This window comes from Zingiber officinale, chromosome 4B (assembly GCF_018446385.1).
Source record: "Zingiber officinale cultivar Zhangliang chromosome 4B, Zo_v1.1, whole genome shotgun sequence".
Lineage (NCBI taxonomy): Eukaryota > Viridiplantae > Streptophyta > Magnoliopsida > Zingiberales > Zingiberaceae > Zingiber > Zingiber officinale.
In genome coordinates, this window is record NC_055993.1 from 133624083 (window position 1) to 133768261 (window position 144179).

At 36.1% G+C, this 144179-nt stretch overlaps 3 protein-coding genes across 12 annotated transcripts; all 3 read right to left on the reverse strand.

The window, feature by feature from the left end:
* Positions 1-3680: 3680 nt before the first annotated feature.
* LOC121977996 (calmodulin-like protein 3) lies at positions 3681-4495 on the reverse strand. The gene has a single exon (XM_042530393.1). It carries the CDS (start codon positions 4268-4270, stop codon positions 3818-3820), a length of 453 nt encoding a protein of 150 aa, XP_042386327.1. The 5' UTR covers positions 4271-4495; the 3' UTR covers positions 3681-3817.
* A 2642-nt stretch (positions 4496-7137) lies between these two features.
* Positions 7138-107862, reverse strand: LOC121976845 (eIF-2-alpha kinase GCN2). Of its 6 annotated transcripts, none has more exons than XM_042529226.1 (30): positions 107538-107857; positions 107071-107142; positions 106941-107000; positions 106740-106845; positions 105474-105578; positions 94773-95234; positions 93024-93155; positions 92860-92946; positions 92673-92756; positions 92485-92581; positions 86254-86371; positions 80161-80215; positions 69755-69909; positions 63766-63953; positions 59537-59685; positions 51166-51415; positions 47014-47296; positions 46643-46736; positions 44830-44910; positions 44698-44754; positions 26617-26748; positions 26468-26551; positions 25871-25979; positions 25658-25794; positions 15178-15279; positions 12161-12246; positions 11938-12040; positions 11714-11836; positions 10262-10383; positions 7138-7372 (listed from the first exon to the last, which is right to left on the reverse strand). In XM_042529226.1, the coding sequence occupies exons 1-29, from the start codon at positions 107666-107668 to the stop codon at positions 10273-10275; spliced, it is 3753 nt and encodes a 1250-aa protein (XP_042385160.1). In that variant the 5' UTR covers positions 107669-107857; the 3' UTR covers positions 7138-7372; positions 10262-10272. The 6 variants fall into 6 exon arrangements, with proteins under 6 accessions (XP_042385160.1, XP_042385159.1, XP_042385161.1 ...); XM_042529225.1 differs by having other exon boundaries at positions 92670-92756; XM_042529227.1 differs by lacking the exon at positions 44830-44910 and having other exon boundaries at positions 92670-92756.
* A 3275-nt stretch (positions 107863-111137) lies between these two features.
* LOC121976847 lies at positions 111138-118730 on the reverse strand. 5 transcript variants are annotated; one of them, XR_006110695.1, is made up of 4 exons: positions 118159-118730; positions 113883-113941; positions 111282-112416; positions 111138-111192 (listed from the first exon to the last, which is right to left on the reverse strand). XR_006110695.1 is itself a non-coding variant. In XM_042529233.1 (4 exons), the coding sequence occupies exons 3-4, from the start codon at positions 113902-113904 to the stop codon at positions 111440-111442; spliced, it is 999 nt and encodes a 332-aa protein (XP_042385167.1). In that variant the 5' UTR covers positions 113905-113941; positions 114639-114824; positions 118159-118730; the 3' UTR covers positions 111138-111439. The 5 variants fall into 5 exon arrangements, 4 of the variants coding, with proteins under 4 accessions (XP_042385167.1, XP_042385165.1, XP_042385168.1 ...); XM_042529233.1 differs by adding an exon at positions 114639-114824 and having other exon boundaries at positions 111138-112416; XM_042529231.1 differs by having other exon boundaries at positions 111138-112416.
* Positions 118731-144179: the final 25449 nt, after the last annotated feature.

A 144179-nucleotide genomic window follows, 5' to 3' on the forward strand; every position in this document is an offset into this window, starting at 1 on the left:
GGGTGTACTTAGAAAGAATTGTGATAAAAAAAAAATTTTTGATGAGCGTATTTAAAAAATAGGAGGTGTTTAGTAATTTATAGGGTATGGATAGCCGCTCCCTAAAAAAAATGAGTTATTCTTGCTAATTAGGACGTGGAAGAGATAGGGGAAAAAAACAAAAAGAGAGACTATCTTTTAAGTCATTCTTGCATATAGATTATGATAGATTGACCGGGTGAGTAAAGGAGGGATTTAGGTCAAGAGAGATAGGAAAGGTATATAGCCGGGTTATAAACTTGGTTGGGTAGAGCCCGTCCGAGCATAAAGACATTTAGCCTTCTATAAGATTCTCAGCAAAATACCGACCAACCACAGGCCGAGCGAGCACCCACGTGCTCATATATACTCGGGCGGGCAAAGCCCGCCCGAGCATAAAGGCATTTGACCTTATATATAACTCTCAGCATATAACCAGTCGATCGCAGGCCGAGCGAGCGCCCACACACTTATATATGCTCGGCCAGGCAAAGTCCGCCCGAGCATAAAGGCATTTAGCCTTATATATATAACTCTCAGCATATTACCCGCCGACTACAGGCCGAGCGAGCACCCACGTGCTCATATATGCTCAGTCGGGCAAAGCACTCCCGAGCATAAAGGCTTTTAGCCTTATATATAACTCTTAGCATATAACCGGCTGACCGTGGGCCGAACGAGCACCTACGTGCTCATATATGCCTGGTCGGGCAAAGTCTGCCCGAGCATAAAGATATTTAGCCTTACATAAGAATTTCAACATATTACCGGCCGATCGCAAGCCGAGCGAGCGCTCACACGCTCATATATGGTTGGTCGGGCAAAGCCCGCCAAAGCATAAAGGCATTTAGCCTTACATAAGAATTTTAGCATATTGCCGGTCGATCGCAAGCCGAGCAAGCGTCCACACACTCATATATGCTCGGTCGGGCAAAGCCCGCCCAAACATAAAAGCATTTAGCCTTATATAAGATCCTCAACATACTGTCGGCCAATCACAGGCCGAGTGAGTGCCCACGCGCTCATATATGCTCGGCCGTGCAAAGCTCGCCTTAGCATAAAGGCATTTAACCTTATATAAGATTCTTAGCATATTGCCGACCGATAACAGACCGAGCAAGCACCCACGTGCTCATATATGCTCAGCCGGGCAAAGTCTGTTTGGGCATAAAGACATTTAGCCTTATATATAACTCTCAGCATATTATCGGTCGATCGCAGGCCGAGCGAGAGCCTATGCGCTCATATATGCTCAACCGGGCAAAGTCTGCCCGAGCATAAAGACAGGTTCAACAGAAGGTAATCCTAACATACGGTCGGTTCGAACGACCGGCCGAGATATATTTAACAAAAAGCATTCTCAATAGTATATATGGTCGGCTTAAACGACCGACCGAGATATATTCAACAGGAGGTATTCTTAACAGTATATACAACCGGTTTGAATGATCGACTGAGACATATTTAACATAAAGCATTCTCAACAATATATACGGATGACTTGAACGACCGGTTGAAATATATTCGACAGAAAGCATTCTTAACAGTATATACGGCTAGCTCGAACGACCAACCAAGATATATTCAACAAGAAGCATTCTTAACAGTATATACAATTAGCTTGAACGATCGGCTGAGACATGCTTAACAGAATATTTGACGGAAAATATCTTCTATAAACTTCTTCAATTATAATGACATGTCCCCATTATAAATATAAGTCATAAACGACAAAATGGGTATATCTGGGGTACAGAAAAGATTCCTTAAAGGATTATTGCACGAAGTATAGAAGATGACTTGATCTCCTAACAAACCCTAATGAACCGGGGATCACTTTATGACTACGGAGGTCACGTAAGGTAATATAAAAAGGTGGATCCTCTCCGTTGGCAAGGTACGCAAGTTCTAGCATCTAAATTCTATTTCACTTCAGTTACTATTCTTCTTCTTCTTCCATATGTGAGAGGAAATGACTTGAGCGTCGGAGGGCTTAGCCAGAGATTCCCACCCCGGTCTTAGGTTATTAATATTTTGTTGGCTCGTCTCACTGTGTGCAGGAGCATTGAGGAGTTTCTTCAGATCTTCAGAGTTCATCTTTAGGCCATCATCATTCATCAAAGTTAGTCTTCATCTTCGTAGATTTCAGACAAGATCACTTGCCAATTTAAAATTCAAAGGATAAATAATAAAATTTAAGTCATTCTTGCCAATTTAAGTCATGCAGCCAATTAGAAACGTTGCTGCAACGTTGAAGAGAATAGGAAAATAAAATAAAAGACTGCCTTAGTTTACCATCAAAATAATAATAATAATAATGGTCAAGGTTAATAGTGAACTTAAAATGATTAGTGTTTCGGCATTTTGCTTAATCATGAGAAAAGTCAGATCTGAGAGCATGAATGATTAAGGAGACGTTAGTTTTGATTTGAAATGATTTTAAATTTTTTAGATCCATCTGTCAGATTCGAATGAAATTGGTTGATGAATCTATATCATTCAAAATTTTAAATTCGAATATTTAAAAATTTAATATTTTTTAAACCAAAAAATCCTAGAAACTTATAGGTGGTGTTAATTAGTAATATTATCATAAATCTTATAATGAGCTTGTAATATTTTTTTCAAGTCTTTATAAATTTAAAAATTCATTGCTCTCAATTTATATTATTAAATTTAAATATGAGATAATGAATACATTAAAAAGACTTGTAAAAATATATTAATTTTAGTTTAAAATAATTTAGAGTTCTCTAACTTCATCTATCAATTTGAACAAAACTAATTGATTGGCCTATACTATTTAGAAATTCAAAATTTAGATATTTTCACAATTAGGGAAATCTTAGGAACCTTTATTTAGTGAATTTCCTTGTCTTAGATTTTATAATGAGATTGTGATAATATTTTTTTAACTTTTTATAATTTTAAAAATTTATTATTCTAAATTTATGCTATTGAATTCAAATATAAGGGCATAAATACATTAAGGAGCCTTGCATAAGTATATTAGTTAATTATTTTAAATCAAATCAATGTATTTATGTAAATTTCTTTAATGTCTGAATTCGATAAAATAAATTGAAATATATAACAAAAATTTAGAGATGCATGCACATGAATTCATATAATTATTTCATGGAAATAATGAAGGGGTATTATGGGAATGTGATATATATATATTTTTTGAAATTATGAAAGTTAAATTATTAGAACTTCCTCGTGAGGTTATGTAAAATGCCATTATTGTTTTGTCCACTAATTACTCTCTTCCACTTAAAGTTTTTTTATCACTTAAAAGTTATAAAAAAAAAAAAGAATTATAGGGCTAGGTATTAATCCTAAATCTTGTATCTTTAACTATTATAAATAGGTGGAATGTATTTATGAAATAATAAAAAAACATTTATTTTCTAATGATGTAATTTAATTTTAAAAAATGAAGTACACCGTGGATATTAAATTAGTATAGGAATAAATAAAAAATTCTGGGGTTCGTTGTGTGCTTAGCTTCTTATTTATCTAATTGATGAATCAAAATAATACTATCTATCTTCAAATTTGTTGAATGAAACCTGAATATTTAAATTCTAAAAAACCAAAACATTGCTTTGAAGGGAAAAAAAACCATTTCACCTAATTAAAAAAAAAAACACATAGCACATGTTCAATATACAGGCAAGGCAGGATTAGGATTAATCACTGTCAACCCTATTTATATATATAATCATTAAATTAATTAATCAATTAATTAATTAACCCATTTAATTTAATTGCTGGATTAATCAATAACTCTTAATTAACCCAAGGCGGCAAAACCTCCCCCTTTCATCATCTGCCGGAACTCCGTGAAGTTGACCTTGCCGTCGCCGTCGACGTCCACCTGGCTGATCATCTTCCGGCACTCCTCCGCGGTCCGCCCCTGCTTGAATCCCAGCGAGGCGAGCACGGAGCGCAGCTCGTCGACGGTGATGAAGCCGTCCCCGTTCTGGTCGAAGACGTTGAAGGCCTCGCGCATGTCCTCCTCCTCGTCCCGCTCGTCCATGATGGACTGGTACAGCGTCCCGAACTCGTCGGCGTCCACGCACCCGTCGCCGTTCACGTCGATCTTCTCGATCAAGGCCGCCAGCTCCGCCTCCGGGATGTAGATTCCCAGGTTCTGCAGCGAGTCACTCAGCTCCTGCTTCGTTATCATGCCGTCGCCGTTGCGGTCGAACATCTGGAACACCCGCCGCAGCTCCGCGCTCTCCATCTAATTAACGCACGTACGGATCGATCGACGGAATAGGGATCGAGCTAGGATTATTGCAAATAAGGGAGGGAGAGACAGCGGCCACTTGATCCCTCCTGTAATTGAATATTGTGTGGAGGTATAGTAGCGGCCGGCGGTGGCTTCCTTATATCACGTCCGTCTTCCTTTTCTTCCTGAGGCGTCGCGGAAACGCCGCTCGGTCGGTTTTAGTTCCTTAGAAACCGCGTCGAGCTCATGTTTTTAATTTAAAGGAAACGGTTAGCAAGGGACGGCAGCCGTCCAGTTCCATTATATGTGGACTCCGTTGGACAGGTTTAATTAATTGCAGTCACACGGCGGCAACCAACCGCTCGGCCTAAATCCAACAGCAGAAAAGTTGTGGGTAGCGACGTTAAGGAGGGTAGCAATTAAAGTAGTCTCACGTGGTGGCACGTCAGGCCGACCGCCAATTGTGCTTAAATAATTGATCAAAGACCATATACGACGGATATCATACATCAATACTGCATCTACCCATTAATATCTTTCGGAACAGATATACGGATCATAGCATACGTCAATACTTCGTCTACCTACATCTTTCGGAACAGAGTGACATTACTCGTCTTATAATCGATCCCATGATAAAACGTGAATTAGAAGATAGATCATTCTCCATCATTAGCTAATGAGAGCGGTAATCCCCACTTATTTTACATGCAGAGACATCACTATCCACCAAGCGCGGATCAGAAAATCTGAGCTGCTCCTCGGCGTGGGCGAATTCTTTATGTTTCTAGCCATGGAAAACTCGTATACACCATGCGTTATATTATGTATTGGATATCTTGATCGGTCATACACTTTCAATTGTATATCTATATTTATCTTTATATATATGTAGGATCGACTTTAGAGGGACCGCTAATGTAGTAGTTTCACATGTAGTGGACATCTTGAGGTCGTCTATACAAACAGTTGACTAGTGCATAGTAAAATTGCCATCATAAAATTTGAGAGTTAAATCTAAACTAGTAACTGAGTATCTATCTTCCTCCGTGTGCTATTCAACTGCTTAAGATTAGTTATCACCTGTAATTTACTTCTTCTATGTTGACATAGAGACAGACTGACTGAGATGTTGGGAGAAAGCGACGAATCACCCCTTTACCATCCTGTATTGAACATCTTGATACACTACAACAGTATCCAACTACGCACGAGGTATCTTTTTGGCGACAATTTACTTAAACAACTCGTATGACACCATACATATGTATAGCAAGTTTAGCATTTTATTGATTCTCAAGATATTATAAATTAGTGCTTGAAACTGTCATCAATATGAATCCGAGAAAAGATCGAACTACATTTAATCTATTGTACATAATACTGTTCTGCATTATAAAAAATTATTTCCACAATTCAAACATGTAGCTTTTAGGTCACATAATAATTTTATCATTACGCCAAAACATTCTTTCATATTATAAACACGAATATCACAGTAAAAGAAATATAATATACAAAAGAGTTTTTGATAAAGAAAGTACCTAACAATGGATTGTAATAAAATAGTAAAATATAAAAATAAAACATCTCTAATATACTTATAGTAAGTAAAAAAAAGAAGAATGTACAACAATATAATAATGTAATTATTCAAAAATTGACAAAAGGTATATTTCTTGTTTTTTTAAATAATACGAGACGGTTATGTAGCCCTAAGGTGGATGACTCTTCCCTAATTACGAGTAAATCCAAAAACACTCACAGTAAGACATTGATAGTTGAACCTCTACAAGTCATTCATCACTATAGGGATATGTGTGTCCCAAACTAAATGCTCAAACCATAAACCCTCAACATGGTCTTTTCCTCCCATCTTTCATCTTTTATAGAATTACTACCTTAATGATCCCCTAGAGCCCGCCCCATGGGGGCGAAGGAAGATAAATGTAACTACACAAGCAAGAGACGCATGATGAAATGCATACTAGGTCATGAGTTCCCGGGACTCAACCTATGGTCATTACGTCAAAAATATCATACGTCTACCGTCTACGTTACGTTCTGAGAGCATCTTTCAACTTTTAAGTTTTCACTTGAGCATGGTAAACTTTCAATCTCCATATCACTTATTACCTATCGTATATTTATTTCTATCTACGTTATCACATTTATCTTTCCATGAATAAATCCTTCAATAGTAAATCACCAAATCCAAGTTTGCATAGCCAAAATCCTCACCACTATTAGATAACAATATAATGACACAAAAAAAAAAAAATTAACCACACAATGCACATTGATACGAAGTCGTTGGATGCTAAAAGCGCTAATCATATAACTAGGCTTGAAGTATTCGCTTTTGAGCTTTTATTTCATCATTCACAATAGTGTCCCTTTTGGTCATTTTATTCATATTGCATTTTCAAATTTACACATCTTATAGCCATTTTACATTTAAAGAGTCATTAGTTTAAAGAAATACCTTTTATATTAGAGTTTTTATAGCACATTTAAAGAGTGATTGGTTTGAAGGAATACCTTTTATATTAGAGCTTAAGTATTTCTCTAATTTTAACAGTGCTATTACATGTCTTCATAAGGAAGCTTACAAGCGTAGATGTTAAAAACACGTCAGGCATGAAAAATAAGTATCAACCAGTAAAAACTAGATTACTACTCATTTAACAACTCCCTCAAGTGGATTCGCATAAGAAAGCAACAAGCCAATAGTAAAACCCAACCATTTTGAATTTATTTTATTAAATCAAAATTGTTTTGGCCTCCTTTAAAAATAGTCATTACAACATATTGGTCTCCTTTTAAAAACTAGATTTACTATTTTTTTTCTTGCCCCTAAATTAGATTAAGTCTTTAAATAATGGTAGACTGTAAATGAATGTTTGTTTTTCGTATTTGTTCTATACTGTATTGACAGAAGAACAAAATAATATTGGATTCTAAAATCAAGGAACCTATATCAAGTTTCATTTTTTTTATATCTATACACGATCTATGAACAAGACGTCAAGAAGTAGATTTTACCCACCTTACAAATGTAAGGAAAGATTCAAAAAGCTCACATGGTCGGAGTGCTCCTTTTGGCCGAGTTCTCTACATAATCAATACAAGTATAGTTTAGAAAAAGCATAAAATGTAAATAATACATAATAAAGAAATACTACATCAATACATCTATTACTCCTATAACCAAGATTAATGGAGCCCATCTTGATTCATAAATCCATGTACATTCCAATTTAAAGAGTAACATCTTAAATGAATGTCCAATCCTAAAATCTCCAATTTAATAAATCACATGACCAATCAAATTCTAAAATGGGAATTAAATAAAATACACTCTTACCTAGCAAGGGAACCAAATGTTAGGATTCCAACGGTGCAAACACTAGCCTGAACAATGAACACTAATTAGGTCCAATCTAGGTAATCATTCAACAGTTCGACCAAGGAAAATGCTCATTGGATCATTTACCCAAATTTAATCGTTATCAGTTGCTTTCCAATACAAGGGCAGGCCGGTGCACGAATCTCCCGTCAATGCGGAATCCCGAAAAAAATGGAGTTCTGAGGAAAGGTCTATTGTACGTAGTCTTACTGTGCTTTGCATGAGGTTGTTTCTAAGATTCGAACTCATGATCTCCAAGTCACACGATAGCAACTTTGCCCCTTGCGCCAAAGCTCCCCTTCTTGCTTTCCAATCCAAGGGAAACCCTAAATCAAAAAAGTAGGTAGGAGTGGAGGAAACTTGGCCATTTATGTCATCAAGTGGAGGTCAGCTACCTCTAGTGTAAAAAAAAAAAAGGGTGGCCCGTGCATGAAGCTCCTGCTATGCGGAATCCCGGGGAAGGATCCATTGTACGCAGCCTTACCCTGCTTTTTTTGCAAGAGGCTGTTTCTAGGTCAGCTACCTCTAGTGTGATTAAAAAAAACAACTGTGGAAAGAGGGTCTGGAATGAAGTGAAACCGGAAGAGAGGGAAGGAAGCTAGGGTCACTGTATTGTCGGAGAGGAAGGAAACTAACACTTACTAGTGGCTCCGATCCACATTGTATGGAAAGAGAAATCAACAGAAGCAAATGATTAATCTTAATAAACATGTGCGAGAGTCGACAATAGAGCCTCATGTGGAGTGGTGTCCAGAGTGCACAAGTGATTTGGTCTAGGTGGTGCCTTGTGCATGCATGACAATTGGGTAGTAGTAGAAGCGCTCTGCGAGTGCAACAAGGAAACCATGACAAGTTGGTGTTACACAAGATGCATGAAGTGACACTCCATGCATTGGTGTTGTCCGAATGTGTGTTATTATTGGGTGGCACTCCATGCATACCACACCTACTTGATGGATTGAATCAAATCCTAATTAATCTCAAATGGCCTTTCAAAAGATAATAAGTTGCTTTGGTTCTACTTGATTGGTGTCTAAAATCTGAAACAAATTACGACTAGAAAATTAGATAGAGCAAAAATTCGATATTCAACATTTAAACCTTGCAAATTTTGGTATCCTTGTAATGCTAGTATAAAATCTTCATTGGTCATCTCAACTTTTTCTATGATATGCTTATATAAGTTTGATATGAAATTGATCATTTTGCTCTAAAACTTTGGACATCTGTCTTTCAAATTGCATTCTTGTTATTCACTTTTAGCTTTTCTTGCTGAGTTCCAAAACTTTGTTTGCCTCGCTTCCATGTTAGTGTGCAAGTCTTTCAATTTGGGTGGAATATGGTGAAATACCACATAATATGTGAGGAGTTCATCTTGCATGTGTAAATCCAGTACTTTGTTGTCGATTTAGTAATAAGCATTGTGAATGTTGGTTATAAGATATGTAAAACTAAAATTATCAAACAGCTGTAAATTTGAATGTAAATATAATTTTTTTTTATAATCCAAGTATTGAGCCTTCACCCAATTAATCCTAGAGGTAAACGACCTTCCCTCCTTATTCGCCTACCGAGTAAATATTTAGTACAACTTCTGCACACTTAGACGCCGGCAAATTTGAATGCATACTTGGTGGAAAAAGGTCATGACCCCGAGCACCTCCCATGACCAGTCGCATAGTCATTTGTAGAGAGATAAATCACGGGTGACTTTGCCTTTGAACAATAATCATTGCATGGGGAGGGCAGGAACTTGGCAAGCATTTCACTGTCAGGAATTGACCTCCAGACCTCCTTGTGGCAACACTCCATGCAATGACCATCTGCTCGTCCCGTGGGAACAATTTGAATGCATACTTGCAAGTATGAAAGATGGTTGATATTAGTGAAAAATGGAAAAACCAAATACAACATAGTTTTAGATCTGGAGCATACTATAGTGTTGAATAGATCAAGGATTATCTGAAATTTCCCAGAGTAGATTCTTTGAAACTTAATCAATCATGATGCAAAGGCGATTCGCTTGCTCCCAACGCCTCCGTCAGCCCGTCCCCAGATCAACATGGAAGAAGTAAATCACATGTGGCTATTAGTCTTGGGTAATTGAATAGCGCATAGGGGAGGGCAGGCACCCAAATACTAGTCGGGATTGAACCCCCCCAACCTTATAGTAGCAATACCACCATGCGCTAGTCAATTGTCCATCCTGAGGGGACTGAAACATAACCAATCATGAATTTATCTATAGAGGTGTGACAACAATTGGAATTATTCAGGTGCCCGTATATGAATCTTATCCAGACATTGAACTCTATATTTCAATCATCTACTCTTTGCTTTTTGCTATTTGCTCTTAATGAAATCTTCATTGACATCTCCTTATTGGATAATAAATTCAAGAAATCAAAATGTCAATCCTTACCACCCACAGTTCCGTTGGCATTTTTTGGACATTTTGCAAACAACAATCCAGAAACAACAATTGTCGGCGCATAATGAAATTCTCCATGAGGTGTTTTTTAATCTATTCATTTCTCAACTTGTATAGACTGACGGAAGCTTGAAAGTGAAAATACTCAACAGTTGAAACAAACCTGGGAGACAATCATGTCCAAAATGTATGGTTCCTGAACTGTGTAGATATTGAATCTGTTAAAAATTTCACAATCTCTTCTCTCTCAACTTCCTTTTCCTTTTTAAACTCTAGATGACGAACCTGACAACGCAAGCATTTTAATATTTTAGTATGAGGAAACAAAAAGCAGTTTTATGATAGGTATCATTTAACTGAATGTAGATAAAAAATAGACTCGCGTATAAAAAAGCAAAAACGTTATATGATTTCTTAAACTTTCCTCCGATTAATACCAAATTTAACTATCTGAATGAAAAATACATTTACTCACTTCTTTTCTCCAGCCTTATTTCGCTCTTCTGGTGTCTTCCTAATTTTGACATTTTTACCAATTGTGCAGTTAGTTTGATATTATCAAGCTACACTTCGTGATTTCAAATTTTACCGAAGTGCATACTTTGTGCAGTTGAGGTTCCAAAAGTACTCTTGCATTTGCTCAAAAATCTCAACTTGGAACTTGTGGAAGAGAAACGGAGAAGGGCTGCCATCAAGATGGAATCCTATAGAAGCCGAGTCTCTTGGGCATACAACGGGATGATGGTGCCACGTTCTTTCAAAGATGGGGACCTAATCCTTATAAGAATTAAGCATGTGGGAGAAGTCAGTAAGCTCAACCCCAAATAGGAAGGATCACTCATGGTGATTTAAAACCTTATTCAGGAGCTTATTACCAAGGAAAAGTACTCGAGAAGTCGTGGAACACTTTTCACTTACGCCCATAGTACTACTTTCTTACGGAACCTAAGGCCTAGTACTCAATGTCAAAACCTAGTAGAGTGTTACCTATACGCAAGGTCTACTCTTAATATATTATATTTTAAATTGTAGATGTTGATTCCAATAAGTGGCTTGTTCCTTATTACCTCTCTCCAACCTCAATGGTTCACATGGGGGTCACAGGATCTAGTTCTCTATTATGTGTCCCCGACTTCCTTAGTGGATTACCTAAAGGTTATGAGATTGAATTCTCCATTATTTGTCCTTGACAGGTCAAGGGATTGAGTTCTCTACTACCTCCCCTTGACCTTAGTGGATTACCTAGAAGTTGTGGGATCTAGTTTTATACTACTTTAGTTTGAATGAAACTCACAAAATAAAGCAAGGGAATAAATGCAGGCTTGGATAAAGAAAAGATTTAAGTTAAAATGCATATACTAGAACCAAGAGTCTAATTAGGCTACAGCAGTATACATGAAGCCTTGGGAATATCTCAATTTGCAACCTTTTAATATTTCTGCTGATTGGGAGTATAAACTAAATAATTTTGAAATCTGCATGTAAATAAAAATCAGATGATCGGAGAATTGTTTCAAGAAATTCAACTTTAACTAGGGAAATACTTGTCACTATATAGTCACCTTCCAAAGAATCAAACATCATATAAATAGCTATTAAAATGGATCAATATTACCTTCACTAGGCTTCCTTGTGATAGACCAGCTTCAGTTATTATAACTAGACATTTAATATCATTCTCACTAGCATACTCATATTGTTCTTTGAAACTCGGATCTTTCTGGGGAAGAAACTCAGCCTGAGAACAATGTATTTCTTTTTTTTCAAAATAATACAAATTTTTGGATAAGAAATTCCACAACAGAGTACTAGGATAGCTGAACTTTTCATAGTGATGACCTTTATGTTAGCTTCCCAGAACTCTGCAACAAGTTCCATGCGCTCCTGCAGCAGTCCACCCCCTCCCCTTGAGCAGACAAGAACATGGGTATTTGGTTCATATCTGATAAAGGAATTTTCAAAGCAATTTACTTCTCCAAGTTCAAAAAAGAAAAATCAACAACACTCACAAGAACATTTAGCACTTGTAATTATTTTAAGTATAGAACAGCTTTGTGGAGACCTGGAAGGCATTATTTCTACTGAAGAAAGCAAAAGAATTTTCTCCAATGCAAAGCTAACTCCAACAGCACCAGGTGAGACAGATCTCTGCAAAAAGAAACAGCATCACAGTTTTGATAAGGAACCATAGCCTAACTTTAAGTAAGAATAATCCTATGGCAAATCACTTGACCGAGAAATTGTACAACAAACAAATGTGCAGATACACAAACCATACAAGTCATAACAACACAGATCTATAATTGATTGGTAGCGTGATTACATTACCTGAACACTAAGGCTATATTTACTTGAGGGAAAAGGAATTAGGGGAGAATAGAGGGAGAGAAAAATTAAAATTTGCTATTTACTTGAAGAAACATATAAAAAAGAAAACAAAAGAAATAGGGTTTGTTGCTGGATCTTTGAATTGCTCAAGCCAAAACTGTGAAGAAGCTCACATCTTTGATTTGCAAAGTTGACACCGATGTAGAAGGGACTACAAGAACCGAATTGAAACCAAGATTGGAGGGCATGGTTACAGTCAGAAGACTCCTAGAAATGCATTAATTCTAATTTGGTTTGAATCCAAAAATAAATCTAAATCCATCAATGAGTTTTGGTCAAAAGTGATAGTCATAAAATGTCTAGAATATGAAATTTTCAACATGGTCAGAATTAAGGGAGTCCCACGGACATACTGGTATTGTTGTTGAGTGACTATAATAGGCCCAACTCTACCCGTTAGTTTGTGTCAAATTTATTCAAAATTAAATATATTTCAAAAACTCATAGTTACCTATCTAGGATGTGAAACCAAGGTTGGAGGCATCGACACGACCCCGGCACCAGACCCGCGACAGCTGGGAGGCATCGCCGACCCTGCGGCCGCAGCAGAGGGGTCGCTCCACCCCACGGTTGTAGCGGACGGTCGCTCAACCCCGCAACAACAGCAGAGGAGTTGCATAGCCCCTGTGCTGCCACCGCCGACGTGTCGTGCAACCCCGCGGCAACTGCGGGGATCGCGCAACTTCACAACCGTGCCGGAGTCACGCGACCCTGCGGCCACTACTGAAGGGGTGCGCAACCCCGCGGCAACGCTGAAGTCGCGCGAGCTCGCGAGTGGTGTCAGATTTTGGATTTTTTTTAATTAAACTTGATTAATTATTTTAATCAACTTCTATCTATGATGAAGATAATCTAAAAAGACTTTATTAAACCCTAATAAAATTATCTAATTAATTTTATATTTCATTTATTTTAATTTAAAAACTATAATAAAATTTTATTTATTTATTTATCTATTTTCATATCTTTTCTTTTTTAAAAAAAAGATTATTTTTATATTATTTATTTTTTAAATATTTATATTAAATATTTTATTTTTTAATTAATATATTTTATATTTAAAAATTACCGAAACTATATCAGCATAGCACAATATGGTACCGAAACCATATCGTTCTGATCCAGACTGAAATCTCGGCACGGGTCAAAATTTTAAACCTTGCTAATTATAGTCATTCAATGACACGCATAGGTGTAAACCTTGTGAGCCTATTGTCTTGTTTCATTTGCTTACCACTTCCCATTTATCTTAGTTAAGAGCTTTACTGAGCATATTAGAGAGATTCACGTGGATATGTGGAGGAAAATTGCACTAGATTATAAAGTTTATAATATTCAAAATACACACCATAAATTTAATGAGCATAATGTAGGAAATTGTTTGTTAGCATCTGCCCAATGCTTTTCTAAACTCTTGTTTAAAAAGCTTCACACTTGCTCCTCAAGCCCTTTTAAAATTTGAAAAAAATTGATTTAATCAAGGTTTAAAATTTCGACCCGAGCCAAGGTTTCAGTCTGGGGGTCGTGTAACTCATCTAGCGCGGCCGCGGGGTCGCATGAACCCCGCAACGGCCACGGGGTCGCGCAACACCACCGTGGTGGCGGTGGAGGGGTTATGCGACCCCTCCACTGCTGTTGCGGGGTCAAACGACCCCTCTGCTACAACCGCGGGGTGGAGCGACCCCTTCGCTGCGGTCGCGCGATGCCTCCAAGTCACAAGTCTGGTGCCAGTACCGTTCACCGGACGGAACGAGATGTTTCGCTCGTTTCGACCGGCTCAGCACAACACTTTAAACCATGGATTTAATGTATAAGAATATTAGTCAAATTTTTATATTGAGCACTCACTGCATTAAGGGACATACAAGTTTTCTTCTTTATTTGTTATTTGCCTACAAGTCTTATGATTACAGACTTAGTTCCTACACTCTTATCTGCTGCGCAACTCATTCTATAGATCGAATGCATTATTGTTATCTCCTCACAACAACATCAAGAGGTTCCTAGTTCCTTAGAAGGGGCTTTCCAACATCAATGGCCACTCTGTACCGACATAAGGTGTTGGATCTTACTCAGCCCACTTAACGAAGTATAGTTCTTCTTGGTGAAGTAGGATACACATTAGGAAATAAATCTAATTTTAAATTATTTTAACTTTTGGGTTGATTCAAATCATTGGATAATTAGTTATGCTATTTGGTAACTCATCTCAAACTTCTAATTAGTTAATATGATTATTATATTGCTGATTTTATTGAGTTATTTTCTGGTTTGTTGTAGAATTGAGTATAAAGGTGTCTATTATTCCATCTCCTATGATAGTCAACTTTTTATTAACAACAATTCTATTTTTCTTCTCTATGTGAGATTTCCTCTGTCTGAGGTTCGTGTCTTTCCCACACTAGGTCAATTGTTCCAATTTGAAAAAGAGTTTACATACAAATAAGACCTAATCCTGTGCCTAATATCTGATAAAAATAGTTATTGTAATCTATAGCAATTAATTACACAATTTATACAAACCATATTTTTCTTTTAAACCAAAACTAGAACTGTATGGCTCAAATAGATACCAATTCCTAATGTATGTAGCCAGTACAATGCCAAATGAAACCATCCCAGTATAAAATCAAGCTATTGAAATATAAATTTATACCCAAAGCACATGTACATCAAGTGGCAATAACTTACATATGCACTTTCCCATGTCTGTTGAATCAAACGATCATATCGACCTCCAATAGCAAGTAAAGTTGCCTCAGAACTTCTCGAGCCACTCTCTTTCAGGTATATCTAATTACACAGAGAGGATCAAAGATTAGATGCTATAAAAATAGTGCACAGCGGAAATTTTATTTCGAAGAGAGCTGCACAAAAATAGTTAAACCAACATAAGGGCATGTACAAATGGAATAAATATGAAAGAATTCCAGGTATATCACATCCAGGTTTAATAACCGACAAAATTATCCAACCTAAACATGATAATCAAGTGTTACCAAGTGGTATGTTTAACTTGCACAACATTTCTGATATGTTATAAATTATTTGTAAGCTTCTCTAACAATTATCAATAAGTATATATACTTTTTGGTTTGTCTCATAAGAAAACTAACAAAGAAATATTGAGAAAAGAATTATTTGCATATAATCTTACTTGAAAATTTTATGATAGAATTCTTATCTAGCTATTATAATGAGTTTTAGAGAGGCAGGTAATCATTAGCAATCACTAATCTATAACATCATCAACAAGTTATGTACAGAATCAACCACATCTTGCTAAATAAACCAAGAATATATACCAATGCTTACATTAATCTAACCAACTGGAATGTAAATAATAACATGACGGATAACAAATAGAAGTGAATAATAGAATTTGGGAAGCAATTCAATTTAGATGAGAGGAAACAAGACCAAATTGTATATGGATTCTCTGTGACCTATACAACACTCCCAAGCATCATCTTAGCCTATCCCCTACTACTTCACAGAATGTTAGATTGTGGTTTTCACAACTCCACTCCATGTGTAACTACTTTGCTCCTCGTATTCAACTTCTCTAAAACCTCAACCCTATTCCTCACTTTGACAATCGCTCTACCTTTGGTTCTTGCAGCCACAAACATCTCCACTCGATGGTTCCATCCAACATCCTCAACAACAACCCTTCACTTCTCTTAGATGGTGACTCTTCCTGTAACCTCAGCTGATGCAGCTATGCCACACCTTTTCTCATCACAGTAGGCCATGACACTGCAGCTCCCTCCGATCATGTCTTCTCAGAGGTTTTGCAGTCAACCATTACCGCCCAATAGGCTACCACTCAATGGTGAACAGTAATCTGATGAAGGCATCAATTAGAAAAGACAAAATAATCATTATGGAAATTCTCTGAAGCTGTTGTCAATAACTGGGAGGGAAGTGGCATTTTACTCTTCCTCTTCTATCCATTTTAAATTTAACTAGTTAGTCCCCTCATCACAAAACCTTACCACTGACAAATTTGCATGCTGGATTTGCTATCAACCCAATGTTCATTACATTCACTTCTTCCAACAATAGAGTCAACCGGCTCTCCCACAACAACAGAAAAAAGAATCAAGATCAAACAGTAACTTTATTTATTAAATTCAAAGGTAAAATCTAAATTTAATGCAACCTAATTAAATTAAGTAAACTTAGTCAAAACCTAACTAAACCAATCTTAACCACAACGAGCCTCATATTTCAACTTCATATAAACATATGGCCAAAATAAACTTCAGCTTAAATTACAATATCAAATTAAGCCCTTAAATATCATTTTAAAACTCAAATTACAATTGATATAATGATTCTACGATTTAAAACTTTGATCCTTGTTGGAGTTTTGATTAGAACCAGAATGATATGGTTTCAGTCATGGTATAAAATATTGAGCCGTAAAGTAGTGTTTTTTAGAAAATAGATTGTTAGAAAAAATAAACATAATATAATTTCTAACCTTCTAAAATATACTAATATAGATTAAATTATTCTATATATAAATTTAATTTAATTTAATTTTAAATTGACCAAAATAAATCTAAATTCAATTCAATTTAAATCTACTTATCTTGTTATGTCTACTTGATGACTTCAATTAACTCTACATTGACTTTTACTCAACAAATATCAAAACTCGAACTCAACATTCAACATATCAAATATAACTCAATAGTAAGCATCTATAACAATCAAATATTAATTAAAAAAACTTAATTGATATATTTATATTTAAAAAGTATTGAAACTGCATCAGTATAGCACGATACATTACCAAAACAGTATGATTTTGATTATAAACCAAACTTCGACATGGCTTGAAATGTTAAATCTTAGTTTCAATGCCATACTGTGATGTGCTACTACAGTTTTAGTAGTTTTTTTTTTATTTTTTAAATGTATATATTAATATAAAAAAATAATTTCATTAATATTTGATTTTTATAAATGGTTACTATGATTTTAAATTATGACGGTTGAATTCATGTTTTGATATTATCTCTTGAGATGTTTAATACCTATAAATTTTACATCAGCTATTAATAAGGTTAAATTCAAAATTTATATTTTTGTTATTGAAGGGGAGCCTTGGTGCAATGGTAAAGTTATTGTCGTGCAATCTTGAGATCACGGGTTCAAGTCTCGGAAACAGCATCTTGCAAAGCAAGGTAAGTCTACATACAATAAATCCTTCCCCAAGGGCTCACGAGTTTGAATCTCAGAAATAACCTCTTACAAAGTAAGGTAAGGCTGCTACGTACAATAGACTCTTCCTCGGAATCCCGCATTGGCGGAAGCTTCATGCACCGGATTGCCATTTCTTTTTATATTTTCATTATTGCACATAATGAAATTGTCAATTTTATTGCAGAGGTATTGAATTTGAGAACTAGAATCTGAAATATTATATGGTCACTATTATTTTAAATTTCAAGTGACTTTGAATTCATGTTTCAATATTATCTCTTGAGATGTTTAATACCTATTATGTTTGTTACATCTGCACTGAAAACTTGAATAAAAAATGGCCGTCTTTGACTTCAACATCTTTAGAGATACTACGAAGACAAATTGTCACAAATTAAAATTTTGATGATTATAGGCATTGGGTATGTTACATTTATGAAGATATTTCCACTTCAAATTTTTCATAGAATTATGTTTTTCTACTTCAAGAATATGTAATAGTGTCATCTAAATTTGATTTAAGAATTTTTGCATCAAAAGCTTTCCTTATTAATCCTAAACCCAATGATCATTATAAAGAAATTTTATTAACGATTACACTATTTTCACTATTTTCATTACTATATCAAGTTTACCAATGTCTGCCATCATCAATTGATGTAGTGTGTTAAGCATGATGTCCAAAATAATATTGGATGTTCTTCCTCCTATAACTCTCTAGACCTCTTAAAATTGGCACCAGAATTTGACAACATGCATTATATTTCTACACCTCTTTTAAACTACATTATGCATTAGGTCTTCTTACATGTAAGATGCATCACGAAAGTTTTCTTGCATCAACAGATTTGCAATTGCAGTATAACAAAAAGTTAATAATGCTCATCCACGTAGATCTTATTCAGCTATCACATATCAATGAAATCTCATATAGACTTGTTTGCCTAGGTACAGACAATTTCATGAGTGATAATCAGAGATTGGATATTAGGATCACATTTTTAAGGCATTGAACATCATGCTATGCTATGATAATATACATTCCTTGTTGCATTAAAGGAATTCGATTGAATTGGAAAATTTCAGTAATATTTGGCTGATTTTTTCTTCTTGCTTGTGTAGGCATCATGAATCCTAGTCTATTTGCTAGCTTAATCTAGAATGTGATTGGGTCAATGTCAGCAATATTAACTGCACGCCTTTTTCGTATAACAAGAAAGAAACAAACAATACTACCTTGTGATAAGATAACATAAACACTTATACTCCTAAATGTTGGTGTAGTAGTTGAGTCACTTCCACTAGCACCAATTAAGCAACTTCCACTAGTACCAACTGTATCACCACTATATGGCATATGCGGCTCGTATTCATATTCAACTTGAGAGGCACAAAGAATTACTAGAAATTTTTGGTCATTTGAGATATCTTCATCACAACCATCAAATCCATTATATACCAGTTCTCCAAAGCCTCATCTATTGAAGTATACATGTTTTGTTGTTTGAAATTGAAATCTTTGTTAGCATCAAGTTCCTTCTTCATTGCAAGACCAATTCCTTGAAGAACTTTTCGACAACATCCAAATATCCACTAGTAAAATATTACTTTATGCATTTGACCAAACTGTCACATTTACTTATATCAATGAAATTGATTCTCTAGTGTGCATGTCTCTAAATTGTATCATAAGACTATTGTTTTTGTGCTATTTATATAAAAAATATAAAATCATTCATAATAAATAAATACACCAAATATTCATAATCATAATATTATCAAAATTAACATAAAAAAATAGCATCCTATTCATAAAAAATCAAAAAATAAGAAGAATGTCTAGTTTAAACAAAAATATCAAATAAAAAGCATAAACATCTACATATTCAAACATTATTTGAAAGTTTGAAATTACTATCATGTTTGTTACTATTATAAATATAGAAGTTTAAAAATAAAATTGAGCACAAGTATAACCAGTGGATATTAGCATAACAAAAGAATACACATAAATGAATATAAAATTAAAAAAATACTATAAATTTATAAAATTTAATTATAACGAAGTAATGAAAAAACCTTGTCAATAATTTTGTAGACTCATTATAGATAGATGTTTTAACTTTTACAATTATTTTAAATTATTAAAACACATAATTGATTTTAAAAATTATTAAAAGGTAAATCATTGATTTTAAAAAATTATCTAAAACATTTAAGAGTTCAAGAATAATTTTAAAAATCATTCATCATTTTTTAAAATTATACGAAAGTTTCAAGTTATTATTTTTAATGCATTGAAAAGTTTTTAATTTTTTTAAACTAACTTAAAAAAATTAAAATTATATTTTGGGAATTATATATTGGTTTTTAGTTCAATTTACAATCAAATTTTCACATGGATTACAAAATTGAGGATTATTTTAGAAATTATTTATTAATTAGAGTTAAAAATGAGAGGTTATTAAATTTAGGATTTTGAAATTATTTTTTATTAAAATTGTTATATTAAAAATAAAAATCTATTGGCCACTCTTTCTTTAGTTCTCATGATTTTATATTTTTCTACCACCGCGGTCGCTTTTTGATCGACGACCACCTCCCAGGCTAGGGCTGTGAATGAGTCAAGTCGAGCCAAGTTTTATGGTGTTCAAGTTAATGTAATAAGGTAAACAAGTTAAGCAAAGCCGAGCATAAAATGAGTCAAACTATTGAAATGGTTGTTCAAGCTTTGCTTGGTTTCTTTTTTACCAGCTTGAGCTTGGTTTGTTTACATGTTATCAAGCTCTTAATTCAAGCTTATTTGATTTCTTGAAACTTTTACATTTTTAAACTTGTTTGATTAGTTGTTGAGCTTGATAATCCAAGCTTCTTTATTCATTTTGAAAGTTTCTTTGTTTATTTACTAAGTTATAAATTTTTTATTGATGAACATAGTTCACAAACTTTATTCATGAACAATGAATATTATTCACAAATAGTTCACCATCTTTGTTCAGAACATTAACGAGCTGAACATAAATATGTTCAAGCTTGTTTATTTAATTGACCTTGTGTATTAAATAAACATAAATAAACTCTTATCAAGCCGAACACTAAGCTTACGAATGTTTGCTTTATTTACATCCCTATCCAAGGCTACGACCACATCTCTCATCCCTAAAAATAAACTCATTACATGGGCGCGTTGTTGCTTTGACACCCGGTCATCGTCACTCATCATCGTTGCCTCTCATTGTCATTTTTGGTAAGTTCTCAAGCCTTTTACAACCAAGGTTCAAAATTTCGAACCATACTGAAGTTTCGTCTTTGACTAGAATGGTATGTATGGTGTTGATAATAAATTTGAGTTGAAAAAAGAAGGAAATGAAACATAGAAAGGAGACATTATATGTGTCGATTATTGTTTTAAACATGGTTTAAAGTGTCATGCCGAACCAATCGAAATGGGAGAAACATCTCGTTCCACCCAGCGCCCGACACCGGCACGACCCCAACACTAGACCCGTGGCTGGGAGGCATCACACGACCCCGCGGCTACAGAGGATGGGTCGCTCCACCCCGCAACCACAGCAGAGGGGTCGCACCACCCCGCAACAACAGCGGAGTGGTCGCATAACCCCTTCGCTGCCACCAAGGAGGCGTCGCCCTACCTCGCGACCGCTGCGAGGGTTGTGCAACCTCGCCGACACGCGACCCATCGATCGCGCCAGAGGAGTCACACGACCCCAGCAACCACAGCTAAAGGGTTGCGCGACCCCGCGGCAGCGCTGAAGTTGCGCGAGCTCACGAGTGGTGTCAGATTTTAGATTTTTTAACAGCTGAAGAGTTGCGCGACCCCGCGGTAGCGCTGAAGTCGCGCGAGCTCAAGAGTGGTGTCAGATTTTAGATTTTTTAATTAAACTTAGATTAATTATTTTAATCAACTCCTATTTATGATGAGGAAAATTTAAAGAGACTTTATTAAACCCTAATAAAGATAGGAGAGGACGAGTTGCCCGGAATCGAGAGATTTAAATATTTAGGATCATTTTTACAAAATGATGGAGGGATTGAGAGAGACGTCTTACATAGAATACAAGCAGAATGAGTGAAATGGAGGAGAGCGTCGGGTGTTTTATGTGATCGTAAAGTACCTCTTAAACTTAAAGGTAAGTTCTATAAAACCGCTGTTAGACCTGCTATGTTATATGGAGCTGAATGTTAGACTATGACTCGAGCACATGAGCATAAGATGAGAGTTGCAGAGATGAGGATGTTAAGGTGGATGTGTGGACATACGAAGATAGACAAAATAAGGAATGAGAGCATTAGAGAGAAAGTCGGAGTTGCATCTATTGAGGAAAAACTCCGAGAGACACGTTTAAGATGGTACGGACATGTACTTAGACGACCAATAAATGCTCCAGTTAGGCGATGTGAAACTATGATAAACATGCATATCAAACGAGGAAGAGGAAGACCAAAAAAGACTTGGTTAGCAACAATAAAACAAGATAAAATTTATTTAAATATAGATGATGATATAATAGGAGATGGAGCTCAATGGCGTAAAAGGATTTATGAAGCCGACCCCACCTAGTGGGAAATGGTTTGGTTGTTGTTGTTGTTGTTGTTGTTGTTGTTTATTAAACCCTAATAAAACTATCTAATCAATTTTATATTTCATTTATTTTAATTTCAAAATTATAATAAAATTTTTATTTATTTATTTATCTATTTTCATATTTTTTTCCTTTTTTTTTAAAGATTATTTTTAATATTGTTTATTTTTTAAATATTTATGTTAATATTTTATTTTTTAATTAATATATTTTATATTTAAAAAATACTGAAACTATATCGGCATGGCACGATACGGTATCAAAACCATATCATTCCGGTCTAAGACCGAAACCTCGGCAAGGGTCGAAATTTTAAATCTTGTACTATGTCGAACAAAGAGGTCACAATATATTATTCCAATATATTATCAAAATTTGATACCACTCAACATAGACAATGTCTCTTTTCTTTGTTTCATCTCCTTCCTCCTTTAATCTTCAATTTGTACATGCATCAAAGCGTCCACAATATTAGAACAATATCCTTCTGGTCAAAGACCAAAACTAGGGCACAACTCAAGATTTTGAACATTAGTACCAAGTGGTATCGAGTTGTGGTGATACATTTCTACCGTTTCGTCGACATGGTATAAAATTTCAAACCATGTTTGCAACCCACAACCCTTTGATCCACAAAAGGAATTAACTCAATTCCTTCTAACGTGTCCTGTGCCGATTGCAAGCACATAAGAAAACTTATGGTCGACCATGGGAATTTTGTATCATACAATCGACACAAACTTATGGTCGACCATGGGAATTCTGTATCATACAATCGACACAAGCATGCTAGCGGGGAATTAGTATTAGCCACACGTAGAAATAGTAATAGAGCAACATGTGACAATGTCGAAAATCCTTATTCTACCCTCAATTTTATTTACCCATTACCTCACACCTAAACATTTTTAAGACAATATCCTTTCAAGTGATTGTCCCTCAAATCACCAAATTGTAAGAGTTTGATTTCTAGTGAATGCAATCTTACACAATAGGATATATAATGACTAAATTTTCCCTAGATTTGGAGCAAACAAACAAGAATTGAAATTTTAAATACTATGAAATTTAAGGTTCTCTCCTTAGGGATGAAGTTAATGTTGGTGCTATTGATGCCCTAAGTGGTCAAATTCAACTAGATTATCATGATGTTCTTGGTAAAGTGTTTAAGCTAGATTTATCTTATATTTCTAATTTATACGTCCAGGGTGCAAGTTGCACAAGTTAACTAGAAGTCCAATAGGTCAAGGTTGACTAAGAGTTTGGCAAGTTGAGAGAAAGTTCAAGAGGCATCAAGAGCTTGGCAAGTTGCTCATGGAGCAAGACTTACATGATCTAGTGCCTCTCTCGATCTTACACGCACTTGACCTAACCAATCTAAGCAAGTTTATTTAAAAATAAAATCAATTTATTTAAGAAATCAATTTACTTGAACAAAACCTTAATCTCCTAAACTCCTTACCCAGCCCTCAACCTCACGTTATCTCTCTATTCTTCACACCCTTCTTAGCTAGGTAAAATCCAATGATGTCAAGTCTGTCATGGTTATTTTCCTTTTCTTTTTGAAGTGACTTCATCAACTTCTCTTTTCTTTTACTTGATTGTTATGGTATATGGATTTACGAATTTTATGCTTTGCTTGATTGGACACATATTGCTATCAACTTATGTCTTTTATCATTGTTAGGTGTTTACTTATCAATTATCACTATTCACCTATTATTGTAACCTTATTTTGATTGGTAAATTTATTTAATATATGTGTTAGTAATTTTTAAAATGAATATAAATCTAATCTTATTTCAATATTATTTTGGGTTGACAATCTAAGCATGCACTTAGTGCCAAAAACCACCTTTAAAACCTTGTTTTCAATGATTTCATAAAAGCTTAGCTAATATAATTTATGTTCATGCAACTCTTTAGAAATATCAGAAGTTGTATGCTCGTAGACGTACCAGATTGACTTTTCACACATGGAGCTCTTCATGCTGAATAGAATAATTTTATTATTTATATGATTCTATTTGTAGATCTAATGTACTGATAGTATATTGTTGTTATTTATGGAGTTAACTAAAATTATCACCATGTTTTACATGTTGGAGTCAAGGAGGTATATTTGAAGTCTATCATTACAGTTTTATCAAATCACATGATGTAATGTTAGTGTTTATTAATCATACATGCTTTCAGAGCAATTAAACATACAAACTATAGTAAACTGATTGGGGCCCCCAGGGCGTAGCGCAGACGGTGGGCGCATGGTATCTCTGGCGTAATGGTCAGGGGTCGATTCTCAGGAACTGACGACCTGGGGTTTATCCCGCCATGCGCCTATGGCCTGTGTACCTGCATGAACCTCCCTCCATATCCGTGGGGCCGGCACTAGGGGGGCCGCTAAGGTAGCGGATCTACCTTTATAGTAAACTGATTGGGATGAGGCTGTTGGCCTATCAAAATGAGCTATGCGCCAAAAACAAAACACATCAGTGAGTTATTGAATGCAACATGCATTTGCAATATAATCTAGTAACCTTTATATTCAGTAATTAATTGTTATGCCACAGTCAATGTAATACATACACATGACAGATGACTGTTCTGATTAAGTATAGTTAGATGTTACCATGTATTCATTGTTGTTGTGCCCTATTTTATATGTATATTCACGCTTTCTTATATGTGTATTTACATGGTCATACTCGCCTTGTTTCCAATTTCAAGATTGTTGTCAAGAAGTTCACATTAGATATCCGTGGTTGATTGTGATCTCTAAATAGAGGTATGATTTTTAGGTTGGGTAGTTATATGTATTTTGAGTCAAGCCCCAGACTGGATATTTTAATAATAGGATATTATCTTGATTCATTGACTCATATGGTTCATGCAATACTTTTGTTAATCGTCCTTTGTCCATAAACAACAAAACATTTTATCTCTCTCAACTAATATATCAAATTAATATAACCTTGAATATTTTGTGACACGTGATTTTCTGCACAATTTGTCAATATAACATTTTTTTTAAAGTATATTTAGTGTATATATGCTTGCATATGTATCTACATATGACATGCATTATGTGATGGCTTGACTACATACCACTAGCATGTCTCTTAATAGCTTAAACCATGAGGGTGACATTTTAATCATTCAATGCGGGGGATGAAAGTTATTTCTCAAGATACTACATGTGTATAATAGACATTTTACCTTACCAAAACTTATTCAACTATTATTCTTTTTCAGCATTGGTCCAATAAAAGAAGAGAAGCATAAATCATGAAAAAAAAGATGTTCTTTAGTTCAAAATTCTGATAGACGGAATGGATAGTAAGGATGATTACCTGAAAGAAAAGAGACTGGTAATATGTTTCGGTTGGAGGCATTAGAACATCAATTGAAATATTTTGTTCAATATTCCAAAACCTTAGATATCTAAGAAGAGCTGACATATCCTCAAGCGCCTGGAGAGTGGATTTATCTGCAAATGAATTATCTTCCATAATTTACAGCAATTGTATATAAAGATGACGAGATAAAGTTATAAAGATACTAACCAGGAGAAAGTGCTCCACGAAGCCTTGCAAGGGCTTGATCTGCTGGTCCGCAAAATCTTAAATCTGCTAACTGAAGTCTGTTAACAAGTGCTTCAGATACATTAAGATCCTGAGAATGAAGTATAATGCACATTATAAATATTTGTGCTCTAACTTTGTAAATTATTTCCACGAGTCTATTAGTCTATTTGTTGGCACTAGGTTGACAGCCTACCTCAAATTTTTTGTGCAAATCATCTAAAGAAATAGTATAACTGATAAAAGAATTCTAGCAATTATTATCAAAAAGCTTTATTAAATTTATGCCTTAGTCATTACGCTGGTGCATGTATTCTCTAAGATTGCATTGTGAAGTAATTAACAAAGTTTTCAAATCCTACATCACTCTGTGCAGTGCTATATGTGCCAACTACTGTTTCAATTGACAAACCTACAAGGCTTACCTAAACCATGTCGGTCTTCCACTAGTACAAAGTGTTTTTTGTTACTAGTCAGGATAGTGGGAACTTAGTGTGGCATACAAGTGTGAATTTCTGCTGTGGTATATGCAATTCCTGTGCACATATGAATCGGGAGTTACAAAAGCTAGTTGGATACCTGTAGGAGTTGCCGGCGGATAAAATTCCAACTTAATTTACGATGAGAAGACTGTGGATAAGACGAACCTATGATGGATATCAACTGCATTTAATATAAAGAATCAGGTTTTGCTGAAATATTTTTGATAGAATAAATCTGATACATACCTCTGCTACATTTTGTCTCAATTCATGTGGTATTCCCACCCATGACCAAATAGATTCGAGAATTTGGCTATGATTCAAATGGATTTGCATTGCAGTCGAAGGGAAAAAGTGCATTGCTATATCCAATGCTACCTGATAATCAAAACTTCACAATGATAATAAGAAGAGCAGATTAAAGAGTTTTATTTATAACTAAAACCACAAAACACTAAAGAAATTATTCAAACTATTGAAAGCCTAATTATGCAAAATATAATTTTCTGCAATATCTGAGGAATATCACAATAGCATTCAAGAAAGGCCAATGGTGTCGCCTTAAAATCTGCCAGGAGTCAACAAGATGGCTTCTAAATTTCATAGAAACTACTATCCAATACTGGGTGTTAAAAGACCAGCATCTAGTACTGGACCTTACCTCCAAAATCCAAAAAGCTCTAGCTGGGCATCTGTAATGTCAGGAGGCTACTTTGGCCATCACCAAGTTCTCCTCACTTCTTACTATCTGTTCTCTTATAGCAAAACCATCTGAAGCTCAAAATTTCTCAAAAATTACATACAATTAGTTTTACTGTCATTTATATTCAAAAATTGTTATTCTGTTGCTGAATTTCATGTGGAAAGGGTCATCTTTGTAGGTTAGATAAGTATTGTGAGGATTAAGTTTTCAGAATTTTGTTATATTTGAGGTTTGATTAGGGATTGATAATGGACCAAAGGAGTTAATCGAAGGTAATTATTGGGAATTAGGATTATTTATGGCAGAAATGATTGGGTTAAAACTGTACCACTACCAAGGTTATCAGGTGTTATTTCAGAGGCATGTTTAGAGTTTGTTGTGAGTTAAAAAATTGATATGGATTCCCTTTGGGCTCAAACTGGGCTTGAATTGCACTTTACTTGGGAAAGTTATAGTTAAATCAGCGTTCAACCAAATTCAACCGGTTTTGTTCAGTTCAGTTTGTAACAGATTATTTGGATTTGCAGGATAACTTAATCTCTACCCATACTTCTTGTTATGTTGCGAAGTTTTCTCAAAGGTAGATGAATGTAATTAGGGGTCAATATTAGGGGAATTTATGAACGAACCCTGAGCAGATGCTCATTTAGTGCTATTAAGTTCTATTTAGGAATAATCTGGTGTTAGATTAGCTGGTTAAGAGTGGGAATAGTTGTAGATGATAAAGAAATATAGAATGGAGAGTGCCAAAGAATTATCAAACACTAATGTCAACAAATAAAAGTTGGGTATAGATTCTGAAGGTATATGACCCTAAGTATTATAAAGGTTGGTTGGTAGTTTACTATATTTAACGACTAGGAGACCTAATATCCTACAAGATAGGATGTGAGTTCCTACCAAAACTAAGTCGCAAACCTAATTTCTACTAGTAGTAGAATCTCCCTATCAAAAAATTTCCTCATTAACCGAGAATCCAATGATCGCTATTGAGGAATTTTATTGACGATTACCCCCTTTCCGCTATAAAGGATTAGTTGGTAGTTTACTATAATCTTTTGGCTACAAATCCTTTCGTTCATTGACAACTCTCACATCTTAATCTGATCTTCAGATTATCATTCCATGATGACACTCTGATTCAATCCCAAGGAAATTGTTTCACTGGTTCATCGCCTTTGCTATTGTATTATGATTACATGAGAGAGTAGTGATCAAGAAGTGGCTTCTTCGTTTGTTAAAGAACTTCTATCGCAAACATCTACCTAATTCCAACAGAAACACATCCTTGCTCATGACCAAGATCATGAGATCCTTTGTATTAGGACCTTGAGGAATCAGTTAGAGCGTTGAATAATGATTGACTTTCAAATACAATCGTATACAACAACAACCAAGTCTTATTTCATTAGGTGGGATTGGCCATATGGATCCTTCTATGTCATTGAACTCTATCCCACTATATCATTATCTATATTTAAATAAATTTTATTATGTTTTATCATTTGCAACTCCGCCCATGATGGCTGGTCATGGCCGGTCCCAAGCCCGGATAAAGGACGAGGGTTGCGTTAGGTTGTCAGCCAGCGTCAAACTATGACAAATATTTCATGAATGAATTCATTAAACTATTGTGCTAATGCTAGGTTGTTCCCCGGAAGGAACGCGTTGCAGGGTCCGACTGTAACGTCTCGGCAAGGACCGCTACATCTCCAGAACTCGGGTGTAGTGATAAATATACAAGAGTTCGCGTTACAGGGTCCGACTGTAACGTCTCAGCAAGGACCGCTACATCTCCATGAGAACTTGGATGTAGTGTTAAATAGGTAATAGTTCTCACACCATAGGTTAGATAAGAATAAATATGATAAGAAAACTAATAATCTAAAATTTGGAACATGGAACATAGGAACTCTCACTGGTAAATCAATGGAGGTAGTAGATATGATGATTAGGAGAAAAATTAATATTTTGTATGTACAAGAGACAAAATGGACAGTTGAGAAGGCAAAGATGATAGAGAACTTGGGTTTTAAGTTATGGTACACTGGAAAGAGTAAAGCAAGAAATGGAGTGGGTATTATTGTAGATAGTTTGTTAAAGGATGAAATTGTAGGAGTAGTTAGAAAAGGGGATAGAATTATAGCCCTTAAGATAATAGTGGCGAAAGAAACTATGAACATAATTAGCGTATATGCACCACAAGTAGGATTAGATGAAACTACCAAATCAAGGTTTTGGGAGGACTTAGATGAAATATTACAAAATATTTCACCAAATGAAAGGATTTTAATAGGAGGTGATCTAAATGCGCATGTCGGAGTGAAAAATGAGGAATATGAAAGAGTACATGGGAGTTATGGGTTTGGAACGAGGAATGAGGAAGGGAAAACTATATTAGATTTTGCGATAGCATATGACCTTATATTAGCTAATACGTTTTTTAAGAAAAGAGAACATTTAGTCACATTCAAAAGTGGAAATAATAAATTGCAAATTGACTTTCTTATGGTTAGGAAGAACGATAGAAAGATTTGTAAAGATTGCAAAATCATCATAGTGTTGGATATACGCCTCAAACATAGTATCAATAGAAAGAAAATATATACAATTCCTAGAATTAAGTGGTGGAAGTTAAAGGATGGGAAGCAACATATATTTAAGGAGAAGGTAGAAGTACAAGCATTAGGTGAAATATATGATAACTCTAATACAACATGGGATAAGATGGTATCAAAGTTGAAAATAGTAGCTAAGAGTGTTCTCGGTGAGTCAAAGGGGCATGCACCGCTAAGTAAAGAATCTTGGTGGTGGAATGAGAAAGTACAAGAGAAAGTGAAGGAAAAAAGAATAGCTTATAAGGAATTATATATTTGTAAGAACGAGGAAAACTTAAAAAAATATACAATAGTCAAGAAAGAAGCTAAGAAAGTAATGAGTGAAGCAAAAAATGAAACTTTTGAACGGTTATATCAAAAATTGGATACAAAAGAAGGGGAAAGAGAGATTTATAGAATAGCTAAAGTGAGAGAAAGAAAAACAAGAGATCTTAGCCAAATAAAATGTATTAAAGATGAATGTAATAGGGTATTAGTAAGCGATGGAGAAATAAAAGAGCGGTGGAAGAGATATTTTCATCAACTTTTTAATGAAGGTTTAGGAGACCAACTTAACTTAAGTAATTTAATTAGGTCAAATGAGCATCGAAATTTTAATTTTTATCGTAGAATTCAAATTTCAGAAGTAAAATAAACTTTAAATGAGATACACAATGGAAAAACCGTTGGACCAGATGATATTCCGATAGAGGTATGAAAGTGCTTAGGGAAACAAGATATTGAATGGCTTACAAAATTATTTAACATGATATTGAAAACGAAAAAAATGTCTGATCAATGGAGGATAAGTACTCTAGTTCCCTTATATAAGAATAAGGAAGACGTACAAAATTGTGCAAACTATAGGGGTATTAAACTAATGAGTCATACTATGAAACTTTGGGAAAAAATAATAGAAAAAAGATTAAGGAAGGAGACCACAGTGACAGAAAATCAATTTGGGTTCATGCCTGGAAGGTCGACAATAGAAGCTATACATCTTCTTAGACGATTAATTGAAAAATATCGGAGCAAAAATAAGATCTACACATGGTATTCATTGACTTAGAAAAAGCGTATGATAGAGTCCCATGAGAAATTATATGGAGAATTTTAGAAAAGAGAGGTGTTAGCGTAACATATATTGAACTAATTAAGGATATGTATGAGGATGTAACGACCGGAGTAAAGACTTCAGACGGAGTAACTGAAGCATTTCCAATAAAGATAGGGTTACATCAAGGATCAGCTCTAATTCCCTATCTTTTTACACTAATTATGGACGAACTCACTGCGTACATTCAAGACACAGTACCGTGGTGCATGTTGTTTGCAGATGATATTATTTTGGTAGATGAGACACGTGAAGGAGTAAATGCTAAGCTAGAATCTTGGAGGGAAACACTAGAAGGGAAAGGTTTAAGCTTAGTAGATTAAAGACAGAATATATGGAATTTAAGTTTAGCAATATTAGAAGTAATGAAACAATTGTTAAGATAGGAGAGGATGGGTTGTCTGGAATCGAGAGATTTAAATATTTAGGATCATTTTTACAAAATGATGGAGAGATTGAGAGAGATGTCTTACATAGAATACAAGCAGGATGGGTGAAATGGAGGGAAGCGTCGAATATTTTATGTGACCGTAAAGTATCTCCTAAACTTAAAGGTAAGTTCTATAAAACCGCAGTTAAACCTGCTATGTTATATGGAGCTGAATGTTGGGCTATGACTTGAGCACATGAGCAGAAGATGAGAGTTGCAGAGATGAGAATGTTAAGGTGGATGTGTGGACATACGAAGATGGACAAAATAAGAAATAAGAGCATTAGAGAGAAAGTCGGAGTTGCATCTATTGAGGAAAAACTCCGAGAGACACGTTTAAGATGGTACGGACATGTACTTAGACAACCAATAAATGCTCAAGTTAGGCGATGTGAAACTATGATAAACATGCATATCAAACGAGGAAGAGAAAGACCAAAAAAGACTTGGTTAGCAACAATAAAACAAGATAAAATTTATTTAAATATAGATGATGATATAATAGGAGATAGAGTTCAATGGCGTAAAAAGATTCATACAGCCGACCCCACCTAGTGGGAAAATGCTTGGTTGTTGTTGTTGTTGTTGTTGTTATGTTTTATCATTTGCTAATAAGTCTATTTTAGTCTTCCTCGTTTAATGTGTGTATCGGTCATAGTTTCACATCGTTTATCTAGAACATTTATTGATCGTCTAAGTATATGGTTGTATCATCTTAAATATATCTCTCGGATTACACCCCTTGCTAGATTCCCTGAGCCATCGGATCCACGCCTGACCACAAAAGATGTTGGCAAAGCGCAACTTATCACATTAGTATTTTAGGGAGTCAAGTGCTTTTGGTTATCTATTCTGCCTTTACCTCAGGGCATCATCAACCGCATTTACAATATTTGCCGATCTTTCATGTGGACGTCCAAACATCCTCATATATCATGGGCAAATATGTGCAGACCGAAGGATGAAGGCGGATTGGGGTGCCAAGACCAACGAGCCTCAAATCTAGCTCTCTTGGCAAAGGTATTATGGTGCATACAAGAGGAGGATGCAATTTGGATCAAGTGGGTACATCATTCCTACTTGAGTCACATCGACATTTGAGCATAGCAGACAACTAATACAAATTCCCTTCTTATCAAGAGACTACTGCGGATACGGGATCTCATATTAGCGACTATCGGGTCACAGAGACTACTCGTTGGCGACCGAAAGATTGGTTTGTACAAGATGATAGGGTGACCGAGGCTTACAACTTCTTCAGGCAGCCTAGTCCTAAGAAGGCATGGGCCCCAAACAGTGTGGAGGGCCTACTTATAGTCTAGTCATGCAATCACTTTCTGGATATTGGCACAAAGTTGACTTCTCACTAGATATCGACAGGATTATCCAAAGGACATGCACTTTTTGTGGTAGACGTGGGAACACCTATTCTTCAAGTGCCCCCCTATCGCAGAGTGGTGGCGGGCGATGCGAGTCTTCAAGCGGTATTATCATGGATGGTGAATAGCTCTTAAAGCTTCATTTTGTACATTTGAACACATGCTATACATTTTAGTTATCCAAACAAAAATGTGTCTCTCGGAGTTTTCCTTCAATAGGCGCAATCCCAACTTTCTCACTAATATTCTAATTTCTTATTTTGTCCATCCTCGTATGTCCGCACATTCAATTAACATCCTTATCTCAATGGCTTTCATCTTCTGCTCATATTGTCAAGTTATACCCCAATATTCAACTTCATATAATATAGCAGGTCTAACCGTTATTTTATATAGCTTCACTTTAAGTTTCAAAGATACTTTATGATCACAAAGAGCACTTGATACTCTCCGACATTTCAATCATCCAGCTTATTCTACCTAATTTCAAAATCTCAATTATAGAGAACTTGTCATCTTTTATCTTAACAATTATCTTATTACATATAATATTATTAAACTTAAATTTCATATATTCTATTTTTACTCTACTAAGCCTAAAATCTTTCACTTCTAGTATTTTTCCCAGATTCGAGCTTAACATTTACTCATTCACGCGTCTCATCTATCAAAACAATATCATCTAGAAACAACATGAACCATGATAACATATCTTGAATTTATCCAATGAATTCATCTATGATTAGTATAAAAAGATAGAGATTTAAAGCTCTATAGAAATACTTTGATTAATCTACTCAGAGTTTTCCCTCTTATCATTATATCTTTTATTATTTCAATATACGGTACATTAGCACTTTTCTTTTCTAGAATTCTTCACATAATTTTCCTTAGGAGTTGTCATAAGCTTTTTCTAGGTCAACAAATATCATGTGTAAGTATTATTAGTTACATGAGAAGATGTATAGTTTAAATTGTCAAACTTTCAAGCATGGATCTAAATTAATTTTCAGACACCGTAATCTCCTTCCTTAAACTTGTCATATTACTCTTTTCTAAAATTTCGTGGTATAACTTAGTAGCTTAATGCCCTTATAATTCGCACAATTTTGTATGTCTCTTTTGTTTTTATATAGAGTGGCCAGAGTACTTACCCTCAATTAGACATCTTTTTTTTTTCAATATATGATTAAATAACTTCGTAAACCATTTAATATTCTACTTCCTAGACACTTCCATACCTGTAACAAAAAATCATTTGATCCAACTATTTTGCCATTTTGCATCCAATTTAAAGCTTATTCTACTTTTGAAATTTGAATTCTACAATAAAAAATTAAATTTCTATACTCCTCGAATCTAATTAAATTACCTAAGTTAAGTTGATCATCTAAATTTTCATTAAAAAGTTGATTAAAATACCTCTTTCATCGCTCTTTTATTTCCTCATCATTCACTAGTATTCGATTGCATTCATTTTTAATGCATCTTATTTGGGTAAGATCACTTATCTTCCTCGCCCTCACTTTAGTTATTCTATAGATATTCCTTTTCCCTTCTTTTGTATCCAATTGTCGATACAAGTGCTGAGAAGTTTCATTCTTGGTTTCACTCACTGCTTTCTTAGCCTCTTATTGCAAATACAATCTTAAACTCATACAAATAGCATAGCAAGATCACATAAACGCAATTAAGCAGTAGAAATGAAATACGTAAAGCAAGTCGATGCATACCAACACTAACAAGGTGATGTAATATGGTTCTTTACCCTTGTTCATACTCCACAGTCTAACTCATCAATGACTCACTCAAAAGCCCACTATCTTTCTTCTTCACGGATAACTTTCGAAGATTAAGAAAGCACTAATTACACCAAGCAATATAATATGAGTAGAAGATTTGGCAAAGAGTACAAGAGATAAGGCTTAATGTACTATTTAATCTAGATTTCGTCAACCTTCAAACACACCCCTTTATACTCCTTTATAGCCTTCACTCTTCTTTTGCTTCACTTACTCTATAATCCCCTATCAAGCTAATTTCCTAATCGTTTCTGCTTGCAGTCTACCAATAACTATTCTAATCAACTGGATTCTACCATTTATGGATTGATCTCTGAGACCCTAGGCCATTCGATTGTTACAACTTAACTTTCTCAAATCAACAACTATTTTTTACTTTCCTACTATAATATTAGTCAATTGAAATTTATCATTTATTGATAAACACCAGATCAGTTAACTGTCTAATCAACTATGTTCCAAACAAAAATATTCTGTTCGCAAGTAACCAAGCCTTAATCAACTCCTTAGATGACTTAGCTCACCAAACAATTAGAACCACCTACATTTGGTTGGACCAACTACGTTCATTCTAATCATTGGGTTTTCGCTTAAGTGGAGATCTACCTTCTCCTAAAGATGCATGTCTCTCAACTCTCACAACTCAGGCAAGAGCTTACCTTCCACAACGCAACATCGCCACCAAGATCATCTCTCATTAGGTTCGCAAGTCCTTTAGATGCACTGAGCACACGACTCGCTCCACGTGCGATCATTCATTCTTGCCTAACATAGTTCATCTTCTTTCAACCAGTGTCAATGTTGCGTCTCGATGCTCCTTATCCTGTAGTTCCTCAAATGGTTCATATCATCCTTCTCTTATCTCCAACAGACCTCGAGTCATCGAGCCAAGTAACTTAGCTGTGTTAAGTCAATATCCACAACAGACCTCGTTGAGTCACAGGCTCCATTAAAACCCTTTGCTTAAACACACATATCAAATATAAATGCAAGGTCTAACTTAAACCCTTTGCTTAAACATTGGATACCAAGGTCGAACCAGACCACTTAAGGTATGATTGCACCCTCTTTCCCCTTCCATGTGCCAAACTCTTACATCTTGCAAACATTCATAACCTCACCCTATTTTGTTTGTCGCCACCTTTAACAAGGACAAACAAATTAAATGTGCCCTCTTCTCTATTCCACATTGAGAATCCTCATTTGCGAGCAGCACCATACAAGCAACCATTAATTGCGTTCTTCCTTTGACCTCTCAAGCAACAATTTCCTCTAACACTAGGATTGATTTCTGACTACAATGTGCAAAGTAGTGTACATCGCACCAATGATTACATGGTGATTTTCTACTTGTTTCCTCCAAATAGTAGCAACATGAATATGTCATGAGTTTGTGATTTGAAATAACCTTCAATTCACAATATTGAATTCCTTCATTAATTCTTAAATACCTCCAACCATTAGTTAAGTTGGTTACCATGAAAAAATCGAATTGGAAAAGCTATGCTTCATGGGCTACAATATTTTGGATTTTAATATCATGAAGGTAGATAAAATCATAAAATTGTGTAAGTTTTGTAAAATAAAACTTAAGTATTAGTGTTAGGTATTGTTGGTGCAATATCTCCTGGGTCAAGGTATTGTTGGTGCAATATCCCCTGGGTCAGGTTGACCAGGTTGACGAAGCTTGAGTTGGCTTAAACTTGAGTCTTGATGTTTGAGTTTCGATGTTTGACAATATATAGAGATGCAGGAACAATCGTCCAATTGGGGATATTGTTGATGTAATTCCCCTCTCATCAATGTTTGACCAGTTTGATATGAAGAAAAGTCAAGTAGGTCAAAGTTGACCGGATACTTGACTTGGAAAGTCCTAACTGGAAGTTAGGCAGTGAGAAATCCTGGTGAGTAAAGCCAGGTGAAAGACCTAGTGAGTAAAGCTAGGCAGGTGAAAGTCCGGTGAGAGAAGTCGGGCAGTGGGAAAATCCTGCTGAGTGAAGCTAGGTGAAAATTCTAGTGAGTAAAGCTAGGCATATGAAAAGTCCTGGTGAGTGAAGTCAGGCAGATGGAAAGTCCTAATGAGTGAAGTTAGGCAGATGAAAAGTCCTAGTGAGTGAAGCTAGGCAGATGGAAAGTCCTAATGAGTGAAGCTAGGCAAATGAAAAGACCTGGTGAGTAAAGTCAGGCACGTGGAAATCCAGGTGGGTCAAGGTTGACTGGACACCTAGTGTTGGGAAGTCCAAGTAGGTCAAAGGAGTGATCGGATACTTGACACAAGGAAATCCAGATGGGTCAAGGGTGACCAAATATCTGGTGAAAAGAAGTCCAAGTGGGTCATGGAAGACCAAACACTTGGCACGAGACGATAAGTCCACGTGGGTCAAGGTTGATCGGACACTTGGCACGAGAAGAAAAGTCCAAGTGGGTCAAAGGATTGACTGGACACTTGGTGAATAAGCCCCAGCAGGTCAAGATTAACTGGATACTCAGCATGAGAAGTCCTAACAGGTCACGGTTGACCGGATGTTGGATTTGGGAACCTTGGACTTGAGTTAAGCAAGTCAAAGGGAGGTCAATCGATCAACCGATCGATTGAACCGTGGAGCAATCGATCAACCGATCAATTGAAGGTGTGCTGCGAGTGAAGGCTGGCTCAATCGATCAGCTAATCGATTGGGAAGCGTTATCGCGAGCACAGGATGGTCCCCAATTGATCAGCCGATAGATTGGGCACCGCCAATCGATCCAATTGATCAGCCGATCGATTGGGCACCACCAATCGATCGATTGGGGGTTGGTTTCTCACGCGGATGCGAGGAAGCCTAAATCGATCCGTCGATCGATTCAGGCCGTTTCCGGCAAAGCACAGAGACGTTCTGAATCGATCAGCCGATCGATTCAAGCCTCCACAATCGATTGGTCAATCTATTGGAATATGACCGTTGCGCAGGTAGTGAGTGATGGACGGCTGCGATTGCATAGATGTGACGTGGCAAGCGATTGGGAGCCCTAGAAGCGTCAAGTATAAAGTCGTGGCGAGCTTTCTTCTCCGTAGAGTTCTCTTCGCTCGAGCCTTCTTCCAGCACACGATCTTCTTCGACACTCACCGCCAATTCTTGGAAGCTCTTGGGGACAAGTGTTATTGCACTTCCAAGGTTCAAGAGGCGATCTACATCAATAAGGTCAAGCAAGAAGAGGTTTTTACTTTGTATTCTTGTATTTTCTTCTTGCATGCGTTGTATCTTGTTGTGTGAGTTTGTATAAGGCTTCTCCTCCTTCGGTAGTTACCGAGAAGAAGTGTTTTTCATAGTGGAGAGAGCGTGTCGTGTGTGATCCTTGGATTAGTCACCTCTTCTTGAGGTGGATACCAAGTAAATCCTTGTGTTAGCGTTGTGAGTCTTGTTTCAAGTTTATTCCGCTGCATATCATCATCACGAAGCAAGAGAACAAGCGAGACGAGCTATTCAACCCCCCTCTAGCTACAAATCGACCCTAACAAGTGGTATCAAAGCTAGATCGCTCTTCATCGGAATCATCGCCAGAAAGGGCAACGAGCTAGAGAGAGAAGAAGTTGAAGCAAATTTTAACAAGTTAAAGACTTCATCAAAGGTTCAACTTCAAGTTGGAATTCTGAGATGGACTCGGATTCGACACGAGGGTTCCTCCACCATTTACATAGCTTCGATTCTTGGAAATCAAGGATCGAAAATTTTCTTATGATGGACTTAAAGTAATGGTTTGCTATAATGGAAGGTTTCCAAGCTCCAACAAATAGCAAAGGCAAAATTCTCAAGAAAAGCAAGTGGAGTCAAAAACAAATCCAAATATGCGAGGCCAATGATAAAGTGACCAAGCTATTGGTCAATCTATTGCCTAGCAACATCTTGAAGCAAGTGGGTGAAGATGCCAAGGAGCTATGGAGAAAATTAGCTAAAATCCATGAAGTCCCCTCCACTGCACCAAACCAAGAAGAATCCAAAGAGGGCGACTCATTAGATCAAGACCAAGAGGAAGAGGACTCCGAAGTTGAGAGATACTCAACTTCCGAAGAAGAAGTCCAAGAAGCTTCATCCTCAAAGGAGTGCAACCAAAAGAGCAAAGAGGGAGCATACTCTTTGTTTCATGTGCAAGAGTATGAAGACAAAGAGGCCTCCACCTTTAGAATTGAGGGGGAGCGTCATTCACTGACATCGGAGCAAGAAGAGGCTTCCACCTCCGGGTCAAATGAAGAAGAAGATGGTGTCACCTCCACAAATCAAGAAAAATCAAATGGAGGATCATATGCCGCCCCTATAAGCAAAGAAGGTATAACTATTTCAATTTTAAATAATAAAAGTCACATTATATGCTTTAAGTGTAGGGAAAAAGGACACTACAAGAGTAAGTGTCCTAAATTGGCCAAGAAGAAGGGCCAAGTGGCACCTAAGGGCAAGGAAAAGCCCAAGAAGGCCGCCCCCATGACAAAGAAGAGCAAGGAGCACAGAGTGTGCGTCTCTTGCAATCAAAAAGGACATTACCGGAGTCAATGTCCTAAGGGGAAGAAATTGACCAAGCTCAAAGGAGGAAGCTCAAGTCAAGGGGGAGCTCTCAAGAGCAAACCCAAGGTATCATTTATTGAGCCTATTCCTTTAAGTCATGATAAAAAGCATGCTAAGAATAATTAGGCAATATCATTAAGGAAATAGGAAGTATGATATAATTAAGGAAAACTATGTAGCTTATAATGCTAAAACCACTCAATCTAAGGCTAGAAACATAGATAACAAATTAGGCAATATCTGTAAGGATTTTAGATATAGGCTTAAAAATAGAAATGCTTATAGGAATCAAGAAAAATCAAAATCTAAGGATTTAAGGTTGAAAAACCAAGCCTTGAGGTCACGGTTTGATAAATTAGAAAAGACCCTAAAGAAAATGGAAAATATTCTTAAGGGTCAAAATGAGCAAAACTCAGGTTTAGATAAACAAGAGTCATCCTATAGCCATAGAAGTTTGGAATACAAACTCAAAGCCAAGAAGGATGTTCCTTCTTATCATAAGGTTCCATATAGTTATAGAACCAACCCTAGGTCTAGGGGTCAAGTCAAAGATACAGGAGAAGATATCTCTAGAAGTATTTAAACCAAGACCAACGTGACTAAGACTTCTAAGAAGTGAAAGAAAGTCACCAAGAAGGTCACAAGGGAAGCAATCCTTAGAGTTGACCTAAAGGAAGTGACCAAGGCTTCTAAGAAGCCTAGAAAGGTCATTAGGAAGGTAAATAGGAAAGTTATCCCTAGTGAGTACCTAGAGCATCCAAGGAGCATCAATAGGCTTTAGGTTTCTAGGAGCATATTCTCTACACCTAGATAGGTTTAGAGAGTATCAACTCTAAATGGGTAAGGGTGGTTAACCCAACCTTGATAAAGTTAACGCTTGGAGACATTTTCAAGGTTTTTGCTAACCTTTGAAAATGTAAAGGATTAATTGGTTACTCTTTGGAAGAGTAAAATGTGCCAAAATTTGATAATTTGGATTAATTTTAATTGGCACAAATAGAAAAGAGCAAAAGAAATGTCAAGTTGGGTTTTGACACTTTTTGAAGAAGATGGGGGCAATCTAGATTTAATTTTAAGCTTAGCTAAGAATTAAGATAGATAGATTATTTAGGTATATTTTATTTATGCAAATTGCCATGATTGTTTGCCTATCATATGCCATGACATCATATTTTGCATTCATACTTATTATGAAACAGAAGGGGAGCCTTGGCGTAACGGTAAAGTTGTTGTCATGTGACCAAAAGCTCACGGGTTAGAATCCTGGAAATAGCCTCTTACAAAAAGCAAGGTAAGGCTGCGTACAATGGATCCTTCCCAGGGACCCCGCATAGCGAGAGCTTCGTGCACCGAGCTGCCCTTAATAACTTATTATAAAACACAAACAGAAGCACTATGTCATGTCATACATAAATCATGTAGCTATAGTATGTTTTCTTTTGAAAATTATTTTGATGTATGCCATAAAGTCAACATGCATTAGTTTTAAATTCCTTATAATTAAGGACAATGACATTTACTAAAAAGTGACATTGGATGTTCATAAATTATAATGCCTAGATAGATGTGCATGATCCCTAGTTTAGGGCGAAACCAAAATATGCATCTCACAAAGACTATAAGGTGACTTGTATGTGTTTTAGTGCACATTAGATACAAGTGAGATGTTAGGATGATGAACAAGACTCAAGATGTTGATTTAGTGCATCTATTTGAGTTTTGATTTCAACAAAACACATAGTTATGTGTACTCCAATCATTAGGAAAGCTAATGTACAAGTCATGTGCATTGAGCCCAAAGAACATGGTTGGAAATTGATTTTGAAAATCATTTTAAATATACTTTAGAAAACTTTGGTGAAAGCTATCTTTTGATAGTAATCATCATTGAAAAGTTAGACACAAATTAGAAGAAAACAGTGAAGTTTTCAAGAGTTTTCAAGTTTGCGTCAATCTTTGAAAATAAAGTGTATTTTCTTAGAGAACTATTTTTCCATGAGAGTATATACCCTAAATAATGTCTACAAGAATTTTCATAATTTTTAGAATTTTGTAGAATATCTAAAGTATTTCTGAATTTCGCTGAAATTGGAATTCAGGAAATCAGAGCTCCAATCGATCGGGCGATCGATTAAGAAAGAGTTTCTCGCGAACAGAGACTTGCGGAATCGATCAACCGATCGATTCAACTCTGCTAGATCGATCAATCAATCAAGCCAAGCAGTTTTTCCGCGAATAGAAACTCGCGGAATCGATCATTGGATCAATTGAAACGAAGTCAATCGATTGAGTCCCAACCTCAATCGATTGAGAAGGCTTATTTTGGCTGGGAAAGTCTGATTTCAGCACTTTAAGTCATTTTTAGTCTCATTAACCACTCATAACCGCTTGGAATATATTTATATACATTTAAGGGTAGTTTTCATGATGAAAACAAGGAGAAATGGTTAAAGAACACTAGGTTGAAGTTTAGGATGAGGTTTGCATTCAAATATTGATACTTGAACCTCAAAACTTCAAGTTTTGGGTTTCCTAAAGATTTAGGGATTCTAAGTCATTGTTGGTACAATGACAGAAGTTTGGAGGATGTCTTTAGGGGGAGTCACTCTTTAAGGACATGAAAATTAATTTTTTCAAACACCATGAAAGGTGGTTAACCTTCGATAGAATAAATGCTCAAGGTTGAGCATTGAAAAATAATGAAGAGTGGATATCTTCATTGTTGAATTGTGGATGTTCTAGGATGATCATTATGAAGTGGTTAATGCTCAAGGGTGAGCATTAAAGACAATGAAGGGTATGGGACCTTCATTGTGGTGTTGTAAACAACATGTGCGGTTGTGAACAACATATGAGTAACTCTTTAGGGGGAGAGTTTTTGATGTGTGTCAAATGGGGAGAATGTAGGGTTTAAGTTAGGCATTCATTACCTAAAGAAGTGCCCTCTAGGAAAGAGGGAGAATGAAGGAAACCCTCATTCATGCTTTGGCATGAAGGAAAGTTGAGGCTATGGGATTAGCCTAACTTAAAGATATTGTCAAACATCAAAAAGGGGGAAATTGTTGGTGCAATATCCCTTGGCCCTGGGTCAAGTTGACAACTAGGTTGACTAACCTTGAGTTGGCTCAAGCTTGAGTCTTGATGTTTAGGTTTCGTTATTTGACAATATATGGAGATTGTAGGAGCAATCGTCCGCTTGGGGATATTGTTGATGCAATTCTCCTCTGGTCAAGGTTTGACCAGTTTGATGTGAAGAAAAGTCAAGTAGGTCAAAATTAACCGGATACTTGACTGGGAAAGTCCTAATTGAAGGTTAGGCAGTGGGAAATCCCGGTGAGTGAAACCAGTTAAAAGACCTAGTAAGTGAAGCTAGGAAGGGTGAAAGTCCCAGTAAGTGAAGTCGGGTAGTGGGAAAATCCTAGTGAGTAAAGTCAGGTGAAAATCCTAGTGAGTGAAGCTAGGTAGATAGAAAGTCCTAGTGAGTGAAGCTAGGCAGATGGAAAGTCCTAGTGAGTAAAGCTAGGTAGATGGAAAGACCTGGTGAGTGAAGCCAGGCACGTGAAAATCCAGGTAAGTCAAGGTTGACTGGACACCTGATGTTGGGAAGTCCAAGTAGGTCAAAGGAGTGACCGGATACTTGGCACAAGGAAATCCAAATGGGTCAAGGGTGACCGGACATCTGGTGGAAGGAAGTCCAAGTGGGTCATGAAGGACCGGACACTTGGCACGAGACAGTAAGTCTAAGTGGGTCAAGGTTGACTGGACACTTGGCACAAGGAGAAAAGTCCAAGTGGGTCAAAGGATTGACCGGACACTTGGTGAAGAAGTCCCAGCAGGTCAAGATTAACCGGATGCTCAGCATGAGAAGTCCTAACAGGTCACAGTTGACCGGATGTTGGATTTGAGAACCTTGGACTTGAGTTAAGCAAGCCAAAGGGAGGTCAATCGATCAACCGATCGATTGAACCTGGAGCAATCGATCAGCCGATCGATTGAAGGTGTGCTGCGAGTGAAGGCGGGCCTAATCGATCAGCCGATCAATTGGGAAGCGTTATCGCGAGCACGGGATGGTCCCCAATTGATCAGCCGATCGATTGAGGGCTGATTTTCTTGTGTGGATGCGAGGAAGCCTGAATCGATCCGTCGATCGATTCAGGTCGTTTCCAGCAGAGCAGAGGCGCTCTGAATCGATCAACCGATCGATTCAAGCCTCCCCAATCGATTGGAATATGACAGTTGCACATGTAGCGAGCAATAGACAGCTGCGATTGCGTGGATATGACGTGGCAATCGATTGAGAGTAAGTTCAATCAATTGGAAGCCCTAGAAGCGGCAAGTATAAAGTTGTGGCGAGTTTTCTTCTCCGCAGAGTTCTCTTCACTCAAGCCTTCTTCCAGCACACGATCTTCTCCAACACTCACCGCCAATTCTTGGAGCATCTTGGGGACAAATGTTGTTGCACTTCCAAGGTTCAAAAGGCGATCTGCATCAACAAGGTCAAGCAAGAAGAGGTTTTTACTTTGTATTCTTGTATTTTCTTCTTGCGTGCGTTGTATCTTGTTGTGTGAATTTGTACAAGGTTTCTCCTCCTTCGGTAGTTACCAAGAAGGAGTGTTTTTCATAGTGGAGAGAGCGTGTCGTGTGTGGATCCTTGGATTAGTCACCTCTTCTTGAGGTGGATATCAAGTAAATCCTTGTGTTAGCGTTGTGAGTCTTGTTTCAAGTTTATTCCGCTGCATATCATCATCACAAAGCAAGTCAACGAGCGCGACGAGCTATTCACCCCCCTCCCTCTCCTCTAGCTACAAATCGACCCTAATAGACATTACAGAATGTGAGAAAGAAAATCCTTTCTAGTTTAAGAACTAGTAAGGTTGAATTTAAAAGCAACAATATATTTAGTCAAAGATTGAATGGGTAAAAGATTTTTGAATAAGACTTTGGACTTCAACTACAGATACAATGAAGTGTGAAGCAAGATGATTTATTAAAGAATCTTAAGATAAAGATAGACGGTGATGATAAGGAAGCAAAAAAAACTATTAATTGAATAAGACATATGTTGATATGATTGGCAAAATATAGAAACAAATTACTTTTTTTTTATAAGTAAATGTGTATTAGCCACAAGAAAAAGGATGTACAAAATTATCCTTGAACATTTTATCACATCTGACATAGTGCCAGATCCGAGTAGATGGGTGAACAAATTAAGAAACTTGAATATGTATGAAGTATCTAATATTGAAGTAAAAGCATAATGATAAGTTTATGACAAATTAAGAAAATGAAGAAGAATATGCATCAGACTTCCAAAATCTAGGAAGGGGATACAGACTCTGGTTTTATGTATGAAAGATGAAAATTAAAATGTTATTACTAATGATAAGGCAATTAAGGAGAGATGAAAAGGAAATATTTTTGTAACTATTAAATGAGCACTTGAAAAATACATCAGAAAGGAGTTGTCAAGACAAGAATAAGAGATGAGACAAACATTTCTAAAAATCAATTTGAAACTTATGTTCAAAGGATCATGTCACAGATGTTATATATGTGATATGACAACAAATAGAAAAATATAAAGAAAAGAAGAAGAATTGCATTTGTAATACAAATCTTATTTCTAGAAATTCTTTGAATCAACGAAACATATTGGCAAGGTACAAGCATAAACAAAAAGCATGATACTTGTGTCTAAAACATAAGCAAGTACATTGCATGACCGAAACATAAAACATGATTTAACACAAAGAAACCGTACCTTAATAACTTCTGCCTCAGTAAGTGATAAAGCACCTCCAATAATATCAAAATCTCCCTATTTAAAGGATCAATATAAGTAATTGTTCATGTTCCTTTGCTAGATTCACACTTAGCATAAAGTTACTTGTACCTGAAGAAAATGACTAGGAGTTGAGTGGCCAATGGCTCTTCTATAAACCCAAGATATTTCATATCTTTTGCAAAATAATTTCTGCAGGTAAAATTATCATTAAACATGGAAATTTTTTGAAGTATATCATTCCTTGGATAAGGTAAAAATCCCGTAAAAAACAAATTGGGTACAAACTAGCACCAATTCTTATTTCTCTCTACCATCCCTAGTAAAATTATGCACAAAAAATATTGTATACTTAAATGAAGATGCATTCAAGGTCCTAATACTTGCAGTGATTTCAAGCTTCTGTTGAATATGAAAACATAATTTCACTTTCAGTTGCAGATACATACAATCATGACTTGACAAAAATTCTTGTACCATCACTTATCTAAATCTCTACAAGAAAAATCAATCAAAGAGCTAAGCTGCTGAAATGCTATATTCTGTTTATGTGCTAGAATAAATTCACTGCTTTCTAATACATTTGTGGCAATGTCTAATTTACAAACTGACATGTTCACTTTTCAACATTTCGTAATTTAACAAAAATTATTTTTAAAAAGTAGAACTATATCATTCATGAGTTTCTCTCCATGTCTCATAAGCCAGCATCTTGTGAAACATATATCGGCAAATCCTAATAATAAGAATTGGCACTAAGTAGCCTACTCAGCTTGACACTACAGAGACACTCATATTTAGACCCTAGCTCACATTGATACTCCAGATTAAAACCACATAGACCATACAGTGGCCTAGGCCATGGTCAAAAAGGGCCCTAAAGCTCTGCTAATAAATCCTCCAAAAGTGATTTTACATACAAATCCACCTGGGACTATGGTATCACAACTTAGACCTCAAACATTAGCAGATACTAAGGACACAGTTGTTGACTTAAACCCTATTCATTTTTTTTGGCAGTAAAATCACAGTAGTTCAAGAATTAATGCTGAAGCATTTTGTGCTGAATTAAGCATCATAGGAGTTTGGACCCCACCAAGGTGTCTTTATCATAAAGGTTTCAATGGACTGCCTTAATCTAGGAGATATCACCTCCAACTTAGTATCACTCCACCAACATCAGGAACTAAGAAGAAATGACTACAATCTGACAGATATTCTGAATCCGCTGGCACAAAGGCCCAGGTCATCCATCCAATTTTTTTTCTTCTTATTATATCTTAATGATATAGCTTATTTCATCTAGTTTCTCAAAAATGTACAATTAAGATCATCAAATATAACCTATTTACTCAAATATAACCTATTTACTCAAATATAACCTATTTAGTGTGTACATTGAAAAAATATCAAAGATGAACAAAACAGGCCATTTCTTTAGGAAAAAAAAAATAACTCACACCAAAAAATAGAAGTAATGCCCTGTTTTGAGTGGTTGCTGATAGATCAACTGTAATAAGTTGGTTCATATATATGATCCCTAAGAGAAATAAACCTAAAACAAAAAAATTGGCACATCTCCAGATTGAGGGATTAAATTTTCAATAATTTACGAGTGACTAAGTGCAAATAGATTTATACATAGATGAGCACACTTGGTTGCTTAAATGAATGATACTTAAAAATATTGAAGCACAAATAAAGATAGAAGAATCAAAGAGCCCAACATATTAGCTGGATAAATGTGAAAAAAGGAAGGAAACACAGAAAAAAACACTTATCATTCAGGTCATTCAGAAAAATAATTGAAGATTTTTACAATTGGCAATCTATGATGAGAAAAATATCTCACTTTTATTAGAAAAACTGCAACTGAGCATAATGGCATACACACTTCAAAGTATTAATTTCAATGAACATGTACCTGATTCATAACAACCCAATTTACGAATGGTGAGCGTAATTCATGACAAAGTTCTAGTATGTTTCCTCCTTGAGCTAAAAGCTTGATTGATTTCCTAAAATTAGGATTTCATAAATAAGCCAGTAAAGGGGTGTTGTCTTGTAGAAAATCATCAATAATTAGCTTTAGGGATGGCAATTTCACCCGAACCCGATGGAGGATCCGACATCCGACCCGAATGGATATATCCGGTCGGATGGGTATGGGTATACCCATTGGATATCCTATACCCGATGGGTATGGGTACGGAGGATATAGAATCCGACCCGAACCCGACCCATTGCCATCCCTAATTAGCTTTTTAGGGAAAATAAAATTAAGCAATATCGAACCTGTTGAAAGTAGAAGATTCATCCAATATGCGCAGGGGTGATATATCAAATCTCTTTGCACAATGCTGTCTAAATATTTCCTTGCTAACTGCAATGACAGTATCTTGGAATCCAGTACCAAACTGTGTATGTGGCATGATACAATGATCATCTCCAGTCATTAATGTATGGCCACTTTGCTTGTTATGATATTTTGAAATTAATCTTCCTTCATCGAAGATAGTGGATACAACTCGATCATACACATATGTGTCCTCTGATGACTCTATAGTTCGAAGAATTTCTATTTAAATGCATAAAAAACAGGAAATGGATGTATTAGTTAAATTGCATCAAAATATTCTTACAAATAAGGTGCAAAAAGAATGATGATAATAAATTTTGAAAGAGTGAAAAGTTTGAGATTTTAAATGTAAAATGGTTCAGGAAAGAGATGGTTTGCCCAGTATGCATAAGGGCAGTCTTCTCAACCAATGTTGCCTTTCTTAATATCTGACTATGAAAGCCATATATTTTAGTTAGAGCTGTCAAGCATACCGGCCTATGCAAAGGGCAGCTTGCCAAAAACCCATTATCTAGCAGGTCAGGGGTGGGATGGCCCGCCATCATGGCGGGTTGGGAAATTTCCAATCCAGCTCAATCCAAGGTGTGGGTTGCGGGTTAGGCAGGCTATATATATATATATATATATATATATATATATATATATATAAGATTGAAAATTTTGAAGTTTGGGTTGCGGGTTACCCACAAGCTCATTAAGTTTTCCACTTTAGTTTTAAATTTTGAAAAAAAAAAAACTTTCTTCTCAATTCGTGGGTTAACCCAAGCCCACTACAGGTCGCTCGCCTAGATCCACAACCCGCAAGGCTGGCCCATCCCGATCAGCCTTTAAATGGGTTGATAAAACTTCAACCCAACTCATTTAAATTGTTTGGCGAGACAGACAAACTCGGCCAGTCCAACCCAAATTGACAAATCTAATTTTTAGTTAGGCTCCACTTCTTTCTATAAGAACGTGAAATATTCATTTGGATAAAATAAGAATTGATATATATACGATGGCAACATTGTTAGATACTTCATTCTTGATCATACACTAATACTCCCCTCAAAATGAAGAATTAGTTATGTATCATGCTCAGCTTATCCAATAAAAACATATTCGACTCCTAGTAAGTGGCTTGGAACATTTATCACCAATGCATGCTTTGGAAATAGGTGCAGTTATAGTAGTCGGTATCAATTCTTCTAGCTTAAACTTTTGAAGTAATCTTATAGTTTGTGAGGGGTATTTTAAAAATTTATAACAAATTCTGAAATTTTTTGGTTGTGCATGTGAGCATGGTTTAAAATCTTCAACCATATTGAAGTTTCGGCCTATGACCCAACAATACAATTTAAGTATCGTATCGTACCATGCCAATATGGTTTTAGTATTTTTTAATATAAAATATATTAACTAAAAATAAAATATTTAACATGAATATTTTAAAAGTAAGAAATATATAAAAATAATAATTTTTTAAAAAATATATAGAGATAAATAAATAAATAAATATTTTATTATATATTTTTAGAATTAAAATAAATAAAATATATAGTTAATTAGATAATTTTATTAGGATTTAATTAAACCTGTTTAGATTATCCCTATTATAGTTAGGAGTTGATTAAAATAATCAACTTAAACTTTAATTAAAACCCCCGACTCGCTCATGCATCCCCTCCGCGACTGCGGGAGTCGCGCGATTCCTCCATGGTATTTTTTAAATATAAAATATAATAATTAAAAATAAAATATTTAAAACATAATTTTTAGAAAAAGAACAAAATATGTCGATAAATAAATAAAATTTTATTATATATTTTCAGAATTAAAATAAATAAAATATCTAATTAATTAGATAATTTTCTTAAAGTTTAATTAAGCATCTTTGGATTATTCGTATCATAGCTAGGAGTTGATTGAAATAATAAACTTAAGTTAGGCCCCCACGACCTAGGGTGACCCCTCCGACACAACTGTGGTGGTTGTGGGTCCCGAGCCGAGGGGGTCAGGTGAGCCTTCTACAACAACCGTGGGGTCGTTCGATGCCTCTGTGGTTGCCACTAAACCTGGTGTCGGGTCATGTCAATGTCGGTCGACAAATGAAACGAAATGTTTCACCTGTTTCGACCGGCTCAGCACAAGATCTTAATCAATGGATGTGTGGTGCTAAAGTGAATCCATCAGAGTCATTTTTAGGGAAAATTGGTCATGGTTTTGGTCACCAATAGGGTAATTGAGTGACCCCGAGGTCATAGAGTTTATTAAAACCCTACATTCTTATTTTTTGTTGCCTTTTCTTTTCCTTCAAGTATCCCACACGCCCCCAAAACTGCCCTCCCTCGAGTAATCGTAGTTGTCGCCCTTTGCATAACCCCTATGGTCGCCTTCCAACATGTAACCCTGACCATTTCTCCACCCTCAGCAGAAAGTCCCGTCTGCAATGCCTCAGCACACATCCCATTAAATCAGTGCATGATATTCTTAAATCCCGAACTCTCTCCTCTTCAGATTATCTTGAGCTTTGGACACTGCTAGAAGCTTAAGGCAGCACCAATGCTCCCTGTGTATTTGTGGCAGTCATGAGAATACCCAGTTCTAGCATCCTCCTAAGCCCTTAGGCGAATAGAAACCTAGGGGTTGCACAACTCCTTTTTCTTCAGACAAGTGGCTGCTACAAACTGTTGACTGACATTGATCCCTTTTTACCTTTCCTGGCCAGAGAGTTTTTCCTTTAGATGAGTTTTTCTCTGAATGATCTTTTGTGTGTCAGCTTTAGTTGCAAGTTAAATACAGCGAGTGTGGCTATTGTTCATTTACAAGCTTTCTGATTTTTTAGAGATTCACAGTGGAACCTTGTTCTAGCACTTCTTTTTCAGTGCTCAAAGTCGTGGATTTTGGTTAGGGAAACCATAGCATCATTGCTAGTGAAACCCTTCCCTCAATTTTATTTTGTTTCTGAGTACTTACTTGGCACTCACTATTTGGTTGGAACAACAGGTGCTTCTGGCCATTGAAACCGATTTTGTGTCAGGGAAATCTTTGAGGTACTGGATTGATTTTATGTTTATTGTCCCTATATAAACCTTTGAGGTGTTGCTCATGCCTTGTCCTTCAATATAAGTGCTCTCTTGTAATGGCAGCAACCAGAGAGGGGTGTTTTAACAATGTTTATTATCGTAACAGGAGGGCTAAACTCCTTGATGAACTCTAGTATAAGCCCTTTTGTTTTATGTTTTGTTCAAGATAATTTCAGTACAGTAGTTTGGTTAATTTCATTATGCTTTTAAGCTATTTCTAGCATCAGCATAACCAATCCATCTTCTGAAAGAATTAAACCCCAGACATATATTTAAGTGATGTTGAAGACAGGCTAGAGTTGGTGAAATGATTTATGCTTCTCTTCGCTATCAAACTTTATGGTTTTGAATGTGCTGTGTTTCCTTGCCATCTCTGAAGATTCAACAGTTGGAGATTAGAAATCTTCAGGGCGTGTGTGCAACTGTTGTTTGAGATAAGTGTTCTTATGTTTAGGTCCCTTATGCATACCTTGTGCAAAACATGATATTGTCACGAAGAATTAAAAATAAATTGTTCCCAAAAAGAGAATGTTCAACATGTTGCCGAAATGATGAAATAGGAAATAAGATAAACAAATGGCATTTTACCATTTCACACACTCAAAGTTCGACGTTACTAAAAATGCACACTGCAAATTGAAATTTAACCAAAGAGTTGGCCCATCTCCTGAACCATTATTGAATCATCACTCAAACCAATTGTCAAAGTGTTATAGCCAAAATACCTGAACGGCTATAAATGTTCAAACTTACATACGAAGGCATGGTTGGATTCCTTGTAGCATCCTGGATTCATAGGAAGGCTTCATATCACCAAATAAGATTATTTTTGCCCATTAAAGTGTTTTGGACAAAACTCATTGATGATATTAAATTGCCAAAATGTGACAATTGAAGACGACATTTATTACTCAAGTAATGGGTTTAATCCCATTTAGGTATTTTACTTGGGTGTTGGTAGTGTTAAGGGTTATAAATAGAAGGGTGTAATAGGTAAATGCTTCTGACCACCAATTAACTCACCATTTAGCCACTCATCTTCGAGTCTAGGAGGTAATTCATGTTGAAGAAGTTCAGTTGCAGATGGACGATCTGATGGGCTCAAAGATATTAGTCTTTGTAACAAAGTTGCCTCTCTGGGAAATTTGGCAGCCCAAGAAGGTGGAACTAAACTCTTTTGTTTAAGATCTGAAAGAACAATGTGCCTTTCCATTGCAGTAGCAAAAGGATGCCACAGCTCAAAAAAAATAACTCCTAAGCTGTACATATCAGCCTGAAATATGGAAAAACCAGTGCTACCATAAACAAAGTGACAAGAATACCAAGGATAAACTGAGAATAAGAAAATTACAGCAGATCATGCACAGTATTAATCAAAAAACAACATTGTTTCTCAAAAAATATCAGCAGTGACATAATTTCATTGACACTATTGCACGTCCATGCATGAATAACCCCAAGGCCAATGCTGACTAGCATGGTGAACAAACATATATCAGAAATGTCACTCCGTGCCAGGTGCAACATCCATATGGAGAACCATTAGTGGTTTAAAACTTCAAATATCCCCCACCTTCAAATCAACATATCTTCAAACAACTTTCTGACCAATGCTTGATTTCATTCCTCTAGTATGTTAACCTTCACTCCACATGGATTTGCAAAATTATAGCATAACTTTCTTCTCATGCCTATTGTGTTAGCATTCATGCATAACTTTAAATATCCTTTCGCCCTAATTTATTCTTTTAAACATTAAGCATCTACTTGAATCTAGGCTCACAAACATGGACCTAGCCTACATCTAAAGGCACAGTAGCTCTAGCAGTACCCAGCCCCAATACATGAATCTTGTCATACTTGGCTAAACAATAAATAAATAAATAAAAATCTGCTAATGTACTAGGAAACATAACTAAAAAATTTAAATCTCTTTAGCCATATAACACAGTTCAAATTTCACTTGGAAAAGAAACATCACTATTCATAAACAACAGTGTAGAAGGTTTGTACAGAATCTTTCATGGAGATACTACCTAACTTATTTAAACTTGTATCTAGTATTAGAAACCACAAAATGAATATTGTTTGAAGGATCAATCCAAAAATGATGTGTGCTACTGACACAAGGTGTACGTATATGTTGTTAAATGCATGGTTTACAGTGCCGTGCCGAAATGGTCGAAACGTCTCGTTCCGCTCGGCGACCGGCACCGGCACGACCCCGGCACCAGACCCACGACAGGCGTGACGTGTTGCGCGACCCTGTAGTCACAGCAGAGGGGTCGTTCGACCCTGCAACAGTAGCAGAGAGATCGCATAACCCTTCCGCTACTGCAGTGGAGGTATCGTGCGATCCTGCGATCACTGCTGAGAGGTCGCACGACCAACGTGATCGCGCCGAAAGAGTCATGCAATCCCCGCGGCCATGGCTGGTCGCGCAACCCTGCGACAGTACCGAAGTCGTGTGGGCTCGCGAGTGGTGTCAGATTTCAGATTTTTTAAAATTAAACTTAGGTTAATTTTTTTAAATCAACTCCTAGTTATGGTGAAGATAATCTAAAGAGACTTTATTAAACCCTAATAAAATTATCTAATTAATTTCATTTATTTTAATTTAAAAATTATAATAAATTTTTTATTTATTTATTTATCTATTTTCATATCTTTTCCTTTTTTAAAAGATTATTTTTTATCTTGTTTATTTTTTAAATATTTATGTTAAATATTTTAGTTTTTAATTAATATATTTAATATTTAAAAAATACCGAAACTATATCGGCACGGCACGATACGGTACCGAAACCGTAACGTTCTGGTCCAGGACCGAAACCTCGACACGGGTCGAAATTTTAAACCTTGGTTAAATGGGAGGGAATTTCTCTCATTGTTATTTCAATTTTTCTCAATTTTATTTTCTTCACATGAAATTTGTTTCAAAGTTCCTTTTCCTAGCTAACACCCTCATTTAGTTGTAATTTAATAGGTTATAACTAAGACCATTTTTAACCACATACCATTTCAATCATAATACCCACCTAATGAGAACCAACACATTTAATTGTTCTATAAGAGGAAACTAGAAGAAAAGAATCATGCAATCATCTTGTGTAACATGTTATGTACCCAAGTTTAATTAAGTTTAAATAGGGGATTAGAGGCGTAGTGGGGGTAATTAGCTGCAGTTAGGCCTGAACCAATTAGTTTTAATGCTGATTTATAAGTATTTGGATTCAATTTAGGGTTAGATTGCCATTTAAGGGTTATATTAGGTGGATTTTGATTATGATGTGTTTTAAGCTCAAACCGAACTCAATTGGGCTTGATTTGGTTGAATTCTGGGTGAACTGAAGTTGAACCAGTTGGGTCTAGTTCAGGGATTTGTATAGATAATTAAAACCCAATGTTACATGCATCACAAACCCTGTGTCTCTTGATCGCTTTTCCTTCCCTCTCTCTTCCGCGGTCATGCACTTGTCATTGTACTTCTGCTAGGCCAGCACTGCTTTAGTTAATGCATCATTGTCAGTAGTCGTTGATTCCCTCCCACAACAGACCTCCTGCGGAACCCAACAGGTTCCCATCAGCTGCCTGTTGGTGTTTGGTTGGGAGTTGTGCAACAAAATTGCGTGTAGGAAATTGCTTGTAGATAGTCACCTCATCACACCTTCATTGTTGAAGCAGCAGCCCCTTGTTCCTCTGCCATCCATCGTCCTAGCAGTTACATTGACTGCAGCCAATATCTGGCAGCACCATACAGCCCTTTTCCCATCTTTCCTTAGTGTCGAGCAGAAACAACCCCTTAGTTGTCTCTCTCCCAGAAGTAAGTTTGCCTTGGTTCCCCTCATGCAGTGATCAATTAAGTTTGTTTGCTACAATTTTAAGATTTTTTTATGTTCTGTATTAGTGGAATTGATATTTTAAGATGGTTCCAACTTGTTGAATACTTCCAAAGATTCCCTTGATTGTAGGGATTATGATTGATTTGGATTCCCTTGATTGTAGGAATTGAGATTGATCTTGATTGTATTCTCTTGATTATAGGGATTGAGATTGATTTTTTCATTTCCCTCCTTATGAATATAAATACCTACATGTAAGCAGATTAATTGGAAGATAGAAAGATTTTTTTCCTTCTCTTCTACATGGTATTAGAGCAAGGTTAACCCATCTCTGACCTAGTTTTTCTTTTCTCCTTTCTCTGCCGCCACTACTAGAAACCTAATACTGCTGAACTGCCTGTGGTTGCGTCACTACCAGCCCTCTCCTTTCGGCCTCATCAAATCTATTAGATCTCATGCAGTTGGAGTAAACAGCAGATTGGAACTTCTTGATCAACCAGCTGCTTGATCACAGGTGTTGCTGGATCGCCAGAGAGGGAATCAAGTTCTAATCTATTACTACTCAGGCTTTTGTCTCTAAATTTCTTTTACGATGACGTCTTCATATTATAAACCTAATTTAGCTACCACTATCAAATTGAATGGACCAACTATCTCCTATGGTCGCGTTCATTTGAACTATTCCTGGGTTCTCACAAGAAGAAGGATCATATTCTGTCTGCCCCTCCTGACTCTAAAGATTCGAAATATTCAAATTGGATTTCGGCGACTATTCTATTATGGATTGGCTTCTCAACAGTATGAATGAGTCCATAAGCACTAATGTTATGTTCGTGAGAACTATGAAAGAGATGTGGGATGCTTTACGTGGCATGTGTTCGAATGACAAAAATGTTTCTCGAGTCTTCGAATTGTATGAAAAACTCTTCTCTCTTCACCAAGACGGTCAATCTATTAGTAATTATTTTGTTGCTCTTAAGGGGGTTGCCGATGAAATTCTACTATACCATCCTCTCTCTTATGACGCTCGGACTCGAAAGAATCAGTAGGAGAAATTTTTGGTTGCAAATTTCCTAGCCGATTTAGATTCTACTCTACGACCGGATCCGGATAATCGGGCAAGTGATAGCATTCCCACATTATCAAATGCTCTGTCTCGGGTTCTTTACGTGACCACGAGTCATCCTAACGCCCATTTTTCTTCATCTTTCGACGCTTCGGCTATGGCTGCTCACGGTCGAGGATTCTTTCAGGGTCGCGGTCGTGGTCGTGGAACTGATACCACCATGAAAGGTCATTCGTGTGTTCACTGACCAATCCAACCATGCTTCCGAGAAATGTTGGGCGAAGTTTGGTAAGCCAGTTAATAATGCATCTACCGAACTATCAACTCCATCACCAGACACTAGCGATCACGGTGATATAATCTCGATTTCTCGTACTAATTATGAGAAATTGCTTAGCTCTTCTGCTAGCATTCCCTCGGTCACTACTGCCTCATCCTCTATAGGTGTGTTTGATTTGTCTCATGATAAGTCTTGGATGTTGAATTCCGATGCTTCTGCATATATTACTGGTAACAAGTATGTTTTCTTTTCTTCTTTGTTTCCTCATCTTTATCCTCTATCCGTCTAACCAATGGTACTTATTCTCCGATTACGGAATAGGTGTTATCAGACCCAATGCAAATATCACTCTTGATAATATTCTCTTTGCACCTAAATTTCCTGTCAACTAATAAAAACTCACAACTGTTCTGTATCTTTTTATCCATCCTATTATATTTTTCAAGATCTGCTAACGAAGAGAATGATTGGTGGAGGACATGAGCGCGATGGCTTATGCTATCTGGATTCGATTACATATGTGAGTTCCCAGACGCTCTCAGCAACTGTCTCCTTATCGGTGGCATTGTCGTTTAGATCACCCATCTTCTTCCGCTCTTAAAAGTTAGTTCTTGTTCAGTCTACTAATTTTCAGTGCGAGTCCTGTGAGTTCGGTAAACACCATCATACTTCTTTTCCTTCTAGAATTGATAAACATAGTTCTTTTGCATTTGAACTTGAGGACCTAGTAGAGTTGAGTCTAGAGGGGGCTTTCGATATTTTATAATTTTTTTTGATGATTATTCTCGCATGACGTGGTTATATTTACTCAAAAATAGGAGTGAGGTTTCTAAGGTGTTAACATCATTTTATAATAAAATAAAAACCCAATATTCTATTTTCTTGCACATTCTTCATATCGATAATACATATCGATAATACACTTGAGTTCACTCAGAAGACTGTGCCTACATTAGAGCTATATTCTCCTTGGCAGCCAATCAATCTTGGCCAATGTATCAGCTAGATGTGAAGACTATCTTCCTTTATGGCGATTTACACAAGACTATTTTTATGGAGCAACTTCCAGGGTGAGAATGCTACTATGGTTAAAAAGGCTATTTATGGTCTTAAACAAAGTCCCAGAGCCTGGTTTGATAAATTCAATAATATAATCGAAATTATTGGCTTCAAACAGTGCAAATCTAATCATTCTGTGTTTGTACAACAAAGGACAAATGGGATTATTATTCTTATTGTGGGATAGACGAAACTAAGAAGTATTGCAATAATACTTTGTGACGAGGGATATGAGACTTCGTAAGTATTTCTTGGGAATTGAAATTGCTCACAGCAAATCAGAAGTATGCTACAAATTTACTCAAAGAAATTGGATTGCTTGGAATGAAGCATGTTGAAGGAGATTGAATACAAAAATGAGTGTATCATAGGTGGATTTTGACAATGTGTTGTTTGGCCCAAAAAGGAGAGATACGAGTGATAGTAAGTAGCCCACATTAAGTGGAAAGTTTAAAAGGGTGTTTGATGTTGTCCGGAAGGTTTAAATATTTTACTATGGTGATTGTAATAGGATAATAAGTTATAGAGCATAAGTGTGGGTTTAGCAAGTCTGATGTGTTGATTCTTATGGAACCTCGATGTTCCTTTTGACTCTGCTTTTTACTAGTATTATCCTATAGGATTCTAGAAGATTCTTTGCTTATACATGATACTAGTTATCATGCATGCATTATATCTATGCAAAACACATGTGCTAGTTTATTTAAAAGTTTTATATGTTTAATTCATTTTATATGGTGTTCATATGCATTATGTCTAATAGTTTGATTATCTTAGGCTATACCATGTTGTATGTCTATATTGCACTTTGGTGATACACATAAAGGATAACATATTGAATAGTTTTCTTAAGTTGAGATATAGTGGACGTAACATATAACATAGCATAACACTAGGCATAATAGATTGGATAGGGAATTGCTTGTCATGTAGAACATATTACTTTACTTATTACCCTGTCAAATGCATTTTCATCATTTCTCTTACCTACTCAATTTTCCTTCTTGATGTTAGTGCAATCAACCTCTGGTCAAGGTTGACCGAGTTCGAATTGGATTTCAATGTTTGATAATATGTTTGATGGTTGAGCAAAATGTCAAGTAGGTCAAAGGTTGATAAGATCTTTGACAATTGAGAGGTTCAAGTGGGTCAAGGTTTGACTAGATACTTAATAGTTAAAGTCCAACCAATGTTGGAAATGCAAGCCAAGTCATGGAGGACTAGATATTAGGCATGTGATGGGAAATCCTAACAGGTGAGGATTGAACGTGAAGTAGTAGATGGGAGGTCCAAGTAAGTCAATAGTGACAGGATGTTTAGCAATGACGGAAGTCCAAGCAAGTCATGTTAGACTAGATGCTTAATAAGGGATTAAGTCCTAGATGTGTAACTAGATACTAGGCAAGATTGGATATCCTAGAGGAAAAAATTCTAAGTAGTGGAAGTCCTAACAAGTTAAGGGTGACCTAAGGCTAGACAAAGAGAAGTTCTATTAGGCCGACAACGGCAGTATACTAGGCAATGGTTGAAGTCTCACAGATGACGAGTCTCCAAGCAAGTGATGAAGTCCTAGTAAGTCAAGATCAACCTGTAATAGGTATACGAAGAAATTCGAGAGACATAGGGTATAGTGTTTTTAGTCGACTTAGTTTCAACACACATTTAGAAGAATGGGTTGAGAACTAAAAGAAGATTGCTCAATTAACTAGGCCAATCAACTGCATTAGCAGTCCAATCGGGGAGTCAACTCAGGCTGAAGACTAGAAAGCTTAGGAATAGGCCATAGAATAGTCGACTTGAAGGTTATTTAAGAAGCAATTAATAAGGATTCCGAAGATGTGGCCATGTCCTATGCTGTAATATGGTATAATAGTCAACTCATGGTGTACAAATAGTCAATTAATGATTGTTCAAATAAAAAATTATAGATCCGCTCGTTTCATGTAAGAGAATTTGGGAGATTTGTTCTAGGAGGGCGAGGAGAAGTGTTATTACATTCCAAGGCTTTCAGAGGATATTTCAAAGCAACCAAAAGTGACCAAGCATACAAGATCTCATTCATTTGTAATCTCCTTTATTTTATAATTTCATTTCTACTTGCATTTGTTATGTTATGTGTATTGTTGTACGAACATGGTATTGTAAGGTGCCCGACAAGGAGATAGGTAATGGTGTTACCGGGGCTGACCCACCTAAAGGTCAAAAGCTATTGAGTAGTAAGGGTTCTGAATCACGTAAATGTCTGGTTTGTGTGCTTGTGTTTTTCTATTGTGATTTGTATTCTATTTCCACTTGTGTGCCAACAATTGTAGATAAGCAAGATCAACAAAATTGAAAACAAAAAGACGAATGGGCCATTAACCCCCTCTAGCCGCATAAGTGATCCTACAATTCAGTAGGTTGGAGTTAATTTCACTAGGACCACTCCAACACACTTCATGTGCTTTTAAGATGTTTCAAGATTTTGCTTTCAGTTCATTTTGCTTCATTCTGCTTATATACTTAAATTTATGCATGTATCCTGTTGGACGAAGTAGTTAGGTTTTGCTTATGTTCCTAGGATGCAAGAATGCTTTTAAGGATGTTTTTGCAGTGAGTTTACTTAACAACTTTCTTATATTATGATTGAGTAATTGTGTTGGTGTTTATTAATGTAAATTTTTATCAGCTATGTTCTGGTTGTATGAAAATTTCTAGTTTAGTAAATACCACAAATTACCACAATGTTGTCATGTTGCCAATGATTATAAAAACCCATTTGGGACATGGCATAACAACTCCTAATATAACTACATATTAGTATAAAGTTTGCTTTAAGTACAAAAGAAATTACCACAAGGTCGTCATGAGTTCCATACCATGCCAATGGTTGTGGAAACCCACTTGGAATGTGACATGACAAATCGTAAATATAACTACTTTATATCAGTAAAAAGATTGCTTTTCTAACTACACTAAATAACATGGTTTATTAGGAAAAATTGAAATTAGACCAAGATTAAAAAAATCATGAATGACATTGGTAAATGCACAGAGATACATATCCCAGTATTTTCAAAATGATCAAAGAACAATCCAACGTCTAGTGAAAAAGTAGATATTGATGAATGGAATGCAATAATTTAAACTCATTTCCTCACTACAAACCTTTTCATTTATTTGTGGCCAGCTCATCTCAACTTCAGGTGCAGTGTAAAAGTAAGTACCCACTCGACCAGTTCCATCCGTCGACATGCCTGTCATTTCTGCTGGAAAATGTTGATCATGATCAAGCTGCTCCAACTGTAGGAATTTGGCTGTGGAAGAGCAATATTTCTCTGGAGTTACAAATTTGTTAAAGAAACTTAAACATAGATATGTGACACAATTCTTCATTATTGACATTATATTACATATTTTAGCTAATGAACACTAACAGATATCTAATAATAAGATGAGAAAAGTTCTTTACAATCTTATAAGTGTAAAACCCTACCAAAAGAACTTGAGGTTATAACTTAAGGGTTGGTTTGCATGGTAATTAGATGCGATGAAATAACAGTCATGCTAATTATTTTCAATTTCCAATATATTCATGTAACTTTATTATTTTACTCACATGCAGACTTCTTCTATTCCCTTCATACACGTACTGGATATGGGGATATTAACACACAATACCCCGAATGGTTAGTTGATACTTTATTGATCCCTTGTAAAAGATTATAAAAAGTCATATTGGAGATTTAGTATTGTGCCAATACTCGTACCAGAGTCTAAATAACATAAATTTTAGAAATTCTTTTAATATCCCCATACTTTTCATAATTCTCAATTAAATTAAATTTTTCATTATATTTTGTCTTAATTTCATAATTATTATTTTTATTACCTTAGTTTTTTTAAGGTTTACTAATTTTCTAATATCTTATTGACTTTCATATTATTTTTAGGGAATATAATTGACCTTGTGAAGATTAGATATAATAGGGCACTTTAAAAGAAAAAACAAATCAATACGAGTATCAAAAATATGCCAGTTGCATGGGATCAAATTGTAAGAACAATTACACAATATATGATGGTAACAAGAAAAAATACCCTAGATGGGACTAAAATAATAATATAGAAACTGTCAATATGCCCATGTTAAATACAACTTCGTAGTTTCACAAATAAAAGACTACTAAACTTCATGAAAATAACTACAATGATAATGAAGACATGACACTAACACAGCATGAGAGATTATGAAAAAGGAGATCTCTGAACTGATGTAAATGAGTCAATATTAGCTTTGAAAGAGAGTAAAATCTTCTCAAATACAATCTCCTTTAATTCACATCAGAATTCAAAGTACAGAAGGATACTGAATTTTGAGGAAGTGAAATGAAAAATTGTATTGGGTTTCTAATTAAAAAAGTAAGTAGTGTTTCAATATTTACACTTGTGACTAACAAGGAGATTACTGGGATAGACACCGAGTAATGATTGATATTGTTCTAATAGGTGAAGAGAAGATGTCCAAGTGGGCACAAGCAAAGTTCAGACATTTACAAGCGGGAAGAGAAATAAGATATTGTAAGAAAGAAAATGGCAAACCTATCTTCTATGTGCAACTGAGAGATTAATAAAAACTTTGCAGACAAATAAAGGTAAGTAGTCAAACAATGACTCCAAGGAGAAATGTTAAAGTCTAGTATCAAAATTGAGTTAACAGACATGTTGGCAAAAAACCAATAACTATTCTCAGCTTGAATCATTAAAAAAACATACCAATAGTTAAATGAAAGATAAACATTCATGAAGAAATTAGGACAACAGCACTTCAGGAGCAAAGAGGAGCAGAGAATGAAAGCACCATCAATGTTACAGTGAAGCATCATGGGAGAGATTAGTGATACCAGCTAGCACAGGTTAGACAGGATTTCAAACCATAGAAACAAGTTTACTTCAAATCAATACAAACAGTCTTTGTTTTGTAAACACCCTTCTTTTTAACTGATGATACATTGTCCTTTAATGTGCCTTCCTTCTGAAAGTTATTTTTAAGTTTATTGGTAGTTAGGGCACCCATGCCAAGGGAGGTATGCATATCAATTATCAATATGGTCTACATTGATGGTGGATAAAGTTGCATTCCTCCTACAGCTTCAAGGAGTTATCATAAGATGGATCAATCTAGATCAAGCACATTAGACAATCGCAATCTCATTACAAAGATGCTTTAATGGGCTGATAAGAACTTTAATGGTTTTCTTATTGCTGGATTAATTAAAGGATCAAGTGAAAGGGAGATCTTTCATGCATTACATCATTTATCCATGGTTATGTAAGGAGAATTATTGATCAATGACAGCAACAATGGGGTATATGAGGTCCATGATGATGAGGTGTGTTGACAGTGTGGATGACAGACTTTAGGGGAGGACTGAAGGAATACAGAGCAGCAAAGAGTAAGTGATATAGTAGAAGGTTGTGTCCTCACTCAAAAAAGATGATATAAAAAATAGCAGCCAGTTTTACTATAGAGGATGTAAGACTGAGGGGATGAAGGTTGAGTAGAGAAAGGTTCAATTTATCAATTTACTAAAGAAATTCCAAACAGAAACAAAATTATGCCTATTTTAAGATTGAAATATGCCTATCTTGGCAGGACATGGTGAAGAGGGAAACAAGTGTGTCGTGGAGAAGGATCACGTTCAACCCTCAACTCCCCCTCAGATATGGGAAAAAGAAAGACCTTGAGAGAGAAGCCTAATTTTAACTGATGCTAAGTTAGAAAGAACAAAACTTTGTTATAGTATTCAATAGAGAAAATTTCACATATACATAAAGGGCTCTAACATACACTTAATGAAACAATAACCCATGTGGCATGTTCAACTAAATTTATACATTATAACAGTTATAGAATTTTCACATTCAAAATAAACCTTATTAGTGTAAGTTATCTAACAATAATATTGCCCTAATTGATGAAAAGTGTAGTTTAAACTTGAATCTTAAATTATTTAGAGAAACTTTAAAAACCAAAGGTTTTAAGTTTAAGCATAACTACAACTAAATATACAAAATAAGTTTCAATATCAAGGAAATAATAATTTCAAATATCTTGAATACATTATTTAACAAAAGATATTAATAAAAGGATAAATAGTAAATGGATAAATAGAGACATTCTTCTATATTCTTATGAAGATTTCATGTAACTTTCACACTAAAAGAAAAGTTTATAGGATTACATTGTGATCTGTCTTACTTTATAGACCACAATGAGGACAGTCAGAAAGAAACTTATAAATAATAATATAATAGAGATGAGAATTCTAACATGGATGTGCCTATATCAAGACACAATTGAGATAGGTCAAATAGAAGATAAAATGAGTAAATAAATATGTAAGGTGGTATAGACATGTCCAAAGGAAGACACTAGATTTTATAAATTTAGAATCATTGATATAATTTTTAATATATTTTATTATTTTAAACCATTTCAAAGTTTTATAAATCTATCAGCAAGGATTCCTTCACTAGTGAAATCAAACCTTCTAGCAATCTAAGTGCTTTCTTAGTATAGAGATTGCTCAGTGAGGAAGATTAATATCTCATAATGAAAATATATCCTTGACATACTCGAGGAGGTAGAATTGCTAGGCGCAAAGCCAATTGATACTCATTGATCCTAATGTTAGACAAATACAAGGGCAGAAAAAGTTGTTATCTAGCTCCAGGAAGTACATCGCACATGCTCCACAAAAGAGTCACCTAAAATTGTGACCATCGCCAAATATAGCTTGTGGGTTATATGAGTACAAATTGGGCAAACTCTTTCATGGATAAGAGATCCAAAAATAACACATTTTGTTCATATTGGAGGCAATATGATATCTTGAGATAGAAAAAAAAATATTGATGCAAATATTGTAGTAAGTTCAAGTACAAAGAAAGAGTAAAAAGATATGATTCTTGCTGCACATGAATTTGTCTAGCTAACCATAGCTGAAGAATGAGCTAAGGTAATGTGCACCTAGTAAGCCAGTGAAATATATTGCAATAATCAAAAGATGTCATGCACATTGGTTCTAATCTTATCCTTCACAAGAGAATAAAACAAATTGGAATTGATTGTCACTTTGTCAATCCATGGAGATTATGTGAGAACAGACTCACTTGAAGCTACACCAACTAAATGCGTGTAAATGAAAAGGGATAACAATTGTAATCTATAAAGCTAAAGAGTGTTCAAGTATTGAACCAATGTTAAGTTTGTACAACTGGTAATAGATCATGCGACCAAGATTTCATCATCACCACTTCAATCAAAAAAATGTTATCAATGGCATATAATGCACTAAAAATCGTCAATAAAGAATAAAACATATTAGACTTACCGAGACCAAAGTCCCCAATTTTGATTTCGTTACGAACATCAAAGAATATGTTACTAGGAGTCAAATCACGATGGATTATACCCTGACTATGTATGTGAGCAAGACCCTCTACAATTTGGCGAAATAAATGCCATGCATACTCTTTGTCAGAAGAGGAAGAATAAGAGTCAAAATCCTCCCGTAAGGTCCTTGAGAAAGAAACTAATAGTTAGGAATAAGAAAAAGTAAATCAATCTCAAGCGACCATGTTTGTACAATAAAGAAACAATATGAAAGAGAAAGTGCATCTATGCAATGAACACTAACCCAAATCAAAAATGCCTAATCTTGACCTTTTTCATCCATCATAGTGAAACCCTTTTTTCAACTATCATAACTATTCATTAAAAAATTTGATAAATTGCATTTCACATTAAAATTATAACAAGATTCACCTAAAAGATACAAACTAGACAAACATCAAGATAAAAATTTCAGTACATCAAATTATTTCCAAATTAACCTAACTTGTGTGTCTTAGCATGAAACACAATGTTGTGACTCGCAATAATCCATAACTTAGTTTATTAACACATACAATGTGTCCTAACACTGAAATGCAAAGTCATGACTTGCAAATTTGTCGTGTGAACATGGACATTCAATCAAGTTGATGGCCTATGGACTGATGGTGAGTCGTAGCTAAAACCATGCACTTACTCACCCAAGTCCTCGAGTTTATCTAGCCTATTCCTCCATGAGTCGACGACAAAAACCTTCTCTGACAAAAACAACCCCTTTTCCAACCAAAACAACCCTGAAATTACATGACTCGCAGTGAAACCTCAAATACTCTCGAACATGAACTATCAATGTCAGTCACTATCATGTTTCGGTCATCAAACAGAATGATAAATTTTGGATATGTCAGCGATACGACTTAAGAATTCAATCCATGATGGTGTTTAACTATTGGAATACTTCTGCCATGAAACAATTATTCTACCGAGTTAGGAAATTGATCCTATTTTCAGCAAAGACTTAGACATGTATTTATTTCATCTATTTGTTCTATATAAGTTTGATGAGTTGCCCTTATGGTTTGTGCTGGTTTCTCTAAGTATGACCATTGACACCATACTCATTATGTGCATGAAAAAACCCTACATTGATTGAGGTGTGATCAAGGTTTAAAATTTCGAGTTGTGCCAAAGTTGCCATAAAGTTTCAGTACAATAGCATGTTGTACCAATACGGTTTCAATACTTCTAAAATATAAATACTAATTAAAAAATATTTTTATTAATATTTGATTGTTATGCATACCTACTATTGAGCTAAATTTGATATTATCTCTTAAAATATTTGAACTTATTGAGTAAAAGTTGATTTAGGGTAGGTTAACTGAAGTTCACCAAATAAAAATGGAATGATTAAATAGGTTTAAACTAGATTTAATTTGAATTTATTTAGATCAGTTTAAAATTAAACTAAATTTATATATATAATAATTTAATTTATTAATAGTAGTATATTTTATAAGGTTAGAAATTATATTTATTTAATTTTTTAATTTTTTCTAATAATATGTATCTTTCATACTTATAGGGGCTTTTTTTCTATTTACCTCCCGTGGATGGATGAATTAACCATACACAAATGGAAAAATAAATAAATTATTTTTTTTCACATGTATGGATAGATGAAAAAAATTAACAAATGGAGGGAAAACGAATTAAGAGACAAAAAAGAAATATCTGCGAATTTAAAAAAAACATGAAACACAGGTAAAAATGAAAAAAAGAAGAAAAAAATGATACCCCATGAACCGTCACGAGGTCATAAGAGCTTTTGTGACCGCCGCAAGGTCGCAACAGCCTCCACAACCTAGCGGTTCCGTACTCGACAAGCAGAACGATAAATTTTGCTCATGCAGACTACACGGCTCAAGAACTTATACCTTGGGTGTAATGACAATTGAGTAAACTTCAAGACATAATTAATGTAGTTGAATATTTAAAAAAAAACATGACTTGGACCTTTCTTAGATTATTTATTTCTTACACCTCCTTCAGCACCATCAAGACTTTAGCCTCTCTAATAATGAATTTTTCATTACAGCTTCTCCCTCTTATCTCCACACACTCTACCGCCAGAACTACTATATGAGCAAACATACAATGGCGATAGCGGAAACATGTCATTCTAATAAGAAAGCTCGATAGTGGTCAACATAAATAATCTCTCTTCTATCTTTGAGTCAATCATGTCAATATGTATTGTATCATACCAACACTCACAACTCCTTTACATGCTACAACACCGATGAAGATGAATTAAAATAATATTAGCTTTTTTTTTAGCTTGTGTCCATATAACATAATGTCAGAAGTATACTAATCTAAAAGGACATAAAGTTTGAACTTATGTATATAGAAAATTAAATGCACAGTTGTCTTCCCTTCTTTTTCTTCTTCATCTCTTTCCTCCTTGCATCTATTTCATCATTTAACACCATATAATGAAACATCGACACATTATTGAGGCAGTATCATTCCAATCAAAGACTCGACATGACTCAAAATTTTAAAACTTACAACACAACTTTTTCTCACATACTAAGATACTTCTATTTTTGTCGCCTTCATCTGAAATTTCAATGCATACTTCTAACCCAAGTAAGCCTTTCATTAAAATCTCCCTATAGCATTTTACAAAGGCAAGATTGAGTGCATCACTCATCTTATTCCATCTCATATTATGGTTTGCAAAGATAGGAATCCCACATAGCAGAATCTAAGTTGATGTGGACTGTTATGTCTAGATGTGAGTAATAGTAGAACTTGTGTTATAGACGCTGACTTTGCTAGTGGCCATAGATCAATGTGAGAATATACATGTTTGTTAGTGGAAATTTAGTCAAGTCTAAGAAACAAAGTTTAGTCACTAGTACTAGTGTTAAGGCAGAGTACCAAATTATGGATCAATGTGCTTGTTTGATGAAAGAGAAGAGATGTGGAAGGAGTTAAATAATAAATTTTAGAGTATACGAATGTACCATATCAAATAAAGTAGTGATTTAAATCAATGATGATCCACTCTCCATGAGCACAACAACCATTCACTAGTGGGGATTTTCCCTCTAGTGTGAAGGGGGCACCATTTAGATGGGCCTTCATGAGCGCTTCCCGATTTATCCTGGTGGCCGGTGGGAAACTTCCATGGGACAGGGCCGGTCACCTTCAGGATTAGTTGGTTCGAAGAGCTAGATATCTAGTTCCAACTAAAAATAAAACAACCATTCACTAGTGGATTCACGCTTCATTCAGGATATATATATATATATATATATATATATATATATATATATATTCACATTTCTACTACACAACAACCATTCACTAGTGGATTGTCACTTCATTCACAATATTTTTCATTATAAATCCATACTTCACATTTCTACTTGAAGAACAACTCTTATTATTTTAAAAGGCCCCTCATTTCCACTCTTCACATTTCCACACTTCACATTTATTTAGCATTCGTATAGAGATTTTTGGAAGGCAAATACAGCACACTGTAAGATTGGGCTTCCGTTTCCACCCTAAGTGTGTCATCTCAAACTGACTCATCTGGCCTATGTGGATGATCTACTTCTATTTAGAAGCTTCTTCAGTTACAACATTAACTATTTGTTTATAGGAGTTTGGAGAGACAGCAGGGCTTCTAGCTAATAGACTGAAGGCTAATAGACTGAAGTTAAGTATTTACCTAGCACGAGTCAATGACACAAGCCACAAGCAGCTGCTCTCCATCACGAGCTTTCAAGAGGGCAATATGCCTTTAGATATCTTGGGATTCCACTAGCTGTGGAGCTTATTACTTCCATCGGAGTAGAGTGCTTCTGGCTATCTATCCTACCACTACCATCGGACATCATTGATCATATTTATATCCGTACATTGTTCATGTGGACATCAAAGCGCCCACTAGTGTCATGGGTAGATATAACCAAACCCAAAGAGGAAGGAGGCTTGGGATTTCATGATTTGCGAGCTTGGAACTTAGCCCTTTTGACAAAAGCACTTTGGCGGATCAAGCTAAAGAGGATGTGCTCTGGATAAAGTGGGTGCATCGCACTTACCTAAGGTGTGCAGATATATGGACATGGGAGGCAGCCCATTCAAATTCTCCTCTAATCAAGTGCCTACTGCAAATACGGAATCTTCTATTATTGGTTGTTGGCTCACCAGAGGCTGCTGGATAAAAACTAGCAGAGTGGTTTGCTCAAGATGGCAAGGTGGCTCAGCCAAACAACTTCTTTAGACATCCTAGTCCTAAGAAGACATGGACCCGAATAGTGTGGAAGACCTACTTACAACCGAGTCATGCAGTCACAATCTGGATGTTGGAAAAGAGACGTCTTCCCACAAGAGACAAACAAGATAACATTAAGGATCACTTTTTGTAGACAAATACTGAAGTCCCAGGAGCACCTATTCTTCGGGTGCCCCTTACTATGGAGTTATGGAAGAGAATCCGAGATTGGTTACACATGCGGTAGGAGATGTCTACCTACCGGAGGACATTGAGAGTCTTCATGAGATACTATCATGAGAGTCGAATGTTGACAAAGGCCCGACATCTTGTCTTGTCCTCTTTGATCCACTATGTGTGGAGAGCAAAAAATAGTAGTATCTTTGATGAGGTGAAGTTAAACTATGAGAAGATTTTTAGAAGTGTGCAAATTCATGTATTTCGGTCCTTAGGAGTGCACTCTAATCTGACACTTTGTCAATCATGAGTCACTACTAAAGTCCACTTATTGTACGCTTTATCAGTGCTATATATAAAATTTTACTTATCCAAAAAAAAAGCCCCTCAAGGCTTCTCTTTTCATCAAGCTATTCAATAAGCCTTCATGAGATACTATCGTGAGAGTCGAATGTTGACAAAGGCCCGACATCTTGTCTTGTCTACCTATGATGAGGTGAAGTTAAACTATGAGAAGATTTTTAGAAGTGTGCAAATTCATGTATTTCGGTCCTTAGGAGTGTAGTCTAATCTGACACTTTGTCAATCATGAGCCACTACTAAAGTCCACTTATTGTACGCTTTATCAGTGTTATATATAAAATTTTACTTATCCAAAAAAAAAAGACCCCTCAAGGCTTCTCTTTTCATCAAGCTATTCAATAAGCCTTCATGAGATACTATCGTGAGAATCGAATGTTGACAAAGGCCCGACATCTCGTGAGAGTTATGGAAGAGAATCCGAGATTGGTTACACATGCGGTAGGAGATGTCTACTTACCGGAGGACATTGAAAGTCTTCATGAGATACTATCGTCAGAGTCAAATGTTGACAAAGGCCCGACATCTTGTCTTGTCCTCTTTGGTCCACTTTGTGTGGAGAGCAAAAAATAGTATCTTTGATGAGGTGAAGTGAAACTATGAGAAGATTTTTAGAAGTGTGCAAATTCATGTATTTCGGTCCTTAGGAGTGTACTCTAATCTGACACTTTGTCAATCATGAGCCACTACTAAAGTCCACTTATTGTACGCTTTATCAGTGCTATATATAAAATTTTACTTATCCAAAAAAAAACAAACCCCTCAAGGCTTCTCTTTTCATCAAGCTATTCAATAAGCCTCTAAATGCCTCTTTTTTCATCAGGATATTTAATATGCAACAAGAAATGCATGATTGCTATATTCATTTTAAAATTGATGTCAACTTCAGAACAATTTACTTTATTACATTAGTAGTCAGATTACTTTTCCTATGTTAATCTTCTAGTGTCCACCTTTAGTGGAACAAATCTCAATAACAAGAGTGGACCACCACAAGACAATTTAACAAGTTCAATAGTTATGATCAGTTATGATCGGGTAATCCGACAAGAAAAAGGAATATCCAGCACAATAATTACAGAAAAACTTAAAAAGATGTTAAGAACATTGCATTGCAACATTTGAAATGACCATCGGTGCTTATGCAAATAAATACCTGGGGCAATACTCCATTTGTATATACAGGTATGTTGATTGATTTCTATTTTCAACATTGAAATCACCCAGATAGCTATGGCTAAAGCTTTCAGTAATTCTAGAACCAGCAGCAGAATCAAAATTATTGTTACCATATTCAGTCTCAAGCCATGCCTGTGAACAATAAAAATGTAAACTCAATGACAGAAGTGGAAAATGATTCTGTGATATATGTTAATCTACAAATGAATGAATAATGTTACACTTTAACCAAATCAAACAAGAAAGATACAAGAAAGAATTTGTTTATAGGACAAATAACTATATCTCAGTACAGGCACTACAACGTCAATGAATGAATTGACAAAGCAAGAGTAACCTAGTTCTCTATTCAAAAATGAAGAGTTCTAAGTGTAAGCAAAAGCAAGCCAAACAACCAAGAATAGCTGGTCCAGTCATTCGGATCATCGGAATATGGAGTACACCAAAAAGCAGTAAGTCCTCATAGAAGAATCAACTTATGGAAACTCCATTGATTAAGTCAAAGCTGAAATTTCCCCAGCCTATACTAATTCTTCAACATCCACTTCATCCATAAGCAAAACTACAAGTTGGATCACAATTAAACAAGAGTATGTACAAACCGAGATTGCCTTGGTTTTTTAAGCTTTTAGATTAGCTTTGTTTATAGCATGGTTGTCAGTCTGTGTTGTGTCCAAAAAGATATGCACATATCTCCACAATGGCATGATATTGTTCACTTTGGGCCTAAACCCTCATGGCTTTGTTTTTGGGCTCTACCCAAAAGGTTTCATCCCAATGGAGATATCTTATATCCTTTGAAACTCATGATCTTTTCCATATCTTTCCGATGTAAGGCTTTGATTGTATCCCTAATAATGCTCCCCTCAAATGAACGACCACCATTACTATCATGGCCTGGGCTTCCCACGAGCATCTAATCACTCTTAACCTAATTCAGATCTCCCCGCGAGCATCCGGTTATCCTGACCTGCTCCTGGTCTCTCCACAAGCATCCAGTCACTCTGACTTGCTCCGGACCTCCCTGCGAGCATCCGGTCACTTTGACCTACTATAGGTCTCCCTGTAAGTATCCAGTCACTCTTGACCTACTCCGAGCCTCCTGCAAGCATCCAATCATCCTGACCTGCTCCAGACCTCTCTGCGAATATCCAGTCATCCTAACATGCTCCGGGCCTCCCTGCCAACATCCAGTCACTCTTGACCTGCACCGGGCCTCCCCGCGAGTATCCGGTCATCTTGACCTGCTTCAGGCCTCATATCTAGTCACCCTAACCTGGTTCGGGCCTCCTCTCAACTTCGTTCAAGGTCACCCCATATGGCATTTGGTCTGGGCCATGGCTGTGATTCAATTTGTTGTGTCCAAAAGGATATGCACATATCTCCACAATGGCATAATATTGTCCACTTTAGGCCTAAGCGCTCATGGCTTTGTTTTTAAGCTCTACCCAAAAAGTCTCATGCCAATGGAGATATCTTATATCCTTTAAAACTCATAACCTTTTCCATATCTTTCTAATGTGGAACTTTGATTATATCCGCAACCGTCTCAGTATTTACTCAGGTGCTCTAATAAGGGGTATTAACTATAAGGATCAGTAGACTTAATGGGATCAGAATCATTACGGGGAAAAAATAAGAAAGGTATGAAAGGAATAAAATAAATCTATTTAATGAATAAGATAACAAAAGGTCGTCTTCAAGAATTGTGCATCCTATATTTCATTAAATATCAATATTGTATATCAAACTCCGCCAATGGTGAATAAACTCCTCCATGGCCAATCCCAAGTCTGGATGAAAGAGGAGAATTGCGTTAGGTTGCCGACCAACAAATGTTATGCATGAATTGATCAAACTATTGCGCTAATGCATAACTCGAAGAGGAAGCTTCCATGCCAACGTCCAACAATCAAAGCCAAATTTTTGTAGCATCATTTTCTAGCGCCACTTGTGGGAAAAGATCAAATTGAGTGAGACATTGAGAGGTGCTTTGCAAGAAGAGCTAATCTTAAGGAACAGAAGACTCGCATATTTTCGTTGGTTCAAGGCTCTACCTATAAGTCCTAGAAATGTCCCCAAGTATTCCAAGTAAGTCAATGCAGGAACTTAAAATTGATAGGTCAGTCATGGGCAAATATTAAGGCACCAGTGCACTACTCCACGGTCTTGGAATCAAGCCAACTTACACCAGTGATAGAGGGGGCTTCTTCCTTAATTTTTTTTATAATATCTTCTTATTGTTAAATTACTCATTTTCAAAGATAACCTTTATTAATTTACTAATCCTGAAGATAGCTTTCTATTGTTTACTAACTTTAGATTTTCATGCGCACTTCCAGGACTTTTTCAAAAATTTATAGATACTTACACTCTCCTCCACCTCAACGAGCTCGAGTTGGTCTCCTTTATTACACTCTCCCTGACCTCATCGAGATCGAGTCGGCTTCTTAATTTCTTTATACTACTTTCCTATCATCAATTTACTAGTCCTCTGAGGATTACTTTTACCAATTCAGTAAGCCCTTGGGATTCCTATCTATTTACTAACTTTAGACTTCCATTCATTTTTCCTTCTGTTGCTTTTGGGTATTTGTAGGTACTATCACTCTCCCCAGCCTCAGTGGATCGAACACTCTCCTCGGCCTTAGCAAGATCAAGTAAGATTTTTTTATTACTCTCCCAACTTCAGTAGGATCTAGTACATACATAGTCTCTAGACAACAAAATCGAGTGCATACACTCTCCCCAACATACATGGAATCGAGTCAATTTCCTTTATTATACACTACCCGGCCTCAACGAGATGGAGCACCCCTCCACAGCATCAGTGGAATCAAGTACGCCCTAGCCTCAACAGGATTAAGTACATATGTTGTAGTGTCCAAAATCACTTATTTAATTAAGGAGATTTATTGGGTTAAATTGCAATTTAATTAAAATTCAGATTTATTTAATTAAGGAGATTTATTGGATTAATTACAATTTAATTAGAATTCAAATTTTATTTAATTAAGAGAATTTATTTGATTATTTAAGATTTAATTAAGAATTTATTAATTTAAATAGATGGAATTAGTTAGATTTAATTAATTAAGTTAGCTTATATGTATGGAATTTGAATTGATCAATTAAGAAGACAGGTGAATATAAATATGTATACAATTTAATTAAAAACTAAATGTGTATATAAAAATTTATATAACCCATGTATATAAATTTTTATATAAATTTATATGACTTAGTAAATATATAAAAATTTATATAATCCATGTGAATAAATTTTTATATAAATTTATAGGACTTAGTATGCATATAAAAAAACTTATATAACCATGGATATAAATTTTTATTATGAATAAAATTTATAAAGACTTAGTGCGTATATAAAAAATTATATAACGTAGGGATATAAATTTTTATATAAAAAAGTTATATACATGACTTAGCATTATAAAAGTTATAAGACTTAGTATGTGGATAAAAATTTATATAACGCATGAATATAAATTTTTATATAAAAAATTATATGACTTAGTATAATAAAATTTATATGACTTAGTTGATAAAATTTAGATGTTTTCTTAAATTTGTTATGTGGTAATTTTAATAGGACTAGGTTCAATGTTTTTTGTAGAAGGAAAAGAGAGACCAAGTCCTAAGCTTCTAACCTCTTTAAAAACCCCTACCTTCAAAAGCTCCATCTCCTTATGTTTTCCACCGGCCCTAAGAAGCTCCCCTCCCCATTGTTCTCCACCAGTTCTAGAACTCCAAGGGAAGACAAAGAAGAGAGAGTTAGTAGCTAAAGATTGAATGCATGTTCCTTACTTGAATTATGTTCTAGTTAGTTCTATAATTAGTGAACTTCGGATTCTAAAAGTTTGATGTTTTTGGCTGTTTTCTTAGAGTATGATGCTCTAGTTGAGTTCTTTTCTTAAACTCCAAAGGATTTGTATAGATGGAGGATTTCGGCTTTCATGAGGGGTAGTTCCCTCACTAAATTGTTAAGGGTTGCTCATCATGATTTTGCTTCACAAGTTTGTCCATGTTCTCTACTTGTGTTTACTTTAGTTAGTTCAAGGTTATGCATCTTGATGATAAGTTGACAATTGCTTCATGCTTCCTATGTGTTTACCATTAGATGATAGAGAACTTTGCATGCTCAAATTATAGTGTAGGAATTCTAAATTTCGGATTTATTTAAGAGGAGTTTTATTCATTAATTTTAGAGGTTATTCACCTTGATGATAACTCTACAATTGCTTCATGTTCTTCTATTTGTTTACCCTTAGAAGATAGAAAACTTTGAATGCTCAAATTGTAGTGTAGGAATTCTAAGTTTCAGATTTATAGATTCTTAAGTTCTTTTGCTTTGGAAGATGATACCATATTAGTTCCTATAATTTGTAGGTTTCGGATTGTATAGATCCTTATGCTCTTTTATGTTTTAAGAAGGTGATATCATGTTAGCTCCTACAAATTTGTAGGTTTCGGATTTTATAGGTTCTTAAGCTCTTAGTTTTAGAAGATGATACCATGTTAGTTCCTACCATTTGCAAGGTTCGGATTTCATAGATTCCTATGCTCTTTTGTTTATTTAGAGGATGAAACCATGTTAGCTTCTAGACCTTGTAAGTTTTGAAATTTGCTTAGTGTGCTTTGTGCTTACTCTTGCTTCACATCACGATAGTTTAGTAGGTTGTATGTATGATATGAATTTGCATGTTTATATTTAGGTTTACGATTATACCATGTTTAAGTTGCTATGCATGCTCATGCTATGTTGATGCACAAGTCTATGCTTAAACTTATGATATGAATTTGCATGCTTATGTTTAGGTTTACGATTATGCTATGCTTAAGTTGTTATGCATGCTCATGCTATGTTGATGCACAAGTTTATGCTTAAACTTATGTTATGAATTTGCATGTTTATGTTAATATTTACGATTATGTACATGTTTAAGGTAGTGATCAAGTTTATATTAAGTGCATGATTATGCTTATGTCCATATTTATGTAAAGAACGTGGTTGAATGTGACCAGTGACCTACGTGGTCGAGTGTGACCGATGTCCTGGTCGAGTATAGCCGGTGTCCTTAGCCCGAGAGCTCACCAAACCCTAGGTGGTCAAGTGTGATCGGTGTCCTTAATCCAGGAGCTTACCAAACCCTAGGTGGTCGAGTGTGACATGTGTCCTTAGCCCGGGAGCTCACCAAACCCTAGGTGATCGAGAGTGACCGATGAGCTTAACCTGGGAGCTCACCAACCCTACATGGTTATGTTTATGGCTGTATGTACATGCTCATGATTAAGTCTATTTTTATATGTATGTTTATGTCATGCAAGTATGCTTATGCCTATGCTTGTGTACATGCTTATGATTAAGTCTATTCTTATATTTGTGTTTATGTCATGCAAGTATGCTTACACCTATGCTTATATACTTGCATGATCAAGCCTACTCTTATGCTTAACTTTTCTATATGCTTATGTTTATGCTCTCATGCTTATGTTGATGTCTATGCTTACATTCATGGTATGCCAATAGAAAAGTTCTAAGTTACCTAACATGTATTTTTCTTAGTACACTAGATTATAGGCGCTAACTATTGCATAACACAATTTTGAATATGTTGAGTCTCTCAACTAACAGATTTTAACCTTTTCAGATAATGGGACGAATGAGCCAGGAGGTATTGACTAGTGAGTCAGCTCAAGACAATGGTAGTACAACCCGAAGATCTTCCAATTTAGTTTTCACATTAGTTAGGTGTTTTCTTTGAAGAATAAATTCCGAACTGTATGACCAGTACCAAAGCTTGCTAGTAATTTATATTTTAAGAGCTATCTATGTATCTTAGTTGAATTGAGAACCCATTATGGAAGTATGTGCAAGTGATATATATATATATAAATGAAAAAATAATAGGGGCATCACATATGCTATCTCTGAACATTGGGATTGAGTATATACACTCTTCCCGACCTGCACAAGATTGACTCAATTTCCTTTATTATACACTCTCCTCAACCTCAACGGGATCGAATCGAGCACCTCTCCTCAGTCTCAATAGGATCGAGTAAGATTTTTTCTAGTACACTCTCCCCAACCTCAGTGGAATCAATTAGATACACTCATCAGAGCAAGAATGAGCACATACACTCTCCCCGGGCTGAGCGGGATCTAGCAAGTCTTACAATACTCTTTTCAAATTCACCGAGTCAATGGTTTGAGGGGGTCTTATAATGCTCTCCCTAACTTCGTCGAGTATTGGATCGGGCAGATTTTCCATAATGTTCTCCTCAACTTCATAGATGTCTTCCTTATAATACTCTCCCCGACTTCGCCCAGTCACAGGATCAAGCAAGTCTTCCTTATAATGCTCTCCCTCACTTCACAGAGTCGCGGAATTTAAAAGGTTTTCCTTAATGCTCACCCTCGCTTCATTGAATCGCGGGGTCGAGTGGGTCTTCCTTTTAATCCTCTCCTCGAATTCATCGAGTGGCGGGATTTAGCCAATTTCCCTTAATGCTCTCCTTAACTTTACTAAGTCGTGAATTCTCTGCCTAACCTTTTTTTATTAACGAGATGGATTTTCCTTAATGCTCTCCCCGACTTCGCTAAGTCGTGGGACTAGGCGGGTTATAATGATCTCCCTGATTTCATTAAAGCACAGATCAAGTTGGTTTACCCTTATAATGTTCTCCCTAACTTCACTAAGTCACAAGACCAAGCGGAGTAAGTTGGAGCACTTGTTTACCCTACCCCCGACCTCTCCAGCCCTCAGAGTCACAGGATCAACCTCGCCGCTCTTCCTAGTCATAGGATTGAATTGGATTTCTTACCTACCAACAAACTGGCTCAAGCAAAACAACACATATTTAAAAAAAGACAAGTAGATAAGAAAATATCTCAATTCATTGGTTTCAGAAGGGTACTTACCACATATGTATTATATGGTATTACATTTTTTTAAAGGGATGAATGGGCATACGGAGGCCCCACAAGAAGTTGTGTATCCCATCAAAGTGGATCAATCAAGATGGACGGAAGTCCAAACTAAGGGACTTCAATTGAAGCCACTAAAGCCTTTCTTAGCATAACCCTAGTATTGGCTATCAGCTTACTCTCATGATTGTCAGCCACTGCGAAGCATTCACCACTAACAACCATCTCCGTGTGAAACAGGCAGAGGGAAGAGAAGAGCAATAAAGGCTACAGGAAGAGGAAAATGGAAAGAAATGAAATAGGAAGGAGGGAGAGATAGACCTTATATACACCCTGCATTTATTCGAACAACAGATATACCTCCTTTGGAGCATCACCACGCAAGATAAACGGCACGTAGCATCTCAAGCCCCTGTTAAACTTTGGGATATCATAATCTGCAAATGGGATCTGCTCCTAATCTGACAATGAAGATCAACCTCAGGATCCCCAACGCCATATCCGACAACGTAGTAAAGCCAAGGAAAGGGTAACCAACACAGTCACATTAAAAAGCAAGTGAATCATGGACCCTTTCTTTAATTGCACCCACTGTCAGAAGATTCAAGCACAATACAGCTAGCATAGGCATTATAATTGCAGCGCATTCGAAAATCAGGCATGAAGTGGCGCCTCTAGAAGCTTCATTATCCTCTGAATAATTAGGCCTCATTTGACTCTATGCCTTGACCCAGCTCAATGGGGGACTTGTGATACCCCATAAAATGATTCCCCCTCCAACTCATCAAACTTTAGTCATGTGGCTTAGCTTCAAGTTAGCAGACCTACCATTAAGCTAGGTGTACATGGCATCTAGCAACGCCTTGGGACCCAACACTCATTCTTGAGCACCCATTCATCCCTTCGACTTCCAGAATACCCCACTCACCTTCCAAGTGCTCGACCACCCGAGTACACTTTTCAACATCCAAGTGCTCGGCCCCTCGAGTAGCCTTCTTAGCTTTTGAATGTTCAACCTCCTGAGTACCCCTCTCAATCCTTCGGGCATTGAGACACCTAAACATTTGAGAACACCTCAGGGCAACCTCATGAGTCCAACCGCCCAAATCACTACAGCTCGGCACCTCCCAGCATGGAAAGGATTAGCTTGACTCTGCATCTGAGCTCTCAGTCCATCAAGGTCACCCCTTCGAACAGTGTAGATCTCCATCCACCCCTACATGATAGGTTTAATCCCTCAAAGGGACCACAGACCCCATCCCGCTACAGATATGGCCTCAATAGAAGTCGTAACATGGCATGGCCTCCACAAGTAATGGTTCCAACCTGTAAAAAGCACAAAGGGGTGCATGCCCCATTGTAACAAGCTGCCGAGGGATTATAACAAGGTATGGTCCTGACATGAACAGACCAATTCTAAACAAAACTCCCTCACCATGGTTGAGGGATCTACATTGATCCCTAGCAATCAACGGCTTTCCAAGCTCAAGAACAGGTCATATGAAAAGGTAAAATCGACATTGATAAAAGGGGATCAAATCCTCACTTGTTGGAGTGTACTCTCGAACTAGCTCTTTCACTACATTCTGATTTTTCTTAAGCTTCACCCCTGGAGACTAACTTAAGACTCAGAGAGGCGTTGCCATCATGGAATGAAATGTCGTTCCGTGCCGCTCGGCACGGAAAGATTTTACCGTTTCGCCAGACGGGCGAAACCGACACTGGAGGCGTCCCTGTCTCGAGACACATCGCAGGCGGTGTCGAAGAAGTCATGGGACGCCTCCGGCTGAGCTGAAGGCGTCGCGGGAAGCCTCTGGCAACGCTTCCGACGCAACGAGATGCCTCAGGCAACGCTTCTAACGTCGTCAAACGCGTCCCCCGATCCGCCACAGGCGGGCAATAGCGTTTCTTTTCGCTAAGAAAATTAAATTTTCTATTTAATTAATTTAAACAATTCTTAAAGTACGTGTGATATTTTTGAACTTTAATTAAATTATCCTAATAAAATATATAAAAAATATATTTAAAACTAAAATAAATTTAATAAATTTTTTTAATTACTATTTTGAAATTTTATTATTTTATTATTTTTATTTTTAATTTTCATTTAAAATTTAAAAAAAATATATAATAATTCTGATTTATATTCTAATATTTTTTTATTATTTTATATTATTTTAAATTTCATTTAAAAATTTTAAAAAATTCTAAAAAAATTCTAAAAATTCTTATAAATTAGATTTATATTCTAATAATTTTTTATTATTTTATATTTTTTTACTTGATATTTTTTACTATTTAAAATATATATTATTTAATTAATAATTAATTAAATGAATAAATAGTTAATTTATATAATTATTATATATCTTTGTTTTAATTTATATACTTATTATTATAGATAGACCAATTTTAATTCGAGTTATTTATAAATCAATTTTATTTTAAAAACTATATTTAATTATTTATTCTAACAATATTAAATTATCCAATAATTGAGAACTTATACAAAATCAATATACAACCCAGCAACCAGAGCCAGACTTTCGCAACATTAATACCATTTTGATAGATTATCGAACCTCGATATTTCTCGATATAAGACAATACATCCTATATTTATGTCGTTGTGTTAATCATGTCAACGAGTATTCTATCATTCCAACACTCGACGCCCCTTAGCATGCTACAACACAAGTTACGATGAATTGAGCTAATGCTATTTTTTTTAACTTGTGTTCATACAAGATAATATCAAACTTGGATCATTCCATAAGAAATATTAAAACCGAACATAAATAGCTATTTGTCTCATCTTCTTTTACTTCTTTGTCTCCTTCCTCCTTCCAACTCTAATTCGCCACTAACAGTATATTTTCGAAACATTGGCAACAATACCAATATTGAAATAGTATCATTCTAGTCAAAGATTAAGACTCCAACATGACTCACAATTCGAGATTTTAAATCTTGATCCAATGTCTCTCATAGAATGAAATAGAAAGACTCATTTCGTCCTCAACAAACTCTACACGAAGCTTAGCTTGATAAATAAAAAATAATATATATTTTATCTGCGCCTAATAAGATTCTTGGCTTCTAAAATCTTGGTATGGTTCCAAAAGAATTCATAAATGGAGCAATAAGATACTAATCATGAGAAGAAGAACTCAGAAGTGCAAAATCATGGTAATTACCCAAAAACATCAAGGATAGGTGGTTAAACCAATAGGAGAATTTCTGTTACCTCATCCTGATTTTTTTTTTTTGAAAAGAAAAAATTTCATATCATAGTTCAAGAGTACATAAAATGATCTATAGTGGCTACTTATGACTCACACAGCATCAAATCATAGTACACCACTAAAGATGAGAGTACCTCATCCTAATTGAATGAATAATTGAGAATTAAAAAGTACTAGCACAAAAACCTGATAGTAACGAACGACATGTTGGTGCTGCAACCTTGAGAGTGTTGCTACCTCTCTGAGTAACATGTAAAAAAGTGGAGAGGGTTAACAAGAAAGCAAGGCATGGTCTACAGGTTATGTAATGATGAAGTTCAATTATTAAAAATAGTATAAACAGTGGCTAGTTAGAAACAAAGAAATAGTCTCAGAATATCCACATGTGATCCAGCCATTGACTGGTTGGTTAAATTTGCAAGCATCTTAAGAAGTAATACAAATTTTCAGCAAACACATAATCACTACGAGATAAATTTTGTGGAAGTTGCAGTAGTCTTAATAATCATCAGAAACCACAAATGTCTACAACACATTTGAAAAATGAAATCTTTTAATCTTCTTGGCTTGTTTTATCCCTTCAAGGATCCCTAGTGCTGAAATAATGCAAAGACCCTCCAAGCCAAAACAAATACAGATATGGATGCGACAACATGTTTGATGGAGACAAGTGACAATCTCCATTAAACGCAGCAATTAAGATTCCAAAACCTAATTTTAAATTTAGCATACTTTGGGAAATGATGAACTTATTTGGGAAATTATATAAAGTTCAGCAATTCCAAAGGTTTGAAGGGTTTAAAAGTCAAAAATGCAATTCCAATGTATTTAACCTTCCAATGCTTGAAAAATTAAAGCGTGAATCATTTATGTTTCCTTTGTGAATCTTTATGATTGTTATGTTCCTATGTGAATCTTTGGGTCCTTTATGATTTCTATGAGGTCATCTACTAGTATAAATATGTATGTTGCTGAATTGTGGGATTATAGAATAGAAATTGAGTTTTGAAAATTCTCATAGGTTGTGTGATGCAATCTGCCTATGGTTTGATGCCTAGGAACCACTAGGTGTGATACCTAAGTTTCTACAATCGTTCAACACTTCTTTACCACTTAATTTTGAATTCCTACTCTACAAACCTTCCAATACTAAATTTATCTTTTCATGTTGCACCATGTTTCATATTAAAGCCTAAGCTAAAATGTCAACAAGATCCAGGAGAAGCTTTAGAGGAAAGTTGATTGATAGTCAACGAGATTAGATACTCATTCGCATGATGGAACATCTTGATGGCATGTAAAAGGTCAGACAGCTAACACATGTATTCAGGTAACATAACGTTGCCTTGTTTCTCTTTCCAATGAAAATTATAGTGACTCTATTTGGAGTGACATTATCCCTGAAAAAGTAACTCATATACTTCTCGGGAGACCTTGGATGCATAATCGAGATGAGCATCATTGTGGCAAGGAGACTATATATACTTTCGTGTTCAATAAGAAAGTATTATGGAAATCAATGCAGATTGCTGAAATGAGGAAATACAAACAAGAAAAGACAGAATGTTACTAATAGTCCAAATTCTCTTCACATCAAGAAAAAATTTCAGCAGAATAGTAAAGAAAGGTCTGATATATATGCTCTTATAATCAAAGAGGTCAAAGCTTCCCCAGTTCCTCCAAAAATCACTGCTATGTTATAGAATGACTTTTATGATGTAGCTTCAAAAGAATTAAAATTTAACATGCTATTGATTTTATATCAGGATTATAATTACCCAATCTACCAACATATCAAATGAATCCAAGGGGTCACACAAAATTGAAAAGACAAGCGCATGAGCTACTGTCCAAGGGTTTAATTCGGAAAGTCTAAGCCCATGTGTTTTCCCTGCATTGTTGACACCAAAGAAAGATGGTAGTTAGTGCATGTGCATTGACAGTCGTACGATCAATAGGATTATCACCAAATATTGATTCCTAATTACTCCCCATGATGATATGTTGGATATGTTGGTCGGTTCTTGTATCTTTGCAAAAATTGATTTGAAAAAGAGGTATTATCAAATACGCATAAGACCTAGAGATGAATAGAAAACATTTGAAGACTAAAGATGGATTTTATGAATGGCTTGTGATGCCTTTTGATCTTTTCAATACTCAAAGCACACTTATGTGCTTTATAAACTTTTGGAAAATTTCTTGTTATTTATTTCAATGATAACTTAATTTACAGTGTAAAGAAGATCTTACCCATTTGAGACAAGTTATGAGAGTTATTCGCACAAAGAAGCACTACATAAATTTTATAAAAAAAAACTTCTTTATGACTTCCTCTATGGTATTCTTAGATTTTATGGTGTCATTCAGAGGATTAGATCTTTTGTTCCATTCACGGGATTAGAGGCAAATGCGGACAAGATAAAAGTCATCCAAAAGTCGTCATTGTCTAAGACACTACAAGAATTCAAAGTTTTCGTGGCCTAGCAATATTTTATACATAATTCATCAAAAATTTCAGCACTATTATGACACCTGTAACTGATTGCAAGAAGAAAGATCAATTTGCTTGGACCAACACAGCTTCACAAGCTTTTTAAGAAATAAGAAAAAGGTTGGTTGAAGCAATAATTCCTCGACGGCTATCAGATTTTTCAAAGGTTTTTGATGTGGTGTGTGATGCATCAAATGTTGAAACCGGAGGCGTACTAAGTCAAAAGGGCATCCTATTACACTTTTTAGTGAGAAGTTGAACGAGGCAAAATAACAGTACTTATGATAAAATGTTATGCACTAATTCAAGTTTTACGTTATTGGCAACGATACCTCCTTCCACAAGAGTTAGTTTTATATTAACATCACCAAGCTCTTCAATACATAAACTCTCAACAAAATTAAGTAACTGACATGGGAAATAGGTCCCCTTCTTGCAAGAATATACTTCCGTAATTAAACACAAATTTGGTGTTGAAAATAAAGGAGTTGATGCACATAGCAGAGTGTATATATTCTTTCTTCTATGATTGTACAAGTGGTAGGATTTCAGCTACTACTTTGTTTGTTGGATGGAGAATTCTCAAATTTTTCACTGCATAATGATTATTGCTTTAAGCGAACCCGACTTTGTTTACTGAATTCTTCTCTTCGTGAACAAGTGACTTAGGAGTTACATGTTGAAGAGGCAGCAAGTCATTTTGGAAGGGATAAGAATATTGCAACAGTTGAAGATCACTTCTAGTGGCCTAGCCTTAAGAAAGATGTGGCCAAGATTAAGTGTCGCACATGCCAATTATCCAAAGGAAGAAAGAAAAAAAAATATTGATTTATACATGCCATTGTTTGTGCCACACAAACCATGGCAAGATCTAAGCATATATTTTATGATTGTTTCCTATAACCATTAGAGGGCATGACTCTATATTTGTGGTAGTGGATTGTTTTTCAAAAATGGCACACTATTCCATGTTCAACAAGTTTAAATGTTGTTGACATTGCTAAACTTTTCTTCAAGGAAGTTGTTCGTCTTCATGAATTGTCATTCACAATTGTTTCTAACTGAAATGTAAAGTTCATAAGCTACTTCAGACGAACCTTCTGGAAATTGATGAATACAAAGTTGAAGTTTTCTTCTTCTTTCCACCATGGTCAGATAAATATAGTCAATAGAAATTTGAGTGTTTACTTCGTCGCCTCATTGGAGATAATGTTACCACATGGGATTAAGTTCTTGCTATGGTTGAGTTTGGCATATAACAGTTCAATGAATAGATCCACTGCACGCCGCTCATTTAAAATTGTTACAGGAATACTCCCTAGATTGTGAGATCTCTATGAAAGATTCCATGATTTTAACTCGTGAGGGACAAATTTTTCTCGCTTGGGAAAAGTTGATGGAGACAAGTGGTAATCTCCATTAAAAGTTTATAAATAAAAAAAAAAGGACAACCCGGTGCACGAAGCTCCTGCATGCGGGGTCCCGAGGAAGGATCACGCAGCCTTACCCTGCTTTTTGCAAGAGACTGTTTCCAAGTAAAAGTTTATAAATGCATAAATAAAAATTTTAAAGCCCAACTTTTAATTTGGCATACTTTGGAAAGTGATGAGCCTATTTTAGAAATGATATAAAATTCACCAATTCCAAATGTCTAAAGTCAAAGTTTCAAAGTAAAAAATCTGCTATAAATTTTTAGCAATTCCAATGTGTTTTAACTTCTAATGCGTCAATTAAGAGTTTTTATGAGTTCTTTATGTTTCCAATGTGAGTCTTGATGAGTGTTTATATTTTTTATGTAAGTCTTTTATGAAATTTTATGTTTCCTGTGTGAATCTTTATGAGTTCTTTATGATTGTTATGAGTATATATATATATATATATGAGAATTCAAGTTCTATGATGCAATCTCCCTATGGGTGATGCCTTGGAACCCTTAGATGTGATACCTAAATTTCTACAATCTTTCTATGCTCCTTTCCCACTTAATTGCATATGCCTACCCCACAAACCTTCCAACACTCAATTTCTATTCTTGTGTTGTATCAATATTCTATCCCAACAATAATCTACACTTAAATACATATTATTTGTCCCGAACTATGCAAATTTACCTTAATAGCTCATATCTCTCCATTAAGCTATATATTGTTTTCTTTTAATAATATATCTTAAATTATATTATAATATTGTGTATAATATAATATAATATATTATATATATATATATATTATATCTTAAATTATATTATAATATTGTGTATAATATAATATAATATATTATATATATATATATATTGGACAGCCCAAATCCCATGAATAAATAAAGTTAGATTGGATCTCACATGTCCCATGAGATTGAAAGGTAGCATAACAAAACCAAGATAATGTAGGATTCCTATGTTACTTCCCGGTGAATCTTCACAAATTTCCACAAATTATATGCACCATCAAGGATAGTTAAAAGAATACTGAATACTTGTACCTCTAAAGTATATATGGGTGTTCAAGTATTCTTGTTATATTCACAGAGCCAATACCCATTAACACACTATCAACTTAGATAATTCCCAAACAGTTAGTTGTTCAAGATGTGAGAGAGGAAACAAACTATGGAGTTGCCTCATGTATGCAAAAGTCCTACCGTTCCTGATTCCCATTCAAGCACAAACCCTTTCCCTCTTAGATCTAGCAGAGTCAGCTCTGACATGTGAAGGATCCTACAGTGACGAGTGAATATTGCTTTATTCTCTAGTGTTACTCTTCATCTCATGTTTCAGCTATGTGCCAATAGCTGCCACCATCTTCAGCACGGAAGATAATGGCATACATATAACAGCACGTGAAAAGCAAGTATGTGTGACGCTCTCCCTCTCCACAAATTGTGCTATAGCTTGGGTGATTTGATTTTGTGGTTTATCAGGGGATCATCACATCTAGGTTGATTGAGGTTGAGTGCTTGCATTTATATTCTCTAAGGTTGAGTGCTGACATTTACATGTTCTATGATAGATCTAGGTGGTCTATGGGTGAAAGAGTTCAGAATGTTAAAGCGAAAAAAGTAAGGCATAATCAAGCCCTCATATTTGGTTGATTTCTTTTGGTTAACCTGTATCGTTGTCTCTACTCGCCATGGTGAAAGATTCGAAGTGGTTATTCATAATAACAAATAACAGCTTTTTAGGGTTGTAAATAAGCCAAGTTGAGCCAAGCTTTATATTCTTCAAGCTTGTTTACCGAGCCAAGTTGAGCCTAAAATGAACCAAGCCGTTAAAACGATTGTTCAAACTTGGCTTAGTTTCTTTTTTATGAGTTTAACATGGTTCAAGCTTGGCTTGAGTTTAGTTCAAGATTGGCTCATTTAGATGTTATCAAGTTCTCAATTCAAGTTTATTTGGTTTTTAAAACACTTACATTTTTAAAGTTGTTTGGTTTGTTAATGTGCTTCATCTTATAAGCTTGTTTGTTCATTTTGAGAGTTTATTTATTTACAAGTTTGATAACAGCTTTGTTGATGAATATTGTTCACAAACAATTCATGAGCTGAATACGTTATATGTTCAACCTTCTTCATACAATTTAATGAGTTGTTCAAGTTTATTGATTTAATTGACCTTGTGTATAATGAAAAAACATAATCAAACTCTTACGAAGCTGAACACCAAGCATGTTTCATTTTAGAAAAGGTCCCAAATTTCAAAGCCTTGACCAGTGCATGGAAGAAAAAGAATGGTATAGGAAACAAATAAAAGATGAACTTAGCAGATGACCTAGTAAATAGAACAGTACCTCAATATCTTCTCGTTAACATGAAGATTTTCATCTTTAAGGCAAATCTTTTTTAGAGCATATTGTCGTCCATCCAGTTTATTTCTACATAAAGCAACATGGCCAAAAGCCCCACGGCCTGCAGAATATACATACATTAACATTAAAACATTCAAGAACTAAATTAAATATTAAAATGTCAAATGGTAATTAAAAATATAGATACATTAACATTAAAACATTCAAGAACTGAATTAAATATTAAAATGTCAAAAAGTAATTATAAAAACTGAAAAATTAGTAAACAATAATAACAACCAAATCTTTTATTCTACTATGCTAGGTCAGCTATATGGATCCTCTTATATCATTGGACTTGATCCCCTACTATATCCTCATCTATATTTAAATGAAATGAATTTTATTATATTTTATCGTTGCTAACCAAATCTTTTATGACTCCCTCTTCCTCTATTAATGTGTATTTGTCATGGTCTCACATAACCTAATTAGGGTATTTATTGAATACCTAAGTTCATGTCCAAATATAATCTTAAATGTGTATCTCGAAGTTTTCCTTCCATAAGCACAACTTGATTTTCTTTCTAATATTGTCGTTTCTTATCGTGTTCATCCTCATATATCCACACATCCACCTTAACATCCTCATCTCTGTGATTCTTATATTTTAATTGTGTGTTCGTTTCATAGCATTCAACTTTATATAATATAGCAATTCTAACCGCCGATTAGTAAAATATCTCTTTAAGCTTTAGAAGTACCTTACAATCACAAAAAAAAAAAAATCAACGTCCTGCATTTCAATCATTCATCTTTTATCCTATGTAAAACATCTCTATCATCTCCTAGTTTAACAATTTTCTTACTACCTCTAATACTACCAAACTTAAATTCTATATCTTCTGTAAATATTCTACTACACATAAATCCTTTTATGTCAATGTCTCTAGTTAAGATTCAAGTTTTGCATTCACTCTTTCACATGTCTCATTGACTAAAATAATATCTTCTCAAACAATATGCACCATGGTAATGTATCTTGAATGTATCCAAAAAAAAAGTGAAAATATAATATTCTTTAAAAATCAATATTAAATTTCAGCCAAATATCTAAAAATTCAAGAGATAATCAAGCTCCACCACATAAAATGCAGTGATAGACTTCTATCTCTTAACAAATCATCAGTTATGAAGGATCACAGGTGGATCAAAAGTTGATACTGCAAGGTGTTGCTTGGTAAAGTAGAAATGGTATGTTACAAATTTCCTCACAAAGAAATTGAAAGAGTTATAATCCTTCTTCGTATATCTGAAGACACCAACAAGGACGAAGGAAAGAGAAAAAAAGATCAAAAGGCGAGAAGCTAAATCCACATGAACATGCAATAATAGACTTCAATGTCTTCGTGAAACATTAGATATAAAAGATCATAAGTGAATTAAAAGTCAATACTGTAAGTTGTTGCTTAGTAGAGTAGGAATGTAAAATTGTAAATTTTCCCACATAGGAAGTTCAAAGTGTGTTGGTCCTTCTTCCTATATATGAAGACACTGATGAGGAGATAGGAAAGAAGAAGATGATGAAAAGACGAGAAAGAAAAAGAGGAAAGTCAATAAAAAAAACCTTAATCATCATCACATTGCTTCATAGAAGCCTCACACCACTTGTCTTTGCAGAAGCCTTGCTTGTTTCAGGGGAACCTCGATCGAGTTGTTAGCATCACAAACCTCATCTGAAGGCTCTAATGTCGTTTTAGTGCTCATCATCGCATGCATCACTCAACTTCATTGTCTCAAATAGTTTCATGTGCTAGTTAGCGGGCTGATATTATTTCCTCTTATCTAGTGTTATCCTTGTCTAAATATTCTCCTTTTTCATCCAACCTGATATGGAAACCAAGATCAAACTTAATTATTACAATTGTCTCATGTGCATAAGCCTTCCAGGTTTCTCCTCAAATGTCATGAAAATGGGCATTAACTACCTCTCTCATGCAAGAAAAATATGGTCTTTTTCTCTACATATAACAACACCAACAAGTCTTGTAAGTATTTCCCATGCCCACTACTTCTTCCTCCTTACTACTCTTCTTCCTTTGTGCAATTTCCTTGATTTCTTTACGAGGAGATCATGAGTCAGACAAGCAAGACCTTAAATTTAATATTTGTACTAACATTTAAAATCTCAAATCATACTAAAGTTTTGGTTTTTAACTAGAATGATATTCTTTTGGTATCATGCTAGTGTTTAAACATATAATATTAGGAGTAAATTGGAGGTAGAAGAAGAAAAGAAATAAAGAAAATAAGAATAAGAAAAGATAGATAAATACCTATATCTAAGAGACTTTGAATCCCACCTGAAATGGTACGTTAAAAAAAAATAACAATTACTATTTCAATTCATCTTGAAACGTGTTGTAGCACATCAAGGGTTTTCAAATGTCAGTATGAAACGCTGGTGTCATTTGCCTGCTTCCCATCTCTGGTACTTTTCCTTCTCCTCTATCCTCCCTCTCTCCCTCAATCATTCTTCTCTCCCTCTAATTTTTTGTTTTTGCAGCACTCCTCTCCTTCTTCCCTCTCCTCCTTTCTCTCCTTCTCCCTCTCAATTTTTCATCATTTCAACACTCCTCCCCTCTCCTCCTTTCTCATTTCCTTCATTCTAATATGTCAGTCATTTCACATGTTAGTCAACTAGTGAAAGGATGAATTTTGCTCGTGTCAACTGGCATGACTCAGCACTAAAAACCATGCTCTCATCTGTGAGAAGCATTGGTTAGGTCACTTGTATCTCGCTTTTACAATTTTCTTTGATCGTTTCCCTGACACTAGCAATGTTACTGTCATGCATATACCTTCTAGTACTCACAAGAAGAGAAAACAAATAAAGCTTACTTGTCACTTTATAAAGGAAAATATAGAGTCCAAAGAGATAATTTCTTTTGTTAGTTGCATTAATCAATTGGCAGAATTACTAAATCTTTGAGAAGGCTAAGCCGTTTGCAACAAGTTGTATAATATTTTTGAACTAAATTGATAGGGACGTTAAAGATCTAATTGTAAACAGATTAGGAGTTACTTAAAAATATACTAAACTTAAGGAGGTGAATGTAAAATGACAATGAGAAAATAGATATAAAGGGGACTACTTCAGGAGATTAACCTTCATAATTTCTCTATGTCAATAGTGGCTACTTTCTATGTCTCCATCTATAACTATGGATACATAGGATGCTTTAAGATCTAAAAGGTGTAAGCAAACCTATAGATGGAATTCAAAGTGAAAATTTAATAAACTGGTCACTTCAAGAAGCTTCCATAATCTTGTGTAGATTTTCTTTGTAAATGCATGCAACAATACAGATATAATAGGCAAGCAATGTTATGGAGATGATGGATCTATGCATAACATTTGCCTATGTTTTACGCCAGTTGCACTGTTTCTAACAAGGTTTAAAATTTCGACCCATGCCGATATTTCGATCTGGACCGGAACAATATGATTTCGGTACCGTATTGTACTGTGCCGATATAGTTTCAGTATTTTTTAAATATAAAATATATGAATTAAAAATAAAATATTTAACATAAATATTTAAAAAATAAACAATATAAAAAATAATCTTTAAAAAAAGGAAAAGATATGAAAATAGATAAATAAATAAAAATTTTATTATAATTTTTAAATTAAAATATATAAAATATAAAATTAATTAGATAATTTTATTAGGGTTTAATAAAGCTTCCTTAGATTATCTCCATCATAGATAGGAATTGATTAAAATAATTAACCTAAATTTAATTTAAAAAAATTCAAAATCTGACACCACTGGCGAGCTCGCGCGACTTCAACGCTACCGCAGGTCGCGCAAACAGTGGGGGGTCGCATGACTTCTTGCAGCGGTCGTGGGGTCACACGACGCCTCCGCAGTGGTAGTGGAGGGGTTATGCGACCCCTCTGATGCGGTCGTGGGGTCGTGTGATGCCTCCAACTGTCGCGGGTCTGATGTCGGGATCGTGTCGGTCGCCGGGCAGAACAAGATGTTTTGCCGATTTCAACCGGCTCGGCACAACACTTTAAACCATGGTCTCTAATGCAACCCTTCTCCTTTAACTGAACTTGGAACTAACCTTGATCAATAAAATTCATTCATCAATAGATAGTAATATAGTAAAGGATCGAGCTCAATGGCATAAGAGGATCCATATAGTCGACTTCACTTGGTGAGACAAAGATTTGGTGGTTGTTGTAATTATGTAACTAATTGAAGGACTATAAATGGATAAACCTAATTGAAAATCTATTGAAATGAGTTCAATCAATAAAAAAACAATATAAACCATCCTCAATTAAAATAATTATTTGTTTGTGATGTATGAATTGCTTGAATAATTGTAGCATTCAAACAATATCAATAGCTAAAATCTGCACAATATCATTGTAGTAACTATGGTACCAATGTATTAAGTACTACCTGTACCAATAATATTTAACTCAACTCATGAAGCAATCATTTTTGAATAAATCCATACGTGATTCTAAATCGACAGTTCGACATCGCTGATATGACGGTTCAAAAAATCTCAACCCTTAATCTTAACCTTTAAAGACGGTCACGGTTCACTGCCCGGAACTGTTCACGACGGTTAAAAAATTTTATTTTTATTTTAAAAAAATATATAAATATGAAAAAAAAATATGAACTTATTTAAGTTGTCTACGTATCTTAGGATATAAAGGAATTAAAGTTCACATAGTTCGTTTGTTCCTTCTGTATTAAAATCTTCTACTTTGTCCTCCGAAAGTTGCTTCTTTTTTATTCTTTTTGCAATTTTTGTCCAATCATCAATGCTAAGCTTCCAAAGGATCAGGAGCCAAAGTAGATCGTCTTTCATCCAAGATATTATTTCTAGAACTAAATATTTGTTCTACAACAATAGTTGACATTGGACGAGTTTTGTTATGATAGAGAGAATGGAATAACTTTGGGTCTTTTAAAGCCACCATTGTAAAATATCGAAATCTGACTCACTAGCTATTTCACTGAAAACAAATGAAAACATAAAATAATTCTCAAGTTTTGATCCCTTGAATGTTAATATTCTATAATTATCTTCACTTTTACTATAATAATGTATCATAGACCAAGACCAATTGATCTTGCACTTAATACCAATGGTTTTTTTATCAACATTAACATTGTTATATTTTAGTGTGATGAGGCATATATATCGTACTAGTTATATTTTTTTGATTAATTTTGTACGTTTGATGATACTCTTCACTACATATATAATTTTATTATTGAACAAATTATATTCCTTAGTAAACTATTATTGAATATATTAGTCAAATGGTCTCTGTAAATTCAAAAAGTTATGTGTTGAATGGATAAAAAAAGTTATTTTAAGACCAATGAGCGACCTATTAATAGTTAAATAAGATTAACAAATTTAATGAATTGAAGGTGGAATAGACTCACATTAGAAAACTCAAAACAAATAGGTTAAAAAATTGACTTCAAGAGAAGGGTGGAATAGTCCTACACTGAAAATTTTAAAACAGATGAGCCGATTTACATTTAATCACACCATTAATATCATTAAAATGTTATAAATATTATTAAATGAGAGGCTCTCTTTGAAAAAATCTAAACTAGTTTAAAAAATTAGAGATTTTTAAAAATAAATACCAATGAAATAATAATTTGGACCGGCAGCTCAAACCACCAATTCATCGGTTCACTTTGGGTCCAACCCATAACCGGCCCATATAGAGACGAGCTTGTTACGGTTCTGGCCCATTGAACTAGGTCAATGGGTAATTTGCCTATTTACCCGGTTATGATTCTAGGTTGGGTCCAAACTGAATCCGGCCCATGGCCAGCACTAACTAAATAAAACAAGATGGTTTTGTCTAATGAAATCATACAAGAATACCCAATCATAATATGAGTGGATGGCTGGATGCAAAACTTCAAAAAACTAGCACTAGTTACATGCATAGGGAAGAAAATATCACCCATAAGCTGAACTTTTATTTAATTATTTACTGTGAAACTCAAAACCAGAAGTCACATGATTCTGTCATGAAAGCTTAAGCCATATTATGTTCACATTAAACAATATCATTAATTTTATAATTCTTAGATTCCTATATATAAGGTGAAAACTAAAGCCAAAGAAGCAAACAGATCATGCATGCTGCACACTGGATGGTCAACTTACCAAGTGAGCGAACTTCCTCAAAGTCACTAAGGTAACGTGAAGTTGATTTAGATGAACTACTGTCCATTCTCCAAAACTCAGAGAACCTTGAAGATGCCTATAAGAAAGCATGCAAAAGAAACAACTAACCCCCAAATTTTCCAATCTTCAAATTATTGAAACAAAAGTACACAAAGCAAACTAACAACTTGTCGTCCAAATGCATTATTAAATGCCTCAGTAAATTCTGAAGAGGGCGCAGCAACCAAATCCCTAGCCCATTCTGAAAGAACCTGTTCAAACTCCAAACTATAGTTAAATAGTAAATAAAAAACAATAGATGAAAATAGGAGGTGATGGTGGCAGTGGTGAAGCAAATGCCTAAGGAACACATACCCCTATTTTCCTTAACTCCAGTGATATTTCTGGTAAAACATTAGTTAGTGATTCCTTTGAAGAGCAAGCAATGCGAAGTAAATGTATCTGACATGAAAGACAAAGAAATATGCTTAAAAGTTCTACATATAGAAGAGAGAACAATAGTTGGAAAAGAGGATCACCAGAAGAAGATCTTTTCCTCTACTTTGAGAGTCATTATCACTTGTAACTGAAACATAGCTAGATGAACTTGAGAATAAATCATCTGAACCGAAATTATCATTCTCGGCTACCTGCTCTCTAAGGTTCATGTCCTGTCAAGATCATGTGGTACATGAACCTAAAACAGTGATCTTAGGCAAATTCTACTAATTTAAATAAATAATCTGATATTTTTAAGCTAGAAAACAACCATAGATATGTCAATCAATTTCAGACACTATAAATGCGATGTGTTTCCAAGTTGATTTCCATGATAGATAAACTACTCAAACATGTAATAAATATGATGCTAAATGTAAGGCTGTAAGAGAGAACAATGTCAGGCTCGTAATAAAATTAAATAGCTCAAGTTCAGCTCAAACTCGGCTCAAAAAAAGCTCATTTAAAAATTAAACGAACTTAGTTTGAGCTCGTTTAAGATAATTAGCTATAATAATTAATAATATACTATTATATTAATTATTTATGTGATATATATATATATAATAAGATAAATGAGCCTCTTAACGAACATGTTCGCGAGCTCACAAACCAAATACTGTTAAGCTCAAGCTCGGTTCGATAATGTTTTCAAGCTCGAAATCAAACTCGAGCTCGGCTCGTTAATTTAATCGAACGAACTTTTTTTCGAACCGAGATCCGAATAGCTCGCAGCGGCTTAGCTCGTTTACACCCCTAGCTAAATGAAAACAAAACACAATGATAGTGAATATTCAAAAATTCAAGATATTTTGGTTAATAATGCTCAAAAAAAAACATAAGGCGAGAAGTTGAACAAATATCACATCAATTACTAATTACACAAGATTTCCACACTAGCCTGCTTTGAGCACAATATATTTAAGAATTGCCCGTGTGCATTTTTACATGCTTAATTTTATAAATGTCATGACATGTAGCAAGTACTGGAAAACACAAACTTCCCACAGTTTTTAAATCTTGGTTTCAGCATCAGGCTTGACCGTCTGGAATGATTTTGTAAAGGTACTGATATTTTACTGTGACAAAATGAGTCAGGCCATGATTTGACTATGTCAAACCTATGTTTCAAATGAATTTATAGTTTATACTTTTCTATAGTTTGGACTGACACAGCTTTATGATAATAATGGCATTCCAAATTGTCTCTAAGTTTTCCAACCAATCATACCTTGAACTTCCTTAAAGAAGATAGTTTCGGTGTTATTGAAAAGTTTAAAATTGAAGCTTAATTGTCACATGCTTATAGTCCATGCTGTGGCAACTCTATCATGTGGTAACTTAAATTTTGCTTGAATAAACCAACACTCTTAACCAAGCTTGTGCTTTCACCAGGTTACTGAGTTGGCATCTCAAGTTGCTGGGATGGATTGAGGTACTATCATTTCAAAATTGGATACTTGCTGCCTAGTTTAAACCATCTATGCTTTATCAGTCTAAAAAATACATAAAATTTTGATGATCATTTTTACCTTGCTACCCAAATTAAAAACTTATAGTCACCTACTGCAAACCAGACACATGGCAACATCCAAACTTCTAGCTAGGAAGAATGTGGGACCAACAATGCAGCACACTGAACAAAAAGAATTTTTACAAGTAAACTAAAAGGTCAAGGTGTCAAGAATACATTTTAATAAGCTCATTCGTCAACACTTGAAATTTTTTATTTTTCGAGGCATAGCAAGCATTTCATAAGTAAAAAAGAAAAAATGAACTTTTTTCCATACCTCATGCTTTGTGCTATCATTAATATTCTGCAAAGTATCTGGGGACATTGGTATAGAAGTAGCCTTTGGAGATGAACTTGTTGTGTCATTGTCACCTTCTTCAGCAACAACATTTAGCTTTGAAGCTGATAGTGAATCCCCATGTTTTATCAGATTTATTGCTTCATATTTCCTATTTTGCAGCAAACTATCATCTCTGACAGGAATTTCAGGATTAGCCGAAGTATGAGAATCCAAATAGATATTGTTGTTGTTCAGATTGGCTTGCCTAACTTCTATCTTAAATGTTTTGCTAGAGTTGCCATTCATAGCTTTTTTGACATGACTCAATGTTACATCATTACCACACAAGTCACTGTAGAGATCAACCAAACTATAAACAGAAGACCCATCGGAATAACAGTATGTGTCAAACTGGGATGTTGCTTCCTCACTCTTTATGCTAGAACTAACATAAGGTATCTGCCATAGTAGAACACAACATTAGCTAGACTGGACTATAAAACTCAAATTTTAGAGGTAAGAGAGAGCGAGATAACATAGTAAATAACATGGTTTAAAATTTCGAATCATGCCAAAATTTTGGTCTCGAACTAGAATGATATAGTTTCGGTATCGTATCATGTCGTGCCGATATAGTTTTGATTTTTTTTAAAAATATAAAATATATAAACTAAAAATAAAAAATAATCTAAATATTTAAACATAAAAAATATTTTTAAAAATAATAACATATTTTTTAATATATATATTAAATTAATGGGATAATTTTATTAGACTTTAATAAAGTCAGTCTAAATTATCTCAATCATAGGAGTTGATTAAAAGTATTAACCTAATAAACCTAGGTTGAAATCGGCCCCAGCTCCTCGCCACCAGCTCCCGACCCCAAGCCAACACGACGCCTCCGGACGCATCGCCGGGCCATCGCGCCACGTCCAGGGCCTCTCGGCACGCCAGCACCGGAGGTGTGTCTGTGCCGGTCTACAGGCGGAACGAAATGTTTCGCCTGTATTGGGTGAAACCATTCGAGATTTTAAACTATGGTAAATAGACATGCCTGTAGTCGGCAGCCATGGCTATAGTCATATTAAGTTATGGACCAGTCCCCTCGGGACGGTCTAGTAGTTAGCACATGAGGTGTTGCCATCATGAGGTCTGGGGTTCAAATCTCGGTAAAGCCGAGGTAAATGCCTCCTTTATGTGCTAGTCACGATTCCAAAGGCTAGTAGCCGTCCGTGATTTACCTCCTCCGTGTTGGCCCTGGGACGAGTTGGCGGGGGTGCTGGGGGCGAGCATATTCGCCTCCACATAACAAAAAAATAGACATGTAATTGTGCTTGATAACATTGGAATAACAAAATGAAATTAAAACTTTGAAAATAAATAATATGACAAATAAGAAAAATAAAACATAACCATTTTAGACCTTTACAGTTCCATACAATTCTCAATTCCAACCAACACTTTTACTTGTGTTGATTAGCAACTTGATTTAACTTCTTAGTCTCAATCTAGCCCTTTTCCTCAACCATGATTTCTTAATGAAATCCACCTTATCGTTGACTGTGGAGAAAATGGAGAATGTATGTTTACAGATATCCCCTTAAAGTCATAGGTACAACCGGGGTTTTATTATTCAAACACCATACCAACACTACAACCGCGACCTCGGGAGGTCGCATAGGGTGTCATATCCCCGTGGCGACCTCTCCGAGGATGTAGAAGGTGTCACGACCCCCGCACGGCCTCCAGGGCGCAGCAGCTCGGCAAGGATGGGACACTCATGACAGCAAGTCAGCAACAACGATTTTTTTTTTTAATCTACAAGGTTAATTTTTTATTTTTTTAATAGGTATTCCTTTTCCCTATTAATTTTTCCTTCTTAATTTTTTTCTCTTTTATCCATTATTTTTTTTCTTCCTTATTAATTTTTTTTTCATCTTTCATTCATTATTGTTTTTCTCCATCAAAATAAATAAAGTAAAAAATACCTCTTAAGGTAAATAAAGGAAAAACAAAACATCTTAACCTCTTTAAAAATTATTATCATTTTCCCTTCTTAAATAAAAAAATTAAATATAATATAATTTCTAACTTTATAAAATGTATTACTACTAATAAAGTAAATTATTTTATATATAAATTAGATTTAATTTTAAATTAATGAAAATATATCTAAATTAAATATAGTTTAAAATTTTAGTTAACTTAAATCGACTTTTACACAATAGAATCAAGCATTTCATAAGATGATATCAAAACTTAATCCCATCATGCAACATGTCAAATATAAATAAATAATAAGCATCTATAAGGATCAAATATAATAAAAAAAATTAATTGATATATTTTATATTTGAAAAAATATTGAAATCATATCAACACGAAAAAATATGAAAACAAAACCGTAACATTTCGAGCCAAGGATTGAAATATCGTACCGAGCATATCGAAACAGGCAAAACATTTCGTTCCACCAACCAACCGGCACGACCCGGCACCAAACCTATTGTCAACCAAGGAGGCGTCACGCAACCCCCGCCATCAACGCAAACGGCTCATTGACCCCCGCGGCGCACCGGAGGGGTCATGCGACCCCCGCAACCGCGTCAGAGGGATCGCGTGACCCCCACAACCGCACCGGAGGGATCACACGACCAAATGCCGCATTGGAGGTTACGATGTGTCGATGGGTTTTTTTAACTAAAATTGAACTTATTCCATTAAAATATATAAAATTTTATATATTCCTAAATAATTCTGAAACAGCCTCTTACAATAAGCAGGGTAAGGCTACGTACAATGGAACCTTCCCCGGAACCCCGCATGGCTATAAAATGGTAATAATAAAAAAATGGTTATAAAATATTAAAATATTTCAAAAAATTTTAAAAATTTTTTAAATTAATAAATACTTTATGGAATAATTTAAAATTTTTAAATAATTTTAAAATTAAATATAAATTTAAAATAATCTAAAATTTTAAAAAATATATATAATTCTTAAACATTTCAAATAAATTTTTTAAAATTAAATTTTAAAAATAATAATTTAAAATTTTCAAATCATTTTATAATTATTTTTAGTTTTTTAAATGATTTTATAATTTTAAATTTAGTTTTGAATTTTGAGAATTATTTTTTAAAATAATTTTTATAAAAATGTAATAGGCATTATCTTATGAGATAACATTGAAATCGGTGTTCTAAAATGCGCCCTAAGCGCTCAGCGGCCGGCGCCAGTACCAAAAAGGTGGTAGTGTCAAACCTAGGCGCCCTAGCCTAGGCGACGCTAGGTGTCACTGGGTGGCGTCACAAAAATTTAAGAATTTTTTTATTTTTTTTAATTTAAAGCCCTAAACGGCTAAACCCTATTCGATCTCACCATTTCGACTGCCTTTCTCCGGAAGAGCTGTAAGTTTTTAAATTTATTTTATATTTTTAAGCAACTCGTCTGGGTCGTCAGACGAGTCGCCAGAAGTTTGCGGCGACCCAGACACGTCTAGGAACGCGCTTGGTGCCGCCTGCTGCCGTCATCATGTCGCGTCGCGCATCGCATTCAGCATGTGATTTTTTTTAAAATTTATATATTATTTATTTAATTCAACAATTCCTCACTTAAATAGGGTAATTTGAATAGACTTTTATACACCCTAATTAAATTATCCCAATAAATTATATATAAAATATTTAAAATTAAAATCTTTTTATAATTTTATTAAGTTATTTATATTCTAATAAATGAAGGGGAGCCTTGGCGCAACGGTAAAGTTGTTGTCATGTGACCAAAAGATCATGGGTTTGAATCCTAGAAACAGCCTCTTGCAAAAAGTAAAGTAAGGCTGCGTACAATGGATCCTTCCCCGGGATCCCGCATGGCGGGAGCTTCGTGCACCAGGCTGCCCTTATTTATATTCTAATAAATATTGTTAATTAATTTATATTCTGATTTTTTATATTTAAAATTAAAAAATTCTAACAAATCTAATTAATTCACATAATTTTATATTTAAAATGTTAAAAAAAATCTATTAAATTTTATTAATTATTTAATTCATATAAATTACATTTATATTCTGATAATATTTTTTTACTGATCTATATTAATATTTTTTACTGATTTATATCCTATAAATTTATTCATAAATCACTTTTCAGGTTATCATAATTACAATGGCGAGCAATCCATCTTCGAAGACATCTGTCACTCAACTTGAATCTAGGATTCTTAGGAGAAAGTCAAATGATATTGGATGGGAATTTGGGATGTTAATTGATCCTAAGAATCTCGACAAAATTAAATACAAGTTGTGTGAAAAAATGATGTCGGTGGGAGTGTAGAGGATCAAGAGCACATAGCAAATATACGTGGAAATGTATTCGGTTGTCGAAAAGTATCTCAAGAAGATAAAAATAAGTACAAACAGGCTATTTTAGAAAGGAGAAACAAAAAGAAGAACAAAATAATGGAAGAACGAAGTAGCAGAGCAGAGGTGATTATTTCTCTAGATGAAGAAGAAGGTCCTGAAATTAAAGGGATAGATGGAATTAAAAAAACCTCTTCTACTTGGCCCCATGGATAAATATGCATCAGCAATTGCTCCAGAAAATACAGGCTCCAGTGGGAGTAAAGTGTTTCACCAAAAAAATATAAATGAGGCTCTTTCCAAAGAGAGAACTCAACAAGTTCAACAATATGTTGGGAAATGGGTTTATGAAAATGGAATCTTATTCAATGTTATTGATAATGATAGTTTCAAGCAACTAATGAAGGCAGTGGGTCAATTTAGACCAGGATTCAAGCCTCCAACTCAATATCAACTTAGGGAGCCACTGTTGAAAGCCGAAGTTGAAAGAACAAAGCAACTGCTAAAGAAACATGAAGAAGAATGGGCAAAGAATGGGTGTTCGATCATGACAAATGCATAGAGTGATAAAAAAGAAACATCTTAAATATGTGTGTTAATTGCGACTTGGGTACTACATTTTTTGAGTCTAAGGAGTCTTCAGACGAGGCACATAAAGATGAACTTATTTTTGAGTATGTTGACAAGCGTGTTGAACAAGTAAAAGCTCAGAATATTGTTCAGATTGTAACAGACAATATCACCAATAATATGGCTACAACTAAATTGATGAGAGAAAAGCAATGTGGGATCTTATGGAGTTCATGTACAACTCACACAGTTAATCTCATGCTTGAAAGTATTGGCAAGCTTCCATGATATAAAAAGGTTATTGAGCAAGCCAAGTCTTTTATCATCTTCATTTATGCTCACCATATGACTTTGTCATTGAAGAGAAGTTTCACGAAGAAGAGAGACATAGTCCGGCCAGGAGTTACCATATTTGCATCAAATTTCCTCACATTACAAAGTTTGATTAAAAAAATCTAATTTAAGGGTCATGTATACAAATGATATGTGGGAGAAATGTAAATGGTCAAAAACAAATAAAGGGAAATTGGCTTACTCTACTGTGATGAGCATGAGTTTTTGGAATGATGTGACACTTGGTTTGAAAATACTTGCACCTTTGGTAAGAGTTCTTCGATTGGCAGATGGAGATAGAAAGTCATCGATGGGGTTTCTATATGGGGAACTTCTTCAAGCTAAAGAAGATATCAAGGTAGCCCTGAACAACGTGAAATTAAATTATCAGTCTATGATAGTGATTATTGAGTATAAAAGAAGGATAGATTTGATACATTATTACATACCACTGCATTTTTGTTGAATCCCTATTTTTACTATAAAAATAGTTTTATTGCTCTTTATGAGGAGGTCGCGATGGGGATTTTTAAATGTATGAAAATTTTGCATGCTGTGGAAATGAGAAACGAGAGGAGTTAGGAAAAGATCTCTCTATATTACCATTAATATGTTTACATTAGGTATTTATATACATAAGGAGAGAAAAGAAAAATCAATCTCAATCCCTACAGTCAAGGAAATACAATTAAGATCAATCTCAATCTCAATAATCAAGGGAATCCAAATCAATCATAATCCCTACAATCAAGGGAATCTTCAAAAGTATTCAACACTCCCACTTAAGCTGGAAAATATAGATCATATGCACCAAACTTGTTACATATGTAGTCAATTCGGGGACCTCTCAGTGACTTAGTGAATATGTCTCCTAGTTGATCATGTGAATTGACAAAGCTAGCAGATATTTCTCTCTGGCAAAGTGATAGTCAACTTCAATATGCTTTGTCCTCTCATGAAAAACTGGGTTCGAGGTAATATGCATAGCAGTCTAGTTGTCACATATAAGTGATACTTGTGTAACCTCTCTAAACCTTAGTTCCTGAAGTAACTGTTTTAGTCATATAAGCTCTTGACTGGCTATGGCCATAGCTCGATATTCTGCTTCTGCACTGGATCTTGCCACAACATTCTGCTTTTTGCTTTTCCAAGAAATAAGGTTATCTCCGACAAATATACAAAACCCGGAAGTGGATCTTCTATCAGTGGGAAATCCTACAACTTAAGTATGTCCTTTGTCTTCATACAAAACTGGTGCACCTCTGATATATCGAATAATGCGAGTCATAGCATCCCAATGTTCCTTGCATGGAGAGTTGAGAAACTGACTTACTACACTTACTGTAAACGAGTTATCCGGACGAATAACAATAAGGTAACTTAGTTTCCCTACTAATCATCTGTACTGATCAGGATGTGGAAGAGGCTCTCCCTAATTTGGCAAGACCTTAACATTAGGATCCATAGGGTTGTTAACTATCTTTGAGTTTAACATTCATGTTTCTTCCAGAATATCCATTGCATACTTCCTTCAGGATATGATGATCTCATCTTTAGACTATCATACTTTTATCCCCGAGAAATATTTGAGTTTGTCGATATCCTTTGTCTGGAAATGTTTGAAAATATGTTATTTTACTTGTGAAATCCCAAGATGATCTCTGACGATATCATTAACATAAACCACTAAGTAGATGAAATCAAGAGAGGAAATGGTCAATCTCGCTTCGAGTCATGTCAAACTGTTGAATTATAGTACTAAATCTACCGAACCATGCCCTGGATTTCCGCGGATGACATACAAGACCAGAAGACTCTAAGTGAGGACTACGACATAATTGTTTCAACTTATCCAGACCTAGATATCCCTGAGCATGAATAAGAAGTGGAGATGTCGCCGCCGAACCAAGAGAGGGCTGTTGAAGCCTATATAGGTCATGAGACTCACATCTGAAGCCAATCATCCTCCCCGTACTCCCGTCCTATAAGGAAACAGAAGTTTTAGTAAAAGAGATGACACAATCAAAGGCTCGAGTAAGTTGTCTTATTGACAATAAATTAAAGGGAGCTCCGGGGACATAAAGAACATTATGGGCAGAAAGAGACGGAGAAGGATGAACAATACCAGTACCCTGGGACTGAATTTGGAAATCATTGGCCATGGTGACAAAAGGTAAATAACTGGAAGTAGAGAGATAAGAAAAAAGAGATTTATTACCCGTGATATGATCGATGACCCTAAAGTCAAGAACCCAAGGACCCAAAGAGCAAGATATGCCAACAAAGAAATTACCAGCGTATGCAACAGCAGCAGTGGAATCAGAAGCATGACAATCCTCATACCATTTCAGAAAGTAATCATAGAAAGGCGGTGGGATCAGATCCGGTGGCAATTTGTGCAGCGGAAGCTGAAGAAGCGACAGAACTCTGAGCGATCTGAGCAGCACGAGGAAGTCGACCATAGAGACTCCAACACTTATCAATCGTGTGTCCTGGTCGGTGGCAGTGATCACACCAAGGGCGTCCTTGCCACCCTTACGAGGTGGAGGTTTGTTGTTGTTTCGAGAGACCAAAGCTAACGAGTCAATAGGAATGGAAGGAGGCAACGTCAAGACTTTGGTAAGGACACGGAGGAGAGTTGCCCAGGTACTGTCCATGGTAGCTTCTGTGGGGCTGCCCAGAATCTGATCGCGAACATGAGAATAATCTATGGGCAAACCATATAAAGCCAGAGACATAAAAAATTTCTTCCGATTTTCAAGCTCCGCAACAGGAGTGGCCGCAGGCGGAAGTAGTTCATTGAAGTCACAAAGAAGACTAGAGACTGAATCTAGATAGGTAGACATTGAATCCTTAACCTGATGGACACTGAGGATAGTCATGAGATCTTCACAAACCTGATAGAGTCGCCGAGAGGTGTTTGTAAAGAGTTATTGAGCCTGCGTCCAAACAGCTTTACAGGTTTTGTGAGTACGGAAGACATCGCTAAGGGATGGATGGATGGTGGCTCAGATAATGCAACACAACTGAGCATCAACCTTTTTCCATAGAGGACGGCGACTTGGACATCCTCTTCGGTGTGAGTGAGATGTGTCTTATAACCCTGTCCAACAAGCCAAAGCTCAATGTGAGAGCCCCAAGAAGAGTAGTTCTTACCATCCAACTGCTCAAAAGAGAGTGGTGCAGTGATGTGGTTGGTAAAGAATGAAATATCCAACTTTGGAGTGCCGGAGATAGCCATTGATCAGCTCGGTGAAAGAGGGTACACGGCGAAGAAAGGCTCAAGCGATGCTGCGGCGCAAGGAACGGCAGCGCAGAGAAAAAAATAGGATTTGCTCTCAACCTCGCTCTGATACAATGTGGAAAAGAGAAACGAGAGGTGTTAGGAAAAGATCTCTATATTATCATTAATATGTTTACATGTAGATATTTATATATATAAGAAGAGAAAAGAAAATCAATCTCAATCCCTACAATCAAGGGAACACAATCAAAATCAATCTCAATCCCAATAATCAAGGGAATCCAAATTAATCATAATCTCTACAATCAAGGGAATCTTCACAAGTATTCAACAAATGCCAATTATTAGCAAGGAATTAGCAAAATACAGAAATAAGACTGGGTTATTTGGTAAAACATTAGCAGCAAAAGCATGTGAAAAAAATGATGATATATTTGATCTATGTGTATGATGGAGTACATACAGTGCTCACACACCCAACTTACTAAGAGTGGCATTGAGAATACTTTCATTAACTACAAGTTCATCTAGGTGTGAAAGAAATTGGAGTGCATTCGAAGGAGTAAGTTTTAAACTTTAAGTCTTTAATTAAAGTAAGTATTAATTTTTAAAGTTTTATATTCATGTTACTAACTATTATATTTACTCTCTCTCTCTCTTTTTTAGATCCATACAAAGAAAAGAAATAGGTTAGATGTCAACAGATTGAATGCTAGATTGTTGAACAAACAAAAAAGAGAAAAAGAAAGGAATGTCGATGTCCTTCTTGCAAAAGATGCTTCAAATACACAAGGTTGGATTGTGGATGGTGGAGAAGATGATGAAGTTGAACTAGGTTCTAGGCTCACATGGCAAATGGTTGATGAAGCAAGTGGAGGACTTCATAAGGATGATTTGTAGATGAAAATCTACAAATCCGAAGAAAATCTAGAGTGAGAACTTCATAAGGATGATTTTGTATCAGAAGATGAAGAGGATCACAATGATGATATTGAGTTTGTGTCTAATGAAGAACAAGTTGTTAAAAATTATGGTGAAGAAGTAGAATAAATTTGATGTTAAGTTTGTGTCCGATGATATTGAGTTTGTGTCCAATGATATTTTATTAGTTGTGTAATTTTAAACTCATTTTAAATTTGATGTTATTGTGTTGGAGTTATATTATGTGAGTTATTATGTAAATTATTTTAATACCGAGGAATTCACTTAGTGGAGCCTAGTCCCCGCCTAGGCGGTCTAGGCGCTAGGCGCCGATCTAACGCCCAACTAGCGCCAAGCGAATTTTAGAACCTAGATTGAAATATAAATTCAACATCTCAAAATATAAAGCATATTTAATAATCAAATATTAATAAAATTAATATGCATATCAATGTTGTAAATGGCGGTAGGCGGTGGGGGGATAGTCAATGACCACCTATCGCTTCGGTTGCCTAAGCGGTGTCTAGGCAGCTGAATTTTTTTATTATTCTTTTACAAAATATTATAAATAATCATTATTTTTTATAAAATTTACTTTTAATAAAATATATTAATTAAAAATTAAAATTTTAATCAAAATATTTAAAAATAAAAATAAGAAATATTTGTTTTAATATATATATATTAATGGGATAATTTTATTAGGCTTTAATTAAGTATATTTAAATTGTTTTAATCATAGTTAGAAGTTGATTAAAATTATTAACCTAAAGTTATTTAATTAAATTTGGACAATGCGTCCGGGCTCGCGCGATGCTTCCAGACTCATCGCAGAGCCCACACGACACTATGATGGTAGTTCCATGCCCAGCGGTAGAAGAAGAGGTGAGTTACCACCTAAAGCATCGCCTCAACCTGAGGCGGTGTAGTTGATGCCCAACACCCGCATTAGGCAATGCCTAGGCGACCGCCTCGACAATCATTTATAACACTGATACATATATATTTATAATTTAAAGGAATACCGAAACTATATTGGCACTATATAATATTGAATCCGTATCGTACCGAGCATATAACAAAACTTCGGTACGGATCAAAATTTTAAACCTCGAGTACAAGAAGCTATACAACGAAGAAAAAAACAGCCACGGTTGAAAATTTGAAATTAGGGTTAAAATAAAATGGCCACCAAGTCTTAATGGATTACTATTCAAAAAACCAGACTTCAAACCAGCGTCATGTTTCAGTACGCAGACTTACAGATTCATGTGATTCGCTCAAAGGAGTAATTTCAGATAGAAACTCTTGAGCTGCTTCCACCAAATTGAAAATCATTACCCGTCCTTCCTGAGCATTAACCTTTGCCTGATATCAAGGATCACATAAATTCACAACAGAAAAACAGAAAGCATTTGTAAATGGCTGTTTTACTACTAATACGAAGAATAGAAATGATTTCCATGAAGCTAAATCTATTGTGCATAAATGGCTTGCATCATACAATTTTTTCTGCCCTAGAATATACCCAGAGGACCCACATGGACTTGCTATCTTCAACTAAAAAAGAATAGACTATAAATTGAAAAGCCTCCTTTATAGTGTTACGTCCTGCTCTATGATCGGTGCCAGTTCGGACACTTATTGTATGTCCCCTGACTTTAAAGTAATCCCTGCATAAATAGTTTACATGTCCATCCACAGTTTCCAAGTAAGGGCAATCACCAGCCTCTAATAAGAAATTTTCAGATTTGATTCAACACCTTAATCCATGTCAAGCAGTAATTCAACTTTTTCAGTCGGATCAAGAACCTTTGTCAGAACTCCTAAATAATTGTTTCTCATGAATGCAACATCTTGAACCTTTGTCCAAACCCACAAATAACCATCTGATCAGAAGCCTTCATTAGAGTACTTGTATCCACTAGCAACTCTTTTAGGTAATAATTCTTTTACAAAAAATGATCAAGCCAGTAAGCTACAAACTGTGAATGAAAAAATAATGCCCTACTAAAGAGTGATGTAAAAATATGAACTAACAAGGGCATAGACAAATAAACAAATCATCAGTTACTTAATTTTCACCTGAATGGACCTTAAACTTAATGAAGACAATGTTCTAGGGTTCAATTTCAAAAAATATCAGATGTGAGAAAAAGGATGGTCATCCTAAGGAAATTACAGCCATACCTAACTGAGTCATAAGATAGACTGTGTACCGTGACTCGATGTAAATACTTGATTCGGTTGAAATAAATTTATGTTCACATCATAAGACCTAAAATGAGTAGAAACTGTCTGCATATATGCTGGTCCCTTTTATCATCAGACAGTAGATTAGATTGTCCTTTACTACTAGAAAACAACAAATTCATATCATGTCCCAGCATTAACTAGTAACTCTTTTGACAGCATGATTAACTTAGAAAACCTAAGTAGGAAAATCAACGTCATTCATGTATGTCAATGCCTAAACGATTATGATTATTTACAGAATTGTTTAAGATGCCAGCACTAACATTCTCTGACCTGGTCAAGAAGCAAAACAAGGAGTCTATCAGCATCTTCTTTTAACAAACCTCTCTCTGGCATTATCTGTAGTTTGGGGCATTTGTATGGATAACCAGGTAAGCATCTGCAAGCAAAGAAAGATGATGAATTTGAAAAAGATTCAGACAAAGTTAGAAGCTGCTGATAAAGGAGACCAAACTACAAAACAATTGTACTAACCTTACCAAGAGACTAGCAGAAACATAGAGATCATCATAGCCCATATCACTTGAGTAAGGCCTGTTTCACATTGTCACAGATTGGAACGGAGAAGATAATATAACTATAATTTGTCACAATTTTCAAGTACCTCAGCTTTATCGAAAAAGAAGCATGAGGTGGTTCAGATATGATTTTGAAGTCATCCTGAAATATTGAGTTCCTAAAATAGGAAGCAAGTCATGGGTTAGAACTCATCAATTAAGTGCAGTTAACAAAACTATTATGAACCCAAAGAATCAATTTTCACTTTAGGATCATTCAGAAAAAACATCTGCGCCCGAGACATTCTTGCAGGAAAGTTTAGATAGGATTCATACTTTAAAAAGGTCCGTTGACACTAACCACAACTTGCTCAGTTATGGCGACTGGCATGCATGACATGGCACACGAGAGTATCAAACTACAAAGAATTGGAAATTTCAGTTCCTATAGAAAGTTGCTTTCCAAGGTTTAGTTGATAGGGTCTTCTCAATGATATTTCTCATGTAAGTATAATCTCTGATTCTGCAATAACAAGCCGAAACAAAGGCAATGAAAGGATGAAACGGAACCCACAATACAGTCAACTCGTCCGCAAGAAGATTTTCATCGACCACGGCGGCACATGAGGAGTCCTTGGAGGACGCCCAGCCCCTGCCCCGTCCTCCTCCGCTTCGCTTCTTCTTCTTCTTCGAGCTATGCCCCATCACTCGCAGCTCCGCCTCAAATGTTCCCAGATCTGGTGCTATATCATCGACTTCAACGGCAATTCATACCACCAATCGCAAATCTAAGACCTGCCTATCGAGGAGCGGAAGAAGATACCTAGGGCGGGCACTGGAGTAGAAATTTCAATCAGGCGATCAAGACGTGTAGTAGGAATCAGAATTCAGTAGGCAGGGCCAAACCGGGTTACCACGGTCAAATCGCTTTCCGATACGAGATTTTTTTTCCCCGTTTTCCAGGAAAACGAGTGTTAATATTTTTTAGAAAACCGTCTTCTAAAGAAAATAAAAGGTGTTAAGCCGTCGATTTAGATTGACCCGTCGAATTAGTCCTATAGTTAAATAATTTAAATAGATTAAATTAAAATTTTATAAACTCTTTAAAAGTGACATAAACAGACTCATTTGTACGGATTACGGATCCAGACGAATCAATCGATGAGTCGATCCATATGTTGAGAAAAAAATTTAAAATTTAAAATTTAAAATTAAAATAGAAAATTTAACAGGTAATGGACTGATGGATTGGTCTACTTAATCTGTAATCTACTCTGAGTTAGATTGAGTTGACTCGTCCTGGTATGCGAATTTCCCTACCGACTGAGTTGACTCGTGCCAGATGATGAATTTCCCTACCACAATAACGGTAAATGAATCGTCAAATCATATTATTCAAATTTATTTAATAAAATAATTATGTCTAAGTTAAATCGGACCTAAAACAAATTAAGCATCAAGTTTAAATTTTTTTTTAATTTAAGCTTAGTTAAATATTATCGAGCTTATTTAAAAATTTTAAGTTTATTTAATTAGTTAGTGAATTTGATATTACAAATTATTTGTTCATTTAGATTTATTGATGAATATAATAAATAAATTTTATGAACAGTTCATATATAGTGGATGCAAAATGTTTCATTAATTGTCTTATTTCTATCCTACAAAATATCATTATATTAGGATAAAATGTGTTCCTTGATTTATTTATATTATCTTGTCATGAAACTAACGATATTGGCAATGGCATAGTCAAGACTGAACTTTACTTGGCTCTAGCCCAATGTAACGTAGCAGCCGAATAACTTTTAGACTTATATATTGAGACCGAATTCAGTAGCCCGATAATTTTTAGACTTTCATCCCAGTGAAACTTAGTAGTCTAATAATTTTTAGGCTTATTTAGTTCAAATCTAGCTTTGTAGTAATCTTTAGACTTATATATTGAGCCCAAATTCAAAAAAGGTTTTTTTTTTATTTGTCGTTCGATGCATCGAGGAGTAGTAAATCATAGAAAGTACAGTGATAGAACAACAATAACCCAGGGCAATTGAAGATCCTGGCTACGTCATGAATTATTTAGGGTGAATCTAATCAATTATTTATACTAGTGTGATCGTGCACACGTGTTGCGTGTGTAATATAATAATATATAAATTATTTGGGTCTTTGAAAATCCGAATTGTTTGAATTTTCTAGTGTCACCCTTATAAACTAAGAAGATTTGTTAGACCAAACTACTGTAACGAGTGCAAAAAATTATTTTGATTTAATACTATACTTGTTTTAGTAAAAAAAACTAAGAAAAGTATATTTTTTAACATCATCGGTCTAAAATATTTATAGAAACTTCTTTGATCATAGTGTTGTCAATTTTAAAATATGGGACTAAAGAGAATTATATTTTTTTTATATAAAACAACCAGAAAAAATTAATAATGAGAAAAATTCATAATAATACGCTGTAGCTGAGTCTCGAACTCTAAATCACTAATTGTTTCGCTTATGGAATTACTAATAAACTTTAGAATTATTTTTAGTGTAAATAGAAAAAAGGACATTAACGTAAATGTATTTTAGATTTCACCAAAATTAATTAGTAAAGAGGAAGATCTTTAATCAAATAGTAAGATAATCTTAATATTAACTAATTGAACATTGTCATGAACACACGTATTTATTTAATTTAGTAAGTTATTCAAATTTTTTTATTTCTACCATATGTAAATTAAATGAATATCAATAATCTTTTCACAAGTCAAAAAGCTGAGCGTGCATACAAATATTAGTTCTCTGGACCAATTAATCTAAGTATTTAGTTTTCTGAACCGATTAATTTTCAAAGTGCTCAATTGGGCTCGATAGAATTTTTTCATCGATCATCAAAATAAATATAAAAAATATGATATTAAATTATTTTTTTATAAGGGGGGTATGTTACAGATTCTTAAGTGTCACCCTAGTATTGTACTATTGCATGGATCTAGTGTACCCTTACCTAATTTATGGAAAATCTTTTGGCTAAGAGTAAGTGTAGTATTTATTATATATGATCAATTTAATATATGATATAAAGAATTAAAAGTAGACATAATCCTCAAAAATTAAAACTATTTTTTATAGGTCAATTATTCTTCCCTTAGATCTCTCCCTCCATTACCCCACTTGATATAAGGGGCTTAGCTTACGCAACACATGTGTACAATCGCTAATAGTAATAAAAAATACATAGGATGTTTTATGATATCATGACCCCGCTTCGTTACACATTACACATTAGCTTTCAATTAGAACGTCAATTTAAATTGGGCCGGTTAGATTAGTTGGGCCTATTTAAATTGGGCTGGTTAGATTGGTTGGGCCTATTGGATGGGTGAGCGCCGTTGAATAATTTAAATAGATTGAGTTAAATTTTATCAATCAATTTTAAAACTGGTTCAAACATATTGACTCATGGTGTGCTCAGATTGGCCCACAGATTGAAAACTTTTTTCCCCACAATTTAAAATTAAAATAGAGAATCAATGGACTTGTAGGTTTGATTCGTCTGATTCACAACTCAAACTTAAAAAATTCAATTTATATATATATATTTTTTTTATTTTTTACGAGTTCCTGGACTAGTCTGTCTAATCTACCATCTATCTTGAATTAACGATTTCTCAGCTAGTCCCTGTCCTATTATATGATAGATTTTTGATAGACTGATCTGTCCCGCCATGAATTAGTCTGTTTGACAATATTACTTTCAATTATCATATCAAGATCTTTAAAACTCGGAATTAAAACTTGAGCTATATCATGAACCTTATAACATTACAAGTTATTTGAATGGTATGCTTTGACTTTTCTTCTTCTATTTTGAGGAGTTTTAATTAAATAACTAATCGTGTCTAAAATATTGTTTTGGGTTATATTATCTCATTTTCACTTTTAGCATGAGCATCCTTTTCACTTGCTCCCTCTATATTTATTAGAGTCATTACAGCTTCAACCAAAAGTCTACTAATTCAAACACTATTAGATATCAAAGCACCGTGATTAAATATGACCACGGGGGAGGAATAAATTTTCTGACAATGAATACTCCTCGTTAGCACGCAACAGAGCCAAATAAACTTCGCTTGAGAATGAGGAAAATTCTTACACTGTCACACAAGACAACAAGGGGACGGCAGTAGGAAATAGTCGTTGGCTTCTTGTATGGTTCAAAATATTCCATTAGTTTTCTGCCCATGAAGATATAATTAAACAAAAATAATTGAGAAAGCTGTAATGAATACGATGCTTACGAGCTAAAAAATCAAGTTAGCAATACCGAAATCGCTATTCTTTTGTGAGAGATATTACTGCTTGCTTTTTGCACACCATCAACACAGCCATTGCAATATAATGATAAGAAGGCAGTGCAAGAGATGAGATGTGAACAGATTTTGTGATCAGTAAACGCAATTTTGGGCTTCCAGAGTGAGCACATCATCTGAAGAACTCCACACGACCTCCAATGTCTGTGCACAAGAGCTTCGCTGCGACAGCCAGTTTCTTGCTTTCACTAACCACCAGACTCGTCAGCTGATGCTTTGGCGTAGGTTCGTAAAGTCTGGCATCTACTTCACTTCCCATAAGCAATGCTTGTCTCGCCGGCATCACGTTGCCCCACCAGAACTCGTAAAGGATTTTATGCATCAGCTTAAAATATGCACGATCCCGATATACACGAAATAGACTGCTGCCGTTGGGTGTCCAACAATAGAGATCGACCCATTCGCGATCCATGACCTCCATCTGGCCCTGCACTTGAGGCATGTAGTAGTGTGGCATGATTTTCCATGGCAATGCAGACTTAGGCATGCCTTTATTGTAGGGACATTTCACCTCCAAAATCCCACCATCTGGGTACAAACCAAGAAGTCCATCAGGAGATGCTCCAAGCCAACCAAGTGTAGCCTCGGTATGAACTGCAAAGCCTAAGGAGCTAACATCTCTTCCAGTAATACTCTTGTACTGCTTTATAGCGGTAGGCTCATTAAACACACCCCACTCCATTGCAGCCTTAGCAGATGCCTCCATCGTGTCGACTTCTTCTGCAAAAACCTTCTGATACCACAGTTCCGACCGACGTTTGCCCTTCCAGAACCCCAAAGCCGTGCTGAAGGCACTTGTAGTTAGCTTCTCTCTCCGGAGAGTGAACCATTCCTCTGATCGTTGGGGTGCATCATAAGTGAACTGGGCTGAGACTCCCAAGCCCAAGGAGATTTTATGGGTCACTGGTGAAGATTGCCGAGATAAAAGCAATGAGGATGCAGTGCAAGTTGTTGGAATGTATCCTTCATAATTTCTTTTGGATGGAAGAAATTTAGCATGTGCATAGCATGGGCTAGTCATTGAAGAAATGACCTGTCTATGGAAGCGGGCGATTGGGTTTGGCTGGAGGGTGATAAGAGAAACATGCACTGCAGATGAAGCAGAAAGAACCATATGATGAAGCATTTAAATAAGTCCAAAAGATACTTTGTAGGAAATGTTAAAGTTCATTTAGAAGGAACATGCAATTGAGTGCAAGTTTGCAAAGGAATAACTTCACAATCTCTTTCCTCTGCCAAATTCTAAAATCAGATTACATAGTACAAATCAGGTGCAACGCCTTCCACAGATTCAATAAAACTGGTATTAATAAGAATAAATTCCTTGAAAGCAATGCTAAATTTCTCTTGCAAGGTAGCATTAGGTCTGATGAAGCGTGAAGCAACTGCCTAAACGGATAGGTGCAGCAGTAGATGCCAAACTTTCAGGCAACTCAGGTATTAGCAAATTTGAATTAATTTACTTTAACTTGTTGCTGACATCTTTGAAATTGAATTGTGGTTCTATTTGTATACATAACAGCCACCAAGATCTAAAAATAGAGACATTTTCTTGGGAAAATAAGAGTCCCAGCAAAGCCTCAGATCTATAAAATAAAAGCTCCTACTTATTTTTGTAATTTTACTCAACTTATTTCTATACTCTTTTTCAATGGATTTTGATAATGCATCTTTCACTTATGGTGTATTTGGCTCAGAGAAATGACTGTGCTATTCCCTGTGAATTCCTAAGAAATAACTATTTCTATGTTTAGTAGTAAAAATGACCATGTAATACCTATTTCAAGAATATCTATTTCAAATTCTTCCTTGCTACATCAGAAATCTCTTCCTTATCTATTTCATAGTTCTTTTAACACATTCGATTGCTTTGATCTGACCAATTGGATTGGTTGTTCGAGCGAGATGGACCAAGCAGTCTGAGTGGTTTAGATGGGCTGTACAGACAATCCAAACAGGTCGAGCAGTCCAGACGAGTTGGGTAGTTGGACAGGCCACGAGGTCCAATCGATCCAATTGGATTGGTTGGTCTAGTTGATCTGATCAAGGCCAGTTGGGATCTAGTAGGTTGATTAGGGTGACTGAAATAGATTAAGTAATATATGCCAATTTTTTATTATATGAAGATATTTGTTTATTTAAAAAACTTATTTCTTGCACAATAAGAATCAAATATAGGAATACTTATTCCTTATATATTTTTTGTTTTATATTCCCTAAGAATAACTATGTTATTCTTATTTTTCTATTCTGCAATCCAAATGCACTATTAGAAGCATTGTTTTGCTTGCTTAGCTTATGGACATCTAACTATTGGCTTAGTTCACTAATCCAGTCTACAAGATTGCTGAATGCTTGAATCACTCTTTTACAAAGAAACTAAAGAATCCCCGCCACTAAACATTATTCGAATTTGTGTTCTGTACCTTCTTTTGATTTTAATCTTATGGCCAAATGTCACACCTCATCTAGGGTCGATCCACCAAAAAACAAACTTCACTAGGTATGTGCGATCTAAAATAATATCAAAGCAGCAGCTGAACTAAACCACATACCTTGTCGAGGAAACGCAACCATCCACGAATATCTACCTCTCCCACTAAGAATACTCAACCTGAAATACGAGGAAACACAAGAAAAGTAAGCACAAATGTGCAACCTGAATGACGGAAGATGACAAAATAGTGGATCAAAATATAAAATTTGATGCAATAAATAAATTATTAACATGCATATATGATAATGATATTTCTGGAACAACTTAAAATTATAAATCAACATATTGTAGAACTATAACTCCGCCCATGACGAATTACCCCGTCATGGCCGGTCCCAAGCTCGGATAAAGGAAGAGGATGATATTAGGTTGCTAGCTAGTGTTAAACTACGGCAAATGTTCAATATTGTAGAACTATATGAAATCTATCACGACAATGTTTACAACATTGTCCACTATTATCAACAAAATGCTATCATCATTTCTAATATTAAGAACCTATCTGCAAATACATGGGTCAAGTGCACCACGATAGAATCGCGGAGGGCTTCTTCCAGATCTACAGAAGGCTAATCTTCATCAAGAATCGTCGTTCACCGGAGTCGGCGCACGTCTTCGCAGATTTCAGACAGGATTAAATTTGGCGCCGTCTGTAGGAACTATTCACCTAGATCTAAAGCTACGAAGATGGAGGAAGCTACCAAACCCAACACTATTACTATATCGCAGGATGATCTTGAGTTGTTCATCAACGCTAGAGTACAGAAGATATTGCAACAACAGCAACAACAAGTCAATACTGGTGGCACGTTACCTGTAGTGTCACCTCCGGCGATGTCTGTAACTTCTCATCACAGAGAGAGGGAGATCAAAGGGAGAGATCTGGCTCATTTGTTCTCTGCTCCTCTCTCTTCCACTTGAGGCCCTAAAGCATACTTTAGGACACCTCTTAAGTAAGGGGGACGAAGAGCAATTCTTCAAGAGTCTTCTGGAGAAACCCCTGTGAAAGAAAAACGAAAAGGGAAGGTTGTAGTTAGTGATAGTTCTCCTGAAAAGATTATCACTCCATTTTCTCAACGAGTGTTAGATGATCCGTTGCCAAAACATTATCAGAATTTAAATGTCGGAGAATACTTGGGAACAACTGATCCCGAGGATCATCTTCTTAAATTTGAGCATGCGACGCTCCTCCAACAATTTACCGATGGAATTAAATGTCGGATGTTCCTTACTACTTTCGGAGGAGCAGCTCAGCGATGGTTTAATCGACTGTCGGAGAATTCTATTCGTCGCTTCAAGGATTTCTGCAATGTATTCTTACATCATTTTTCTAGTAATCGGAGGTACCATAAAACTCCCTGGAGTTTTTTTTCTATCAAGAAAAGCCCTAAAGAATCTATCAGAGTTTATATTAAGAGATTCAACCAAGTGACTATTGATGTTCCATCGGCCACCACGGAGATCTTGGTAAGCGTCTTCTCTTAGGGGCTTAATGACAGATTTGGTTAGGAATCCTCCTACCAATTTTGATATATTAATCGAGCGGGCTTCAGAGTTCATTAATGTGGAAGAAGCCCAAGCTGCCCGCAGGAAACACGTAAACACTTCTGCGCCGGTTTCGGTAGCAGTACGTCCGGTGGGACCTGTTCAACCCCCTAAAGGGCCTCGGGTAGATCTACATCATCGTCATCCCGAGCCTCGGCCTCAAGCAGTGCAACATGTAGATGCTCCCGCACATTTCCCGCAAAGGTGGTGCACCTATCATCTGAACAACACCCACAACACAGAAACTGTTTTGCTCTAAAGAATCAGCAGGAGGGTAGCACCTGCTATCGTCAGTGTTCTCCAATTCCAAATCGCTAACAGTATCCATGACAGAATAGTCCTCTCAAAATTGAGTATCAATCGAGCGGACAACAAGCGAGAATATTACCTCTCCCCACTGTACAAGCACAAACGTCGGATCAAGTACAGCTAGAGCAATCATCAGCCCGGCAAGAAGAAAATCGCAACAACGCTGCCCGAGGCAGCATAAACATGATAGTTAGAGGACTCACCGATAGTGATTCCAATCGGGCGAGAAAATCGCACGCCCGGCGATTAGTAATCCATGCTGTTGGATGTAGTGCCGAGAAGGCGGCAGGGCTAGAAATCAATTTTAGGCCCAACGATCTGGTATGGGTAGAAGTACCCCATGATGATACGCTAATAATTAAGGCTGTTATAGCCAATTACAATATTACTCGTACTTTTATTGACACCGGTAGTTCTATTAATATTATCTTTAAAAAAGCATTTGATCAACTGTAGATCGACCTGAGTGAGCTTCAACCTATGGTTACTCGGTTATATGAGTTGACAGGTAATGAGGTACAACCATTGAGTCAAATAAAATTGGTCATATCTTTAGGAGAGGAGCCCCTTATGCAGGCACACCGATCGATTTTTATGGTGGTGGACACCCCGTCGGCATATAATGTTATTTTGGGTCGGCCGACCTTGAATGAATTCAGGGCGGTCGTTTCTACTTTCTGCAATAAAATAAAATTCTCTATGGATGATCAAGTAGGGGAAGTCAAGGGAGACCAAATAGTAGCACGTAAGTGCTATGTGGAGGTGGTAAGGGCGGAAGCTAATGCTGCCCGAAAAGCTCAGAGGATGGATATCAACTTCATTCAAGAAAAGCCGCCCACTCTTGTATATGAGAAGGAAGAGGTGCAGATACAAGTCGGCCGACCGGAAGCTACTACTCACATTGCGTCTGATTTGGCTCCTGATCTCAAGGAAGACCTGGTTAAATGTATGATGAGAAATAGTGATGTGTTTGCCTGGACACCTAAGAAGGTGAAAGGGGTTGTCCCAACGGTTATGGAGCACGCTCTTCACGTATATCTAGATGCCCAGCCTGTCAAATAAAAGAAAAGGGACTTTGGAGCAAATCAAAACAAAATTATCAAGGAAGAAGTGGATAAACTACTGGAGGTCGGATATATTCGGAAAGTACAATTTCCAAGCTGGTTGACCAACGTGGTCTTGGTTTCTAAGCCCGGTAATAAGTGGCGAGTATGTATTGATTTCAGGGACCTCAACAAGGCTTGTCCAAAGGATTATTACCCTCTGTCTCGTATAGATCAAGTGGTGGATTTTACAGCTGGATGCAAATTCATCAGTATGTTGGGCGCCTACCAAGGGTATCACCAAATTCCACTCGCTAAGGCCGATCAGGAAAATGTTAGCTTTATAACTGCTGAGGGTACTTATTGTTACAATGTTATGCCTTTTGATTTAAAGAATGCAGGAGCTACTTATCAGTGGCTTATGAACAAAGTCTTTTAGAAGCAGATTGGAAAGAACATGGAAGTTTATGTGGATGATATTCTTATTAAATCTATACGGGCTTCAAATTTATGTGCTGATATTGAAGAAACTTGTAGGACTCTGAGGAGATATGGGCTTAAGCTCAATCCCAACAAGTGTTTATTTGGGGTCAAGAGTGGGAAGTTCCTGGGATACATGGTGACCGAACAGGGAATAGAAGTCAACCCCAGCAAGGTAAAAGCATTACAAGACATGACTCCCCCAAAGAACCTAAAGGAGGCCCAAAGATTGACAGAGAGGATTACTGATGTGTAGTCGAAAGCGACTGCCACTCGCTCATATCAAATTAATTCATTTTTATACTCAACCGAACCCCCTTAACCTACACTAAGTAGTATAGTAGAAGACCAGGTCGTCTCTCTAGGAAACTAATGATAAGATGTTTGTTTTTAGACGGATCAAAAAATGGGGGTTTTGTTTTAAGGTTTTGTTCTCTAAACCTAATGCAATAAAAGAAACTCTAACTAACCAACAAAAATGAACTCAAAGCATAGTGTCACTCTACGCTATAAGGATCCCTTCTACAAAAGAAACATGCATAAAGAAATTAAACAACTATCCTAACTAATCATTGAAGATTTTCCTACATCGCATTGTCACACTACGATACAAGAATATCTATCAATGGGCATAACATGAAAACATAACAAATAGAAGTGCAAGACATAAACTAAATTATGCAAGTGAACTAAACAAACCTAAACATCAATTAACAAAACCTAATTGTGCATAAAAGTTAAACTTGTATCACATTGTCATCCTATGACACAAGATCAACATTCATACATAAATGAAACTAACCAAGTGCAATAACAAACAAACTATCATGCATAACAAAACTAATCAAAGTGCAATAACAACAATCAAACATGAACAAGAAAATAACACAATCAACAAACAAGTAAATCAACTAAGTTAACCGAACCCTCTTCTGCGATCATACACCAATCGACTACCTCCGGCGTCACACGGAGACCCGGCTCCGGAACCCCCAAAGCCGGTGGACAGCAGCTAAGATACCGGCAGTGCTCGCTCAACAGCGACGATGAACGACGAAGAACCCCTTCGTTGGAAGTTGACTGGAAATGAAGGTGGCTGATCTTTCTCCGTTGATCGTGCTCGGCCCTTGCAAACCACTCTAGCCTAGCCCAATCGGATGAATCCGGGAACGAGAACAGCCACTGGAAAACTCGCAGCCGGGTCGGATGAGATGCAGAAGCTTCTTCGGAGATGCCCTACTCCAGCAGGAGCTCTTCGAAGCTTGCTGATGGATGGGAAGGAACTGGAACGCCACTGCCGGAGTAGAGGATGTACGGAATCTCACTGTCGCCGCCGATTCTTCCCCTGCCGCCGAAGAGTTGAGCTTGAACAGGGAACGTCGCCGCTGTCACTTTCAGCCGGCAGCACTCGTCGCCGTCCTTCGCCGCTGGAGAAATCGCGGAAGAGAGATTGGGGGCGTCTGGCGTCTGGCGTCTGGCGTCGGGGAGAAGAACAGATAACAGTGCGAGGAGAAATGAAATGCCCGAGCCCCGTTTTCTGGACCGAAATTTCTCCTTTAAAGCACCCACTGAACCGGACCGGATTAAACCGGTTTTTATCTGCTGACCTAGACTGAAATTAAAATCAGGGAGTAAAATTCTTTTAAGCTTTTGACATTGGTATTGGAGGAGACTTTTGAGATTGGATTTCTAAATGAGGTTTTTGGTTTTAATTCTTCGTTCTTTCAATTGAATCGGTCCAAATTAAATTGATTTGGACCGAACCAGCTTAGATTGAACGGGCACTTTTTCCTGAATTCATTATTGTTTCCTTCAATCCTTACAAAACAAAATATTGCTCAAATAATCGCCATAATATCCATCAAATATATAAGAATTAAAATGAAGACTACAAAAAAAACACACTAAAAACATGCTTTTGAATACAAGAGAGGATACAAACACTAAGATATAACACTAAATAATAGGTCCAAATGCTAGTTATCAATTACCGTCCTGTCTCGCTTCAACTCTCGGTTGGTCGATCGGAGTCTCCCCTTCTTCAAGGTACTCCAACGAGCAACTAATTTTAATGGGATGAGGAGTGTAGCAAGGCGTTTGAGGAGCTAAAAGAATATTTGTTTACTCTTCCTGTATTAGCTAAACCAGTAGTAGGAGAGACTTTTTGGGTGTACTTATCATCCAACGATCATGTTGTTGCTTCTGTATTGGTGAGACCGGAAGAAAAAGAACAGTTACCTGTGTATTTTTTGAGTCATTTATTAAAAGGAGCAGAGTACCGATATACGAAACTTGAGAAGTTGACCTATGGATTGGTTCTAGCAACTTCGAGATTACGCTTTTATTTTCTGTCACACCCAATTATAGTATTGATTAACAACACCCTCAGTCGGGTACTTGTTAACACAGAAGTGTCTGAAAGATTGATTAAGTGGACGACCAAACTTAGTGAATATGATACACTATATCAACCTCGAGTGGCCATCAAAGCTCAAGCTTTGGCGGATTTTATAACAGAAATACCAAGTCCAGAAGCAGAGGAAACCTGGATCGTCTATGTGGATGGACCTTCTACTCGATAAGGTAGTGGAATTGAGATTCTTCTTATATCTCCTAGAGAAAATCGAATACAACTATTTGTTAAATTAAATTATAGAGCCACTAATAATGAGGTCGAATATGAGATATTAATAGCAGGCTTGTAGGCTGCTAAACATGTGGGAGTTACTCGGGTAGTAATTCATTTAGATTCTTAACTAGCGGCATAACAATTAATAGGTAGTTTTGGAATTAGCAATGAACAACTCAAGCTATATGCAGAGGTATTTGACAAATTGAAAATTAAATTTCATGAAGTAAGCATAAAGAAAATTCCCCGAACAGACAATCGAGTAGCAGATGAGCTAGCTAAATTAGCTTCTGCCATTATACCTTGGAATTTGGATAGATTAGTGGAGCAAACATTATTAGTATCTTGTGTTGAGTAACAAGCTAATCTAGAAATTCAGGGTGATTGGAGAACATCTATCATTCTATTTTTACGACAAGGAATTCTACCCACTGATGCAGAACAAGCTAGGGTATTCAAGAAGAGAGCAAGCCAATACACTATAATTGGAGATCATCTATATAAAAGGGTCTTCTCTAGTCCTCTACTCAAATATGTTGGATCAGATGACATACAATATATCCTATAAGAGGTACATCAAGGTTCTTGTGGTAGTCATATGGTGGGGGGGAGGGGGGTTGATCTCTTGCTAGAAAGATATTATTAGCTGAATATTTTTGGCCTACTTTACAAGCAGATGCTGCTCATCTTGTGAGAACTTATTAATCTTGTCAGAAACATCAAAATATTCTTCATCATCCTACTGAATTATTGAAGACTTCTATAGTATCTTGTCTCTTTGATCAATGGAGTATAGATATAGTAGGGTCTTTCCCTTTTGCGCCTGCTCAGAGGAAGTTCTTATTAGTAGTTGTTGATTATTTATCTAAATGGGTAGAAGTAGAACCATTGGCCAAATTACTGAACATGCAGTTATTAAACTTTTATGACAGCATATTATTTGCAGATTTGGTATTCCACACAAAATAGTTTCTGATAATGGAAGGCAATTTTAAGATATAAAAATTAAGAAATGGTGTTCTAATTATAACATTACACAAGCTTTTACCTCTGTGACATATCCACAGAGTAATGGACAAGCCGAAGTAACCAACAGAAAAATTATCAAAGGACTTAAAACCAAATTAGATCATGCTGGTGGTAGTTGGGTAGATGAATTACCTAGTGTATTGTGGGCATATCATACTACTCCTCGAGAAGCCATAGGAATTACTCATTTTCACCTGGTTTATGAGGGTGAAACAGTGATTCCAATTGAAGTCGGAGTAGAGTCCGATCGAAGAAGGCTTTATGATGACAACAACACGGATTGACGCCTTATAGAGCTTGACTTAATAGAGGAAGCACAGGACAAAGCAGCAACCCGGTTTATTTATTATCAGCAAAGAATGAGACAGAATTATAACAAATGAGTTATTCTAAGGTTCTTTCAGGTAGGTGATCTAGTATGGAAGCACATCAAACCTGTGGGAGATGTTAATAAGCAAGAACCCCAATGGAGATGAGCTTATAAAATCATACAGACACTTGTATCGGGCGCTTATGACCTCCAAGATGTAGAAGGGAAAAAACTCAAACGACCTTGGAGTGCTAATCATTTGCAACCATATAGAACTTAGCAAACATGCCCGTAAGTCATTTATGTATCTTGTTCCAACATTGTTAGTATGGATAACAGAGAAAGTGTAGATAATATTATTTGGAGAGGTCATATCCTCTTCTTAAACCTCCATTTAATCGATCAGGGACCTTAAGGAGTGACTGGTCTGACTTCCTTAGAGGAAATCAGAGACTTTAAACTATAACAGACGATTGGGGACCTTAAGGAGTGACCGACCATGCTTCCTTAGGAGGAACTGAAGACTTTAAACCATAACAATCGATCGGGGACCTTAAGGAGTGACCGACCATGCTTCCTTAGGGGGAACCGGAGACTTAAAATCATAACAGTCGATCAGGAACCTTAAGGAGTGACCGAACATGCTTCTTTAGGGGGAACCAGAGACTTTAAACCATAGCTGTAACGACCCGGCCCTTTGGTCTCTTGGGCGGCCTTTGTGGCGGCCCAACTGGCGGCCCTTATGTCGTCGACCCATTTGGCGACCTCTTATGTCGTCGACCGACGACCCTTTGGCCGTGCCGTTACTCACTAGGACTTTCCACCCCTGGCCAGTGGATTTTTACCTCCCCCAGGATTCGAACTCTAAACCTCCAACCTTAAGTATTAGAGTTTATGAATCGTGGTAACCAAGTGAGATCATCTCACTTGGTTACCACGATTCATAAACTCTAATACTTAAGGTTGGAGGTTTAGAGTTCGAATCCTGGGGGAGGCAAAAATCCACTGGCCAGGGGTGGAAAGTCCTAGTGAATAATGGCACGGCCGACGGTCGACGACCCGAGGGTCGCCAAATGGGCTGCCAAATGGGTCGGGTCGTTATAATAAAAAGGCGTCTTTTTATTGTAACGACCCGACCCTTTGGCCTCTTGGGCGGCCCTTGTGGCGTCCCAACTAGCGACCCTTATGTCGTCGGCCCATTTGGCGACCTCTCATGTCGTCAACCGACGACCCTTTGGTCGTGTTGTTACTCACTAGGACTTTCCACCCCTGGCAGTGGATTTTTTGCCTCCCCCAGGATTCGAACTCTAAACCTCCAGGCTTAAGTATTAGAGTTTATGAATCCTGGTAACCAAGTGATAACGACCCGGCCCTTTGGCCTCTTGGGCGGCCCTTGTGGCGTCCCAACTGGCGGCCCTTATGTTGTCGGCCCATTTGGCGACCTCTAATGTCGTCGACCGACGACCCTTGGCCGTGCCGTTACTCACTAAGACTTTTCACCCCTGGTCAGTGGATTTTTGCCTCCCCCAGGATTCGAGCTCTAAACCTCCAGGCTTAAGTATTAGAGTTTATGAATCCTGGTAACCAAGTGAGATCAGGTGAAAAGTCTTAGTGAGTAACGGCACGGCCAAGGGTCGTCGGTCGACGACATTAGAGGTCTCCAAATGGCCCGACGACATAAGGGCCGACGATCGACGACATGAGAGGTCGCCAAATAGGCTAAGAGGGTCGGGTCGTTACAATAGCAATCGATCGGGGACCCTAAGGAGTGACCGGCCTGGCTTCCTTAAGGGGAACTGGAGACTTTAAACTATAATAGTCGATCGTGGACCTTAAGAAGTGATCGGCCTGACTTTCTTAGGGGGAATCAGAGACTTTAAAGCATAACAGTCGATCGGGGACATTAAGGAGTGACCAGTCTGACTTCATTAGGGGGAACTAGAGACTTTAAACCATAACAATCGATCGGGGACCTTAAGGAATGACCGACCAGACTTCCTTAGGGGGAACCGGAGACTTTAAACTATAACAGTCGATCAGGGACCTTAAGGAGTGGTCGACCTAGCTTCCTTAGGGGGAACCGGATGGTTTAAACCATAACAGTCGATCGAGAACTTTAAGGAGTGACCGATCTGGCTTCCTTAGGGGGGACCAGAGACTTTAAATTATAACAGTCGATCGAGGACCTTAAGAAGTGATCGGCCTAACTTCTTTAGAGGGAACCGGAGACTTTAAACCATAACGGTTAATCGAAGACCTTAAGAAGTAATCGGCCTGGCTTCCTTAGGGGAACCAGAGATTTTAAACCATAATGGTCGATCGGGGACCATAAGGAGTGACCGAACAAACTTTCTTAGGGGGAATCAGAGACTTTAAACCATAACAGTCAATCGGGGACCTTAAGGAGTGACCAACCTGACTTCCTTAGGGGGAACCGGATACTTTAAACCATTGAATAGTTAATCGGGGGATCTTAAGTAGTGACCAGACAGGCTTCTTTAAGGGGAACTATAGACTTTAAACTGTCTCCAAGTTCAACCATAGGTTTTAGCATCAACATTATTTATTGTACAAATATTTAATCTCACCTGGGTATACAAATCTGACTAGTCCCTCATACAGTTGGGAAAGTCTGGAAAAACATTTATATGACAGATATTTAATTTTGCTCGGGCGTACCAATCGGATCAGCCTGTCATGCAGTCGGGCAAAGCCCAAAAGAGCATATATATTACAGATGTTTAATTTCGCCTGGGTATATAAATCCGACCGATCTATTAGAAAGGTCAGAGATTCTTTATATATAAGTAAGACAGTTCACTTATCATACAAACCCGGAGATCATCAGAAAAAGTTCATTCATCATTATATATCACTCGAAGGATAACTAGGAGATCTACTTCCTTTGATTATAATTTTTCTATGGAATTTCTCTACATATGGTGAACATATTGAAAAAGTTCATTTATATAAACATTTGGGTGGTTTTGAAGATAAGGAAATCACACAAGGAAAGACAAGTAAGTATAAATTTTCATTAACATTTTATAAACAATAAGTAGTATGCAATAGTTATGAAATTATGAAAAGTCATAGATACCAAATCCCAAGTTTACTCAAATTTGGTTAGGAGGTCTTTTGGAAGTTACTGGTTAAGTTGTCAACGATCTATCTATAAATAGAGGAGGAGGGTCTTCAGATAGGCAACCCCCCCTCTCTTAGTTGTTGGATTACTCCTTCAACAGAGTGAGTGAGAGTTCCTACAATGCGCCTAGCATACTCCTCACTAAACTCAGGAGAACTTAAATAGGCTCTGCGCCTACTTTGCCAGTGTTCTTCCTCGCCTGCCTTATATGTTTGAAATTCAGATTGTATAAGCTATCATTTTCCCCTTGCAAAGTAGTTTTCTCTACCTTATCCTCCGCTAGTTCTTTTAAGAGCGAGCTTATTTACAAATCTTGGGGTCGCAATCTTTCTTATTGTTGGAACAAGGCAAGTCTTTAGAAGTCAATTCTGGGGCTAACTCAGGAGACCCCGAACTATGTGATTGTTGTAACTGATTTAGCATAGTAGTTTTGTGAGCAACATCCGAGAGAGCTTTATCTTTTAAGGTATTTTCAACATCAAGTGTAGAATTAGGCCCTTGTAATTGTAGCTCTAAGTTTCTCTTTTCTTCCTCTCGGGATTGTAGCAATTGGCGGGTGTCTTGTAAAGTCTTTTCTAAGCTAGCAGTAAGCTCAGCTTGTGACTTCACCTTATCCCGTAGTTGAATGAGTTCATTGTTAGGGAGGTGGGAAGCGACTTGCAATTCCTCCACTTTGTCTTTTAAGTTTGATTAGTCCTCTCCAAATCTACAACTAGTTTGCCCAAATGCAGGCTTGAAACATATAGCTGGATAGAATAATAGCGTGGTTACATTTGATAGGTACGAAATAAGAAAGTTAGAATTAAAAACTTACTGTAATAGTTTGATGGTTGTGGTCGTCGGCATGCTCAGATATTGTACTTCTTTTCATATGTGCCTGAGACTATAACCAGGATTCACTTAGTGACCCCTTTAGTTAAAGTAGTCCATACGAAGCAGGGGTAGAAGTTTGATTGAGCTGGGAAGGTAATCTGTGGGCTTGTTTGAAGAGGATGGAGGAACTGGTAGAAGCCATAAATGGTGAAGAAGAAGAAGGGGAGGAAGTCGGAAGCCTGTGAAGATGGGTCAGGAGATGAGAGGCTTGCTAACGAAGGATCCTGTTCAGTGGGTGCTATAATAGGCTCAGAGGTAATTGATCTCCTGCAAGGAGTTCTTTTAGCACGGGGCTTGGTGGAGAAAGAAGGTAAAGCCGGAAGAAGAGGCAATGGATCCACAGGAGCACTGGGTACCTGATAGAGACTCAATTTTGTCGCGAATTGGGCATCAAATGATGAAGTACCAAACCCCTCCTACACCAATGTAGCATAGGAATGACTCGGGTCGTCCGCCAACGAAAGTAACGATAGGATGGTAAACTTAGGATCGTATGTTATTTCTATTTTTGAGATTTTTAATATGGAATTTGGGGTTTTGGATTTTAATTCTAAATCTAAGAAATGAAAAGCAGAACAAGTATAGAAAACTAACCTAAAGCTGGAATGAAATCTAACTAGGTGTGAATAATTAATCCACAGCGTATTGTCACTCTACGCGATGTGTTAATTATCAACACGATTAATCTAGGGAATGAAATAGCGGAGCATCAAATGAAATCTAATCTAAATAATGAAAGACAATGCAAGTAAAGAAAATTATATCTATCTTAACTAACCATTGAAGATTTTCCTACATCGCATTGTCACACTACGATACAAGATTATCTTTCAATGGACATAACATAAAATAAAGCATTAACGAAACTAAGAATATAATGAAACCTAAAGCATGAAACAAAACATAAATTAGTCTATCCTAATTGCATTCAATCAAAACTAGAACTGAACTAAATTGCAAGAATAAGACAAAGCAAGAATTAACTGAACTAAAATGCATCAAAATTGAACCTAACTATTGGTTGAAGCATTTCATCGAACACATTGTATACATGTAACTAATTAAACATAGTAAGTGCAATTTAAACATGAAAGATCACATTAGCTACAAGCATTCAACAATAAAACTTCAACACAAGCAAATTAACAAAATTAACAGAATTAAACTAAGAAAATTAAACTAATCCAACCACAATCCACACAACCTCTACAAATACCAACGACTATCTCCGCCGTCACACGGAGACCCGGCTCGGAACCCCCAAAGCCGGTGAACAGTTGCCCACTGCCGGAATTGCTGCTAGCTTCTACGACGATGATGGGATGAACGAATCTTCCACCAAGGAACCCCCTCGAATGGAAGTGGCTGGAAATAAAGGTGCTGTGAATGGGCTGCCGGTGCTGCCTTCTTCTTGCTGCCAACTGAACCCCAGGTGGTGAAGAGCTGAAGGAAGAACACCGGAAGGTGGAGGTCTCACCGGAGAACCCCTCCGGTGAGGTGGAATCGTCGCCGTCGCTTGCAACCGCCTGGAAGGGTGTCGCTGTCGTCGCCGATTGGGATCTAGAAGATGAGGTAATGGGTTGTGGATGGCCGGCCGGCGGCAAGGGAAGACAAGAGAGCCGCCGGCCGGAGAAAGAAAGGAAGAAGAAGGCCGGCGGTGTGGAGAAGTCGCGCCCTAGCTGCGCCTGCAAATCGCGAACTGGAGAGGATCTGTTCTGCTCGCGTGACGAGAAGAAAAGAGGGGTTTCTTAACGGGTTCGGATCCGGGTTGGATTAAGGAAATGGTATCCAAGGGAGCTTAGATCCGATCCATTAATGGTAGAGTTCAAATTGGGCTTTTATAATCGGGCTTTGGATAAGGCTCAGAAGTGTAGGCTTTAGGATTGGGTTTGAATTGGAACTCCACTTCTTGGATGAACCCTTGGATGCCTTAAGCTCTAGATCAACGGTCCAGATCACTTTAAATCATGATAAATGATATGGATTTTATTCAAGAAACATGTGATAACAAAAGGAATAGATAAAAGAAAGTGAGATAGCCTTCATAAAAATCATGCAAACCTATGATAATGTGGTCTTGAAAGAATTAAGCAAGTTCTAGAGTAGCATTAACCACAAGTGCATCACACATCAATAGAAATAATAGGCTCAAAAATATCCTCACTAGGTATATCAAAATTATCATCTCAATATACCTATATGAAATCCATTATCAAGTTGTAATCACATGCAATCCAAGAATCCAATCATGACAATAAATCATCAAACTTGACAATCAAATTTAACTAGCTTTCACAATTTCTAAGATGATAAAAAGAATGCATAGAGAATTTATTATGAAAACCGACAAAGCAACTAAAAATGAACTATCATGCAAAAGCAAACAATGTAAACAAAGCAAAGAAATATATACAAGTAGAAAGAAAAAATAGAAGTGAGATGGAACCAACTCCCCTGAATTTCTGGTGGTCGGAGTCGATTCAGTTCTAGAAGCCATTCTGGAAGTGGAATGAATGTAGATGAAGTGAGGATCGCTCCCTCCACCTTTGACTCCTCAAAAATTTTCTCCGGTGGCCGAAGACGGTTCAGTTGGAGCGTCCACTCCAGAAGCTTCATTATTGCATAGAAAGTTAGGGCTTTCTTCAAGTGGTAGTATGCATCCTTGAATGATTTACTGCAAATGAAATATCTGAAAAATTCTTGTGAAATAAAAAGAGGATGCAAATCCTGCACAAAATCCTGCACGCATGCTGTGTGAGAAGGACTATAAATATTAACAAAATCAACAGAGCATGAATCAAGAGATATATCACATCCACTATAATCAAAATGAACTACCTCCATGGAATTTCCTAAAGATTCAAAAGAAATATCAACCTTACCATCCTGAAAGATACCTGGAGGCTCTAGTATAGTGAATGTGACATCATCTTGGTCAGGTGAAAGAACGGGCTCTGGATCAAGTACAATTAATGGAAGTGATTCTTGAGTTTCCCCTACACTTTCATCGTCACTAGGTACAATAAAAGGCTCAATTGGTGGTAGAATAATCGAAGGAAGCGATCTTGGGTCTCCCCTACACTTCCATCATCAAAAACAACACCTGCAACATCAAGAATATCTGGAACAAGAACATCATCAACAATAATATCATCAGAATCAACTACAACATCACAATATAAAAAATTAGAAGAGTCATGTAGAGAAGCAGAATAAAAGTCAAGAATATCACAAACTCTACAATCCATCTCCTCAGGAATTGATGCGGTAGGTTGATCTGAATGAAATTGTAACTGTGTCGATGAATGTGTTCTTGGCTTGAACTGTGCTTCTTGTTGTTGCAAATATTGTTGTGACTGCTCCCTAAAATGCTGCTCAGGCTGACGGTGCTGAAAGTAAGGCTGGTAATATTGGGACTCAGAATTCCCTTGTTGTGTGTTCCCATACCTGAATCCTTCAATTAAATTATACCTGTCCTGCTGATGAGTCTGATAAAACTGAGGATCAAGCTGGTAATACTGGATTCTAGTAGGGAGTACACTGGCAAAGGAATGAACATCTTTAGCAATCACTGGTCTAGTCCCATACTGCTGATAATTTGAAGTCATAATCTCGATAAGTTCTCTGGCCTGAGTAGATGTCTTGTTAACTAGAGCCCCTCCACTAGCTGCATCAACCATACTCCTGTCCATGGGACACAATCCCTCATAGAAGTACATAATCAGTAGTTGATCGCTTATCTGGTGCTGAGGGCAACTAGCAACAAGTCTTTTAAATCTATCCCAATAATCTTGAAATGGTTCTCCTGTGCATTGTTGAATTCCACAAATACTCCTTCGAATAGCTGCAATCCTAGAAGCAGGAAAGAACCTCGCCAAAAATAGTTTCTTCATCTCGGTCCAACTAGAAATTGAATTGGGTGGGAGACAGTGCAGCCAATCTTTTGCTGAATCTGCTACTGAAAATGGAAATGCTCTAAGTCTAACATCTTCTTCTGATATGCCATGTGGGTTCCATGAAGAACAAATCATCTCCAAATCATGCAGATGTCTATTGGGATCTTCATCAGAAAGTCCATGAAACTTCGGTAATAAATGAACAATTTTCCATAACTCGAAGTCTGCCTCTAAATCAGAATAATGAATGCAGAATGAATCAACTGACAAATTTGGTGACCAAATCTCTCTGAGAGTCTTTTCAGTGTCCTTCTCCATGGTACTCATCAAGTCTAAAATCTTGAACACACTGAAACTCTGAAACTGCTAAGATCACATAAGATATTTCCTGGTCTTACCTGAAACACTCATGCAAATACCATCAAAAGACACAGGAAAATATACAAGATAAAATGCGTGCATACAAGAGATAAAATAATTAAACCCCTAACAATGTTTTTGAATTTTTTTTCAACCACAAAAAAAATAGAAACAAGAAAAGAGAAGAAACAATCCTAAGATTACCAAACACCGCTACTTGTCCCCGGCAACGGCGTCAATTTGATAGAGGCCCAATTTTGTCGCGAATTGGGCATCAAATGATGAAGTATCAAACCCCTCCTACACCAATGTAGCATAGGAATGACTCGGGTCGTCCGCCAACGAAAGTAACGATAGGATGGTAAACTTAGGATCGTATGTTATTTCTATTTTTGAGATTTTTAATATGGAATTTGGGGTTTTGGATTTTAATTCTAAATCTAAGAAATGAAAAGCAGAACAAGTATAGAAAACTAACCTAAAGCTGGAATGAAATCTAACTAGGTGTGAATAATTAATCCACAGCGTATTGTCACTCTACGCGATGTGTTAATTATCAACACGATTAATCTAGGGAATGAAATAGCGGAGCATCAAATGAAATCTAATCTAAATAATGAAAGACAATGCAAGTAAAGAAAATTATATCTATCCTAACTAACCATTGAAGATTTTCCTACATCGCATTGTCACACTACGATACAAGATTATCTTTCAATGGACATAACATAAAATAAAGCATTAACGAAACTAAGAATATAATGAAACCTAAAGCATGAAACAAAACATAAATTAGTCTATCCTAATTGCATTCAATCAAAACTAGAACTGAACTAAATTGCAAGAATAAGACAAAGCAAGAATTAACTGAACTAAAATGCATCAAAATTGAACCTGACTATTGGTTGAAGCATTTCATCGAACACATTGTATACATGTAACTAATTAAACATAGTAAGTGCAATTTAAACATGAAAGATCACATTAGCTACAAGCATTCAACAATAAAACTTCAACACAAGCAAATTAACAAAATTAACAGAATTAAACTAAGAAAATTAAACTAATCCAACCACAATCCACACAACCTCTACAAATACCAACGACTATCTCCGCCGTCACACGGAGACCCGGCTCGGAACCCCCAAAGCCGGTGAACAGTTGCCCACTGCCGGAATTGCTGCTAGCTTCTACGACGATGATGGGATGAACGAATCTTCCACCAAGGAACCCCCTCGAATGGAAGTGGCTGGAAATAAAGGTGCTGTGAATGGGCTGCCGGTGCTGCCTTCTTCTTGCTGCCAACTGAACCCCAGGTGGTGAAGAACTGAAGGAAGAACCGGAGAACCCCTCCGGTGAGGTGGAATCGTCGCCGTCGCTTGCAACCGCCTGGAAGAGTGCCGCTGCCGTCGCCGATTGGGATCTAGAAGATGAGGTAATGGGCTGTGGATGGCCGGCCGGCGGCAAGGGAAGACAAGAGAGCCGCCGGCCGGAGAAAGAAAGGAAGAAGAAGGCCGGCGGTGTGGAGAAGTCGCGCCCTAGCTGCGCCTGCAAATCGCGAACGGGAGAGGATCTGTTCTGCTCGCGTGATGAGAAGAAAAGAGGGGTTTCTTAACGGGTTCGGATCCGGGTTGGATTAAGGAAATGGTATCCAAGGGAGCTTAGATCCGATCCATTAATGGTAGAGTTCAAATTGGGCTTTTATAATCGGGCTTTGGATAAGGCTCAGAAGTGTAGGCTTTAGGATTGGGTTTGAATTGGAACTCCACTTCTTGGATGAACCCTTGGATGCCTTAAGCTCTAGATCAACGGTCCATATCACTTTAAATCATGATGAAGGGCTGGATCACTTGATCTGACTGAAGAGGCAGGATCTCCCTGGATCTTGATCAACGGTCCACATTAATTCAGCTTGATCTTCCTCATTTGACCTCCAAATCAAGTCAAATTCGATCCAACTCAACCCTAATCCATGGCTCTTTGAATTTCCTACAAAATCACATAAAAATATGAAATTAAATTCTATAAATTGTAGGAAATTTACAATTAAATCTAAAATGAATCCCTATTCGCAAATCATGATATAAAAACAATATAAAGTATGCGAGAAGGTATAAAATGCTAAGTATAAGAGCCAAAATAATACACAAAATACTCATTATCAGTACCTCCTCTAGTAAAGATGTAGCTGGAGGAATAATAAGAGACATAGGAACGAAAAGTCCGGGTCTCATCATAGTTAATGCAAAATTGGAATGAATATATGTAGGAGGAGCAATTTCTTTACCTCTAGAGGGGGAGATTTCGGAAGGAATAATAGGGACTTGTTCAAAAGTAGCTGTGGTACGCGAAAGGGGTCAAGGGGTTGAGGTACGAGGTTTTTTGCGCTTCACCACAAAGGGACCCTCTTGTTCCGAAGAGCTTGAGGATTCCTGAGGTCGTGCAGAGGGAGGTAGTAGACCAAGGGAAGAAGAGGGTTGATTAAGATGATGATCCCTCAATAATTCTTCGCCTATTTAGGTTAAAACTGCCCTCGTCAAGCGAGTATTCTTGTGCATAAAAACAGGAAGGATAGTGTCGAATAGAAAAAGAGAGCAACTCATGTTAAAAACAATATGAAATAGTCAAAAAGCATACATAAAGAGAATAATGTTACCAAAGGGGACTTCCAAGGTCGTGTCTGCGGTGCTAAGACCAAAAATAAATAATAAGTCTTTGGCGATTAGGGCAGGTAAGTTAAATTTTGCGCCCTTTAATTTTCTCATAAAAGAACGAAGAACAGGATCTTCCAAGATATTGCCTATTTGGGGAATAGGGGAAAGATTCTGATGTTAAGTTATTGGGTACGGTGGTGGAGAAGGAAGAGGCATAAAGAAAAACTTGTCTCGTCATTCTCCTTGAGGAGAAATTATATAAAACAGAGTGGTTTTAGGGCATGATTGAAACTTAAGAACACTATCTTCCACTTGATGACAAACGAAAAAGTGATGAAAAAGTTGAGGAGATAAGGGAAAATCTAGTAAACGGGAAATAATAACAAAACCAACCATAATAGAGAATGATTGGGGAATGAGTTGGTTCAGGGGAGGTTAAAATATCTACTAACCTCAATAAAGAAAGGATGAATGAGAAATATGAAACCATATAAAACATGTTCCCAGAAAAAATCGCTACATTTTCTGGAGGAGGAAGATGAGGATGATCCCTGAAGGTAGGAATGGCCAAGTATGTAGGGAAGTTATAATTCCATTGAAACCCACAGGCTTCTGACACAGAAAAATCAGAAAAGCACTAAGTGTACCACTCATCGAAGGTCGACATTGTTAACAGGAGAGAGTAGGAAGAACAAGAAGAGTTAGCAGAAAGCGAAGGATAAAAGATACGCGAACTAGAGGAAGAAGAAGAAGTGTTAGGGATTTTCCTCCCTTTTCTCTTTAAAAGTCTTGGTAGGGTATTGAAAATGGTGTTTTAAGTAGAAACATTAGATTAAGATGATAAGAAAAGCGGGACTAAAGAGAAGTCGTTAGATGGATTGATAAGGTGGTGGACATAAGTACATACCATACGCCATAGGCATGCGTGTCACCAATAAAAAATAGTCTCGATAACCGATACAAAAGGTTGCGTTCCCGAAATGTTATAATCATTATCGAAATTGAACTTAAAAAATTCAGAGATCTTAGAAGAGATTTCTTGTATTGTGAATTCGGTCGGTCGGTACTAGCCGATCGAATTCCAGGGCTAGTTTAGAACATACATATATGTATTAGACTCGGCCAGTCGTTGCTGGCCGACCAAGTTCCGCTAAAGATATATATATAAACTCGAATGGTCATCAAAGGCCAACCGAATATTAAGTTTGGACAAAATTAAACACATAAGTAAACTTGACTGATCATTAAAGGATGTTGGTCGCTATGCGGAATATCATACCGGTTATCCTGTACAAAAATTTTGTACAAATCCTGAACTTTTACTAACAACCTATTGTGTTCTTTAGAAATTAAATTAAGAATCGTAAACGGAACTTAACATTATTGATTCCAAATTTAACTTATCTGTTTTTAATGGTTTAGACTTAGATCGCAAACGATGCTTAACATTATTGATCCAAATCCACCCATGTTATAAATTCAATTAAATATTAATTTCTAAATTTGGCTTCCAGGTTAAACATGGCGAGGCACTAGGCCTTCTTGGGTATAGGAGCATCCACCACTTCCTAGACAAAGCTTTTCAAAGAAATCTAATATTTAATTTCCTTATATAACCCTAGGTTTAACCAAAAGGAACAATCGAATCACAAATTCGAAAAACACAACCTTGAATCACAAATTCGAAACCTAGAATCATATACCTCTTGTGTTTGGTATTTCAAAAATCATACAAAGAAAACTAGTATATGATGCGGAAAATAATTACTAGTTATATCTTTCTTTGTATGCAACAACCTCTTGATCTTCTATCGTATTCCTCTTCTTATCTCGGACGTTGTGTGGGCAACGATCTACCGAGATGAGAACCACCAAGACAACTTCCTTCTTCTATGTTTCGGCCACCAACCTTCAAGTTCCAAGGGATGCAAGAGCAAAGCCTCCTTTCTCTCCTTCTCTAAGCAAAATCCAGCCACCACAAGAGCTCCAAGAGATGTTAAGGTTCGGCCACAAGGAGAAGAGAGGAGAAGAGAATAGGGCCGGTCACACCAAGGAAGAAAAGAGAGAGGAATAATAGAATATGTGTTGTGAGGTGAGGTACCTCTACCATTTCTTTTATATTACTTGGTCTTGTCAAATAAGAAAATTTAATTATAATTACAATCTTCTTATATTCCTTGTCATAGGTTAATAAGGAAAATTTAATTAAAAATTCCTTTTAACCCATGCTATGGTCGGCCACATCACATGCTCCAAATAAGGCAAGTTTTAAACACAAAATTAAAACTTCCTTTATTTATTTTCGGAAATTTTTAAAATAAAATTTTATCTATTAATTTTCCCTTCATAGTTGGTTATAAAAGGAAATTTTATAAATTAAAATATTTTTATTAAAACATGTGAATGATTTCTAAAAAGGAAATTTATCTTTAAAATTAAAATCTTTCTCTCAATCTACAAATAAGGAAAGATATCAAATCTTTTCTTAATCTTTTGTAGAAACTATAATAGGAAAACTTTAATTTTAAAACTCTCTTTTAAATCATTAAGATGGTTACAAAAAAGGAAAGTTTTATAAAAATTTAAAATATTCCTTTTAACTACAAATAAGGAAAGATATCAAACCTTTCACTTAATCTTTTGTAGAAAAGCTATAAAAGGAAAGATTTAAATTTGAAACTCCCTTTTAAAACCATGATATCCACATAAGAAAAGATTTTAAAAAATAAAATCCTTTTATTTTCTTGTGGTCGACCCACCTAGCTTGAGCTTCAAGCATCGGCCGACCACCACAATGGCTCAACCCTTTGGCTTTGGCCGACCCAAGCTTAGACTCTAAGCTTGGCTTGGCCGACCACCTAAGGTTGGGTAAAAAGTAGGTATTTGGTGGATATAATTATCTATATATAAGAGGCTACGATAGGGACTGAGAAGAGGAATTGATTTTGGTCTCCCGATGAAATTAAGCTTCCCGTGTTCGCCCCGAACACCCAACTTAATTTTATCAATAATAATTCATACCGCTAAAGAATTATTATTGAACTACCGCACCAATCCCAAATTACATTTTGGGCTCCTTCTTATCATGAGTGTGTTAGTCTTCCTGTGTTTAAGATATCGAATGTCCACTAATTAAATAAGTTACTGGCAACTCACTTAATTAAAATCTAGCTCCAAGAGTAGTACCAATCAACCTTATCGTCATGTCGGACTAAGTCCACCTGCAGGGTTTAACATGACGATCCTTATGAGTTCCTCTTGGGAACATTATCAACCTAGATTACTAGGACACAGTTTCCTTCTATAATCAACAACACACACTATAAGTAATATCATTTCCCAACTTATCGGGCCTATTGATTTATCGAGCTAAATCTCACCCTTTGATAAGTCAAAAAAATAAATACTAAATATATGTGCTTGTTATTATATTAGGATTAAGAGCACACACTTCCATAATAACTAAGGTCTTATTCTTTTATTCAGTCAGTATAAAAAGAACTTACCTTAATTGGTCCTGCTCAATACACTCAGAGTGCATTAGTGTAATTTTATAGTTAAGATAAACTGATATCAAATTATACTATGACTATTCCAATGGTTTGTTCCTTTCCATTTTAGTTGTGAGTTACTGTTTATAATTTATAAGGAATTGATAACATGATTTTCTATGTGTAACACCATACACCATGTTATCTACAATATAAATTAATTGAACAACTACACTTAGCATATAAATGTAGATATTTGACCAATGTAATTCATATTTCTAAATAAATGTTTATACAAAAGCTAGGCTTTCAGTATAAATTTCAACAATCTCCCACTTATACTAAAAGGTTATGCTATCATATACCCTGCCATACATCTGATTCCCAACCCCTCAATATGCCCATCAAAAGCTCTTACCTTAAGGGCTTTAGTGAAAGGATCTCTCAGGTTATCCGTTGATGCAATCTTGGCGACAACAACTTCTCCTCGCTTGACGATGTCTCGTATCAGGTGGTAATTGCGCTCTATGTGTTTACTTGCCTTATGGGCTCGTGGTTCTTTCGAGTTTGCTACTGCACCGCTATTATCACAATAAATTATGATGATTTTGGGCAAACCAGGAATCACATCTAAGTCCATTAGGAATTTCCTGAGCCACACAGCTTCTTTGGCTGTCTCAGAGGCTGCCACATACTTAGCTTCCATGGTTGAGTCAGAAACACATTTCTGCTGACACTCCTCCATGCAATGGCTCCACCTCCTAAAGTAAACACATAGCCTGATGTAGACTTACTATTGTCCCTATCTGATTGGAAGTCGAAATCCGTGTAACCCACAGGGAGTAAATCATCTGTTTGGTAAACTAGCATATAATCTCTAGTCCTTGTTAGGTACTTTAATATATGATTTACAACAGTCTAATGTCCTTGTCTAGAGTTACTTTGATATTTGATAACCATGCCCACGGTAAAACAGATATCCAGTCTCGTGCACGACATAGCATACATTAGACTTCCTACAGCCGAAGCATAAGGAATTGTCTTCATGTCCTCTATCTCCTTTGATGTCTTCGGAGACATCTCTTTAGATAAAGCTACTCCATGTCTAAAAAGTAGAAAACCTTTCTTGGAGTCTTGCATGCTAAAACGGGCAAGGATTGTATCAATATATGAAGTTTGGGACAAGCACAACATCCTTTTCTTGCGATCCCTTATTACTTTGATCTCAAGAATATGTGCGCATTCTCCTAAGTCCTTTATATCGAATTGTTTGGACAACTATACTCTTACTTCTGACAACACTTTGATATTGTTTCCAACTAACAAAATGTCATCTATGTATAGTACAAGAAATACCACCACGTTTCCTTCACACTTCTTGTATACATAAGACTCATCCGGACACTGAATGAATCCATATGACTAGATTACTTCATTAAACCAGATGTTCCAAGACCTTGAATCTTGCTTCAGTCCATAAATAGATCGATTTAGCTTACACACTAGATGCTCTTTGCCTTTTTCAATAAACCCCTCTGGTTGCTTCATATGGATGTTCTCTTTAAGGCTTCCGTTAAGGAAAGCTGTCTTGACATCCATTTGCCAAACCTCATAATACATATGTGCGGCAATAGATAAGAGTATCCGGATAGACTCGAGCATGGCTACTAGCGAAAAAGTTTCCTCATAATCGATTCCCTCTTTCTGAGTGCACCCTTTCGCAATAAGCCTTGCTTTGAAGGTTTCCACCTTCCCATCTGTCCCTCTTTTCCTTTTGTAGATCCACTTGCATCCAACGACTTTTATACCATTTGGTGGTTCCACAAGCTCCAAAACTTTATTATAAACTTTATTAGAATACATAGATTCTATTTCAGAGTTCATCACTTTTTGCCAAGATACTGTATCTTTATCTTGAAGTGCTTCGTCATATGTCCGGGGATCAGATTCATGTTTACCTGGGACCAAGTCCAACGACTCTCCCAAAAATTTGAATCTCTCAGGTTGCCTCACAACCCTCCTACTACGACGATGCACTATCTGTTGTTGTGTATCATTTGTGATACGTGTTCTAGTTTCTTGTGATATTTCATCTTATACTGTTGGTACTAAAATACGCGTGTCCTCTCGCATTTCTTCTAGAACAATTTTACTCATGGGTTTGTGGTCTATTATATAATCTTCCTCTAAAAATTGAGCATTGATGCTAACAATAATCTTCTGATTTTTAGGATTATAAAATAAACCACCTTTCATTCCTTCCTACAAACAGACAAACTTCTGTTCGTGATTCTAACTTGTCAGTGTCTCCCTTCAACACATGTGCTGGACTATCCCAAATCCGAATGTGTCTTAGACTAGGCTTACGCCCATTCCACAATTCTGTGAGAGTTAGAAGGTACTGATTTAGAAGGGATCAAGTTTAGAATGTGCACTGTTGTTTCCAAGGCATATCCCCAAAATGAATTTGGTAATTCTGAATAACTCATCATCGATCTAACCATTTCCATAAGAGTTCTATTCCTTCGTTCTGCCATACCGTTCTGCTGGGGTGTACCAGGTGCAAACAATTAGGATTGAATCTCAGCCTCTGATAAATAATTCCTAAACTCTCCAAAGAGGTATTCACCACCACGATTAGATTGTAGTGTCTTGATACTTTTAACATGACGTTTCTCCACATCAGCCTTGTACTCTTTGAACTTATCAAAACATTCAGACTTGTGGCGCATCAAGTAAATGTATCCGTATCTCGAATAATCATCTATAAAAGAGATAAAATATTCATAACCACCTCTTGCCTGGATAGATATAAGATCACACAAATCAGAATGAACCAGTTCTAACGTATCTTTGGCTCTATACCCCTTGTCCTTAAAAGGTCTCTTAGTCATTTTACCTTCCAAGCAAGATTCGCAAGTTGGAAAGTTTTCCAACACTAATGAACACAAGAGTCTATCGGCTATGAGCCTTTGAATCCTACTCAAGTTAATATGACCAAGACTTAGATGCCAAAGATATGTTTGGTTCATTTCCGAAGGTTCCTTTATCTTATTAGAAGATGTGTTATTAATTTCCATTTGTTACTTTGTGGGAGAAATTTGATTTAAAGTATACAAATTACCTACTAATGTACCAGAACAGATAATAACCCTATTCTTCTTGATAACTACTTTGTCATCAAAAGAAACAGAATATCCATCCACAAACAATTTAGAAACTGAAATTAAATTCTTTATAAAAATTGGTACATAAAGATAATTTTTCAAAACCAAAATTCTATTCCTATCAAATGATAAGTAGACGTCTCCCACTACAACAGCCGCCACCTTTGTAGCATTTCCCATGTAGACAGTTATCTCTCCTTCATATAGTCGACGGGTTTACTGGAACCCCTACAATGTATTGCAGACATGATCAGTGACTCCTGTATCTACATACCAGGTGCTGGTAGATAACACTGCTAAACATATTTCAACTACTAGAGAATAAGATATACCTTTATTGTTCTGATTCCTACGAGGATAGTCTGCCTTCCAATGTCCAGTTTGTTTGCAAATGAAGTACTTGCCCTTTGGCTTCTTCACTCCAGCTTTAGGTCTAGTACCTAGAGATCTCTTCTTTGCTGAGCCAGCCTGTTTCTTCTTTTTCTTGCCTTTCGACTTAGAAGTAGAAATATTTTCAGCAAAGTGAATCTGAGAACTATGACGAAATATACCTTCTGCTGTCTATAGTTCTGTCAGAAGTTCTGCCAACGTATACTCCCTTTTGTTCATGTTATAGTTCAGGTGGAACTGCTCAAAACTTCTGGGTAGCGTTTGGAGAATAATATCGACCTTGATTTCCCCATCGATTTCAGCTCCAAGGATCTGTATTTCATTCAGATAAGCCATCATCTTGAGGATATGATCCCTTACGGGTGTCCCCTCTAACATGGTGGCTGTCATTAACTTTCTCATTGCCTCTTGCCTAGCAGCCCGATTCTGGTGTCCGAAGAGTTCTTTGAGATTGTTCATCATGTCATAAGCAGTTGGTAAATCCTGATGCTGATGTTGCAGCACATTTGACATTGAAGCCAAAATGTAACACCGCGCCATCTCATCTGCCTTTACCCATTTCTTATGAGCCTCAATCTCCTCTTCACTAGAATCACTATTAGACATATTAGGGCAGACCTCCAACAGTACAAACTTATAGCCTTCAGCAGTTAGGACAATGTTCAGGTTTCTTTTCCAATATATGTAATTGGGACCAGTAAGTTTGTTCTCTTTCAGTATAATGGCCAGTGAGTTGAAAGTCATCCTAAGAATCACAAAGCAAACTTTGGTCAAGACTCTAAATTTAAAATAATATTGATTCTTCAAACAATACTATTTAAATTTACCAACACCTCAAAATACCATGAATTTTGCATGCCACGATAGTGTGGACGTATACAAAATCAAACATTTGTAAGAGAAGGTTTTACCCATTAATTTTATTCTTGTCAACTTAACTTTATGACAAATAAAATTAATAGTTGGGTTTTCCTTCGGTCGCACAAATAATAGCAGTGACTTCGATGGGGAGGATACTATTAATTGTACCTAAGTGTATACCATTACTTGATACATAGTCCATTAAATAGGATTGTGCCCCTTTAGATGGAGAAAATCACACGCTCCTAAATAATTTCCTATAACCATTCATAAAGGAAGTTTGATCTAATGATCTACAAACAAACTCATCCGATGGGGAGGGAGGCACTCAGAGCCAACACGTAAGTTTGTCCCATCACTTACAAACCAGTAATGGAGACCGTGAAATTTATTTACTAATCCCTCTCCCACTTAGTTATTTAAGGTGAGGAATTTTAACTATGCAAGCATGCATCACACACATCATAGTAAATAAAAGCAATAAATATGGAAATTAATTTTCCAACTATTATGGTCTTTTTCATCACTGTCCTCTGTGTGTTGCCAACCCTAGTTGCTGCCTTCTTTAGCCACCGCAATCGGGTCTAGTCGCCGCATCTATCTTTCTTCCTTTTCCACTGCGCCTCTGGTCCACAAATAGTACCACGCCTCGTAAGGATACGATCCACGACAAAAATAGAATTTTACATATATCGATCCTATATTCCATAAAGGAATGTACATGTAATCTAGATCAAAACAAAAATGTAAAATCCTAATAACTAATACAGCTCCTGCTGTATTTAATATTACAATCATGCACACATAATAAAATGCCCTTGACATGTCCAAGGGTTCAATCACACACAATATCTATAAGTCATAATAATTGGAGCCTGTAACCACAAAGTTAACATATCCTACTATTATCCTGCCTAAATTATGTATGACATGTGCATAATTAAATTGAAAACCAAACGCACAGAGGCAAACCCTAGCTCTGATACCAATTGTTGGTTGCTATGCGGAATTGCTGGTTGGTCCTAGGAAGATTGTACCGGTTCCACTGTACAAAAATTTTGTACAAGTGTCGAATCTTTTCTAAACAACCTATTGTGTTCTTTAGAAATTAAATTAGGAATCGCAAACGGAACTTATCATTATTGATTTCAAAATTAACATATCTATTCTTAGTGGTTTAGATTTGGATTGCAAACGATGCTTAACATTATTGATCCAAATCCACCTATGTTATAAATTCAATTAAATATTAATTTCTAAAATTGGCTTCCAGGACTGCATAGCGAGACACTAGTCCTTCTTGGGTATGAGATCATCCACCACCGCCTAGACAAAGCCTTTTAAAGAAATCTAATATTTAATTTCCTTATATAACTCTAGGTTTAACCAAAAGGAACAATCGAATCACAAATTCGAAAAACAAAAAAAACACAAACTCGAATCACAAATTCGAAACTCTAGAATCATATGCTTCTTATGCTTGGAATTTATACAAAGAAAAACTAGCATGATGCGGAAAATAATCACTAGTTATACCTTTCTTTGTATGCAACGACCTCTTGATCTTCTGCCGTATTCCTCGCCTCCTCTTGGACGTCGTGTGGGCGACGAACCTCCAAGATGAACATCACCCAAAAGTTCCTCCTCCTTCTCTAAGTTTCGGCCATAACCACCACCAAGGAACAAAAGAGAGCAAGGGGAAAGGAAAGGGGAGAGGGCCGGCCACAAGAGAATAAGAATTGATGCAATCCCTACCTCTCCTCTTCTTCTCCTTCTTTTTGTATCCGGCCACACAAAGCAACCACAAGAGATGGCCGGCCCTAGCATGAAGAGAAGCAAGGGTAGACCCTTAGAAGAAGACTAAAGAGAAGAGAGAAAATAATAGAATACTTCATGAGGCCTCTCCTTCCCTTCTTTTATAATACTTGCTCAAGGCAAATAAGGAAAGATTTTTACAAAAAATTAAAATCTTCCTCTTGTTTTCCTTTCCTCCTTTTTAATTCCTTTTTTCTCCTCTTAATTGATTGAATAGTCGGCCCCTTGCTTAGGCACCAAGCAAGGGTGGCCGACCCTTAAAAGAAAAAAAAATATATATCTTGTAAAACTTTTGTAAGCAAAGAAGGAAAGTTCTTATAAAATTTTACAAGTTCTCTTTTAATTTTCTAATGTGGATGTTTTAAAAAAGGAAAATTTTAAAACAAGTTTTAAGATTTAAAACTTCTCATTTAAAATTTTCTTTTTTAACATGGTTACAAAAAAGGAAAATTTTAAATTTAAAACTCTCTTTTTAAAAACCATGTGGATGGTTAAAAAAGGAAAGTTTTAAAACTTTCTTTCAAACTATGTGGCCTAATTCAAATAAGAAAAGTTTTATAACTTTAAAATCTCTCTTTTAAAACTTGTAGATATCTATAAAGAGAAGATTTTAAAAATTCAAAACACCCCTCATACTTTGAATTATGTGGTCGGCCCCCTTCTTGCTTGGGCACCAAGCAAGAGGCCGGGCCCTTTGAGGAGGAAGTGACCGACCTTATGGCTTGGTCACCAAGCCATGGGTCGTCCCCCTCTTGGACACCAAGATAGGCTTTTCATGAGTGGATATGAGACATTAATGAGGCTACGACAGAGACCTAGAGGAGAAATTGGTTTTGGCCTCCCGACGAGCTCGAGTATCCCGTGTTCGCCCTGAACACACAACTCAAGTTCATCAATATTAACTCATTCCACTAGAGAGTTATTATTGCACTACCACACCAATCCCAAATTACATTATGGGCACCTTCTTATCATGAATGTGTTAATCTCCCTGTGTTTAAGATGTCGGATGTCCACTAATTAATTGAGTTATTGACAACTCACTTTAATTAATATCTTAGTCCAAGAGTAGTACCACTCAACCTTATCGTCATGTCGGACTAAGTCCACCTGCAGGGTTTAACATGACAATCCTTATGAGCTCCTCTTGGGGACATTATCAACCTAGATTACTAGGACACAGTTTCCTTCTATAATCAACAACACACACTATAAGTAATATCATTTCCCAACTTATCGAGCTTATTAATTTATCGAGCTAAATCTCACCCTTTGATAAGTCAAAGAAATAAATACTAAATATATGTGCTTGTTATTATATTAGGATTAAGAGCACACACTTCCATAATAACTAAGGTCTTGTTCTTTTATTAAGTCAGTATAAAAAGAACTTACCTTAAATGATCCTGCTCAATACACTCAGAATGTACTAGTGTAATTTTATAGTTAAGATAAACTAATACAAAATTACACTACGACTATTCCAATGGTTTGTTCCTTTCCATTTTAGTCGTGAGCTACTGTTTATAATTTATAAGGAATTGATAACATGATCTTTTGCATGTGACACTACACACCATGTTATTTACAATATAAATTAATTGAACAACTACACTTCACATATAAATGTAGTCATTTGACCAATGTGATTCTTATTTCTAAATAAATGTTTATACAAAAAGCTAGACTTGTGGTGGCCGGATTACTTGGTCAAATGACTACAAATGTTTATACAACTACCCTTGAAATGTGGCTAGACTTGTGGTGGCCGGATTAGTTGAGGTTCGGCCACAAGAAGAAGAGAGGAGAAGAGAATAGGGCCTATCACACCAAGGAAGAAAAGAGAGAGGAATAATAGAATATGTGTTGTGAGGTGAGGCACCTCTACCCTCTCTTTTATATTACTTGGTCTTGGAAAATAAGAAAATTTAATTATAATTAAAATCTCCTTATATTCCTTGCCATAGGTTAATAAGGAAAATTTAATTAAAAATTCCTTTTAACCCATGCTATGGTCGGCCACATCACATGCTCCAAATAAGGCAAGTTTTAAACACAAAATTAAAACTTCCTTATTTATTTCCAGAAATTTTTAAAATAAAAACTTCTCTATTAATTTTATCTTCATGATTGGTTATAAAAGGAAATTTTATAAATTAAAATCTTTCTATTAAAACATGTGGATGATTTCCAAAAAGGAAAGTTATCTTTAAAATTAAAATCTTTCTCTCAATCTATAAATAAGGAAAGATATCAAATCTTTTCTTAATCTTTTGTAGAAACTATAATAGGAAAGCTTTAATTTTAAAACTCTCTTTTAAATCATTAAGATGGTTACAAAAAAGGAAAGTTTTATAA

Coding starts and splice junctions, on each gene's coding strand:
- LOC121976845 (XM_042529225.1), bottom strand. CDS start 107,668: ATGGGGCATAGCTCGAAGAAGAAGAAGAAGCGAAGCGGAGGAGGACGG. Junction 95,235..105,473: donor TGAGCGAATCACATGAATCT/GTAAGTCTGCGT, acceptor CTACTATGGCAG/ATACCTTATGTTAGTTCTAG. Junction 26,552..26,616: donor TGAGACAAAATGTAGCAGAG/GTATGTATCAGA, acceptor TATTAAATGCAG/TTGATATCCATCATAGGTTC.
- LOC121977996 (XM_042530393.1), bottom strand. CDS start 4,270: ATGGAGAGCGCGGAGCTGCGGCGGGTGTTCCAGATGTTCGACCGCAAC.
- LOC121976847 (XM_042529231.1), bottom strand. CDS start 113,904: ATGGTTGCGTTTCCTCGACAAG. Junction 112,417..113,882: donor GGTTGCGTTTCCTCGACAAG/GTATGTGGTTTA, acceptor CTTCATCTGCAG/TGCATGTTTCTCTTATCACC.